Raw genomic sequence first — 144179 nt, 5'->3', positions numbered from 1 at the left:
GTAGTCGTATGCTAGCATGTCGGATGGAGCATCACTGACTGGCTTAAACCACCATGGTGCCATAATGTGTATTTATACAATGCAACAAAAATAAAATAATGCATTGACATAAAAAATGAATTTACTTTTGATACTTAAGTACTTTTAAAAACAAATACTTCTGTACTTTTACTTGAGTAAAAATCTGTTTTTAGAACGTTCACTTGTAACGGAGTAATAGTAGTACTTTTACTTTAACTCAAGTACTAGAGTTGTGTACTTTGTCCACCTCTGCACATAAATGGAGAGTTTTTGTAATAGCCATCCAACTAAAACTAGCAAATCACACAATTATGACACCAGCGTAAGGACGGACATGGTCGATGATGATGACCGTACGATTGGAGGCTGATGGATTTATACATGATTTCTCTGAACATATATCGAATCAAACAAATCTATAAGCCTATAAGCCGTTTATACTTATAAAAGTACAAGATCAATACCTGATCATGCGGCTGTTGCTTTTCTGAAACATTGCATTTCTGAGATAAAAACATGGATGTCTCACAATTTCCTTTGCCTTAACAGCGATAAGACAGAGGTTATGCTCATTGGTTCAACCAATCAGGTGCGTAAAGCCGGATCCTTAACACTTAAGGTCGATGGCGCGGACTTGGACTTCCAAACTAAATAAAAAAAACTTGGGGGGTTATTTTTGATGCTCACTTAACTTTTGACCCTCATGTTCAGAACACGGTTAAAACATCATTTTTTCATCTCAGAAATGTTGTGAGACTGCGCCCCATGTTGTCATTTTCTGTGGCAGAAAAACTGATCAATACTTTTGTCTTCTCTCGTATTGATTACTGCAATGATTTGCTAGCAGGGGTATCGAAAACTACCCTTAATAAATTGCAGTATGTCCAAAATTCAGCCGCTAGAATCTTGACAGGGACCAGGTCGAAAGAGCACATCACCCCTATTTTGAAATCTCTACTCTGGCTCCCTGTCTGGTTTCGTATAGATTTTAACATTTTAATGCTTGCTTATAAGGCTTTGCATGGTCTGGCACCAGATTATTTATCAGAACTTTTAATTGTTTACAGTCCAATGTGTGATCTCCATTCCTCTGACTCTAGCCTTCTGTTCCCTCAACTCGCTTGCGTTCTATAGGTGACCGGGCTTTTTCTTCCCTTGCTCCAAAACTCTGGAACTCCCTTCCATATGAGATTAGACATGCGGAATCTATTAGTGTTTTTAAATCTTTTCTTAAAACTCACTTTTTTAAACTTGCTTATATGTGATTATGTTTAGTATTTAGTTTTTTATCTTTTTAAAGTCCTTTTTGTAAAGTGCTTTGAGAAGTTGCATTTAAAGGTGCTATATAAAACAAAGTTTATTATTATATTACCTAGATAACACTAGATTATTATATTCTGGTGTTGGGCTTTTTTTTTTTTTCACTTTTCCAGACTCAAATTTCCAAAGCTCTCTGTATTTTTCAGACCATATTTAACATAAATGGTTCATACAGCATTATTTTCAGCTTTACATTTGGTCATATGTTCATATTTGTATTTTTCTCAAAGGTTTTTTCATAGATTTTCTCTAAGTGACAACATATAGAGCCCCTAAAATAACATTAAAACATATATATATATAAAAAAATATATATGTAATATGAAACTTAGTGAGAAACTTTTTTGTGCCTTCGAGAAACTATTCACATGCGCACTGGAAAATATTACAATTTCTAGTTTAATATATACACTATAACTATTTCCTTTGCGTCACTGCCATCTTACTATGAAGAAAACGAGAGCATGGAAGCACATTAATTAATAGAGATCGATTTGCTCAACTTAGTAGTAGTAGTACCTCTATTATCAAGGCCTAATGTCCAATGTAACATCCTCTGTGGCGGCGGAGAAACCATGACACCGAATGGGCTGATGGCACAATACGCATTGTCCCATTTGCCAAGTTCAAGGGTTTATAAAAAAGACTGGAAGTATAAAAAAAGTGTTCAAAATTTGGCTTTTGTTAGGGCGGTACGTCATATCTCAAGGCCTTAGGTTTGCTTTAACTCTGTGGCGGCCAAGAAACCACACTGGTTTCGTGTTTGACACTCTCTAAACAGCTGCCATGAAAACACACTTCTTGTATGATACATTTATTTTCAATAAATTCTTACTTTTCTGTTATAGAAAACTAAATAGAGACAATAGTCTGGAAATGCTAATATTTTTCCATACTCTGCTTTCTGTTTTCCATACTTTTCCAGACCTGGAAATTTCTCCAATCAAATTCCAAACTGCGGAGGAAACCCGTGCATCTGATTATTTAGTACAGGGCAAGAAAGTCTCGAAATCACAAAATATGAGCAACAGTAATACAGATTATGTATTTTTCATACATCAATGGTTTATAACTTGTGATAAAATCTTAAACTTATATATACTAAATAAGCATATTTTCCATTAAAAATATGGTACATTTAGAGGTAAAAAATTAAAAAATACCCCCCCAAAAAAACTAATTGGATCACACCTGAGACCTCGGTGCCCAAATTTGTCCACAAAGGACCAATTAAGGAGCGACTCTTGAGGGATTAAGGTGGTGACATTAAAGTCACATGACCGTAGCGTAGTCCATTTAAAGCCTACGTTTAGCTTTTGACTTCTATGGATTGTTTTAAAGCTTCAAAATTCATAAATGCTGTGTTCGTTTCTGATCAAAACGTGCAAGAATCAAAATCTTTTATTGGTCACAGAGCTTATTTACTGTAAAAATCCAAAAGCCAATGGGAAAACCATGTGTTAGCATTAGTTAGTTAACTAACTAACAACAAAAAAATACTTCTAAAGCATTTATTAATCTTAGTTAAAGTTAATTTTAAAATTTACTAATACATTATTAAAATCAGTTGTATTGCTTAAAGCTCCACTGTGTGATATTTTCCCCCATCTAGTGGTGAACTTGTATATGACCATCCAGTGAATATTAGTTTCTGTTCCTCTCAATTCCGATTTCGTTTTATCTCTACGGTGGCCGATTTAGTCCAAGATTAACATGGCTTCCAGTTCGACCTCGTCCACATTGGACACGGTGCCATCGAGTGTTAAAAAGCGCAAGGCGAAGCTTGAATTTACGGGTATGTCCCTCTTTGGCTAATGTACTTTCAAGATGGAGGATCAACATGGCGACCCGCATTCGAACCCTCACCCGTATGTATTTTCAATGGCATATTATAAACTTACGAGAATACTTTATTACTTGAAAGAAGTAAATATACATTAATTAGCACATATATTCTTGAAAGAACTAAGTGTTTTTAGCTAAGAATAAACTAAAAAAGTTACACAGTGTAGCTTTAATATTATTTAACAGACCTGAGCTGACATGAACTAACAATGAACAATTAAGCAAAGATGAATAAATAATACTGTATTTAATGTATTGCTTATTGTTACACATACACATCAGCTGTAACTTCTCCTTATAAACTGCACAGTGAGAATACTGTATATATTCACAACCCATAACAGGACGAGTTTGATTAATGTAATCTTAAGTGATTTGTCCTAAAACTCGCGGGCAACGTTTGAGAAGAGTGGACGCCACATGTGGAGGAGGAATTTCCTGGCACACAGAGAGCACCTGAATGCCTTCAAAGCTTCTGGGATCTCCAAGATAAAAGTTGAGTTGGGGAAGTGCCAGGATGTAGCGCCAGCAGTTCATAAGAGAGTGTGCTGAAAACAAACCCGAGTGTCGCCCTGTAAAGGGCCAAACCCAATAGAGGTAGGCCAAGCGTTTTACACACACCAGACCACAGCAGCCCACAATACACTGCACATCCACTTCACACGGCTTCACTCCGCACGCCATCCAAAAAATCAGAGGATTTGTTTGAGCTTCTCACTCGTATGTCTGAGAAAACGCTCTCCTCTCGCTGCCAGAAGCAGGACACTGTGTGCATATCAGGACTGAATGCGTTTCACAGGCTTTCCGAGACTTTCCACACAAAACTCTCCCACTACTATATGTGGCTTAGGTAAAAATATCATAAAAGAGCCTCTTCAGGTAGAAAAACGATTATTATACTAGCCTGAGAGTGTGCTTGCTTTAAAATGTGTTTTTTTTAAACAATGTTAGATTTCCTTGGTGCTTTAAATACATTAAAACACTATTAAAATATAAAAAAACGTTTGTCAATGTCCTTCCAGCAATGAGACAATGGAAAGCTTTGTTTGAGGCCTAGATGAGCCGCTCCAACTTCAATGGAAACATCTCTGCTGCCATCTAGTGTTTGTCTTGTTTTAGTGCCGTAAAGGAATAGTTCTAGTTAAACACAAGTTAAAGATTTTTTGGGGGTGTTAAACACTTCCTCTTATACCAGCTTAATACAAAGAGAAGCAATTTTGTAGGCTGATTCCCCATTAAAGAGTAAAAACTAAGCCTATAGAAAAAGTTCTGTAACAACAACATCGAGCCAAATGTTTTTATTGGTTTATTAAGTACAAACAGGTGAGTTATGAAAAATTGAGTGTGAGGGATTGGTTCAATTTTTGGAATGAGATGGCGAACTGTAGTAGCGTTTAGTCCACTGTCTATAATAGCCTAATTTAGAGATCCCTTTTTTTTTTAACCGACAACTTTGATCGGTTAACGTTGATATGGTCAACCATCGGTCAAATGGTCATCGGTTAACATCCCTAATTTAAACGTTCAGCCTAAAAAAAAGGCATTTTTACGGCGCTCACAAACAAAACGGGCTGATCGAGAAAAAGAAAAAAAAAAACACACAAAAAAAACATGCTGTTTGTCCTATCCTTACACCTATCTACAAAATGAATATAAATCCGATCTTCAATTCCCGGTCTAAGCTATATGCACATTTAACGGAGTTCACGTCAACGAAAGCAACAGATATGAGCTGCATTATTTCAGCTCATTTCAAGATCAAAGACCGCAATATGAGAGAGCGACCTGAGCACTGGTAAGAGCATTTAGTCTCATTCGTTTTAATGAAGATGATTGTGTTTTTGAGCATCTAAGACGTAGCCTATTTTCAGTTTCACTTGCGGCCGTTTGCGTGTTGGCTTGCTTTACTCATTTGTGGCGATGCGTTGCATAGCGCGCGCCACTCAACACTATGCGAGCCGTCTTGACAGCCGCAGTGTCATGGTCTCATGTTGTTTCCACCAGCGCAGCACATCTCATCTCAGGTGCACTGAAATAAAAATCCCACATGTGGGACCGCTCAAAAGGGTAATAAAGATGGGCTCAAAAATGACCACATTTCCTCCCGTTTGCCCCACACTTTGAGTAACGCTGGGCTAGGGTAATGTAGTTTTTCACCAGGAATTCCACTGCTAAACACAATTATTACAAAAATAAGCTTAAATAATCAAATAAGCTAATATTTTTGATTGTTTTCCTAATTCAAATACACATCATCAGAACAAACAGGCAATGGGATGGTGACACTGACAGGTTTCCTTCCTTCTGCTTGTTCAAGCATTTGTCTTTGTATCTAAGCAACGGCATTTCTTATCAATGTCTTACAGGGGAGACAGTGTTAATTTCACACCCTGCATGATTTAATGAATTACCTGGCCAGCCCTTCCTCATAGAGATAGATCAGGAGAGGGTCGTATGAGGTCACCAGCACATACAGACGCACGTCAAACTTAAAATCTGCAGATGCAAAGAAACAAAAATTCAATGTAACCACACACTGTAGATTATACAGAAGGAGTTGAATCTGTGAGCGTTAGTGTTGTAGACTCACCGTCGATCAGTAAAGGATTGCTGATGTACCGCGACACCAGGATATTCTCATCCAGTGGGATCTGACTCGGCTGAAACACCAAGCAGTACAGAACAAAACTGTCAGATTACAAAAGCATGTTATTTGCCCATATTTAGCCACATCAACCGTACAGAGTTTGTGAGCAAAAAAAAGCAACAGTACCTGTAATAAAACATGAATCAACATAGCTGTGAATTGACTATGTATAGAGACGGAGCGTATTTAGGCCACGCCCACACCGGGGGGGGGGGGGGGGGGGGCAATCGAACGCTCTCCATTGACTTTGCATTGCGTGAGGCTGCATCCTTGTGATTTCGGACTTATAAAAAAACAACAGAACAATGTCTAAAAGCTGATATGTGACAAAGTGTACAGCAAACAAGCTAAAAAACACAGAAATAAGTTTTTATAAGCTGTCGACCCAAAAAAACGAGAGTTTAAGTAGACAAAAGTGGATAAAGGCAGTAAAACGTGACGCTTCAGCTGAAGAATGGGGACATTTTGGGATCCTGACACTCAGTGTGTCTCAGTGTGTGTATGTGTGCAGTAAACATGTTGTCACTGTTAAGTCAAATATCCAAATGTCAGTTTTATATGTTATATTTCCTGTCTCTGATGACGTTCTCCTCTAGTGTGTGTACTTCTCAGTGTAATATAACGTGTCTCAATGGCCTGAATCCACTTTTTTGTCCTTAAACGCTCGTTTTTTGGGTCAATAGCTTATAAAAACTTCGGGGTTTTTGGTTGTGGGTTTTGCTTAGCTTGTTTGCTGTTCACTTTGTCACATATCCACTTTTAGACATTGTTCTGTTTTTTGTTATAAGTCCGAAATGACAATGAGGCAGCTTCACGCAATGCAAAGTCAATGGAGAGCGTTGGATTGTTTCCCCCCCGGTGGGCGTGGCCTTCAGATTATGACGCGTGTCGCTCTGTCTCTATATCACGGTATGAACACATGCGATTGTCATATCGTGTACATTTGCTTATCTACGGTATTGGGGAAAAAATATTCTAGGCAGCATGCCTAGTTAGGGGTAATGTTAAATATAGTGTTATAATACAATATTATAAGGCCCTGGGAGTGCTCTCTCAGTTGCGGGAAGATATCAAAACCCTGAAATTACACCTTGATCAATAAATCGATAGTGGTCTGAGCTTCGCTAATGCATCTGCATCTGCATCTGCACACTGTCCAGTGGGTCATGGAGAGAGAGATTATTTGTCATAAACACTGAGAATCCGTCCAGCAGCGGAGGAATGTTATTCTGCACGGAAATGTGGAAGAACTGAAAGCGGCACGAGTTGATCTTTGGGTTGACCAATCAGCAGAGAGAAAGGGCCTTTTCATGCCCGCCCACATGTGGAAATCAAATATTCAAGCCGTTTATCCATTTTCTACCCCTGAACCTAAAAATATTTAAAATCAAGCTGAATTCTTGTTTTTTTTTCATAAAAAAAAAAAAAAAAAACTAATAAATGAGCCGTTTTCTAATTTTTCCACTTTCAATATTAAATCAAAGAAGAACTGAACGAATGATACACGGATTTACATGGCACGAGAACACTTAATGAGCATTTCATCATTTTATTTGAGAAAAAACATTGTCAAATTAATACACTCTGAAACACAAATGTCTTCACTACATCCCGTCAAAATAACATTTTGGTTTAACTTGAAGAAATGATGACAGAAACATATCACAACTGTATAATACAATGTATATTTCATAATAATAATAATAATACAATTTGTTTAAACATTATTTAAGGAATATAATTTTCCATGTTTTAATTTAGTAAATCTCTGTTTTACAGCACTAAGCCAAAAAAATAAAAGAATAAATATTGTTAAATTGATTTTAAAACATTATTTAAATACTTAATTTTATGCATTAATTTGATTACCACCATTTTTGATCATTTATTTGTATTAAATCATAAAAAGATAGATTATATATATATATATATATATATATATATATATATATATATATATATATATATATATATATATATATATATATATATATATATATATATATATATATATAAAAATATAAAAAAATTATTAATGATAAGTTATCTAATAATCTCATTTTACTGATTAGACAAGTTTTTGATTACTGAAATTTGAATAAACAAAATATTATGATAGCATTTTTTCAACCAAAAAAACATGTTTTCATTCATTTAACAGTCATTTTAATTGATGATGATGATGATGGTGATAATAATAATAATTGATTGTTTGCAGTATACCGTGAAACTGTGATATTTATGAGATGGTTAGGCAAGGCAAGTTTATTTGTATAGCACATTTCATACACAGTGGCAATTCAAAGTGCTTTACAGAAATGAAATATTCGTAAGTGAATAAAAATAAAAAGTACATATAGTATAACCCCTATCTGGAGAGGAAGAAAATGGAGAGTCAGGTTTGCTTTAAAAAATATTTGTCAGGTAAATGTGCGTTTAAACATTACCCTTACAGACAAATCCTCCTGGACAGGAACACCAGGGCTACCTTATATGGGACCAATCAATCAATCCTACCACCACAGGAAATCATACAGTCCCAGGTTACCATTAAAATCTCAATACTGTCACAACCCTAGTTGGCAACAATGCCATTCTAAACCAGTTTCAATGTAGATTTGCCTATAAATAGATAGTAGATTCAAATAAATAGATAGTAGTAGATTTTAAAGTCTATTTGCCTATAAATAGCCTTGCCAAGTTATAGTATTTGATTTCAACAAGTCAAGACAACAAAGGAATATAAGCTTTATAAGAGTTATCCGTCTTTCATTATTGGGAGAGTTTGATGTTGTTAAGTGATGTGTGTTTGTGTGTTAAGCGATCATCTGTTACCAGGAGCCAGAGCCGGAGCACAACTCATGTAATTACTTAAACAATGTTCATCCACAGGTAACTTAAACGTTTATGCTTCAGCTACTACAGTTACAGGCAAAATGTTACGTAATGTGACTTTAACTAAAACTGCATGGGTGGATTTTTGATTCCGGCATGCTTTGCATCGCTGGCGGTGTGAAAGAAGAGGCATTCGATTTTTGCATTAAGTGAGGTTTTTCACATCTACATATGCAGTCTTTGGGACACAGCGACTGTCTTAACATGCTTCAGATGAGCTTTACTCATTTTTAATACGGTATATCAGGGTCAGAAATTTTAGTTTATATTTACCTTATTAAATGTCTTATCTCTAATGCCAGATACTCAAATGTAACCAATTACTTCATTTAATCAAACTACAGACTTTCACCAATAAAATATGATCAACAAAAGCCACCTTTAATCAGCAACGGAGGAACAGAAGAAGACATGGCATTTGAAATATTATAACATTATTGTTGATTATTGCTCTTGATATTATAATAAAGATTTTTGACCTGTTAAAGCAGCACTAGGTAACTTTTCAACCTTCATAATATATTTTCAAGACTCTTGTGATGATACATCGACTTACAATAGGTTGAATGACACGTCTGCCATAGCCTGACAGGGTCTGTATCGTTTTTAATTGTACTTTTAAACTTCGGGTTTCGGGTAGTAACCCGAGAACAAAAAGAACTACAAAATTCGACTGCTTTACGGCATATACGTCACTTCCACCCCCACTTCCTTAAATTCGGACGTGCGAGAAAAACTATCGTTTGTTTGCCGAATGTTATAGTCATGGCCGAAGCAGCACAGAAAAATAAGAAAGCAAAGGTTTTGTCGGAGGAAAGGAGAAAGTGATGGGATTAAAGGCAGGTTGAGGATCAACATTGGCCAGCGTTTGCTCGTTGGCGTGAGCAGAAGGAGGAGCGGCTACATTCTTGCAAGTAAATACGTAATACATACAAAATCATATTTTAGGATACCTAACATGTCTGTGATATTTGTTTATTTGTCTTTCCTCAAGCTATAATGCAAATCGATTTTTCACATTTGCAGATTCATCTAGGGTAGCTTGATATTATAATATTGACGATATATGGTTATTACCTACCACTCAAACATTGAATTGAAGTCTCATATAGATTCTGTAAAACGGTAACCAATAGACTAGGCTACTATAATGACGCTGGCTTGTAAACGTGAGCATCGCGATCATTTGGCGTTTGTAACAAATAAAACCCATGAAATTATATTGATATGACATGCTGAAACATGTGCCACTGTACCTGAGATGAAGACATTTCACACGCGACGCAAGCAGAACACGCATGTGAACTCCTGCAGTGTTCAGGGCTATTATAGCTGTCATGTCAATAACTGCACGTGCGATGCATCCGCTGATGTAGAATGACAGAGTTTACGACAGTAGTAGAGGACAATACTGTTTCCCAACTGTAGGGGGAGCCGAGAGCAAAACCTACCTAGTGCTGCTTTAACAGTCACCCCATTTTTGAAAGCTCGTCAAAACATGAAAACGTGAAAAAGTTTAAAGCAAATGTACTACACTAAACATTTTTATTTTATACAAAATGAAGTTGATATCACAAAAATAAAAGTACCATTTCCATGGTAACGCAATTTTCACAGGATGAATTTTGAGTGTTTAAAGCTACACTGTGTAACTTTTTTAGTTTATTCTTAGCTAAAAACACTTAGTTCTTTCAAAAATATGTGTGCTCATTAATGTATATTTACTTCTTTCAAGTAATAAAGTATTCTCGTAAGTTTATAATATGCCATTGTAAACACATACGGGTGAGGGGTTTGAATGCCGGTCGCCATGTTGCCCCTCCATCTTGAAAGTACATTAGCCAAAGAGGGACATACCCGTAAATTCAAGCTTGGCCTTTGGCGTTTTAACACTCGATGCCACCGTGTCCAATGTGGACGAGGGCGAACTGGAAGCCATGTTAATCTTGGACTAAATCGGCCACCGTAGGAGTTAAAACAAAATCGGAATTGAGAGGAACAGAAACTAATATTCACTGGATGGTCATATACAAGTTCACCACTAGATGGGGGAAAATATCACACAGTGTAGCTTTAAGCTTTCAGATGATACCTAACTTCTAAAATATGTCAAAGGGAAAATGGCAATGAAAAGTGTCCACTACTGGCACACTGACAATTAATAGGCTATTGTCGATTAATACAATTTTGGGAAATTGCATGTGATTTTCTAACTACAAGCTAAGACCATTTCATACATTAATTTATTGCTTTTTACACATTATAAAATCAAGATTTATAAAATAATAAAAGACGTGAGATTGGTTAAAATGCTCAACACTGCACAGAACGGATAAAAAGTACATTTCACTTTAATCGTGACAGCCGTAATAGATTTAGATTCAATGTGCAGGGGCGTTTTTTTGCCCCATTATATTGAATTTTTGGGGGGCATTTGTGCCCCAAGCCCACACTAATTTTGAAATTCCCTTAATCACTTACATTGCTGACCAGATAGATGCCTCTGCCCCTGGAGGACGCCACAGGTTTGATGATCCACGCGCCCTTGTCTTTGCTGAAGGAGCCTGAGGTTTACATGAGGACAGAGAGAGAGTGTGTTATTAAAGCCCAGCAGAGAAGCAGACACATCTTTCTTATTGATGTCGCTCATGTTAATAGCCAAACACACATCCGAGTGCCGGCATGCCCACTCACTGCTGTATTCCTGGTACTCGGCAGGAAGCACAAAGGTCTGGGGTACGATGTGGAAGTTTTGAAAGCCATGGGTTTGCTGCATCCTCTGGATGTTTTTGTAGAGCCGGTCTTTCCGAGTGAGCTCGAACGACCTGGAAAGCAACGGGAGCATTGACCGTAAGTGCTGAGGATGAGGTTAGCGTCGGAGATAGCGAGGGGAATATAAACCCTTGAAATAACACCACAGTGGCAGCGCATGTTCGGTTTGATCTATTGCGCCGTTTCTTCCAAACAAAATGTACTCGGCTCAAACTGCCAATGTATACATGCCGTCCGCCCACTTGGACGGCCGGTTGTGTCGACGTTGTTGTTGCTGAGTGAGAGTGTGTGTGACTTTGGTAACATATTATCACTGAGGGAAACTGCACACCACAAACTAGTGTTTGGTTGAACACCAGCAACATTCGGGTGAAAGAAACGTATTATAAATCATCAGTGCGCCCCAACACGAAGGCTGTTCCAGATGCCAGTTAGCACAATTACGCTGTCTTATAAGAAAACGTACTTTCTATTGAAATAAACTGGCCAAATTCTAAACCAGTATCGCATATCACTAAAGAGAAGGCAATCCCAGAATCCACTGCTTACTTAAAGGTCCTGTTCTTCGTGATCCCATTTTTCAAACTTTAGTTAGTGTGTAATGTTGCTGTTAGAGCATAAATAATACCTGTAAAACTATAAAGCTCAAGTTCAATGCCAAGCGAGATATTTTATTTAACAGAAGTTCCCTTTCAAAGCCTACAGCGAACGGCCGGTTTGTTCTACATCCCTGTACTTCCTGCTTTAATGACGTCAGTAGAACAGTTTGATGACTAAACTCCGCCCACAAGAATACGCGAAAAAGGGGGCGTGGTCTTGTTGCTCCCGCGTGGAGAAGAGGAAGTGTTGCGTTCGGTTCGGTTGCGTTTATCGCCATGTCGTTCAGACGCTGTTATTTTCATCAAATCACCTTTGTTTGGCCTTCAGGGGCTGTAGTTTGAGCGCGTTCATCTCTCCGTTATGGTAAGAGGCGTGACCTTTCCGGGCAACGTGCGATAAGCTGCTGTCCAATCACAACACGGGAACCGCTGGCACAATCAGAACTCGTTACGTGTTTCTGAAGGAGGGACTTCATAGAACAGTAGGGATGGGACGAAATATCGTTTGACAAAATATCGCGATACAAAACGAGGTCGAAAAAAATGGATCGCAAAATAAAGATAGATGGCACTGCTGCATATGATTTGCGTAGTATATAAATAATTTAGTGTATTATATGTGTGTGTATGTATATGGGGAAGACATACAGTCTATGGTGGCAGGCTGGCAGCACCATCTGCTGATCAAGCAGGGTAAAAAAACTAAATGAAAAAAAATGTATATCCGGGGAACGGTGCGGTACGTCGCCACGTCAAGACAGCGCATGTTGCAACAACAACACTGCAGCGAGCTAACAAATATTAGCATTAGCACCAACTGCCTTGCCCCCAAACAGCCGACCATGGAGTCAAATGAGGTCGAAATTGAGGACGCTCCGCCTGGATACAAGTCATATGTCTGGCTTTCTCATTAAAAAAGACAAAGACGGCAATAGAGTAACTGACACGACTAAGACTGTGTGTAAGCTATGCCGTGCTGTCATTCCGTACACCACATCCAACACATCAAACATGAACCACCACCTTTAACATCACCATAAAAATGTGAAAACGGCCCTGGAGAAAACGAGCCTACCGAAGGGAAAGCGGACCATGAAACAAGCGCTGACACCAACTCTACCTCCGTCAAGTCCGCGTGCAAAACAGATAACCAGGCTCATTGGCGAATTCATAGCGGACTATATGGCTCCATTTAACATTGTAGAGAACAGAAAATTCATCCAAATGTTCAATGTGCTGGAGCCCAAGTTTAAGGGCGTTTTCACACCTACCTTGTTTGGTCCGGATTTTCGGACTTTTCAGTTTGGTCCGAATCAAAATTGCAGGTGTGAAACCTCCCCTTACCACGGTCCGGACCAAACAGACGAAATTTGGTCAGACGAAAAGAGGTCGTCTCGGTCCGGATCAAACTGAACAAAGGTTCGGTTCGGTTCTAGTGTGAAAGCATTTTCTGTATGGTTCACACTTTCAGAGCATTTACAGGAACTTCCTGTTTATGTTTAAATATTATAACGTTATTTTTAAATTCAATCTAGGCTACATTGATTATGAAAAGTGAAAATATGCGCAATATGTCAGTAGACAGAAAGTCAGAAATAATTTTGAACGAAATTTTGTATGATTTTGCTTAGAAAGCATTTCTTTAATGGGAATTTCGTTTTGTATAAATTGTATCTTAAATTTAATCGACGTTTAATCAGATAATTGCCTGGATTTCATAAATAAGAAGCAAATAGTCTATAGCAGACAATAATCGCGGGAGCGATCACATGCTTTACACATGAACTGGAGCGGGTCTCAAATAAACCCAAGCTCAGCAGATACTCGTCTCACAAACATGAGAAATATGTGTATTTAAAGCTTGAAATGTCCACTTTTAACCGTAACGAATAAAAAAAAATAGTCCAGCAATGCGCACTGTTCAATAGTGGCAACGATATGCGTCCGTTCATTCAACTTGTCAAAGACGCTGACGTCAGACGCACATCCGTTTACAAATCAATCAATGTCTAGATGTCGCCCACATGATGATGACGAGTGGACGCAAGTGTGTCATGTAAAGTTCTTTAGTGCGCTCGCATAATTGCAATGTGAAACCAAACCAAAACTAACCGAATATATAAAAAGTATCAAAACATGAACTTCGGTTCGGACCTTGGTGCAGACTTTCAGGTGTGAAAACGCCCTAAGATGCCATGTCGAGGACATTTTTCAGAGAAGGTAATCCTGGAAATTTACAACGAAACCAAACAAAGCGTGAAAGAGTATCTAAAAACTGCCGACTGTGTCGCCCTGACCACCGACAGCTGGACCTCGCGTGCAACACAGAGTTATAGAACCATCACGGCAGAAGTCATCAACGAGAAACGGGAGAGAAAAAGTGTTGTGTTTCCCTGTGTGCAGCTGAAACAAAAATAAATAAGTTGTTGTTATACAGTAATATTTTCTTCTTTTTTTTTCTTTTTGGATATCGTATCGTGACGTATCGTATCGTAACCCTAGCATATCGAGGTGCATCGTATCGTGAGTTTAAGTGTATCGTCCCATCCCTATAGAACAGGGAAATCTTTCAAGCCGTTTTTAGGACAGTGAAAACAGCAGTATACAGATCAGTAAATTGTGTGAAAAATACTGTGTTTTTTTATGTTATATTGCACACTGTAAACACAATCAAAGCTTCAAAAAAACACGAAAAACCGGACCTTTAAAATCCATCAAAGATGGCGGACAAAGTGAGCGAAATGTTGATACTCTACATATTCCATTCAGTACTGAAAAACTGAATTGGATCGCAGATTCAATCTTTTAGGGCCCGTCCACACGGAGACGCGTATCACTGTATACGTATACATTTTTTATCGTATTGGCGTTTCGTCCACACGGATCCGGCGTTTTGGGAGACTGAAACCGCTATTTTTTGAAACCGGGTCCTAAAGTGGATACATCTGAAAACGACACCCTTGCGGTTTCGTGTGTACAGCCAATCCGTATATTTTGTGAAACGGTGATGTCATCACACCACGTCCTGCGGGGGGAAGACTTGAAGGAATACAACTACAGCACTGGGCATGCGCACATCAATACTGCGCTGTTTAATTACTGTATTTGCATTATTATAAGGGTATGTTTAGGGTTGGGATAGGTGTATGTGTTAATAAAACACATCTGGTAAGTAGCAAATTTATTTATTGTAATTTTATTGTGAGATTTTACCTCACCTCCGACTGTTGCCGTACCCCTTCTAGCCACAACTCTTCTTCTCCGTTTTTAGTGTATTTCTGTGGCAGAATTGCAGTGCCACATACTGGCCTGGCATGTATACTACATCGTTTTGAGCCGTTTTCATGCTCTCGTGTGTACGCTGATATTTCTTGAAACGAGGAAAAAAAAAAGATCGGATAGGGAAAGTTCTGGCTTCGTGTGGACATGGTCTTAGTCTAAATGGTTTTCAGGTGATGTGTGAACAAAACGTCATCAAACATCAAAGTTTATCGCCGACGTTTAACGCCTCGTGACTAAACAAAAGGGCGCCAATGTGAGTGTGCACTATCATATACAGTGTTTCCCACAGGATTTTGTGAGACTCCGTTTCCAACAATTAAAATGACAAATAAACACATACTCAGAGAGCTCTCCACAAGACATGTTTGAATATACCATCTGGATTCTCAAAATTGATCGGGAGAATGCAACAGCCTATTGTACAGGTCACTTAATCACCGTTCTAAACTAATGCGGTGCAGCATTGTTGCACAAACACATAGCTCGAACATCACATGGAGATCGCCCGCACCTCACACAAAATCATTCAGTAGCGCAGAAATGTATTGTCAACACTGTTCTGGGATTTATCAATAAAATAGCTTAGAAACTGAAAAGTTCTAGCATATATTTCTTGATAGCTAAAAAAGACACTGCCAGGTAGAATGAATTCACACACAATCACTCTTTCATGCATTCATATTAGGGCTGGGCAAATTAACACGTTAACGCGGGCGATTCATTCTTTCAGCTTAACGCATTAAAAATATTTAACGCAAATAACGCAGCATCTGTTTTTATATCCATTTTTGCCTAGCGTTACATTATATGATCACGCTCCTATTCATGTAAATACTTCCAAGCGCGACAAGACACAAGAGAACCCGGCGCGCTGAATGTCTATGTCCAGTCTGTGTGTGTGTGTGTGTGTGTGTGTGTGTGTGTGTGTGTGTGTGTGTGTATGTCTATGTCCTGTCTGTGTGGCTGCGTCTCATGTCAGCTAATCGAGGGACACTCTGACACACACACACACACACTCGACGCACAGACAGACTCGCGTCAGTTTCCTGCTCACATCGAGTTCTCTTTTGCTCTTGAACAAACAACAACACAGAGAATTTTGAGTATTCTCGTATTAGGAGTTTTAAATTAGTTAAATAACGTCTTAAATGAACTTAAAGAGTTGTGAGGAAATGAGATGCGCGTGAGATTCGTGTCATGTTCATCAGCGGCCGCTCTTAAAGTGACAGGAGCACCGATGATGCCCGTCATTAATGTTCATCAAAGAACAACGGGAACAGAAAAAATTGCAGCTTTAATGATGATTAATCTGTATTTCATTTATTATTTATGCAGTTAAGAAAGGTGTTGATAACTATTACATTTCTGTATATGTCTAACAGGGAAGGCCACAGGTAAAAATAACATTTATTATTTTGGGTTTATGTAAAGATTGTTTTAAGTTCACTTAAATTAAACGTTGTTTTTTAAAGCCTAATAAATGTGGAAATTGGGAGCTTTCAGTTATACTGTAATGTAACGTCATTAATGTTTCATAGAGACATCAGTGATACTGGCCTTCATTCATAAAAACATGCCATTACAACACAATATGTCAAAAATTTAACTCTTTAAATTGTTTCTACATTAATTTGGAGAGTAACTGAAATTATTACAATATCAAAATATTAAAAACTTGCAATTAATCACGAGAAATTCTTTTTTTTTCTCGATTCCCAGCACTAATTCATATAATTCATGTAATCTTTATTGTGCTACTTTATCTGTCTCTGATTCAGAACGAGCAGAAGACAAAAGAACTGATACAAAAGCTGTTATGTAGGATCAATAACCTTATGGGCAGCCCTGCGTCATATCAGCTGTGCACAAAAAAAACCTGTCTCAGTTCTAGTCGACGTCGACTCGCCTTTCATCACATAAATGTCGACTTCAACCCCTACTCAGAACACACATTTCATTTCGACTATACGGACTTAAAAAGAGTATACGGAGCATTGTATAGGTTATGAACATGCTACTGTTCTACTGAAATGAGCTGTGAATTGTATAACGTTTCAGATGTGATCCAGCCTCAGAAGGAAGTGTTTTGCAACAGAACTGTAATGACAGACACACCTGGGGAAGTGGTTGACTTTCTGGAAATCCTGTAGCGTGCGCAGAAGGTGGGGCTTCAGGTGCGAGCCAGTCCACATCAGGTTAAAATCATTGCTATTTGGGTGCACCTAAACACAATAACACAATATTATTTTAGCCTAGTTATTTACTTACAGATATTTCATTGCCATTACATTTGAGGTTTATTGTGCTGAGCCCTTATAAACACTAACCACTGTATTAAAGCTTAGCCTGAAGAAGCTGAATTGCAGCTTGAATCCTTAACACTCGTGTAGCTAAACTGAACTAACATCAACCAATGTACAGTACAGTGTGGAATCCCACAATGCAATGTGCTCGACTTCACCTTCCATTCCAGTGTGCCAAATAAACCAGTGGTCCTATCAGATGTGATTTTGAATCTCTTATTCTTGACTCATTATTATTTGATCAGATGCCACTGCATTTCATTCCCTGACATGGCTAATGTTTGCAGCTTTACCTCATGGAATCCATGATTGACGAGGATGCCACGCACAAGACGACTCTCCGTACGCACAATCTTGAAGCCCAAGTTATATTTTTCTATAAAAAAAGAAAAACAAAAAAGAAAACTCAGAAATACTGCTTCAAGAATTGCAAGGTCACACTATAATGGCATGTAGCAAATGAAGATTTTTATTAAGGCAGTCAATAGATATGAAAATAAACTAACTTTTAACTATTTGTATAACTGTAAAAATGATTTGTCACTGGAAAGAAGTAAACATTTTTATATTTTGAGTGTACAATACAGTACAGAACAAGTAGAGCTGCATGATTAATCGTTAAAAGATCTGCGTTTTGATGCAGAAAGAGCCGTTATGATTCATGTATAGATATTACACAACTTCACAAACAGTCTTTTCAACACACAAATTATCAATATTCATCACAGAAGTACTGAGATAGCAGTTTATAGTTTGTATGTATAGTTTATCGTTTATATGAACACTGATGTTTATAATGGAGTAAATCATGTTTTTAAAAAAAGTACTTTGATGCTTCAAATGAAGATTTTATCAATTTTACCAATAGGTGGCGACAAGTGGCTGTTAAAAAAAATGTATTAGTGTGCATCTCGATCTTTAGTTCAGTAGTCAGGGAACTGATCAAAGAGTCGGCCATTTTAAGGGCTGTCAATCGCAGAATCCTTCCAGTGCACTGAAACGTTCGCTCCCTAAAAAGTCCCACAATGCACCACAAAAACCAGGGTGAATCAATGCTCACTATGCTCCTTAAAAGGTGGGGTAAGTGATATTTCAAAACTGCTTTAGAAAAGTGTCTCAGCCGAGTACCAAAACAAACGTATAGCCAATCAGCAGTAAGGGGCGTGTCCACTAATGACCGGGAGAAGAGAGCGTTCAGTGCACGTCATTATTCAAAACACACGACACAGGACGGACATTAGCCGAACGACGACTTCTGGCAGCTTTAGTCGTTGTTTATGCACATGTATATCTTCAAAATAGACGACTAGTTCAACATTAAAGGAACATTTTGGTACGGCCGCGAAGATCCGCGGCTATTACGCAGGAATGAGAAAGTAGTTCCTAGCCATATCGGTGTAGAAAATTGCCACTTTTAATTTTCAGTCGGTCTTAGCACACTATGTAGCTGTAGAAGAGTCAAGTTTTAAATAGGAAAAATATTCAAGTGTATATATAAGTGTCATTTTTTGAATGAGATGCTAATGGACTGATCAGAATCAATGATGTATGCTAAGCTATGCTAAAAGTGCTACCGCCAGATACAAAGATCGGCTGAATGGATTCAAAAACGGTAAAACTCAACTATTTGGGCCTAAGACTTGAGCCTATTTTCAAAAAAAGTGGAGTGTTCCTTTAACACTGCTGAAAGCTTCTGTATGTGAACCTTTTGCAGATAAATACAAGTGCATTTTTGTTTACTACTGACACAAATCAATAAGTAAATCATACTCAACTATTATAATAAACAACATTTCCTAATTAGGCCTACTCTGTATACATTTTATGATGAATAGTATCATTAGTTATACATAATGCTTAAAATGCTTCATGTGTTCATATATTTCATTATAAAATGGCTTCCTAAGTACACTACTAGTCATACCGTCCACGATAATACCGGTATAAATTTTTACATGATAAAAAAAGTGTCATATCGCGATATCAATGATATAGCGACGCTATGGCGTGTGGCGCATTTACATTCCCTAGCGCGCACAACAACAACACCTGTCAGAGTAAAGAAGAGCAGCATATCAGCCTCCGATAACGACTTAGTAAGTTACCTAAAAAGGGAGCTACTTGGTTACAAGAGGTCAGCCCTCTTGACAACTGACTAAACATTGACAACTTAAAGCTGCTATTGATGTTTGCAGTGCAATATTTGATCGGAAGGGTAACATTGACAGTTATTTTCGTCAGTTACGACTCGTTAGATCTAGCTTTCTGCCTTCTTTGAATCAGACACAGAGATAAAGTAGTGCGTAAGATTACATTTATTTGAATGAATGGATTATAGCATTTATTTGGATTAATGAGAGAGAGAGATTCGTTCCTGTGTGACTGCGTCTGTTCAGCGTCTCTCTTAATGAAGATGTGGGTTTATTACTGAAAAATAGCGATGTAACCCCATCGTTGCTGAGAAATATAATGTAGTGATCCAGTAACTTAGCTATTTTATTGCTAAAAGTCACGGGGCGGTGTTAATAGTTTCTGTGCTCATGAATGTGCAGCGCGATCTCTGCTCTCTGAATGCGAGTGTGTGTGTGTGTGTGTGTGTGTGTGTGTGTGCGCGCGCTTCAATAGTCCCGTTTAAATGCACACTTTTATGTCTTCCGATTAAAATCATTTCGATTGAACGATTCTGTGGACAGTTTACACGAGACTTTATCTAAACCGATCTGGTGTTGCTGTAAGAAACACCTCAGAAAAACTGAACTACCTGTGCATTAAACGATTTTATTGCACACCTTCCAGCCAATCAGAATCAAATATTCAGACCATGGCATAAATTACATTATTGTTAAACTAAAATGTTGTTATGGTTTTGTTGGCACTAATAAATGCTGCTGCCTACCAGCTGCAATAACCAATAAATCTTTGTTCCATACATTTTTTTTCTATATCGTCATAAATATCGTTATAGCAAATATTCTTGAAATATCGTGATATAATTTTGAGGCTATATCACCCACCCCTATACACTACCCTTCCTGAAATACAATTAATATTGTCATCATTCATTGATTTCATGTTAAAATAATATACAAATTCACTACCCTCTTTGAAATTCAATAATCAGTAAAAAAGAATCATCAGATTAACCCGAGAAAATAATCGTTAGATTAGGCGACTAATCGGAAAAATAATCGCTAGACTAGCTGACTAACCGAGAAAATAATCAATAGATTAACCGGCCAATCGGGAAAATAATCGAAAGATTAGCTGACTAATCGGAAAAGAACCGCTAGACTAGGGGACTAACCGGGAAAATAATCGCTAGATTAGTCGACCAATCAAAAAATAATCGCTAGACTAGTCGACTAATCGGAAAAGAACCGCTAGACTAGGGGACTAACCGGGAAAATAATCAATAGATTAACCGGCTAACCGGGAAAATAATCGATAGATTAGCTGACTAATCGGAAAAGAACCGCTAGACTAGGGGACTAACCGAGAAAATAATCAATAGATTAACCGGCTAACCGGGAAAATAATTGATAGATTAGCTGACTAATCGGAAAAGAACCGCTAGACTAGGGGACTAACCGGGAAAATAATCAATAGATTAACCGGCTAACCGGGAAAATAATCAATAGATTAACCGGCTAACCCGGAAAATAATCGATAGATTAGTCGACTAATCGGAAAAGAACCGCTAGACTAGGCGACTAACCGAGAAAATAATCAATAGATTAACCGGCTAACCGGGAAAATAATTGATAGATTAGCTGACTAATCGGAAAAGAACCGCTAGACTAGGCGACTAACCGGGAAAACAATCGTTAGATTAGTCGACCAATCAAAAAATAATCGCTAGACTAGTCGACTAATCGGAAAAGAACCGCTAGACTAGGGGACTAACCGGGAAAATAATCAATAGATTAACCGGCTAACCGGGAAAATAATCGATAGATTAGCTGACTAATCGGAAAAGAACCGCTAGACTAGGCGACTAACCGGGAAAATAATCGCTAGATTAGTCGACCAATCAAAAAATAATCGCTAGACTAGTCGACTAATCGGAAAAGAACCGCTAGACTAGGGGACTAACCGGGAAAATAATCAATAGATTAACCGGCTAACCGGGAAAATAATCGATAGATTAGCTGACTAATCGGAAAAGAACCGCTAGACTAGGGGACTAACCGAGAAAATAATCAATAGATTAACCGGCTAACCGGGAAAATAATTGATAGATTAGCTGACTAATCGGAAAAGAACCGCTAGACTAGGGGACTAACCGGGAAAATAATCAATAGATTAACCGGCTAACCGGGAAAATAATCAATAGATTAACCGGCTAACCGGGAAAATAATCGATAGATTAGTCGACTAATCGGAAAAGAACCGCTAGACTAGGCGACTAACCGAGAAAATAATCAATAGATTAACCGGCTAACCGGGAAAATAATTTATAGATTAGCTGACTAATCGGAAAAGAACCGCTAGACTAGGCGACTAACCGGGAAAACAATCGTTAGATTAGTCGACCAATCAAAAAATAATCGCTAGACTAGTCGACTAATCGGAAAAATAATCTCTAGATTAGTCGACAGAAAAAATTATCGTTAGTTGCAGCTCTAATTTATTTGTTTTGTCTGGCGTCTCCGTGTGGTTCTATTCGGTATCGCAGCTTGACTCCTCTACATTTACATTATACATAAAATGTCTAAAATGAAAACCCACACTATACACTGTGAATTCTGTAATGTGTGCTTTCAATGTTTTTTTCATGGGTGCTTAGGTGTGTATAAATGTATTATATACTAGAATTATATGGACTCTTTATATTTAATAATAATAATAATACATTTTATTTGTAACGCACTTTACATTAAACAAAATCTCAAAGTGCTACAGATTTAAAACAATAAAACTGAAAAATTAAAGTAACAAATCAATCAAAAGCTCTGCTAAAAAGGTGGGTTTTAAGACCACGGTTATTTGGTTTTGTGTCCTTTTGGAGTCTCCAATGATCCTTGAAGCTGCAGAAAATAAAGTTTTGTGAGAATCACCCTTCAATCTGATTGTTTATTTAGGATATAGCAAATTATGACAAAATAAGTGTTTAATTAGATAAATGGTGTATGATTAATTTCACAATAAGTGTGCGATTAATCACGATAGAAAATGTGATCTATTGACAGCCCTAGAAAAAAAAATTATATTAATGTTTCAGAATGTGTGTGAACTGCAATTGAATAAATGTGTTCTCAGTGTGTGTACCTCCAACGGAGCGGATGGCCACATCTTTGGACACGATGGCTTCAGCACAGAAGAGCAGAACGGGAATCCTTCTACTGAGCCCACTCCAGGCGATACACACGTGCTTCCTATCACAGCACAGAGAACACTTTCCTCTGTCAGGTCAATCTCACATTCATATGATGAATTACCAAAGTCCCTTTCAAAGAACACGCCGGCCGTATCAGCAGAACCGACTCACATCTCATACTTCAATGGGGAAAATACATACCAAAATCATAAACATGAACTTATATATTCAGGTTGGTCCAGTCAATGATGCCAAATGGCTCTTTTATTTAAAAGGTGTGACTTCCTTTACTACAGCCGCTATAATGCGCATTAGCATTTTCTCCCATTTATAGTACTATGAGTGAACATAGTCTTAGTAATATACATTTTTAATGTTTTAAACATCACCTTTCAATGAACCTAATGGGTTTGGATGACCAAATGATAACCAATGGGGTCCTAAATCGAAACCTTCATCATTTTTGTCACTCTTAAAAACATTACAATGATCATGAATTAAGCTCTCCTGATGAAAACAGACATGTGTGCAGAACATCTAGACTATTTGAGGAGCGGCTGTTACTATTTCAGACCTGACTGGTCTATATTTAGTCAAGATAAGCCCTGTGAAATCATGAAATCACTCTATGCAACAGCGGAAGTGTGCTGTAGTTGTGTGTGTGTTTGTGTGTGTGTGTGTGTGTGTGTGTAGTCACTGCTGATCAGAATCTAATAATCTTAAGATCAATACTTAATGCATTGTGCTTAAGTAAAGACACTTACTCCAGATCATCTTCAGACGATGAACCTGATTCGTCCTTCTGTTCTCTAGCGGCTGGCATTTCCTTCTGTGTGTGTGTGTGTGTGTGTGTGTGTGTGTGTGTGTGTGTGTGTGTGTGTGTGTGTGTGTGTGTGTGTGTGTGTGTGTGTGTGTGTGTGTGTGTGTGTGTGTGTGTGTGTGTGTCAGCTCAATGTGTGTGTGAAAGCACGCATCTCCAATCTTCTTAACTCATCTGCAAAACAATAAGCATTTATTAGAGGGGCTTCCATACAATATTTTCAGTTTTACACTGCTTTTATCGATATCAAACAATAAAAATGTGCATTGGAATTATACAAAATAAGAAAACAATGATCAAAATAACCTTCAAAATAAAACGAAAATGACATAAAATGTAATTATTTCAAATGACAGTAAACTAAGAAGGTACTAGATAGCCATCAAAGATTAAAATGACTTAAATACATAATTAAAAAGCAAAAAAAAGGTAATGTTTTAGAATGAAAACTTTCAAAACATTCAGTTATTTTACATATCTGAGACAATTATTTAACACTTGTCTACTATGACAAACTGAAAGTGCCTAACGATCTAGTAACTTCTGCATAAATCGCAGTTTATAATAAATATAATATGGGAAAGATGGGATTAGTTGTGTGACAGGAGAGAGTTCACGAGCTGTTAGCTAACCGCGCTAACTAGACTCTGATATAAGAAGAAAGCGTTTGAATGTCTAACACAACGCATTAGAGCTTCGGACACACAGAGCAGTTAGTTTAATCATAAATGTCATTAGTAACATACCTGTTTGTGTTAAGTTGAGTGGTTTTTCGTGTAATTATTAACTGTTAGCTCCATTGCCCACGCTAAAGCCCTGACGCCTGTTACTATAACAACCAGCTGACAACCATTGCTACACGCATGCGCGTAAACGGGTGAAAATTTGAACGTTGTATTTTTTTAAGGTCTTTTTTTTAACCTGTAATTCTGCATTGAACCCAGTCATAACTTCCCGTAGATGAGAAAAAAAATGTAATGTTAAATTAATTAATAATTTTCGATCTATGAAAAATATAGCTAGACCTTTTTTACCTAACCACGCCGCTCAAAAGTCAACTTTTGTTTTCATAAAATAGACCAAACGTCTCTGAGTATAATAAACATACGGTGCTAAATACATAATTCTCAAATTCTGCCCTAAACAATATTTGTTCCAGGGTTCAAACCATAGATTGTATAAACAGGTTCAAACTCAACTATTTAAAATCGTCAGATGCTTTAGCTGCCGCTGATTGGTAGGATCTCCCAGGAGTGGGCGGTCTTTAGAAGTGCTACCCAATGGGTTGGTGGTACGACGCGACACAACCGTCATCCGCGGTTTCTGATTGGTCAATGTTCGTGTGACAGCTGAGTGTTGTGAATCTGACGCGGAATAAGCAGGAATCAAACGCACAGATATTACAGTTAATGTTATAGTTATACAGTACAAATACTGACTGACTGCAGCACCTACTGAAGGTAAGAACACTGCTGCTAATGAAGCGTGTCGTGTCTTATTATATGCATTATATCTATTAATGGTGCAGCCTTGTTTATGGGTGCCTACACACATATATCGAACAAAAATATATTCTAAGAACGTTGTGCTAACGTTCCCATTACGTTGTCAAAGCGTAATCTCTGAACGTTGTTTTAAAAACGCATTTTCTTTTATATATATATATATATATAATTTTGCAAACATTATGCGAACGTTATTTTTTTAATGTTCTCAGTAGTAACATTTAAAAAACATTAGAGGAACGCCCAACTAGAACGTTTCAGGGAAAAAACTAACGTTTTGAGAAAATGTTCTAACTTAAAATGTTTGTGTATAACTTTGCCAGAACGTTAATCAAAGTCTAGAGAGAGAGAACACTGCAAAATAAATAATTGGATATAAGTAAATACTTAAATACATACATACATTAGATTAAAAGGAAGAAAGTCTAGATTAAATAAATAAATAAACATTTTGATTAACTAAAGGTGCAATATGTAAGATTTTTGGATTTTGCAACTGTGTTATATATTTTGTAGGCTTGTGTACTTACATGATCCCAAATGTTTCCAAGAATGCTTAAATCTAGAGAAATAAGCGGGACACAGACCGTCCGTCGCCTATCAATGACATCATACCCGCGTTACCCTCGATTTCCGGTTTTATTTTGTAGAAAACATGGAAACACCAAAGACACTTTAATATATGATGTGTTTTATTAGGTGAACAACTGTTTGGAGACATTTATTACAGTAATACAGCATTTTCTCTGTCATACTTTGTGTTTTAAAATTAATTGGACGCCATTTAGCAACACAAGCCATCCAGCATTTATTAATATGATATTGTAATATGATCTCGCTCACTGCAGTGTGAACAAGTGTCTCATAGCAGCCGTGGAGCGAACGCACAGAGTAACACAATAACATCATTTTCAACACACTCAGACAGTGCGCATTTTACTTTCGGTTTAGAATTAGCTCCAATTCGGGGGCGAATTGTCATTATCATCCAAACAACCCATGTACAGATGATAACTCCGCAAATAACTGCAATTGCAGGTTTCAAACAGAGATGGCGACACAGTGGACTACAGCTTTAACACTAGAACCGCCAGGGGGCGCTGTATACCTAAAACCGCCAGCGGGTAAAATTTACCCATGCAGATTATTACTGTATTGATACGGCTAAAAAAACGTAATATGTCACTGTATTATGCCACTGTCTTCACAAAGTAATGTATAGAGTCATGAAATTATTATTTTTAGTCATCAACTATGTTTTTGTCCTGTTGTTTTATGCTATCCAAATGTCAGTTTTATATATTATATGTCCTGTCGCTCCAGTGGGTGTATTTCTCAATTGCCTGTATCCACTTTTGTGTCCTTAAACGCTTGTTTTTTGGGTCGACAGTTTATGCCCGGTGGGCGTGGTCTTCAGATTATGATGCGTGTCGCTCTGTCTCTATGTATTACCATGTTCTGCCATCACCAGTGTTTTCTCGTGTTCATTCTAACACGTGTGTTGATGTTCTGCAGGTGTTCAGTGGAGGATGAGCCGCTTTCTGAATGTGTTGAGGAGTTGGCTGCTCATGGTGTCTGTGATCGCAGTGGGAAACACAGTGCAGAGCTTCAGAGATCACAGCTTCCTGTCCGAGAAACTCTACACCGGCACACCGGATTATGGTCAACACATACACCTGATAATAAGCCCCTTTATTCATTAACCAAGATCAGCATTACAATGATTTCAGTTAATGCATCTACTATTATATATATTAGGGGTGTAATGGTACACAGAAGTCACGGTTCGATACGAGTTTGATACGTTTACATTACCGCCCCAGAATTCATCTTCCAGAATCTGGCAGTACGTTTTGGGAGTTCATTTTTAGTCCATCTCTGCAAAACGGACTTCAGGATGGACTAAAATGAACTCCCAAAACGTACTGCCAGATTCTGGAAGATGAATTCTTCAAACAGTGGTACTAGAGGATGTGGTGCTGGTCCTTCAAGAGTCATTCTCAACCTATCTGTCCATAAAGCCTATAAAAAAACCTTCTTCATGTATTTTACAACACTTCAGCTTGTGATTCTTATCTAGTGGGGGTCATTTTTTAGGATTCTTTACCTAACTGAAGTCTCTGAGATCCTGACACCTGCACTTCTGGAGACTCCAGGTCGGTTCAGCTCTGGAAAATGGTGGCGCTGGAGACTAAAGGGTTCCTGATGGTTTCACCCTTAATTCTTCACCTTAATTCTTAATTATTTTGCGGTTAACAGGTGTCTTTTCTTCACCACCTGTTTTTGTCAGATCCTGCTGACCCAACGAGCATTTCACTGTCCAATGGTCATGCCTTAACTGCAATGTCTAGTATTGCATTAGTATTGCATCCTTCTCATGGGCATTTAATACTTTTTGACTTTTCAGTCTGAGTTAAATCTCTTTTTTGGCTCAATTTATCTGTAAAAGAAAACATGCCTAATAATTCTGCACACCTGAATATAAGGTGTTTTTCATTTCCAGCCTTCATGAACAATTATATATCCCTTATACATTATTAAATACTAAATCAATAGTAGTTATTAGGATTACTGTGGTTTGGAATTGGTCAAATGTGCCTGGAAAAAAAATATGATCAGAAAATCAACGTGCCTAATAATTCTGCACTCCCTGTAATTAGAGTAACAAATCAACAATTCCTTACTTTTTTATATTAGAGTCTAATTGATAGATTGACAAGTCATCCGAGGTGTATATGATATTCTTGTTTCAGACGAATAAAATCTGAGTTTTATTAAAAATGTTCAGGCTAATCCAAGCTTTACAATAGCAGAAATAGTGGCTCTGTGTTTGAAGTCCATAAAAAAGTGCATCTGTCCGTCATATAACTGCTCCACGCGGCTCTGGGGTGTTAATAAAGGCCTTCTGAAGCGAACCGACGCGTTTGTGTAAGAAAAATATCCATATTTAAAAATGTATTTCATTTATTTTCTATGGCTCTGCATCAGCCGTCCCCGCGCCATCACTTCCGGCGAATAAGGTCAAAATACCAGCGCGATCATAGATATATATACATAGATTCCTCATTAGTGCATGCGCGGATCGGTCGAATGAGGCATCTACGTATATATATATATCTTTGATCACGCCAGTATTTTGACTAGGGCTGTCAAAAGATTAATTGCGATTAATCGCATCCAAAATAAAAGTTGGTGTTTACATAATATATGTGTGTATACTCTGTATAATAATTATCTGTATATTATATATATATAGGCACAAGCATGTATATATTTAAGAAAAATGTATTACATTTATATATAAAATATTTATATACAATATGCATTTTATAAATACAGTATGCAAATATTTCTTAAATATATACATGAATGTGTGTATATTTATATATACATAATAATTATACAGAGTACACACACTTATATTATGTAAACACAAACTTTTATTTTGGATGCGATTAATCACGATTAATCTTTTGACAGCCCTAGTTTTGACCTTATTCTCCGAAAGTTATGGCTCTGGGAAAACTAGATGAAATTCGTCAGAAACCGATCGTTGTTCGGGATGAATACATGTACCGTTACACCTCTAATATATATCTTTAGCAGGAAGATTTTATTATATACCTTATTTCATGGAGCAAATGTTTTCAGAAATATGTTAATACCTGAGTGTGACCAATTAATATAACAAACAAGAATATACGTTTTTTCATCCGACAGCATCTAAACATCCTGATGTCTTCTTCTTTAGTAAACGGTCTTCAGGCGAGAACCTTTGGCATATGGACCCTCCTGTCCTCCATCATCCGCTGCGCCTGTGCCATAGACATTCAGAACCGGACGTAAGGATCCTCATGTGTGTGTGTGTGTGTGTGTGTGTGTGTGTGTGTGGACACTGAACTCTGCTGGAATGAAGCTGATGTTTCTGTCTCTCCCTCATTACAGGCTTTATCACGTCACCCTGTGGACATTCGTTCTGGCTCTTGGCCACTTCTTGTCTGAAGCATTTATCTATAAAACCGCTCCTTTGACCATTGGAGTCATGGCACCTCTGATCGTAGCGAGTGAGTGATGACGGACGAGAGCTTCTGCTGGGTTTTCAGGAGACTTACATGTGTTACATCTGTCAAGGGAACTTAAAACTATGCAACCGGTCAAATAATAGTTTTTTTAATGTTTTAAAAGTCTCTTCTGCTCACCAAGGTTGCATTTATTTGATTAAAAATACAGTAAACTCTATTAAATGTTTTACAATGTAAAGCAGCTGTTTTCTATGTGAATATACACCGACCAGGCATAAGATTATGACCCCCTAATATTATGTCGGTCCCCCTTTAATGCTTTAGCATCACCTTCACACTGGCCTGTAACAGTGCTTTTGTGTTTCTAGGTGTCTCTATTGTGGGCATGTTGATCGGCTACCAGTGTATCGGTGAGCCTCAGGAAGTGATGGGAGCTCGTCAGAAGAAGAGGAACTGAGTGATATTCAGTGTTGATGCCTTGGGCACTGACACAGGGCGGCTGTAATGGGACGGGCCGCACCACTGCATGTGGACTGGGGGTCAGTGGTTCGTTATATACCGGTCCTGGTCTCAACTGGTTGCCAGTCACCAAAACATAAGGCCCAAACTACCTTTTTACAGTATTGAAATCAGTGTAATATTAACATGCTACTTTTATATGGTTATTTGAAGTTTAATTGTCCAAAAGCAATTACAGTGCCAGAGTTATTTTTAGCTATTATATTAGAAAAATAGTGCAGTCAAACTTATATTTGAGCTTCTTCTTCGTCTAGATGGCAGCTCTCAGCTACTGATGGAGATTTAATGGAGTTACATTCATATGTGTTTACCAAACAGATGTCAAACATTCAAGAAGAAGTGTTTCCACGAAAAGGGTTTTAGCATCAGATGCACATGAATGTTGTTTACTACTGTTGTCACTGTTAGTGTTTCCCAGAAAGCATGTGCTATGGTTTACATGACTAAATTGCAAATCACTCAACGTGCACAAAATACAAGACACACTCACGCATTTTAGCCATTTAAACTAGTTATCACTCTTTATTACTGACTGTGAAATTCAATGTACTGTTTTTTTCTGGATTATATTCTAAACGTTTCTATACAGATACTGTAAAGTACACAGGAACTGCATACACCTCTACATACGTTTATATCAACATACACACACACACACACACAGATTAGGGCTGTAACTACACGTCTGCTGAAATCAGGTCTGTGAGACCATCATCTGTTCAGAATCGCTGAAAACAACAGTGTAAACACAGATTTTTCTTAGTTTTCAAGTTCCACTTGTTTTTAGCTCCATTGTTGCTGTACTTGCTGGATATTTGAAGCCATATGAAATTAATAAAAGGTAAATGACCTAATTGTTTGCGATGTCATTGTGTACAAAGCATCTTGTTGACAGGAGTAAAGAGTGGCCAGAATTGTGAGATTTTGGGCCCTCGCTATCATACACACGGCGTGACGCCAGGCAGGAAGCTAGTGTGTTATGCTAGTTTCATCCCGACGCAGTTTTCACGCTTATGTCCAGCTCCACGGTGTTTAAATATCAAACGCACTGGCGCATCTGTTCATCCATGGTCTTTTTTTCCCAAAAAGTGGACCTTTTCCAGATCCACCCCCCCACCCTCATTTTGTATTAAATTATGAGGGTCAAAAACTTAATTTTGGTGACTTTTTATTTTATGCACCAATTTGTGCTGGATTATCTTGTCTGCTGTTTTCTCGAGCATGATTTTTGATGCATGGAAAATATTTTCTACAATGTTGAACCAAGATCATGTACCACCTTTTTCAGTCCAAACACACACTGTTATTTGGCATGGATAATCAAAACTTCCCCACAAAGTTTAAATCACAAATTCACGTGACAGAACTATAAGCTAACATGTGTTTGTTTCATGTTGTGAAACATACATTTTTGAAGATGTCACTAAATTTACATTTGTAGGATCACTAACTTATAATTGGTCAGGAAACAAAGGGGCTTTAATTATTTGGTCTATACTGTGCACACACACACACACACACCCTAGGTAGTTATGGGGTTTAGGGGTAAGCTCCCCCGAATTTTTTTTAAATTTTTTCCTCATTTTAAGACGTTTGAAGGCAAAAAAATGATCAGAAATAGCTTTAAAACCAAGTCAGTGGGCAGTAGATTATTTGTCAATTCCCTCTCCTCATCTCATCACTCTTTTTCTCTCATCCTCCTTATCTTGCCCTCTCTTCCCCTCCTAAAGCAGTCAACAAAACATAGGGTCAATTTATATTTAGAATAGTTTTTATTAATCCCTTTCTAAGATTAAAAAAAAGTACACATTCATTATTAATCTTATTCATTATATGAAGAAAACGGATTTGTTAATGTTTCTTGTTCTCTCACATTGACAGTTGCTAATTATTACATTAAATCACGTAAATGATGTATTTATAAACCTATTTTAAATTAAAAATGGCAAAATTAGACAAAAGTTTATTAGTTTGCCTGATTATGTCGTCGGTAGTTTAACATTTCAATCCTAAAACAGCTGGCAAATATGAAATGTTTAGTTTAGCTACATCTGATCTCGCACTTTATGAGCGTTTACTGAAGCGTTGCGCTGGAATTCACGCTCAGCAGCTTCAGTGAACATAAAGCCCGCCTACTTTATTTTGATTGGTCATCTTAAATATTTTGCCGTTTGACGAGCGGTGACAGACCGCAGGCAGCTCAGATGAGAAGATCTTGGTGCTGCGCAATATCATTGCGGTGTTAAAGTAATACTAGGCAATTATTTCACAACATTTATAGCCTATACATCGGAAAAATATTCTTATTATTGACCGTCATTACTTAAAAGAACACTTATTTTATTACTACAAAAAACTGGCTTTAATTCTGGACCTTGTGCAGTGAGGGATGGTTCGTTCAAAGCCGCGCTAAGGTGCGCTAAGGTATGTTCAGTTAGACACAAACACATAATCAATACGATCACTTACAATGCAATACTAACACATAAAACACGTTTTACTCACATTAGTGTGTTGCTTCATTCCTGTCGGATCCAATATAGAAGGCATAGCATTTTGTTTTAATCTCAATATGTCTGCAAATCCAATCTCTTGTTTACAAACGAATCCGCGGTGAAATGAAGCGAACAAACGCGCAATGTCTTCCCCACGTGAGCTGGATATTCATTAAAAATAAAGTTCAACCACACATTCCTAATATTAGCTCCAAAGGAAGCTTATGCAGCAACTCTGTTCTTCCACAACCAGGCACAGCTACAGAATCAGAATCATATTTATCTGTAGAGGCGGCGTTTCACCACATGATGACGTCAGTGGTCGACATATTGTGAGATCTTTTGTTTTCCGGACCTGTCAATAAAAGCTTTTCTTTGACTAAAGGAAGTTTCAGCTCTGAAACTTACAGGATATTCTTATATCACAATGAACTTTTATATACCAAAGGCTCAAGGGAAAGTTGATTTCTCAATTCATCACCCCTTTAAATTTAGCTCACCTCACAAACAAAGCCCTCTCTCTTCGTTCGACATGAATCATATGTTTCCATGGCTGCGATGTAACATTTAATTGCGAACCTATTATTTATTTTGTAAATAAAGCTTTGTGCTTCACTCGTGTCATAATATTCACGTAAAACAGCTTCACATACAAAAACAAAAGTGTTTTGGCGGTTGTCAGTTTACCGGCACAGCCCTAGCTGGAATACACAACATGATTTACCAATCTGAACAGATCTGGAAACACTCGGGCCTGTTTTCACCCAAACAGGGCTTAGATCAACCCTCTGGGGTTCTTCATTTATGGGTCACACTCAGGGTCTTTGGGTCAAAAATGACCCGGAGGGCGGGATTAAGATAAAAAAGATTTGAGGAAAACCATTGAAATATATTTTTGTTCAATAATATTTTTTATTTTTGGAGATAATTTTATGATTAATAATTCATATTTATGCAATAATTATGACCCATTTTTTTCATTGAATATAATAAAAAATGTATATATATATATATATAATTTTCTTTTAATTTTTTATTAAAGCTGTATTTCATTTTAGAGTCAAGCCTAGGCCTCATGAAAGCAATTTTTTAATGAGATCTGTGCCATCCGGTGGACACATTGAGCATTTTTATCACACAATAGCATATTTTTACCACTATTATAGTGGATCTAGCGTTTTATAAAATGTTTTAAAAAATCGTAGCTTCATCGAAATGGTCCGAAACTTGGTGACTTTATTGGTACTTGGTATATGAACACCCAAAAAAATTGGGGACAGGATATGAAAAGTATAAGTGGTCGTAAAAAAAATTGTCACATTCAGGACCTTCGTGTCAAAAATGACCCCCATAGGAAATGAATGGGAAATTGGCAAAAATATGAAAATACAGAGGTTTTTTTGTGGATACAATCTACAAATCAGCCAGGATGTAGAAAAAAAGGACTCAACAGTGAAGGGGTGAATCTCTAAAACATCAAGAGTGCAAAACAGATAAAAAAACTCACACACACACACACACACACACACACACACTTATACACACAAAAACACACATTTTTTTTGTCTGTTTTGCACTCTTGATGTTTTAGAGATTCACCCTTCACTGTTGAGTCATTTTTTTCTACATCCTGGCTGATTTGTAGATTGTATGCTCAAAATTTTTTTCATATTTTTGCCAATTTCCCATTAATTTCCTATGGGGGTCATTTTTGACCCGAAGGTCCTGAATGTGACAATTTTTTTTACGACCACTTAGACTTTTCAAATCCTGTCCCCAAATCCTGTTTGTGTGTGTTCATATACAAAGTACCAATAAAGTCACCAAGTTTCGGACCATTCCGATGAAGCTACGATTTTTAACATTTAAAAAAAAAAAGAATTGGGGTCAGAAATGACCGAAGAACCCCAGAGGGTTAAGCCAGGATTAGGCCTTGGTTTAATTGGGACATTTAAGTAGCTTTTATAAACATGCCTTCAGACAAAACAATAGAAGATAATAAGTTGCTTTCGGTTACAAAAACCGAAACCGGGGATTGGCTTTAGCCTCGTCTGTGGTGTCATACGCAAAAACTGTGCATCATACACCAGATTCATTTCAAGTCGTTCCCAAAACAAAGTTACACCGAAATATCAAACATGTTTGATAAAATCCGACTGGATGGAATCATAAGATTATACACTTTTGGTGAAATCTGTCAACTCTGACTGCCCAAAATCTGTCCCCCTCTTCCCACCATGCACCGGGGCAGTAATACTTCATATGGTTGCAGCGTTTGACCATTCATTACATTGCTGTTGATTTTGTATCCACATTTAGAAAGGTGTGGTCAGGATGAGTTTGTTACTTCATTAAAATGGTATTTTAAGGTGTTTCTTAAGTGTGGCTAAACTGTGAGGTGGAGCTAAAAGAGAAAGACACATAGAAGGATGATCATTGGATGCAAAACGATAAGTTTTGAGGCCTGGAACTTCGACTTTTCTTCAAATGCTGAACTGAAGGGACATTGAACTTTTCCACAACACAACAGGGCAAAGGTTTTGGAAACACTGATGTAAAATCCACTTAATCTTTCAGACAATGCTAAAATCCAGCAGCCAGTTGCTTAACAATCCTTCATGATTATACATACCTGATTATATGATTATCTACAGTAAGTGTCTTAACTTGAGGAGTTTGTCCCAACCTTATTCACATTGTTTCAAAACAGGATTGTCGATGTCAATGTTTGCCTGCATGTTTCCACATTACTTATTGTGAAATACAGTAATCATAGATAATCTGCGGAAGGAAACTGCAGGCACAGTCCATCTTTCATAGGCCTATACTTTCTGCAAATAACAGTGATTATAGTTTAGGAATCAATCATTGGGCTATTTCACACAATGCACTGATTGAGTTGAGTGATCATAAGGAGCGGATACAAAACATTTAACAAATGTGACTTACACAGTTAGAGCAGCAGTATTCATTTTATTTACTTCTTTTAAAACATAAAAACCCAGGCCAAAGACTTACTGTAATAATCATTGTGGACTCCCTGTGACTTTGCATGAGTTTTGCCCGATGTTTAGCCTACTCAGTGAGTTAAAATATGCAGAGGTGGACAGAAACGAACTTAAGTACACTTTTTGAGGATCTGTACTTTACTGAAGTATTATTTTTTAGGGAAACTTTTACTTTAACTTCACTACATTTGAAAGATAAATATTGTACTTTTTACTCCACTACATTTCTATCAAGATCCTCAAAGTCGAAAGTCGTTTCTGTAGCAGCTATGCAAGTCAGTGGATTCAAAATTATTATTATTTTTTTTTGCAGACAGCCTATAAGAATAACTGTAGTGAAGAGATGAAAACATGTACAACAATGAGTAATTTTAAGAGAATATTTAAAATTAAAATATTGAAGGGATATGAAAAGGAATTGAGATGTTAGTATCGTATACTGACCGTATGTTTTTGGGATTATATAAAAAGTCTAGTTTGCATGGGTTTTATTGGGTGTAATATAGATAAATGGAAAAGAAGATGATAGAATTGTGTATACGTACTGTAGTTATGAATGTATGCATCTGTGAAATATGTGAATATAAGTACTGGAAGTAGATATATAGTGTATGTTTATGTAAATATGTAAAGCAACGATTCTATTTGTGTTAATTAAGGGAAAAATAGAGATGGGGGGGGGGTAGGACTAGAAAAGTTTTTCGAACTTCTTCCTACTCCTTTTTGAACATGTGAAATTGTTTTGTTATTTCTATTTGAAGTACTTAATTCTTTATAATAATTTTGGAAGTGTGTATAGAGAAGTGTATGTTCTTTTTTTATTTGGTATTTTTAATTATATTGTAAGTATGTAGGAATTTATGATTTAGGTACATACATATTCTCTTCCTGTTATTCTTTTTTTTTTTTTTTTTTTTTTTTTTTAACATGTTCAAATAAAACACTCAATCAAAAAAAATCAAAAAAATAATCAAAAACACAGTTGGTTATGGCTTAAGTGTACGCAAACAGGTGGGTAATAACTGGATATGTGTCAGAATATTACGTCCATGCATTCAGCCGCCCAATTAAATATCTGTCTGTCATTAAAGCTACACTGTGTAACTTTTTTAGTTTATTCTTAGCTAAAAACACTTAGTTCTTTCAAAAATATATGTGCTCATTAATGTATATTTACTTATTTCAAGTAATAAAGTATTCTCGTAAGTTTATAATATGCCATTGTAAATACATACGGGTGAGGGGTTTGAATGCGGGTCGCCATGTTGCTCCTCCATCTTGAAAGTACATTAGCCAAAGAGGGACATACCCGTAAATTTAAGCTTGGCCTTTGGCGTTTTAACACTCGATGGCACCGTGTCCAATGTGGACGAGGTCGAACTGGAAGCCATGTTAATCTTGGACTAAATCGGCCACCGTAGAGATAAAACGAAATCGGAATTGAGAGGAACAGAAACTAATATTCACTGGATGGTCATATACAGGTTCACCACTAGATGGGGGAAAATATCACACAGTGGAGCTTTAATGTTAATCAAACAACTACAGATGTTAAATAAGTGTATACATTTTAAATAAACCTACTGTATCTGAAAATTTTTTATTTACTATTGTTTGCTTCTTTAGTCTTTTATATAGTCTAAAAATAATAAAAAATATATTAAATTTCCCATATTAGCCTATGCTCATATTGCCCACCTGTACACACCAGCTGATATATACAGTGTAGTATTGATTTGGGCGGTCACTCGGCATTTGAAAGGGTTTTAAATCTTCTAAATTAAGTAAAATGACTCAAAATCAAGTAATTTAATCATGTCAAAGTCAACTCAAATGTAATTTCCAACAAATTTTGGCCAGTGAAAATGCTGAGTGGCTAGTGACTTTGGAAAACCACTAGCCACAGTGACTGGTGAGCAAAAAAAAGATAATGTCAAACCCTGCCTACAACCAACAAAGCATCAAAACATTATGACCAACACACAGCAAGGTGGAGCAAATACCTGAACAAATAACCACAACAGGAGAAAACTAACTCAAATAAAGACATGAACATTCATCCCAATATGAAATCATCTGCAAAACCATGTCAGATCAGTGTAAAGAAGCAGACACAAAAAAGTACATTAAAAAGAGAGAGAAAAACATGTTTTTTTCCTGTCAAACCCGTGGTTCCTCCTAAAACTGCGATTGGTGGATGCGCGAGGCCCAGCCCCGATTCGCAGCGCGTGACGTTTGTTTATGTAATCTCTGACAGCTCGTTTGGTTCCATCCAGTTTCGACTTGCCGACACAAAGGAGAATCAAGACAGACCATTTACAGCTTGAACATGGATGTGAAGATGATCGTGCCGTTTGTGGCGGTGATTTTGGCCGTGGCGAGCGCTGGGCTGGTCGGAGGTCCAGTCGACGCAGACATGGACGAAGAAGCTCAGAACGCGTTACAGTTCGCGATGGTCCAGTTCAACAGGAAAAGCAATGATGCGTTTGTGAGTCAGGTTTCCGAAGTCATCAAGGTTCAGAAACAAGTAAGTAGTTTAAATGTTTGTTTTGTCATCGTGTACTCTCGGAACGTCGCTAAATCACACCCAGTGATAAACGCACTTTCTTTCTCCTTGAACGCTGTCATGGCGCGTCCTGATTGTGTCAAACACTGATCTAAATAAACATTTATATAAGTTAGATCAGTGGTGTCAACACATTTTGTTGATCATGGGACAACATTCCTGTCCGAGAATGTGTTACTAACAATATCCAATAATATCTGCCCGCAGTAGTTCATTCTAGAAACATGGTAATTCCTGCTAGAATGTTGTAAATCATGGTAAACTATGGTAAATCATACTAGAATGTGGTAAACTATAGTAAATCATACTAGAATTTGGTAAATCATGGTAATTAAACTATAGTAAATCATACTAGAAACATGGTAATTCCTGCTAGAATGTTGTAAATAATGGTAAACTATAGTAAATCATACTAGAATTTGGTAAACTATGGTAAATCATACTAGAATGTGGTAAACTATGGTAAATCATACTAGAATTTGGTAAACTATGGTAAATCATACTAGAATGTGGTAAACTATGGTAAATCATGGTAATTAAACTATGGTAAATCATACTAGAATGGTGTAAATCATGGTAATTAAACTATGGTAAATCATAGTAGAATTTGGTACATCATGGTAAGGTAAACTATGGTAAATAATGCTAGAACGGGGTAAATCGTGAATGTGGTAAATCATAATGGGATTGTGGTAAATCATGGTAAACTATGGTAAATCATGGTAATTAAACTATGGTAAATCTTGGTAAACTGGTAAATCATGGTAATTAAACTATGGTAAATCTTGGTAAACTATGGTAAATCATACTAGAATGTGGTAAATCATGGTAAACTATGGTAAATCATACTAGACTTTGGTAAATCATGGTAAACTATGGTAAATCATGGTAATTAAACTATGGTAAATCATACTAGACTTTGGTAAATCATGGTAAACTATGGTAAATCATGGTAATTAAACTATGGTAAATCATACTAGACTTTGGTAAATCATGGTAAACTATGGTAAATCATGGTAATTAAACTATGGTAAATCATACTAGACTTTGGTAAATCATGGTAAACTATGGTAAATCATGTTAATTAAACTATGGTAAATCATGCTAGAATGGTGTAAATCATGGTAATTAAATTATGGTAAATCATGGTAATTAAATTATGGTAAATCATACTAGAATGGTGTAAATCATGGTAATTAAACTATGGTAAATCATGGTAGAATGTGGTAAATCATGAAATGATTCCCTTCCAGTGCCGTAACATGCATCTCCTCGACATAAAACTCTCCTGATGAAATGCGCTTGCGCGGGCAAAACCGCTGTGGGGTAAAACTGTGGCTCTGCAGTCAGACTAGGGCTGCAACGACGCGTCGACGTCGTCGATGACATCGACTACGAAAATACGTTGACGTGCGTGAAATGCGTCGACGCGTCGGCGGCACATTATTTACGTTCTAGAATGGTACAGAAGATCTAGAATAATGGCAGCTTCTGCTCCCGGGCATAGTGAAAATGATCATTATATAAAGCCAGACCGCGACATTCAAAAGTGTGGGAGTACTTTAAACAGAAGCCGAATAACACTGTGCTTTGTTCGCTCTGTAACGCCGGTTTCACACTGCGCGCGGTGGCAGAGCAGGAGATGTGTGTGTGGAGAGCGGGAGCTTTCACACTGCCAATCAGTGTTGCCAAGTCCCGGTTTTTTCCGTGGAATTGGGCTACTTCTACACTGTTGCCGCAGGCTGTGTCTCATGTCCGCGGGTTGAAGCGATACCAACTATGTGATATTTAGCCCCGGGAATGAGACTTTTAGCAGGCAGCCCTGCAAAAAAAACACACATATTTAACCCCCCGAACGCGATGTTTACCAGAGAACCTCCCCGAAACGCGATTGGGCTTGTTTTGGGCTAGTTTTGAGTAACGAATGGGTGAGTTTTGTTGTGAAAACCTGGCAACCCTGCTGCCAGTGTTCTCTCGCGCAGCTGAACCGTGGCGCGTGTATTGCAACAGACGGTCACATTTTCCGGGGTTCTTCTCCGACCCCAGTACGTCTCGTGCTTTTATTTATTATGGGCTGCATATATCTGCTGTTAATGCGACCTGGTTCCGCTCTGTCCCAAACACATATGCATAATAACATGCTGTATATAGGTAGTTTGCATGATTAAAGTAACATTAAAGTTAAGATATGCCTCTAGCTTTAATCATTTAATAATTTGTCTTTGAAGTTTGGGCAAAAACTTCTGGCAGCTTTAGTCGTTGTTTATGCACATGTATCTTCAAAATAGACGACTAGTTATACATTAACACTATACTGAAAGCTCCTGTATGTGAACCTTTTGCAGATAAATACAAGTGCATTTTCGTTTATTGACACAAATCAATAAGTAAATCATACTCAACTACTATAGTAAACAACTTTTCCTTATTAGGGCTACTCTGTATACATTTTATGATGAATAGTATCATTATATATTATGTTTAAAAAGCTTCTTGTGTTCATATATTTCATTATAAAATGGCATACTATGTACACTACCCTTCCTGAAATACAATTAATATTGTCATCATTCATTGATTTCATGTTAAAATATACAAATTCACTACCCTCTTTGAAATACAATAATCAGTAAAAAAGAATCATAAGATTAATCCGGAAAAATAATCGTTAGATTAGTCGACTAATCGAAAAAATAATCGTTAGATTAGTCGACAGAAAAAATAATCGTTAGTTGCAGCTCTAAGTCAGACCCTTCTCACCATATCCCTACCCCTAACCCCAACCCTTCAGTTATCCCTAAAATCAGAGGATTAGATAATGGCGTAGAAGCATCTAACCCTGCTTGTAAACGTGTAAACCTCAGTCAAATCCGATTGGGAGACTGGAGTGTCAACAGAGATGTTGATCCAGGAACATGTTCTAACACTCATGGTGATGGAATCAATGACTGTGTCATCAAACCTCATTGACATAAGGTGTGACAAATTAACTCCATACAAATAATTGTATAACAAATAGCTGTGTGAATATTTATGTCTTAAAAACTAACTAGTAGTTAATTTTATGTTACTGTTTTTTAATTAATAGTAAGTAATCCAGTATCGACTAGTATCTTTTTTAGTTTAAGTTGTAATTCCACATGCCTATAGAATTTAATGGCAAACAATTGTTAGTAATGGAAGAAGGTACTTGTCAATATTGTTACATTTATAGCAAAGAAATGAACACAGGTATGAGGAAGTACTAATGCAGGGCTCGACATTAAGCCGGTTCACGTGCTTGTCAATCACTTGTCCAAGTAAAAAATTTGCTTGTCCGGAATTTTTTTGCTGTAAATATAATTTGTTCTGAAGCAATATTCTCAATCAGCTTCGATATATTTAAATCTGCATATTTGTGATATTTTTACCTTTTATAAAGGGCATTTTTTCCATAATCTTATTAAATATAGGCTACGCTTCAGCTTTCATTTTATTTTTCTAATTTGATCTAGAAATTAAATTAGAATAAGACACTAAAGGGCTGTTACCAATCAAATTAAATAATTTACACTGAAAAATTACAACTGCATTAAATAATGTCTTGAGATCGTTTTATGAATATACGTTCATGAATATATGAATATAATATATCTTGTTTGAATATACAAATAAGAAATGTTGGAAAGATGAAATTAAACCACCAGTAGGTGGCGCTGTGCCTGTTTTAATGAGCGAGTCATTGAGTCGATTCATTCAAACGATTCATTCAAGAATTAATCTGGCCCTGTCCCAAATGACACACTTCATGTGCACTTTCGGTCTTGTGGACTTAAAATGGCCGCTGTGTGTGTGTGTGTGTTAAGTCCATGAGACTGTAGGGTGTCCCAGTTGTCATTTTAGGTCTCAGAAGGTCGCGAAAGTGTGGACTCAGAGGAAGACTGTGAGGGTTTAGGATGGTATTCAGGAAAACAGCACTCTTGGTTGTGTGATGTTGCTTAACTGTAGGCTATCATATGTTATAAATATAAAAACGACACAATTTGTCATCTTAACCGCAGTGTGTTAACTGAGTTTCTCATTTGTTGTGATTTCTCCTCATGAGGCTGTGTGAGCGTCAACAACTCGGTCAGTTCATTATACTTTATTATTATCCAATATGGATCGCCACTTACACTAATGAATGCAGAATCATTCTTACATTTTGGTGATTCCCTAAATATGTTTGGTTATTGATGTTTTAATCAGGCTCTTGTCCGGTCGGGCAAGTAAAATTCTCTTTCACTCGCCCCTTCCGAAAATCCACTCGTCCCGGACAAGCATTAATGTAGAGCCCTGTAATGAGTTTAAATAGTATCTAATAGTTACTAGAGAAGTTGGAAAATATACTAGGAATAATGAAGGAATATAATAATAATGAAAAAAATGAACACACACATTTTCAGAAACCTTGACATTTTTGCCAGTTGTATGCAAAAGCAAAATACAAAGAGAACAACAGAATTATTGGACCCAACATAAAAACTATTTATATTATAGGCCACATAAGGGAAATATATTTAGACAGTAAAGGGTTTTTAGATGTGACGTTTTGAACAGTATTGGAGTACTTGAAGTATGACCAATATTTTTTGAAAATTAACAAAAAATTGCCATCAATTACTTTTTACTGCTTTAACCACTTAAGATCTGGGACTATTTTTGGGATTTCCGTCCCCTTACCATCTTATTAACCCCCCTTAAATATGACCTTTTTTATGTAAAACCCCCATATCCAGTGGTATATGGTTATGGGGGGGGGGGGGGTTATATAATAAAAAAGGTAATATTCCTCCCTTCAGAGCCATTTGAATAAATCTTGCATGCATGATACAGACAACATAAATTTTCCATTATTTTCTGTAATCTAGTGTTTACAGCCCAAACTGCCTGCAGGGTGCTAGAACACACACTTTCACAACTGAATTCATAACCAAAAAAATCTAAAAGCGCCTTTTTTGGGGGGGTTATTACAGCTCAGACAACATATCCTCACATGTTTATCACTTTTAGCAGTGCTTTATGAAACTTCAGAGGTTTCCCTGTAAAATGACACCAGTATTGTGTGTTTAGAGACACTGTGTGTGTGTGTGTGTGGGAAGCTTTTACATTTGGGTCGGCCAAATGCAGGCAGAAATGGTGCCAGAGTAATTTAGTGTAAATAAGTTACTGTGTGTAAAACAAATGCCAAAGTGATGCATATCTCCAGAAAGCTTTCAAATGATACGAGGTCAGGGTCTGCAGAGGTTAAATAATGTATAATGTATACATGTAATGCATCAGGATTGACTCAACTATGTCTGAGCATGTGTCTGGTTGTTCTAGGTTGTCTCGGGCCTGAAGTACATCTTCACGGTGAAGGTGGGCAAAACCAGCTGCAGAAAGGGTGGAGTTGAGACCCTGTGTGCCATTGAGCAGGCTCCCGCCGATGTAAGACACACACTCTCGTTTACAGTATTGCACTTGCCTGTTTGCATTTCTCCATTCCCATATTAAAAGAGACTTTTCTTTTCTTTTAGGTCACTCAGTGCAAGATAACAGTCTGGAGCCAGCCATGGTTAAAATCTATTCAAGTTCTTGAACACACCTGCATGTAGTGCACATTACTAATGCACTCTGGGGCTTTTGAACATGCGGCAATAAAATGTACTTGTTATTGCTAACTATGGTGAAGTAGAAGTCTTTACTATTGATCAAATAGAAATTTGATTTGTCATGATAACCTTTGATGTCAACAACAAATCATGATCTAAGAATGCTTTACTAACACAATAATAATGATGTAATCTCATTAGACTCAGTTGCTCTGAAAAAGTCTATAATTTGTAAGAATTTCGAAGTAATAAAACGCATTTTGCAATATTTGGTCCTTTACTTATTAAAACACGACTGAATGAGATTGTCACTTATTTGGAGGATTGAGAAAGCTGTGTATCATTTTGTGTATGTATACATAAAGAACACAACAATCCAACCATAGTATTTATGTGATAACAGTTAGGAGTGCAAGTGCCAGAACTTACATATTTGCACTGTAAAAACACAACTTGAACAAAGTTGAAATGACTGATTTTGTTGTGTTTGTTCAGCAAAAATCCACACACTGTTAAAATCTCGTACAACAAACAAAAGTCTTAGTACTAATGTCCCCTAGCTTTTTCTTGTTGACTCAACTTTTGTAAATAACAGTTATACGAGCTGAAAAACGTTTAGTTGAGTCAACTTGACTTTATTTGTTTTCTGGAGAGGTGCAACTATTCTTTAACAAATCTTTTGTAGTTGAGCCAGTTCAGCATTTTGTGTCTATTGGAAACAGAAGTTCTTAAGAATGAACAGGTTCAGATGTAGAAAATGTTTGGTCGCCATTATGGCGATCAGTGTTTCCTTTCACCATAAGGCAGTTTGACTCTTGGCTTTTTATGTTTTTTTTTTGGGAGTGTTGTAGTACTCGAGATCGGTCTTGGGACCACTTTTTAAAGGTCTTTGTCTCGTCTCGGAATCGACCGCATTTTTTACTCGGTCTCGGACGAAGAGGACTCGGGATTGTATTTCAAGACCAGTCAAGACCACAACTGAGGGCATATCTCAAAATGATTTGTTAACATCATTATTGTGATTAGACATTAAACTTCCGATGTCTAAATGTAAATGTTTTTAGTTTTTACTAATTGCTTTATGGTGGCAGTTGTCCCTCCCCGCACATCGCATATCACGTCTCACACACACACACACACACACGTGAATGCGAGAGACATGAAACTTCTGTTATACAATTTGGCTACCTAAACCACAAAAAGTTCATCTGCAAAAAAGCATCCAAAAGAAAACATACAGCAGTCTGTAAATTCTGCAACGCAACGCTTACTGAGACGGCTGGGACCACGTCAAACCTTTATCGACATTTAGAAAGGAAGCATAAAGAAAGCTAAGTGCAAGTGATGATAGCAAATTTTGCTGTACCAAAACTCATGTTCACCCATCCCCACAGTACTGGGCGTTATTAACCAAAAGTCAAACCACATATATAGATATTTGTTAAAACAAACTGTAGTTAATCAAAGTAAAATGCAAATACAGGGTTTCCTTCCCCGTTGCTCAATAAAGCTGCACAATAACGTTACCAAAATGTAGATAAATGACAAAAATATGTATATAAAATAATTTGCCTACTAATGCATGGATCTGTATGATATACATATTCCACCTCCTGTTATTCACATTCATTTAAAGGGTTAGTTCACCCAAAAATGAAAATAATGTCATTTACCGAGCCGCTGATTCAACAGAGTGATTCAATACTCTCCAAAGCTTCATGAAGCAGTGTTTAAAATCGGCCATCACTATGTAAGTCGTTATTTAGTTGTTTTTTTTGGCGCACCAAAAATATTCTTGTGGCTTTATAATATTAATATTGAACCACTGTACTCACATGAACTGATTTAAATGTGTTTAGTGCATTAATATTGAGAGAGGAAATGTCATAAGCTGGCTCTGCAGGCCTCACTGAGCCATCGGATTTCAACACAAATATCTTCATCTGTGTCTGAAGATGAACGGAGGTCTTACAGGTGTTGAACTGCATTAGGGTGAGGAATAAATTATTTTATTCATGTGAGTTCACATTTTTGGGTGAACTAACCCTTTAAGACATAATGGACTGTGTCTAGATTAATACCTCAGAGATTAGCATTTTTACAGAATTTATTTAAAGTTTTAAAATGGGAGTGAGCGCTTTTCACAAAACAAACACGCAAGCAGAAAACACAGGCAAGTTGGGTGTTTCTGTCCACCATAGACCGTAAAAAATATGGACGCGTCGTCTTCAATGCCTTCCACTGAAGAAAAGTGAAGCCGCCAATGTCTGAATATGGCGCTGACATCTTGGTCTTGACTTGGTCTCGACCCTTCAAAGTCTTGGTCTTGTCTTGGTCTCTGTTTAGGAGGTCTTAACACTAGTTTGTGGTCTGTGCAACAGTGTTTAATAAAACACATAATCTGTTGCAAAGAAAGCCATAACCAAATATGATCAGGTGATCTAGATAACAGCATTATAAACGGGAATAGTTCACTACTTTTATTCCTGATCAAAAGTGATTATTTGTGAATAATATATTTACCAACAAAACTTTTATGCAGCAGATCAGACATTCTGAATTTTGATTTTTAAATGCATTGTGGGAATTGTTTTGGATTCACACACAGACATCAAGAATCAGCATGTGAATCTCAACAATAGTGACATGTTTCATGCCGCAATGCATGCTGGAAGCCATGATTTTAATACTATGTTGCCTCCCAACATGCATTGCAGCATTAAGTATGTCACCATTGTGGAGATTCACATGCTGATTCTTGATGTCTGTGTGTGTTATAAGACTTTATTTTCCCTCGTAAAGTATTTAAATTCAAATGTCAAAACAATTGTCACACAACTGGGTTGTATATACACGCACGATGAAGAAGTTGAATCTCCAATAAAGTCTATAATATTTAATCTACAAGTCAAACACAGATGAAGGCAGGTAAATTGCAACAGCACGTATACATTGGCAAGACCGGACAACTCACTAACGAAACAAGGGAACTTGTTAGGCAACAGCTGAACAGAATGACTAATCAAATTAATAATCTCTCATTATCTCAGGCAGGAAGGAAAACAAACTCAAAACTGAACATTAAAGCTGCAAGCAGCGATGAAAGGGCCCGCCACCGGGTGGCCTCAGGAAAACAGTGAATAGTGGGCGACATGCATTTAAGCAGGTAAATATATGAAAAAAGTCATTTTAATGTGCCACATTTCCTGCTGCGAGCCGGTGGTGCTTTGACTGTAACTGAATATTGGCATGTAGAGTCTTCAGGTCAGGACTATTATCAAACGTGAAGTTTTTCACATGTTTCACGGACATTGTATACCTGACTTACAACAACTTCCTGTTTCATGGCGTTAATCACATGCATTAGCACTTAGCCACGTGTTGCATAACTCAACATGTTTCTAGTATTTTTGGCACTTGATGGCATATTTGAATGTGTTTCTGGGAGTGAATCAGCGTAAAACATGCCATTTCCTGTTGCCCGCAGGTGGTGCTATGACTGTCACTGAATATTGGCATGTAGAGTCTTCAGGTCAGGACTCTTATCAGACATGGGAAGTTTGGGGCAGATTGGACATTGTATGTCCGAGTTACAACAGCTTCCTGTGTCATGGCGAAACATCGAACTTTGTGAGGCCGCCATGGACACGCCCTTCAGGAAAAACTCCAGATCTTCACAATTTAACATCACTAACTGTGCGTTCACACCGCCGCCAAGAGAGCGTCAAAGTGACCGGAAGTCATTCATCTTCAATGGGAGCCGACGGCGAGCTCTGGCGAGAGTGGCGCAGTGTGTCTTGGACGATTTGGGCATCGAGGAGAGTTGAAATCAGCTCAACTTTATGGTAATGAGCTATGACGCGGTTCAGCGGCAACCAATGGGAATGTAGAAGTGCTCCGCTTGAGAGGATCCCAGAGAACGCAGTCCTCTAAACTTTGGTTCCCACCACATTAGTTCCCAAGGCAAAATGGAGGAGAGGTCGATCATTGCTGTGGCGGGCTTGATAAGAAGGTGTGCAGTACTATTTATAGGCAACATTTTCGCTCTAGAACGCTTGTTTTTCAGCAGGAATGCAATTCATTTGCTCAAAACAACACTGATTTGACCAATAGACCCTTTTCACAGACTGGTGACGTGTTTTAACAGTCATCAATATTGTAAATCCTGCAACCTTTTTTTTTTTTAAATATATGTACATTTATAACACTAAAACTTTGTATTTTATTACTTTTGCATCAAATTACAATAAAAAAGTTACCGCTGCTGTGAGGGTGTTTAGTAATAGTGTCTATGGGAGTGATGGTAAAAATGAACACATTTCTCTCTTTTCACTGCCGTTATTAATCTAACTCTATTTTTTCCCTCTTTTTGAAAGTTGTGAAATCACTACTGTGGCGACTTTCTTTTGCTATGTGAGCAAATGGGCACACACACAAAAATTTTTTTATGTATTCTCTCATTCACAGCTATAATATTTAACCCAACTATGACGACTTCCGCTCTGAGAAACCCGGAAATGTGAAAAGGGTCAATGGCATTAATGCTGCACTTCAGCCAGGACAGTTATTGTAATGTGGGCTGCACACACATTAATGTTAATGTGAATTAAAGACCACGGCTAGCAAACGCCACACCACACAAATGGCTTTTAATTGGTTTATTTCATTAGCAAACATGTTAAGATCTTTCAATTGATCAGTTTTTTTTATTTTTTTCACATTTAAATGATTTCATGAGGTTATACCCTACCTGTGGTCAGTCTGCACAAAGGCCGATCAACATGATTGTTTGCTTTGGCCCTTTAAATACAGTTTAAAAATAGACCAAGCATTCGATCTACGTCAGAGCGGATGTCCACGAATCTTTCTACAGCGTCGATGGAAGGGCAGCCGGAGCGAAGTTTGACGCTCTCGCCGGTGGTGGTGTGAACACACAGTAAGGCCTTTAGATTAGACTGTGCAAATATGATGTTGTTTTGATTAAATCTCTTGGCGGAGTTTGTTAAAAAACAACATCTGGAAATGGCAAAAACTGCACAAATTTAGCCGAGAAGATTCATAATATCTCATTTCCTGTCTTTTTTGTAGGTATTGGGCTTTTACATGTGTCTACCGAATTTCATACTCCTACGTGAAACGTAGCGCAAAATTTCTAGGTGGCACTATCAAGCTATTTTGCCACGCCTAATTCTGAAACCCATATCACACATACATTTTTGCCACTTCTGATGCGTGTGCAAAGTCTCATGAGTTCTCGAGCGTGTTTAGACCCTCAGAAATGCTGATGAAAGAAGACTGGAGTATTGATGATGAGCCCGGAGCAGGAGTCAGATTCTGAAATCCACTGACGCTTCAATGTATATGTTTTGAGTGATTTATAATCGTTGTGTACACATGTGCTGAGGAACGTTTCACTCCAATGGTTTACATCTTAACCTCTTTTACTGGCAACGATTTTCCATCTTGGGAAGGTACGGATGAGCCCTAAATGGGAAAAAAAGAAACACTAAATGTAACAGTCCATCACTATTTAAGCAACCATAAACATAAAAATGCACAGAAATAACAAGGAAAGGTTATAGTCAAGTCAAACTTATTTGACATTACACACCGTTTCATACGGTAATATCTTCATGCCTTATTGTCACATTTATCGGATTAGAGCTGAACGGGAATATTGTTCAGGAGACCTGTGTAATTTAAAAAAATATATAGGACCTATTATTTTATTTAAACCAACACCTGGTTTTCACTGGCTGCACACTTGTTGGTATGTTTGTTACATATTTGCTTTCTCTAAAGATGCCAAAAAACAGTGGTTTATGGATGATTTTACTGCACCCTCTCCAGGCACAACAGGCTGTTTTCTTTCACTGCTCTCTCAATTACGTTTCATGCCGTGAATGTAAAAGTTTTAAAGATCAAAGAGCACACCAATGTGAGGTATCTCCTAAAAGAAAGAAGTGATTCTGTACTGTCTGAAACAAGTAATTCCAGTCTTACTTCCTGTTACATACATACATAACAATGTAACACATTTGCATAATGCCAGCTGAACAGCGTCTACTGTGCCGTCTGACCAATCAGAGCAGAGTAGACCAATCCCAACAGACTGGGCCATCTGACCAATCAGAGCAGAGTAGACCAATCCCAACAGACTGGGCCATCTGACCAATCAGAGCAGAGTAGACCAATCCCAACAGACTGGGCCATCTGACCAATCAGAGCAGAGTAGACCAATCACAACAGACTGGGCCGTCTGACCAATCAGAGCAGAGTAGACCAATCACAACAGACTGGGCCGTCTGACCAATCAGAGCAGAGTAGACCAATCCCAACAGACTGGGCCATCTGACCAATCAGAGCAAAGTAGACCAATCCCAACAGACTGGGCCATCTGACCAATCAGAGCAGAGTAGACCAATCACAACAGACTGGGCCATCTGACCAATCAGAGCAGAGTAGACCAATCACAACAGACTGGGCCATCTGACCAATCAGAGCAAAGTAGACCAATCCCAACAGACTGGGCCATCTGACCAATCAGAGCAGAGTAGACCAATCCCAACAGACTGGGCCATCTGACCAATCAGAGCAGAGTAGACCAATCCCAACAGACTGGGCCATCTGACCAATCAGAGCAGAGAAGACCAATCCCAACAGACTGGGCCATCTGACCAATCAGAGCAGAGTAGACCAATCACAACAGACTGGGCCATCTGACCAATCAGAGCAGAGTAGACCAATCTCAACAGACTGGGCCATCTGACCAATCAGAGCAGAGTAGACCAATCCCAACAGACTGGGCCATCTGACCAATCAGAGCAGAGAAGACCAATCCCAACAGACTGGGCCATCTGACCAATCACTGAAGAGTAGACCAATCCCAACAGACTGGGCCATCTGACCAATCAGAGCAGAGTAGACCAATCACAACAGACTGGGCCATCTGACCAATCAGAGCAGAGTAGACCAATCACAACAGACTGGACCATCTGACCAATCAGAGCAGAGTAGACCAATCACAACAGACTGAGCCATCTGACCAATCAGAGCAGAGTAGACCAATCACAACAGACTGGGCCATCTGACCAATCAGAGCAGAGTAGACCAATCACAACAGACTGGGCCATCTGACCAATCAGAGCAGAGTAGACCAATCATAACAGACTGAGCCGTCTGACCAATCAGAGCAGAGTAGACCAATCACAACAGACTGGGCCATCTGACCAATCAGAGCAGAGTAGACCAATCCCAACAGACTGGGCCATCTGACCAATCAGAGCCGAGTAGACCAATCACAACAGACTGGGCCGTCTGACCAATCAGAGCAGAGTAGACCAATCACAACAGACTGGGCCATCTGACCAATCAGAGCAGAGTAGACCAATCACAACAGACTGGGCCATCTGACCAATCAGAGCAGAGTAGACCAATCCCAACAGTAAGCAATATACCTCGAGTAAGCAAGGTTTGGGTTAATCAACTGAGAGTTCAGGGTATATGTGGCGGTAAGTTAACCTCACTCTCTGGAACACCCCCTATTGTAGGAGACTGAGAAACAACATCAGGAACCTTTAAAATATCCTATAGGGGCACTTTAGCATCATCCTGACCCATGACGAGCAGCCCATCAGTGGCAGAATCAGGACTCGCTGTGTCCTCCAGCTCCTTCTCCTCCGCTGTCAGATCTGATCATCACACCATCACGCTCAGCCTGGCCAACACTTCCAGTGGGCTGAAGAACCACTACAGTAACTGGGCAAGCGCAAGGTTTATGAGCCACAGGAATTACCATAATCCGCAGTTTGGGACATCCTGGATCCTGATCTGATCCACAAATGTACCATTTTAGTGGAAAGAGGGAGGGATTTAATCAATTGTTTCAATTCAATTATTTATTTAAAACTAAAGCAACTCTCTCAAAACATTTGCATTCTCTCACAAAACTATAGCTTTAACCTGAAAACGTACAAGTCACGTTTTCATTCTCCCATCATGCACTATTCCATCACAAAATAAAAGCGAGCGAACTCGGTGTCTCAGTTAATGCAAAAGTTTAGTGAGAGAATGCAAAAACACTGACATTAAATGAACACTGTCTCATGTACAGTGTGAGGGTTAATATACAGTCTTGTATTCATTTAGCACAGTTTTCTCCAGTTGTCCATAACCGATCAGAACAGACAGACAGACACTTTCATCTGAAGAATAACATACAGTATATACATTAATAATGTAATAGCCCTGAGCTCTGACCACTACATCGCAGCACTCCCTATATAACCACCAGATGGCCCCATTGAGTTTTTTTGTCCTGTTAATTTGTTTACGTCTATTTTTCTTGATTTTCCACCCTTTTATGTATTTTTTACTTAACCTATATAGAAGATGCATAGAGGTGAAAATCATGGGTTTATTATAATACTCATAGGTCATATTAATACTCATGCATAATTCATGCAAACCAGCAGTTATATCACCCTGTAGCCTAAGACTGGTTTCCCACTGAAGCTAAGCAGGGCTGAGTCTGGTCAGTATCTGGATGGGAGACCAACTGGGAAAACTAGGCTTCTGCTGGAGGAGGTGTTAGTGAGGCCAGCAGGGGGCGCTCATCCTGTGGTCTGTGTGGGTCCTAACACCCCAGTATAGTGATGGGGACACGATACTGTAACAAGCACCGTCCTTCAGATGAGCCGTTAAACCGAGGTCCTGACTCTCTGTGGTCATTAAAAATCCCAGGATGTCCTTCGATAAAGAGTAGGGGTGTAACCCCGGCATCCTGGACACATTTGCCCATTGGCCCCTGTCCATCATGGCCTCCTAATCATCCCCATATATACGATTGGCTTCATCACTCGGTCTCCTCTCCACCAATCAGCTGGTGTGTGTGTGGTGGGCGTTCTGGCACAAAATGGCTGCCGTCGCATCATCCAGGTGGAGCTGCACATCGGTGGAGGATGAGGAGATTCCCCCCTTCTATGTAAAGCGCTTTAAGTGCCTAGAAAAGCGCTATATAAATGTAACTAATTAAATTATTGGTGACTATACGTCAATCTTCATTATTCTGGATGCTTTCTGGAACTGAAGCCTGTCTATGACACCCTGCTGTGTTTTGGAACAGTGTCAGTCTTGTAGAGTTGAAGTGTTATGACCAAGCGGCTCCTCCCGCAGTTTCTCCTGAAGCCGATATGGAAGTGAGTTAAACTGCAGTTCATGGACTGGCCACTAGAGACAGACTCCAGAAGGAGCAGAATCTCATTGAGCTCATGTTAAAATGCGCAACTTTACAGCAGAAGAACACATGTTTACAGTCTGGGACACATTGTGGTTTTGGTCTATACGGCTAATTTTGCCCTTCATGACGACTGTGAGGGGGGGGAATTATTTTATATCTCATTCGTTTACATTTTATAAAGCCTTAAAGTTCTGCATAATTAAGGGCGTGGCCACTTTGAGTGACAGGTGGATTGCCGTTTGTCTGCTGTCTGTTAGTCGTCACCTCAGCTCAGCTCCGCCCACGTCCCGCCTCTTTGCCCATTTTCTGTTATCCGGGAGTGATTCGCTGACAAGATGGCGACGGCCAGCTCGACCCGACTTTACGCTTCAAAACTGCTCTTCAGAATCCTATGGGTGACGTCACGGACACTACGCCCATATTTTTTTACAGTCTATGGTATAGACGTGTCTCTATTCAAGAGCTTGAGTAACATTGGTAAAAACACCCATCTAATAATTTTGTTAGGTAACACTTTAGAATAATGGTCATTAGTTAACATTAGTTAATGTATTAACTAACATGAACTAACCATGAGCAGTGCATTTGTTACTGTATTTGTTCATCTTTGTTAACGTGAGTTAATATAAATCCAGCTGTTCATGGTTTGTTCATGTTAGTTCACACTGCATTAACTAATGTTAACAAGATTTTAATAATGCATTAGTAAATGTTGAAATTAACATTAACAAAGATTAATAAACGCTTTATAAGTGCAGTTCATTATTAGTTCATGTTAACTAATGTAGTTAACTAATGTTAACTAATGACCATTATTCTAAAGTGTTACCTTTTGTTTTAAGTGTCACTCCTTCTCTACAGTAGATTATCGAACCACAACAGCCTTCAGAGTTCATTTAACCAAATGGAGAGCTTAACATGATCATATTGAATTGGTTTGGCTGGTTTCATTGTATGTTATTCTAGGACGATATGCCTAGTTCTCCGGCAACATTTTATGCATATTTCGGACATCCTACATTAAAGCTGCCCTATGTAACTTTTCCGTCCGCTTGAGGTCGCCTGTTCAAAATAAAGGCATAGTTTGATGCGCAGACTCTTGGGTCATGTGGTCTTCACCTCAGAATCGGGACAGGACTCGGGCAGAAATCATGTTGATGTGATTAATAACGTTACTGTAGTGAAGCAGAAGCAGGACGAGTGTTGTGGAGCTGAGGAACCGCTGGAGCCATTGTTCATAAGATGAACGCAACACACGCCTCGCGAGCAGCGGGACTTTTATTATGCCACAGTCGCCACTTCCGCTCCTCCGCTCGTGTGTGTGAGGTAACGCAGCTCTGCTGATCATATTACACACATCTGAGTGTGTTGATGATGGGATGGCGTTACTCTGTGCGTTCTCTCGCCGGCTGACACTTGATCACACTGCAGGGAGAGGAAAGCGTTTCTGCAGAATAAAACCAGAAACCGAGGGGAACGCGGATATGATGTCATCAACAGGCAACGCCCTCACACGTCCCGGGTTAAAATAGCATCTCACGATTTACAAATAGTTGGAAGCATTTGGGATATTGTAAGTACTCAACTGAACAAAATATATAACACTGGCCTAGTGGTTTTTGGATATTTTACTGAAAATATGTAACATAGTGCACCTTTAATCATAATGTGCTAACAGCATTACAGCATTCCTAGTAGAGGACAATCTGTTCTAATGTATATTCTATGAGCTTAAAGTCAACATAAAATCCCATTAAACCCATGTTATGTTTCAATCCTCTTGGATGTGCTGCACCTTTTCTTTTTCACACAGCCAGATAGAGCATCCAATCATACAGAGGAACCTCTTCAGGCATTATTTCTTATGCTAAAGTCCAATTCTAACATACTTACAGCGTTCACCTCTGTCTGGGACTTCTGGTTGGCCTTCTGTCGCCGCAGGTCAGATTTTATAAGCGCTGCAAGGCAGAGAAACACAGTCTTTTCTGCACATCAACACATCTGGTGTCAAGCAAAAAACACTATTTAACCCTCTGGGGTTCTTCATTATTGGGTCACATTCAGGACCTTCAGGTCAAAAATGACCCGGAGGGCGGGATTAAGATAAAAAAGATTTGAGAAAAATCAATGAAATGTATTTTTGTTCAATAATATTATTTCTTTTCTTTTTTGGTGTTTTGAGTTAATTTTATGATTTATAATTAATATTTATGCAATAATTATGAACCATTTTTTCCCATTGAATATAATAAAAAATGTATATATATAATATATATATTTTTTTTTATGAAAGCTGTATTTCATTTTAGAGTCAAGTCTAGGCCTCATGAAAGCAATTTTTTAAATGAGATCGGTGCCATCCGGTGGACACATTGAGCATTTTTATCACACAATAGCACATTTTTACCACTATTAAAGTGGATCTTGCGTTTTATAATTTTTTTTTATAAATCGTAGCTTCATCGGAATGGTCCGAAACTTGGTGACTTTATTGGTACTTGGTATATGAACACCCAAAACAATTGGGGACAGGATTTGAAAAGTCTAAGTGGTCGTAAAAAAAATAGTCACACTCGGGACCTTCGGGTCAAAAATGACCCCCATAGGAAATGAATGGGAAATTGGCAAAAATATGAAAATACAGAGTTTTTCTTTAATCTACAAATCAGCCAGGATGCAGAAAAAAGGACTCAACAGTGAAGGGGTGAATCTCTAAAACATCAAGAGTGCAAAACAGACAAAAAAACTCACACACACACACACACACACACAAAAACACACGTACACACAAATGAACGTGTGCCATTCCAAAAGCTAATTGTGTTTTTGTGTGTGTGAGTTTTTTGGTCTGTTTTGCACTCTTGATGTCAACATTTTTGACCCGAAGTACCCTAGAGGGTTAAACAAAACTTTCTTTAAGGTGTTTATTTTCAATGGGGAGTGTTATGTGCTTTTAGACAAGCTGAACAAACACAGTTTAAACCAGAACCCATGATTGTCATGGTCGTTTCATGTTTTTTTCAGTGTGTGTAAAACAATAATACCCTGCGTTTAAGTGTGTCACTGAGTCACGCTCTATCTGTCATAAAACGTCACATGTGCAGAAGACGAGTGCAGCTGTCATATGATGAGTGTCATGTGATGACTGATGAGTTTGTACCTGTCATGATGGAGCCGATGAAGAGGAACACACAGAGGAAGATGTTGCCGGCCAGTGTGCTGAAGTGATCCAGGATTTTTCCTTGAATGATGGTGAATGCGATACCAAACATCTGCACACATCAGAACGATCATGAGCATGTGATGCCAGTGAAAATTCACAGTTCTCTATTACAATTTCCAGGCCAGCACTAAAAAACTACCAGCCTAACTAATATAAAGTAAAACATTATTAAAGACAAGTAACAGTAGTTTTCAGGTAGAGACACTGAATAAAGTAATCAAATGTAAAACACTGGATAGTCTTCACAGTATAAATTAAACATTGAACATTGAACATTGAAGACGGATCTAATATACTGATACACTGATCTTTCTCTAATGTTTGTGTTCACTTCAAGTTTACTAGGATACTCACAAGGACATTTTTTTTGTGAATGTGTCTGTTCAAGTGCAAGAAGACGTAAAAGAGAGCACAATTTGCATGCTTCGGATATTTGCGCACACAAAACTTTCCACGCAGCGGAAATTGAGTTCTCTTTTGCGTCTTCTTGCGCTTAAATATTTAAATTGCCAAGGCTTAAACTCTTGTGACGATGCAGAGCTGGCCTGTCACTGTACCGAGCGTCTTTCATGCTTGTTTACCGTTCATGTCCTTATAACATTGCATTGTTAGAATTCATAATAATATTACCGGCCAACTAGCATTTGACACCATATGCTCGCCAACACCAATTTGGCGCTTGGCGAGTGTTCATTTTAGGCCCTGGTCATATAAAGTACTAGCCTGGTCTTACCAGACTCTCGTACATTTCATTTCTACATAGAGTCTGGCCATTCTCCATTGACAAGTGTTCACTTCCTTGAAGGCGGGAACTCTGTTGAAGTTTAAAACTATTGGTGTCACGGTTCATGAATGCATTGCTTTCTTTTGTGTCTCGTGTCTCTGTTTGTTGTGTTGGTATGTGCTGCGTGGATCCGTGGGCGTGGCCGGAGCAATCATGCTCATTCATCTATCATCGGCGCCAGCTGCGAGTCATTATCACTTGCATTTATACTTAACGTTTTCTCCTCTCCTTTGTCAGATCGTTTGTCGATGTTGTGTGCTGTCTGGTGTCCTGAGTTGTTCCTGTTCCGTTGGATGATCGTGTGGTGTTTGTTCTGGGATTCCTGTTCGTTGTTTCCTGTTCATCGTTTCACGCCGGATTTCACCCTCATCACCATCGCTTCACTCTTCACCAGCACAGATACACCTGTTGATCATCGAGGTCCCTGCGTCACCTGCCAGCGGTGTTGTCTGTCCCTGAATTGTAGTACTTTCTGACATTAAAACTGAGTTATTTTCACCTGCAATTGTTTCCTCATTCTGTGATCATGACAGAACGATCTGACCCACTGATGGAAGCAGCAGGTGGAGCTCCGATGACCATGGAGTCATTTGTTAACAGCAGCCTTCAACGCATGGACGCCCAAGAGGAGGGGCTCAGCAACACTAGCCGTGCTGTTCAGGTTTTGGTGACGCAGGTGTCCGGGCTCACCCAGCAACTTCTACAACTGCGAGCTCCCACTGCGCCACCCACACCGTTCGTTCCTTCCACACCATCAGATCCACTCTCCCAGTCGGAGCCTCGTCTACCAGTGCCTGAGAGGTATGCCGGAGAGCCCAGTTTCTGTCGGGCGTTTCTGACTGGATGCTCCATGCATTTTGCACTGCAACCGAGAACTTTCAACAATGAGCGATCCAAGGTCGCATTTGTTCTTTCGCTACTGACTGGGAGAGCAGCACTCTGGGGAACGGCGGTGTGGGAGAACCAGGACCCATGCTGCCAGTCGTTCCAGGCACTCTCCGCCGTCATGAAGCGGGTATTTGACCGTGCGGTCTCCGGAAGAGAGGCGGCGAGGGTGCTCGCCGAGCTTCGCCAGGGAGAGAGGTCTGTTTCGGATTACTCGATCGAATTCCGGACTCTCGCGGCGGAGTGCCAATGGAACGACGAGGCGCAGTGGGATATGTTCCTGCATGGGCTGGCTGACCGCATCCAGAAGGAGATCTACACCCTGGACCTGCCTAACACCTTGGATGGACTGATTGACTTAGCACTACGAGTTGATGCTCGACTGTCAAGAGTCGAGCGACGCGTCCTTCCCAATCGGGTTTTTAGAGGAGCAGAGAGTTCGCGGTCCAGCGGTACGGATGTGGTCAGCCCTATCTACGATCACGAGCCCATGCAGGTAGGGCGAGCTCGGCTTTCCCGGGAGGAGAAGGAGAGGCGGAGGTCCCAAGGTCTTTGTCTATACTGCGGCGGAGAGGGACATTTTCTGAACATGTGTCCGGTAAAAGGCCACGCCCGGTAGTAACAGTGAGGCTACTATCGGGTGGGATCTCCGCCGAGAAGACCTCATCGACATCTACCCTCCTCCCGGTAAGACTAAGATGGTCAACACACCAGCACGACTGTCAAGCACTATTGGACTCCGGGGCGGAAGGTAATTTTATGGACCACACTCTCGCACACCACCTTCAGATTCCCCTCCAGTCACTTCCTCAGGACATTTCTGTCCACGCACTCAATGGTCAACAGCTTCCCATGATTTCTCTATCTACTGGACCTGTTACTCTCATTACATCTGGTAACCATTCGGAAACTCTGTCATTTTACATCATGGACTCACCTCTTGCACCCATAGTACTCGGACATCCTTGGTTAACTCAACACAACCCCAAAGTAGACTGGATCCGGAGGTCCATTACGGAGTGGAGCACCAAATGTCATGAGTCCTGTCTTGTGTCTGCCTGTTCGTCTGTTCCTATGTCTGTGTTACAGGAGAAAGCAGTGGATTTTTCTAACGTGCCCGCGGAGTACCAGGACCTGAGGGAAGTGTTCAGTAAGTCTCGAGCTGCTTCTCTGCCTCCGCATCGTCCCTACGACTGTGCCATAGATTTATTGCCAGGTAAATCTCCGCCTAAGGGCAAGCTTTATTCACTTTCGGTTCCAGAAAGGGAGGTCATGGTGAAATACATTTCTGATTCACTAGCAACTAGGTTCATTCGCCCTTCCTCTTCTCCAGCGGGGGCGGGGTTCTTTTTTGTGGGGAAGAAGGACGGTTCTCTGCGACCTTGTATTGATTACCGGGGGTTGAACAACATCACGATAAAGAATACTTATCCTTTACCGTTGATGTCTTCAGCTTTCGAGAGGTTGCAGGGAGCGTCAATCTTCACGAAATTGGATTTACGTAATGCTTATCATTTGGTCCGCATCAGGAAGGGGGATGAATGGAAGACTGCTTTTAACACCCCTAGGGGGCATTTTGAATATTTGGTCATGCCCTTCGGGCTGTCCAACTCCCCAGCAGTCTTCCAGGCCCTCGTCAATGACGTGCTGCGAGACATGGTCGACCAGTTCATATATGTTTACCTGGATGACATATTGATTTTTTCTTCGTCTCTCCAGGAACATGTGCAGCACGTTCGACGAGTGCTTCAGAGGTTGCTGGCGAATGGGCTTTTTGTCAAGGCGGAGAAATGCGAGTTCCACGCACAGTCGGTTCCATTTCTGGGATACATCATTTCGTCTGAGGGAGTACGTATGGACCCTGAGAAGGTTAAGGCTGTGGTGGAGTGGCCAATCCCAGATTCTCGCAAGGCCCTGCAGAGGTTTCTGGGATTCGCCAATTTCTACCGACGTTTTATTCGTAACTACAGCCAACTAGCCGCACCTCTGACTGCCTTGACCTCCCCCAGAACGACGTTCAGGTGGACTGACGCGGCTGAGGCCGCGTTTACCAAACTGAAAGACCGCTTTGTTTCGGCCCCCATTCTGATAGCCCCTGATTCCTCACGTCAGTTCATGGTGGAGGTCGACGCGTCAGAGGTGGGGGTAGGTGCAGTGTTGTCCCAACGTTCTTCCACGGACGAGAAGATGCATCCTTGCGCGTTTTTATCCCATCGCTTGTCACCTGCCGAACGTAACTATGACATTGGTAACAGAGAGTTGTTGGCAGTCAAGTTAGCGTTGGAAGAATGGCGTCACTGGTTAGAAGGGTCGGGGGTACCTTTTATCGTCTGGACCGATCATAAGAATTTGGAATATATTAGGACGGCTAAAAGATTGAACTCCAGGCAGGCTCGGTGGGCACTTTTTTTCGGTCGTTTTGACTTTACTCTTTCGTACCGCCCGGGTTCCAAAAACATCAAACCCGATTCTTTGTCGCGTATTTTTGATCGCTCCGAACGCCTGGTTACTCCCGAGTGCATTTTACCTGAGACCCTATTTGTCTCCACACTCACATGGGAGGTCGAATCGAAGGTCAAGAAGGCCTTAGAAGGGGTAACGCCCCCGGTCGGTTGCCCACCGAATCGATTATTTGTGCCGGAGGGATTACGGTCAGACGTTATTCAGTGGGGGCATTGTTCCAACGTAGCCTGTCATCCAGGAGTGACTCGTACGAAGTTTCTGGTTAAACAACGATTCTGGTGGCCACTTATGGCCCGGGACATTCACAGTTTTGTTTTGGCTTGCTCGGTTTGTGCCATTGGTAAGTCTTCCAATCGACCCCCAGATGGGCTACTCCAACCGCTGCCTGTCCCTTCGAGACCCTGGTCCCATATCGCACTAGATTTTGTTACCGCCCTCCCGCCCTCCCAGGGCAACACGGTAGTTTTAACCGTGGTGGACCGGTTCTCGAAGGCGACTCATTTTATTCCCTTGCCCAAATTACCCTCAGCCAAGGAGACAGCGGTGGCCGTCGTGGATCACGTCTTTCGGTTACATGGCCTCCCGATGGACGTGGTTTCCGACAGAGGACCCCAATTTGTGTCCAAATTTTGGCAAGAATTTTGTAGATTGCTAGGGGCGACTGTTAGTCTTTCCTCAGGGTTTCATCCCCAGAGCAATGGTCAGACCGAGAGAGCCAACCAGGATCTGGAAAGAATGTTGCGGTGTTTGGTTTCCAAGAATCCTTCGTCTTGTAGTCAGCAACTGTCTATGGTGGAGTACGCCCACAATACGTTACCAGTGTCATCTACGGGCCTGTCTCCGTTTGAGTGTAGTGTAGGTTACCAGCCACCTATCTTTCCCAGTCTGGATTCCGAAGTCGCGGTCCCCTCCGCCCACGCCTTCATCCAGAGGTGTCACAACACCTGGACTAGAGCCCGAGAGACTCTACTCCGGGTGGGGTTGCGCACCAAGGCTAAGGCCGATCGCCACCGGTCAAAGCCTCCCGTATACGTCGTTGGTCAAAAAGTGTGGCTTTCTACTAAGAATATTCCTCTCCGTTCCGTCTCTAATAAGCTCGCACCCAAATTCATTGGCCCGTTCGCTGTCACCAAGATCATTAGTCCGGTGACAGTCCGCCTCAACCTTCCTCCAGTGTACAGGAGAATTCACCCCGTGTTTCATGTATCTAAGATTAAGCCTGTGTTTCGATCAGCAATTAACCCGCCGGTTCCGGTTCCTCCCCCGCCGCGTCTCGTAGATGGGGAACCTACGTTTTCGGTAAATCGTATTCTGGACTCTAGGCGGAGGGGACGCGGAGTCCAGTACTTGGTGGACTGGGAAGGTTACGGTCCGGAGGAGAGAAGTTGGGTCCCTACGAGAAACATTCTGGATCACTCCCTTATCGATGATTACAATCGACAGGTAAGGGAGGCTGGGAACGCCAGGAGGCGTTCCTAGGAGAGAGGGTACTGTCACGGTTCATGAATGCATTGCTTTCTTTTGTGTCTCGTGTCTCTGTTTGTTGTGTTGGTATGTGCTGCGTGGATCCGTGGGCGTGGCCGGAGCAATCATGCTCATTCATCTATCATCGGCGCCAGCTGCGAGTCATTATCACTTGCATTTATACTCACCGTTTTCTCCTCTCCTTTGTCAGATCGTTTGTCGATGTTGTGTGCTGTCTGGTGTCCTGAGTTGTTCCTGTTCCGTTGGATGATCGTGTGGTGTTTGTTCTGGGATTCCTGTTCGTTGTTTCCTGTTCATCGTTTCACGCCGGATTTCACCCTCATCACCATCGCTTCACTCTTCACCAGCACAGATACACCTGTTGATCATCGAGGTCCCTGCGTCACCTGCCAGCGGTGTTGTCTGTCCCTGAATTGTAGTACTTTCTGACATTAAAACTGAGTTATTTTCACCTGCAATTGTTTCCTCATTCTGTGATCATGACAATTGGATCTGCCAAGAGTCACTCTGGATCTGCCATAACCAATCGCTAACGTTTGGTCGTGACGCATGTCACGCGCCGTTCGCCTTTGATTCTCACATTAACTGAGCACACCACCTCAGTGTCAGTGATAAAACCTTGTGCATTCGGATTGTGATTTATTCACGATGGAGAGGAGAGTAAATAAAATGTCATATGCTTGGTATGATAAGAATAAATGCTGGCGTAAATAACAGCCAATTCAAATGTTGACGTGCTTTTCTTCTTTTATTTTTTGAGCGGTGATGAAATATATTGCTCTTGTAAACACTTGCCAGCATTTAAAGAAATACAAGTCTAGAAATTCAACCAAATTACAGCTCACGCAAACCGCACAGTGCTCTGCAGGGGTCTAAAAAGGATATAAACAGTACATTTTGAAGTGAATTTCTTGACAACTCAGAGATGTGGATTTGGACAGCAATTAAGTGACCACACGACCTGGTGTTTGTCTAAAGCAGGAGGTAATTCGGCCGGGGATTTTTTCGTCATCGCTCTCAGCCACTCCCTCTGTTCGCTGATTGGACCGGTAAAAAATTATTCGGGAGAAAACCTAAGCATATACAGCAGTCCCAGACGTAGTACTGAAGGAAAATGAAAATTGAGCGGAAGTACGTAGGAGGGCGGAGCCAGGCTAATAAAGTACGTCCCAAGAGCTAGATGACGATTTTTGTTCTGTTTGCTAAAAGTGAATTTTGTCAGATTGTACACTAGCTTATAGATGAGCTCAACACTACAAACATGAACTAAAACATAAAACTGCTAATGTAACCCCTCCTGTTAGAACCGCCCCGCTCCAAGCAGGACTCGAACCCGGGTCCGCCGGCATGAGAGTCAGACGTTCTAACAAGGAGGCTAAAGGCTGCAACCTCTAGCGTCAGTCACTAGAGCATCTCTTGACATCAGAGGAGTGAGGTTTACTCGCACAGCGACTTCTAGCTGAACTCCGTTACACTAACTTTGAATTTGACATGGATTTAGATGTGGCTTGCATAAACACATTTTGGAAACGTTACCTGAGCTGAACCAAGAAGAAAGTTAAACGTAACAATTGAAATGCCTGTTTCAGAACAAAGCAAACGATCTACAGGTCTGGAAACAGCCTATATGCATGACCTGCGCTGAGCAGTTGAGCAGTCCTGACGATGTTCCCTCTGACTCCGGGTACGTCAGCTCCACTGCAAACTCAAAGCCCAGCGGCAGATAACCCGTCATGAAGAACCTGCGGTCAGACAGCAGAAGAGGTGGAAGAATCACAGCGGTCAACAAACACACTGTATACAGCCATTAGCACATATAATTATTAAAAATAAAACAGATTGTTACTTGGTCTGTGTAGAAATGGCTGGTTAGCATGGATTCGTTAGTAGATGCTACCATTCATATTTTACACATCAGGCATTTATAGACAAAAGTAAGATGAAATTCTGGTAAATTGAGATCTTTATACCAGTTTAATAGTCGGACCCACTTTATATTAGGTGGCCTTAACTACTATGTACTAACATTTTAATTAATCATTTGATACAATGCACTTATTGTGTACATACATGTTTTTACATTGTACTTACATTTTAAAAAATACCTGCATGTAATTACATCTGTAATTAATTTCTGGAGATACATTTGTAATTACACAGTTGACACTTCCCTTACACCTAACCCTACCCTTAAACTTACCCACACCACCACACCTGTCCCTAACCCTACCCTTAAACTCACCCACACCACCACACCTGTCCCTAACCCTACCCTTAAACTAACCCACACCACCACACCTGTCCCTAACCCTACCCTTAAACTTACCCTTACCAACACACCTGTCCCTACCCTTAAACTTACCCTTACCACCACACCTGTCCCTAACCCTACCCTTAAACTTACCCATACCACCACACCGGTCCCTAACCATACCCTTAAACTTACCCATACCACCACACCTGTCCCTAACCCTACCCTTAAACTTACCCATACCACCACACCTGTCCCTAACCCTACCCTTAAACTTACCCATACCACCACACCTGTCCCTAACCCTACCCTTAAACTTACCCTTACCAACACACCTGTCCCTAACCCTACCCTTAAACTTACCCTTACCACCACACCTGTCCCTAACCCTACCCTTAAACTTACCCGTACCACCACACCTGTCTCTAACCCTACCCTTAAACTTACCCATACCACCACACCTGTCCCTAACCCTACCCTTAAACATACCCATACCACCACACCTGTCCCTAACCCTACCCTTAAACTTACCCATACCACCACACCTGTCCCTAACCCTACCCTTAAACTTACCCACAACAACACACCTGTCCCTAACCCTACCCTTAAACTTCTCCATACCCCCACACCTGTCCCTAACTCTACCCTTAAACTTACTCATGCCACCACACCTGTCCCTAACCCTACCCTTAAACTTACCCACACCACCACACCTGTCCCTAACCCTACCCTTAAACTTCTCCATACCCCCACACCTGTCCCTAACTCTACCCTTAAACTTACTCATGCCACCACACCTGTCCCTAACCCTACCCTTAAACTTACCCACACCACCACACCTGTCCCTAACCCTACCCTTAAACTTACCCACACCACCACACCTGTCCCTAACCCTACCCTTAAACTTACCCACACCACCACACCTGTCCCTAACCCTACCCTTAAACTTACCCACACCACCACACCTGTCCCTAACCCTACCCTTAAACTTACCCACACCACCACACCTGTCCCTAACCCTACCCTTAAACTTACCCACACCACCACACCTGTCCCTAACCCTACCCTAAACTTACCCACACCACAACACCTGTCCATAACCCTACCCTTAAACTTACCCACACCACCACACCTGTCCCTAACCCTACCCTTAAACTTAACCTTACCACCACACCTGTCCCTAACCCTACCCTTAAACTCACCCACACCACCACACCTGTCCCTAACTCTACCCTTAAAATTAGCCTTACCACCACACCTGTCCCTAACCCTACCCTTAAACTTACCCACACCACCACACCTGTCCCTAACCCTACCCTTAAACTTACCCATATCACCACACCTGTCCCTAACCCTACCCTTAAACTCACCCACACCACCACACCTGTCCCTAACTCTACCCTTAAAATTAGCCTTACCACCACACCTGTCCCTAACCCTACCCTTAAACTTACCCATATCACCACACCTGTCCCTAACCCTACCCTTAAACTTACCCATATCACCACACCTGTCCCTAACCCTACCCTTAAACTTACCCATATCACCACACCTGTCCCTAACCCTACCCTTAAACTTACCCATATCACCACACCTGTCCCTAACCCTACCCTTAAACTTATCCACACCACCACACCTGTCCCTAACCCTACCCTTAAACTTACCCATATCACCACACCTGTCCCTAACCCTACCCTTAAACTTACCCATATCACCACACCTGTCCCTAACCCTACCCTTAAACTTATCCACACCACCACACCTGTCCCTAACCCTACCCTTAAACTTACCCTTACCACCACACCTGTCCCTAACCCTACCCTTAAACTCACCCACACCACCACACCTGTCCCTAACTCTACCCTTAAAATTAGCCTTACCACCACACCTGTCCCTAACCCTACCCTTAAACTTACCCACACCACCACACCTGTCCCTAACCCTACCCTTAAACTTACCCTTACCACCACACCTGTCCCTAACCCTACCCTTAAACTCACCCACACCACCACACCTGTCCCTAACCCTACCCTTAAACTTACCCTTACCACCACACCTGTCCCTAACCCTACCCTTAAACTTATCCATACCACCACACCTGTCCCTAACCCTACCCTTAAACTCATCCATACCACCACACCTGTCCCTAACCCTACCCTTAAACTCACCCACACCACCACACCTGTCCCTAACCCTACCCTTAAACTTACCCACACCACCACACCTGTCCCTAACCCTACCCTTAAACTTACCCATACCACTACACCTGTCCCTAACCCTACCCTTAAACTCACCCACACCACCACACCTGTCCCTAACCCTACCCGTATCCCACCTCAGTATCAGCAAAGGTGTTTTGCAATACAATTTGAACACAGTAAGTACATTGTACTTATTTTTTGATGTAAGTACATGGTAGTTAAGGCCACCTAATATAAAGTGGGGCCTAATAGTCAACCTTCCTCAAAAGCCTGATGGTCATATTTGCAGCACTGACACATGTGCACTTTGGTCAAGAAATGTGATGTAATCGTATCCAGTGACAAAGCTGAGAAAAGTTTAACTTTTCTCTAAACAGACAGAGATCCTTTTTGGTAAAACATTGTTTTAACACGACGTTACACATATTATATGTACTGACTGTTGTAATAACAGTAAATTATGCATAATAATTAACTAACTATAAACCAAATCCTACACTCTCAAAAACAAAAGAGAACAAAATTGTACCTTTTAAGATACAAGTGGCCGTCACTGGGGTGGGACCCTTAAGGGTACATTTTTTGCACTAAGTCAGGGGTCGACAAGTTCGGCCCTAGAGAGCTGATGAGAGTTTACCTCCAACCCTACTAAACCACCACAGTATAAAGCTCATGGCTCCCAGCATGCATTGCAGCATTGTTGAGATACATATGCTGACTCTTGATCTCTGTGTGTGTCTAAACTTTTCACCGCTTAGAATGTGTTTAAAAATCAGAATTCAGAATGTCTGATCTGTGGCAAGAAAGTATTGTTGGTGAATATTATTTATTAGCATTTTTAATCAGTGATGAGTTTATGATAATTTTAGTTTATGGCTTCTTTTGATTTGAACAGATTATGTGTTTTGTTAACACTGTAAAAAAAAAAAAACACAAACTCACCTAAAAAGCCAACCATCTCCATAATGGTTATTTTCAATAAATCATCAACATCTAAACCTCTGTTAATTCTCAATAAGAGCTTCTATAAATGTCTTTCAGGGTTGGAACCAAAGCCTAGGACCGAACTTCTGCTCTAAGTGAGGAAGATAATTGTGTAATTCTACCATAAGGACCAATTGTGTACCTTTAAAGGTACAGTTATACGTTTTGCTCCCCAAGGAACAAAATTGATCCTCCACTGTACCTTTTTGTCTGAGAGTGTAACCATGATCCTACAGTAAGTACATGTAGTTCATTAATATTACTCAGTCCTTATGCACTGTAACAAGGATAATGTGCAGCTGAAACACTACAAGCACCAAAAACACTCCCACTTTCTCCCCGTATGTGTAAATTAGGCTTTAAACTGTCCCAATAACATCTGGCAACCACAAAGTCTCAAAAAACTTGTACTTTTTTATAATTTCAATTACTAACAAAATAGTTTTGCTTGAAAAGTGCACTTGTGCTACAAACAATAATTAATGACACTTACTTTGATCTTTTGATGTCTGCAATGCAAAACAATATATGTATTTTCTGAGTATTTTTCCTTAATTCAAAAGGAAAACAAGATGATCCTGCTGGCAGATGTATATTCTTTTATGAACTTGTTTAGTTTGTATAATTTTGTCGGAAAATGTAATTTTGCTACTCAAGTAAATGTATCTTAATTTAAGAATGTTTAAATATTCGTACTGGAAATTAAAAAATACAAATGCTTTAAATCACTACGAAATCAAAACTGACAATTCTTTTTTTTATGGAATATGGCAGTATTTATTATAAATGATTTATCCATTCATCATTGTTATTTCAAATTCATGTTCCTGGTAATCTTGAATCAGAATAACTTCATCTCTTCTCTGATGATGAGGGCGGGGCAAACCTGTCACTCACATTAAATCAGCCAATCAATTCCCCATAGACAAAATCACTAATACATTTGTTCTTGTTTGGGAAGCGTTTCACTCGGATATGCGGCACAATAGGGAACGAAATACCCGTGCAACTTTCGTTTCATGTGGCCTTAAATGACGTTAGTGCCCAATGCATGCAGCTCTTACCCCAGCACTCCTGATGTGAGGAACACGACCCACAGATGACCCAAGTTCAGGGTGAAGGTGTAGATCACCATCCCCACAAACGACAGCAGATAAACGGAGAGAGTCGTCTGCCTGGCAAGACAAAGAGGAAGATAATGAGTTTAGCTAAATTTACAGCTACACATACAAGAGAATTTTGTCCTTCCAGCTTTGTTGCAGCAACTAATTCATCATACATTATTAGAAAAAAATAATCCCAAACAATTTCCCAAAGTTTGCGTGAGTTGATATATGGTTGTGACAGAAAATATATGCACACCTATGGTTAAATAAGATCAAATAGGCAATATCAAAGTCAAGATGATGGCTGGCTTTGATATTTCCTGATTTTACAAATGTTTCACATCTGACAGTGTTGACAAGAAGTAGGAACACAGCTGTATTTCAAAATGAACCTTTTTTATGCCAGGATAGCAGTAATGTTACTAAAAATACATATGCATATCTTTTTCTAATAAATATTTTCATCTACATTGAGTAATGTTTTAAGTATTGAGTTATGAGAATAGCTGGTGGAGTGAGTGATGATATCATGGTACATTTGTTTTGATAGACCATTCTATGGATAATCTCTGAGGAATATTAAAAAAGTGGAAATATTAAAGGAATACGCCGACATTTTGTGACTTTATCTTATTCACCGTATCCCCCAGAGTTAGATAAGTCCATACATAACATTCTCATCTCCATGCGTACCATAACTCTGTCTGACACACCCACTGCTAGCCTAGCTTAGCACAAAGACTGGAGGTAAATGGCTCCAGCTAGCCTAGCTTAGCACAAAGACTGGAGGTAAATGGCTCCAGCTAGCTTACTGCTCAATAAGCTTTCTGCTCAAATAATCCTATTTACATGTTGTGATGTGTATAGTCACAGCGTGTACAAATAACAAGATCACATGAGACACAGCCATCTTTTAACCGTATACATACTGGGAACTATATTCTCAGAAGGCGAAGCACTGCTACTTCTGCAGAGTGATTTGCAAAACACTCCAAATCACTCCGCTCACTCGGCTTTTAAAGGGAAAGGGAGATGAGACTCTGATTGGTTTATTTACACCCAAAACACCCCCATGACTCATTAAGAGACTAGATACAACCCTATTGGACCATGCGCCTGGTTCTCCAACAGTTTTTTCCGTCGTTAAACAAGCAAAAGTGGATTTGGACACGCCCTAAATGCACCTGCGCCATGAGCTTCAGACCATAAGCTCAGATCGGTAAAATAGGGACCTAGTGTCACTAAATCGACAAAACACTGAATGAGTGATAGATAGGGAACTAATGTTAGAAAATGGGACCTTATTGTAAAACAGGGGTGTCAAACTAGTTTAGCAGGGTTTAGCTTCAACCCTAATTAAACACACCTGATGGTATGTGTGTTGGAGAAGGGTCTGAACTAAACTCTGCAGGACTGTGGCACTCCAGCAACTGAGTTTGACACCCCTGTTTTACAATAAGGTTATGAGACATGTTTAATCTCATGTCTGAAGACCAGCACAAATCCACACATATTTCTGGGAAAAGCATGTTTCATAATCAAAACCTGCCTCAATAGAAAAACAAGATTCCTGTGCATGTGAGTGGCTTTAACTCCCTCTGAATAAACAGTGTATTATGAAGAAGCGGCGTTCAGTACAACCACGCGTGAGGAAACGGGCCGCTTCACCGCTGCTGTCGGGATCTGCCGGGGTGATTCTGACTCAAACGGACGACTCTGAGCCGATTACAAGTGCCAGGATGATGTGTGCTCATTCAATGGGCAGCGCTTCACAAGAGATAAGAGAGATAGAGTCTCACTGAAAGAATGCATTCACAGAAAAATATATGAGCAACTTTTGGTGTGTTATAACAAACACCAACTAATAATATCCATAATCTACACTGTAACATGAATTTGGCCTGTTAAAGAGCAGTTTCTACCTGATTTATCCCATATAATTACTTTTGTTGTATACCCACATTGATAAAAATGATTTTACAACAGAAAAAAACAAATGTAATTTCTACATTGAAAAGTTAGTCCAGGCAAGAATAAAAAAACCGAAGTAAATTCTATATTAGTACTCAAGTCAAGCGTGTTAAAATGTAAATATCAACGTCATAAAATGAAGTAAAACTACTCAACTTTTCTGATACGGGTGTTCCCATCATGCACTGGGGCTTGAATAATTAATGAGGTTGATTTTTGGCTGTTTTCTAGCTGTATTTACACCGTTTCATGTTGTTAGGTTTAGTAACTTGCCATTTTGTGACATTTGGAGTTTATTTTCTACTCAAAATGACACATTCATACTCAAAAACGATCCATCGAATGTTTCCATCACTGTGTATTAAGGTCTCTGTGTTCAGGTGTTCACTACTTCAATTATGTAGATATCTACTGTATTATGTATAGGGATGTACCGAATAGTGTTAGACCGATATTTGCAATTTTTACGTGTATCGGCATCGGCCGATATAAGGCTGCTGCGTTCGCTGATATTTTTTCCCCTGCATTATTTCCAGACAGGCGTCCACAGGGCAGCTCTCACCGTCTTCAAACTCTCTCGCTCTCCCTCGCACATATTAATCAAAATCAATTGAGAATTGACACGATGGCAAAAGGTGGAAAGACTGAAGTTTCACGTGGAGCATTGGGAGATTTTTCCTGAATTATCGCTGGTGTTGCTCTACAAGAGATTAAGTGAAGTGCACCTACACTCTAAACAATGCTGGGTTAAAAATAACCCAGGTTGGGTTGAAAATGGACTAACCCAGGAATTGACCTATCGGTAAGCCCCGCCCCCCTTAGCTACTGTTGCTAACTCGGACAAACAAATGAAGTTGCTATATTTTACAATGCACAGCTGTCAGTGTGAAAACTTTATCCCAAGATGTTTTTGGACACAGAATGTAGCGTATATATCCCATCCGAATGATGGCCAAACTTTACTGATGGTTTATGAAGTTTATTACATAGTTTTTCACTCAAACAAATCATCTGAGGCGTTCGATGGGAGGGGCTTACCTATAGGTAAATGGGGTTGTTTTAACCCAGTGATTGGGTTGTTTTAAGCAAACATTTAACCTAACCGCTGGGTCAAAACAACCCAATTGCTGGGTTAGTCCATATTCAACCCAACTTGGATTATTTTTAACCCAGCATTTTTTAGAGTGTAACCATTAAATGACTAGGTTGTAAATAGTTTTAAAATGAAGTATAGTACAGTCAGTGTGCACTTTATTATGCTGCTCGCTTGTTGATACTGTGTGCAATAGTGTCATTATTTTATTTATGCTTAAATATTTATTTTCAGAATTTATTTTCACCACTGAACTCTTTTTTTTTTCTTGTTCTACCTCACCTGTTTTTACTATTTGTTAAATATTGTTTTTGTTAGTTCAATAAATGTTCCTTTTTTAAATTGTAAATTTTAAATTGTTATCATCCTGATCATTGTGTAATTTTTATGATGTAAATTGAGGGAGCAAAAGCAGTATCGGCTCCAAATATCGGCTCAAGAAAATCGGCAGCCCATATCGCTCATCGGCTAAGGCTGAAAAAAATCGGCACTAAAAAATCCATATCGGTCGATCCCTAGTACCGAATCCAGATTTTCGGGGTTTGGCCGAATACCGAATCCACTGGTTAAGATTCTGACGAATCCGAAACCGAATACCAAATCCTACTCCGATCCTCAGTCCATTATCACAGTAAACACATTAATGAAGTAAACAGCGTCCACAGCAGTGTAGGGATGCTCATATTGCATCTGAAGCCTTATTTAGGGCTTTTCCTAGTGTGGTTTTGTCACATATGTTCTTCTCGCCGCTGTTTCCTGATGGTTTATAGAACAATTACCCCGAGTCGTCCTCTGTCGTCTCAAAGAACAACACAACGGAGCGCGCAAAAGGCGCGGGCGCAGTCAGAAGAGGCTCGCCCCACGGAGACAGACGAAAGTATAAACAAGGCGAGAGGGTGTTTTCTGTCAAAAGGCTGCGCTCCAGACTAACCCACATCACTTAGACATGTTATTTTTTTAAATAAATATAAAAAAATAAAAAAAAACATAGGTATGGATTGAGGTAGGCCTGCTTTTTTTATTTGACAAAACTATTCCGGTTCTTCAAAGCTTCAAACGGATTCAGTGTGTTTTCGTTTTGTCATCTTGATTTGGTAATTATTTAAGTGAAAAATATTTAGTGTAGGCCTATTTGTTTTATTCATATTTTATCTGATTTGTATGCTGCTTTTTGCAAGGTAAAATAAACCCGTGAAAGAAGTGTCTTTTTAACGGGTCACAGACACTCGTCAATAATATTTTTATTTAATGGCAATTCAATATTATAATCTGATCAGTTAACGGTTGATAATCGGATAATGAGCAGCGGTTGTCGGTTGGGAGCATCCCTACAGCAGTGTCCTTTTACTTTAATTTATTTTAATTAAGAATAAGCAACATTATGCCAGGATGACTATCCTTCCTTTGCCGTACCTGAAGTTGCTGCATTTTGGCTGCTTCTTTCAGATGTTTAATACCAAATGTCTTAAAAGCGGCTATTGTTTAGGGTGCTTGCCACCACGAGACAAAGCGGCATTGCAAATTGAACATGTAGCTCGACTTGAATCGCCCTCTTTTGACTGAAAGCACTGCCAAACAACACTTTTTCTGTTCACGAGTTTCATTTTCTCATAGCCGACTGGATTCGGCCGGTCCACCTTGTAAACACCTTCCCATAATCAACAGCGGCGTCATTACGTTCGACAAGCGTAACGCTCGTAGTGCAAACCTAGGGTTCGGTTCGGTGGAAAAACCCCCCGTCAAAAAGCCCAATATTTGTCAGAATCCTGGATTCGGTGCATCCCTAATTATTTACTAAGATGTTACACTTTAAATATCAAGCGTATAGCGTCAGTTCTGGCAGGTTGTAACGTTAGTCAAGGTCGCATCAGCTGATTGTCAGCTTATCACGTCTACCGATAGGAACACGACGTATACTGTATATAGTAGTGATGGGAAGTTCGGTTCTTTTCCGCGAACCGGTTCTATCGGACAGTTCATTTCAATGATCCGGTTAAAAAAAAAAAAACATTTCACCGGTTCTTTTACGTCGTCACGTAATGATGTAATTTCTATCATCCCGGTGGATGAAAATACATTAAAAAACATTCATATAAAATAATTTGTCATCATAACTTAGTATAATAACAATAATAAGTATCGTCATCATCATCTTTGATTTACGTTTTGCAAAAGCACTCAATACAGCCACTGTCGTGCAAACGCAGATGTTTACACGGATTAAATACATTTACAATGACATAACACCGCAATGACACCGTTTAGAACAATTCAGTCCGATTTGGTGAACTGGTTCGACCGGTTCCCTAAAAAGAACCAGTTCAAAAGATCGATTCGTTTGATACTATCAGCAGCTATCGCGTTTCTCCAGAGCTCATTTACCCTCCTCCATCCCCAGCTCCTCCTCTTGTTCAGGCAGGATTTGGTATTCTAATTCCCCTTGAATCAGACTAAATTCCTAATTATTTTGTACATTTAATATCAACGTTAATGATATCTGCAATACATTATGTTGGTTCTGTTTACCCTTAGGGGGGTTATTGCTGCTCTCCCTGCTCTTATCCATGCTAGGCTGCTTGGATGCGCAGGGAGTTCTTGCCCAGAACAGAACCATACCGGCAATCCAAACTATATGCTAATAGTCGCTCTTTGATGATAGCGATCCTGACAGAAGTGTTGTTTAAGTAGAAGTTAAGTAGAAATTACTCAACTGTTTACAGGCCAAATTAAAATGACTTATTTTATTTATTACTTAACTTAGTTAAGTAGAGTTTACTTAATTGCATATGTGAAATTTACTTTAAAAAAATTGCGTGCAAAAACTTGCAAGTAAATCTTTTTTCTTTTTTTCCAGCTAACAAAAATATGTTCTAAGCATGTTTTGCTAGCATTCCCATTAAGTTAAGGGAAGATTATTTCAGAATATTCTCTCAACATTCAAAATATCCAGTTTTTTCAAAGGTTTTAAAAGTAAAAAAAAAAAAAAAATCTTGTTTTTGCGAATATTATGGGAACATTCCATTTCATAATTTTGCAAACATTATGAAAGGGTTACTTTTGAATGTTCTGTGAATGTTCTGAAACAAGTAACATTTTTTAAAAATGTTAGACGAACGTCCAACTAAAACACAAATGATGTATAAATAATGTTTCTGTGATAATATTTTGAGAACATTATTAAAGACCAGATAACTTTGAAACTAAATTTCTATTAACGTTACAGGAAGAAGGTTTTTTTTCATCATTTTTTCTTTTTTCTTTTTTTTTCATTTATACATAATATGAAAGCTGCATAAATAAGCTTTCCATTGAGGTATGGTTTGTTAAGATAGGACAATATTTGGCAATTTTGAAAATCTGGAATCTGAGGGTGCAAAAAAAAACTAAATATTGAGAAAATCTTTAAAGTCGTCCAAAGGAAGTCCTTAGCAATGGCACATTACTACTAATAATAAACTTTACGGTAGGACATTTACAAAATATTTTCATGGAACATGATCTTTAAAATCTTAACGATTTTTGGCATAAAAGAAAAATGTATTATTTTGACCCTATCAATGTATTGTTGGGTATTGCCACAAATATACCCGTGAGACGCAGGACTGGTTTTGTGCTCCAGGGTCACAAATTGAAAGAACGTTAGCCAAATTTCTGAGAATGTTAGCTGGGTAAAGGTTGGTTTAGTAATGTTAAATAATATTTTTTTACTTGAATAATACCAGTTCATTTAGATGTTAGCATCTTAGGTTACCAATTTTTTTGAGGTCAAAGTTGCTTCTACCTCAAAGCTCATGTCTCAAAGGATATTAAAATCGCTCTCAGTTTTAATGCTGTATAATCTTATAATCTTTTTAAATATTTACATGGGTTTTGCTTGCATTGCATGTTCTCAAAATCAGCACCCAATTCTCTCCTCTCGTATATCCAATTTGGCAGTCAACAAGACGAATCCTGCACTGCCTGCTATAGTGACTGGTGTAATGATCGAAACCTTTATAAATCTTCTACTGAGCATTGTGGCTGGGGGAATTTTCTTAATAAATTGCTTTTGAATAAATTAAATATGTATGGGTGTGTGTAAACAGCTGTCATTCAGAATTAATAGAGGTTTCAGCTGTATTTAATCTTAATGTTGTTTAGTTAGTTGTGTTGTGTTTGTGTCACAGTGAGGGTAATTAGTGGTCTTTAATTTCATGGTACATTCTCCTCCCAAGCGCCAACGTATTTTGTAGTCCTTTATGCTTTGAGGACAATTGGGGAAAACATTTGATTGACTCAAAGACTGGCCTGTTTTATACTGTGGAATAATAACTTTACTCACTGTAAGGGCAACATGTGAGTTTTGAGGAACATTGCCATGATTACCTAATTTTTCCCCTAGACCGAACATGTTGGGACTTGCAGTTAATTGTTGGCATTCATCAATGCCTGGTTTCACAGACAGGGCTTAGATTACACCAGGATTAGGCCTTAGTTAGGACATTTAAGTAGATTTTTAAACATGCCTAAAAAACATTACTGGTGTATATCTTGAGACAAAACAATGGCAGTGACATTTTAAGTGCAAGTTGCTTTCAGTTAAAATGGCTCAAACATGCATTTTAGTCTGGGATTAGTCTTAAGTCTTAGTTCAATGTTTAAAGTACACTGTATGTATTTTACAATACATACATGACAACATTTTTGCAAAACTTCAAAAATGTCCCTGTAGTACATAATGTATTGCAGTTTCTATCTGAAATGAACACTAGTGGCAGTAAAACAGCAATACTTTTATCCCTTTTCACACAAGTTATGATTATACACTCTAAAAAAAAAGAGTACAAAATTGTACCTTTTCAGGTACAAGTGGCCGTCACTGGGGTGGTTCCCTTAAGGGTACATTTCTGTACCACTAAGTCAGGGGTCGGCAAGTTCGGTCCTAGAGAGCTGATGTCCTGCAGAGTTTAGCTCCAACCCTACTAAACCACCAGAGTATAAAACTCATGGCTCCCAGCATGCATTGCAGCATTAAGTATGTCACCATTGTTGAGATGCTGATTCTTGATATCTGTGTGCGTCTAAACTTTTCACCCCCTAGAATGTGTTTAAAAATCAGAATTCAGAATGTTTGATCCGTGGCAAGAAAGTATTGTTAGTGAATATTTATAAAAAAAATTAGTCAGTGATGAGTTTAGTCAAACATTTTTCTTCATGATCATTTTAGTTTATGGCTTCTTTTCATTTGAACAGATTATGTGTTTTGTTAACACTGTAACAAAAACCACAAACTCACATAAAAAGCCAATAGTCAAACTGTACATTTAAAGGAAATAATGATCTCCATAATGGTGACCAAACATTTTCAATAAATCATCAACATCTGAACCTCTGTTAATTCTCAATAAGAGCTTCTATAGATGTATTTCAGGTTTGGAGTCAAACTCTAATGGACTCTCTAGGACCGAACTTCTCTAAGTAGAGAAAAAACAATGGTATAATTGTGTACCTTTAAATGTACAGTTATACGTTTTGTTCCCCAAGGAACAAAATTGTACCTCCACAGTACCTTTTTTTCTGAGAGTGTAAGGGCAGATTATCGATTAATAAAGACATTTTCGTGCCAATCTTTGCACAATACTATGTTATGACACTTTTACAAACAATTTGAATGTAGCACTAAACATGATCAAAATTGTATTTCAATTATGGTTTGGTTTACACACAAGACACACTGATACAACCAGAATTCATTCAGCTATCTACTCAAAATACAAGTAAATTAAGTTGAAGCGTACTGTGACGAGGCAATGAATAACTACGGTGCCCTGCAAGGCTGTAAGCACATTGGGGTAATTTTTAAACCGAATGTAAAGATCAGAGAGAGTTATAAACCCATCGGCACATTTTTTAATCAAGGTCAGCATGAGTAATAAACCGCTGATCTGTCCTGGTAAATCCTCTCACACATGATGTGATTAGGAGAAACAGAGGGTCTATTATAGAGAAAAGCGCATTACAGGCATTCGGCTGCTCGACATGAGTCAAAGTTAAGAGTTTTAACATTTTTGGAAAGGTCTAGGGGAAAAGTCAGTCAAAGATCTACACTGTAAAAAATATTTTCGCACTTGTATGAATGGCAGGGTTGAGATACAGAAAATGAGTGACGCTGTTTCCCTGCTTTATAACGGATTGTGTGTTATGTGTATAGATGAGGAGCATGCGAGGTCAGTCCTCGAGGGGGCTGGCGGTGTACATTGTGATTGTTTCAACATCCGCAAGCTCCGATGGATAAGGGTCCTGCACCTCGTGTCTCCGGTGACTTCAGTAATGGGGTTCACAGGGTGAGTTGACGGAGGTGGAGTTTGAGACAGGAGAAAATACACTATCTCTCATGCTCTCTGCTGTTATGGATTTTGAAGCTTTCTCTGTGAATTCTTCAGACCAGAACGAGGAACTCATGCTTTCTGCATCTGACTTTGAGGGGTTGTTACCAGTGGAGTAGCCAAGCTAAAAATAACTTTGGCCGACTGAGAGGTAAGAGGTTGTGCGCTCAAAACTTGAAAACTTGACTTCTGCACAAGTGCAGCCTCAGAATTAAGGTGAAGAATTAAGTGTGAAACCATAAGGAACCCTTTAGTCTCCAGCGCCACAATTTTCCAGAACTGCAACCTACCTGGAGTCTCCAGAAGTGCAAGGTGTCAGGATCTCAGAGACTTAAGTTAGGTAAAGAATCCTAAAAAATACCCCCGCTTAACAAGAATCACAAGCTGAAGTGTTGTAAAATACATGATAATTGTTTGGTTTAACGTCTCATCCGAGGTCCTGACTCTCTGTGATCATAAAAAATCCCAGGATGTCCTTCGGAAAAAGAGTAGTGGTGTAACCCCGGCATCCTGACCAAATTTGCCCATTGGCCCCTCTCCATCATGGCCTCCTAATCATCCCCATATACTGATTGGCTTCATCACTCTGTCTCCTCTCCACCATAAGCTGGTGTGTGGTTGGCGTTCTGGCGCAAAATGGCTGCCGTCACATCATCCAGGTGGAGCTGCACATTGGTGGTTGAGAGTGACTCTTGAAGGACCAGCACCACATCCTCTTTTACCACTGTTCGAATAATTCATCTTCCAGAATCTGGCAGTAAGTTTTAGAAATTCATTCCTATCCTGAAGTCCGTTTTGCAGAGATGGACTAAAAATGGGCTGCGTTCAAGGAGCTAATACCTCACTGTGTCCAGACACAGGTGTCTTCCACCAGCCGTGCATGACCAAGGCCCAGCTCCAGGAGAGAGAGCAGAAGGCAAGTGTGGCTTCTCAAGCCTCCATCACAAAGAAAGGGGGGCCGGGAGGTCTGCTTAGTCTCCGTAGCCTAAGACGATGTCAGATTTGAGGAAGGTGAAAATTCTGACGCCTTCGGGCCTCAATCCATCAGAATATCTCCATTGTGCATAGGGTTGGGCATGGTTTTGATTTGAACGATTCTGATTCCGATTCCGATTCCGATTCTTAGTTTCGATTACGGTTCTTTTCGATTCTCGATTCCGATTCTTTGAGGGGTGGAGTCACAACATGTCACAGGCTCATTTCACAGAGGAAAATTGTATTTTGATTCAATAATGAGTTTTAGTTTTGGGACTTTCTCCGCTGGCATTTTCACTTGCTTTGCTGCAAAGGTGAATGGAGTTTCACACCGAGTCCCGGTTTAACATTAACAGCAGTCATATTAGGACTGCTACTAGCGTGGGCAATTTGAGTATAGCCACATTTATCTACGAGGGGGGAAAATAATTTCAGTAACGTTGTTGTTCACCACAATTCGCAATTTGGTAAGGGCTTTGTTATTACACTGCAATCACTTACCTGATTATGACGAGGTGGGATAATGTTAGTTCACCCTGAAATGAAAATAAAGCCATCTTTTACTCACCCAGCTGTTGTTCAAATGCGCGTGTTCCTGTGTGTGCGCGCACTCCAAGCCGCAGTAGCCTCGTGCAATATTGTCATGACAACCGGTACACAATATTCACTTAAGGAGGTTATATTATTAGTATTATTTCTTATCATATACGTTATAGAAAAGACGAGAAACGCATTTTTTTCTATTGAGCTTGATTTCAGTGTGTGTGTTTGCTTATCCTGGGTGCAATGACAACAGTGCGAGTTATTATAGTCGGCATGAGCGCCGGCGGCTGCTGACGGCTCATAGTGCACACAGAGGAGCGCGCTCAGAATAACGGCCGAGCTCAGTGTTTTGACTGAATAATACAGTTTCTTTCTCGCAAAACCTTATAGTGTGCCCCCTGAACACTTTCCATATGGCGCGCGTCTCCCTGTATCGTTGTGTGATACATTTGTTTATTTTTTGTAATGTTTTAGCTGATCGCCATTCACTGCCGTAATAGGAAGGAGCGCGTGCAGGAACAGTATTTTAAATGTCATAGGACATAGGGCACTGGGACAACATCAGGGTAAGTAAAAGAAGGCTTTATTTTCATTTCAGGGTGAACTATCCCTTTAATAACGTTGGTTAGCGCAGGGTTGCCTGAGGAGGACAGACCTGCGCAGCATTTCAAACACGCTACACTCGTTAATTTATACACCACATATTTGTAGTGCATCCTCCCGTGCAAGAAATAAGTTTGTCATGTGTTGCACTGTGCCGACCCAGGCTTTTTTTTTTTTAAAGTGAAATAAAGCCACACTTTTGAGCGCTGCTTACCGTGCTCCATGGCTGCAACAGAACAAACGGGCGCGGCAAGCACTTCCGAAAACTTGCGCGTTTGGAACCGATGATCGGAATCGAAAACAAAATTTCTAAACGATTCCAATGGCATCGTTATTTTTTAAACGGTTCCAAGTTGGAACCGGTTCTCGATGCCCAACCCTAATTGTGCATACCATGACATTGTGTGTCTGGTTTCCTTAGGGGCTCTCCGGGGTGTCTCTATTTATCCCGCCAACCTCTGATGATTCAGAAGGTGGCGGCGTCTGATGGGTCATTCGCCCCATCTTTGCTCATGAGCGAATCCTCAGTCCCTGCCAGATCGCTACTAGGAAAATCATTCCTCTGTCAGACTTTGCGTAGCTTCTGCCCAACATTTCTCAGTGGTCCTGAACACTACAAGAAATGGTTGCAGGATTCAGTTTGCTTCCCATCCACCTCAATCCCAGGGTGTAGATGAAAGTATGCCAGATAGGAGACAAAATATCTCTTGATCAAGAGCTGCGCTCTCTCCTGGCACGAAGCATACCAATATCAAGTTCTTACTTTCGGACTAACCTTGTCCCCACACACATTCACCAAGTGTATGGATGCTGCTCTGGCTCCTCTATGACTCCAGGGCGTCCGTGTACTGATACTAGCTCAATCGGAGGAGTTAGTGGCACGGCATCAAAACATTGTGATCTTTCATATGAAGTGTCTGGGACTGAAGTTAAACCCAAGAAGAGTGTACTTTCTCCCAAGCAGAGAACCACTTTTCTGGGGGTAGTGTGGGAAGATGCAGGCACATCTGTCTCCTGCACATGCAGATTTGATTCTAACCACTGCAAGAGACATCAAGCTAGGCCAGGTGCAGGTGACAATATTTCATCCCTGGCCGGAGATCTGGAAGCTTTGGGTCTGGCCCCTGAGGGGCACCAGCTCATAGATTCAGCTGAGGTCACTGAAACTATCGCAAATCTAATGCTGCGTTCACACCAAACTCGAATAGAGAGTCAAATTTGCATCTATCGTGTCTAGTTGGACTCTTGAACATTTTGAATCCATTCCTGCATCCACAGCGAATTGGAGCGTTTGAAGCGAAACAGACGCTCGCTCAAGGAGCTCCAGGAGGTGTGTCTGGATGATGGCCGCTTTCAGCGAGGACGGGAGAACAGCAGCGTTCTTGATAGCGTCACTCAGCTCGCTCTCACTCCTGTATGTATATTTTAGGCTACAATAAAACAAAATAGGTCATAAAACACCACTCTGCCTCTTTTCATTTTCATTAAAAAAATACTAAACATTAATAGCCACACAAATGTGGTCCAGGCAACTCCTACATTATCTTCACTGCATGTGTATTTATAACAAACGAAATATAAAACACAACCCTGCCTCTATCATTTACATTTAAAAAAAATATTAAACACATTAACATGTGGTTCAGACAATAAGTGTGCATATATATGATTATCACTGTAATACAATTAAAAATGACATAAAACATAACCCAGTCTCTTTTTGTTAAATATCAGTTTATGTGTGATCAATAATAACCATTATAAAAGTATAAGTAAAAGGTATAAAGCTATACAATAAATAAGGCAAACAATTCAGTCACACAAAGTCAGCGCTAGTCGGCTAGAACGGTAAAGTTAAATATCCAAAAAAAAAATTGTTATGAAACTTCTCTTAGCCCTCAGGCAAAACGATTTGGCAGACAACAAATGATGATTCATGAGAGCAAAGATCTGCCGTTAGATCAGCACAAGATGATTTATATCTGATGTTTAACCACTACAGGACATCAGAGCAGCGGCAGACGGCAGAAGGACTGGCAGAGGAAAGGCTGCTCTCGCCGGGTTAATGAGCGCGGAGCGCCGCTGATCCACTGGAGCTCACACACACACACACACACACACACACACACACACACACACACACACACACACACACACACACACACACACACACACACACACACACACACACCAGATCACATGTTCAACTCCACACACACCAGATCACATGTTCAACTCCACACACACCAGATCACATGTTCAACTCCACACACACCAGATCACATGATCAACTCCACACACACCAGATCACATGTTCAACTACACACACACCAGATCACATGTTCAACTCCACACACACCAGATCACATGTTCAACTCCACACACACCAGATCACATGTTCAACTCCACACACGCCAGATCACATGTTCAACTCCACACACACCAGATCACATGATCAACTCCACACACACCAGATCACATGATCAACTCCACACACACCAGATCACATGATCAACTCCACACACACCAGATCACATGATCAACTCCACACACACCAGATCACATGTTCCACTCCACACACACCAGATCACATGTTCCACTCCACACACACCAGATCACATGTTCAACTCCACACACACCAGATCACATGTTCAACTCCACACACACCAGATCACATGTTCAACTCCACACACACCAGATCACATGATCAACTCCACACACACCAGATCACATGTTCAACTCCACACACGCCAGATCACATGTTCAACTCCACACACACCAGATCACATGATCAACTCCACACACACCAGATCACATGTTCAACTCCACACACACCAGATCACATGTTCAGCTCCACACACACCAGATCACATGATCAACTCCACACACAGCAGATCACATGTTCACCTCCACACACACCAGATCACATGTTCAACTCCACACACGCCAGATCACATGTTCAGCTCCACACACGCCAGATCACATGATCAACTCCACACACACCAGATCACATGTTCAACTCCACACACACCAGATCACATGTTCAACTCCACACACACCAGATCACATGTTCAACTCCACACACACCAGATCATATGTTCAACTCCACACACACCAGATCACATGTTCAACTCCACACACACCAGATCACGTTCAACTCCACACACACCAGATCACATGTTCAACTCCACACACACCAGATCACATGTTCAACTCCACACACACCAGATCACATGTTCAACTCCACACACACCAGATCACATGATCAACTCCACACACACCAGATCACATGATCAACTCCACACACACCAGATCACATGTTCAGCTCCACACACAACAGATCACATGATCAACTCCACACACACCAGATCACATGATCAACTCCACACACACCAGATCACATGATCAACTCCACACACACCAGATCACATGATCAACTCCACACACAACAGATCACATGTTCAGCTCCACACACACCAGATCACATGATCAACTCCACACACGCCAGATCACATGATCAACTCCACACACACCAGATCACATGATCAACTCCACACACACCAGATCACATGTTCCACTCCACACACACCAGATCACATGTTCAACTCCACACACACCAGATCACATGATCAACTCCACACACACCAGATCACATGTTCAACTCCACACACACCAGATCACATGTTCAACTCCACACACACCAGATCACATGTTCAACTCCACACACGCCAGATCACATGTTCAGCTCCACACACACCAGATCACATGTTCAGCTCCACACACACCAGATCACATGATCAACTCCACACACAGCAGATCACATGTTCACCTCCACACACACCAGATCACATGTTCAACTCCACACACGCCAGATTACATGTTCAGCTCCACACACGCCAGATCACATGATCAACTCCACACACACCAGATCACATGTTCAACTCCACACACACCTGGGCTGCGTTCAGCCCCGACAAAACGTTGCAAAACGTTTTTTAAACGGTAATGGTGCTGCGTTGAACACCCTGTTCTGTTGACGCAAGAGTTGTAACTATGGCAGCCGAGAAAGCCATTCTTTGTGTTCTTTTTGTGGAATTTTCGGAGCCTGATAAAATCGATATAAATACGTGTTTAATACTGCAAAATACATGCAATCACTTCCCTTGCTGTCCAGAATAAAAGACAACATCCCAATCCCATTTAATGAACCTTTTTCATCTCCTGGTAATCAATTCTAACTTAAATCATTTTATTTCTAGTTCTTACTTTTTTTATAGCTTGTATTTTCTTTCTCACTTTATGTCAAGCAATTACCATATATGAAATTTGGTATATAAATAAACTTGCCTTGCAATTAAGCTAAAGATATAAATAAATACATCATCATGTTGATTATATATATATATATATATATATATATATATATATATATATATATATATATATATATATATATATATATATATATATATATATATATATATATATATATATATATATATATATATATATATATTAAACTCTTATGACAATCATGTCTTCTAATACCAGCGGACACATTAAACAACTTTACTTCCATTGTGTGAGCTGTCTCTTTAATACTGCGTGGTTTATATACATTTTGCCGCTGATTGGGCTGACATTTTTGACACACCCACCAAACGAGATCAAACGCATCTCAAACCCGTTGCACACCGTTTCCAGGAAACATGACGTTCAACCGGAAACCGTAGCAAAACGTTGCGCACAGGTTTGAGCTTTGAACGTGCCCCAGATCACATGTTCACCTCCACACACACCAGATCACATGTTCAACTCCACACACGCCAGATCACATGTTCAACTCCACACACACCAGATCACATGTTCAACTCCACACACGCCAGATCACGTTCAACTCCACACACACCAGATCACATGTTCAGCTCCACACACACCAGATCACATGTTCAGCTCCACACACACCAGATCACATGATCAACTCCACACACGCCAGATCACATGTTCAACTCCACACACACCAGATCACATGATCAACTCCACACACACCAGATCACATGATCAACTCCACACACACCAGATCACATGTTCAACTCCACACACACCAGATCATAGGTGTGTTCGACATCGGCTGCGGCTGGATGCAACTGATCGGCGAGAGTAGCCGCGTGCAGGCGGGGAGGAGCTGCAAACGGAGACGTGAAGTCGAACACTTTCTGCTTCCCGCAGTGACGCTCGCGCTGTGTTTGCACACTTTATCAGCTGAAGTGAAATAAATGCAATATTTGGCAATACACAGATGTTTCAGAGACAATCTTGTCATGTAATACTTTATGCACTGCTTAATACAGCGTGTGTTTTTACAAGAATAAAGTTCAACATATAAGCCTACACTATCAATGAAGTGGGGTCTATGTTTTTAATCAGTTATATTTTGATAAACATGACAATATAACATCGCGACTACATGAAAGGAGGTTTTACTGTTATAAAAAAACAGATTTGTGCGCATTAGTGGAGCTGAAGGTTTTAGAATAAACACGAAACACACGTGATCGCTGTCATGCGGTGAATCTGGCCAATCGTGGAACGGCTGTGTCGTCATCAGAGCCCGTGCAGCCTCGAGCAGCTGCTTTGGAGAAACTGCACCGGCTGTAATCGCCGGCTGCTCTCGAATCGCTCTCGCGGCACTTTGTTGACATACGTCACTGTCACGTGGCGTCGGCGCTGCCTCAAGTCGGACAAAATTTCTAACCGGCATGCACTGCTTCAAGTCAGCCGCCGATCGGTCTGCGCATCGCTGGGTGAAGTCGAACAAGCCTCATATGTTCAACTCCACACACACCAGATCACATGTTCAGCTCCACACACACCAGATCACATGATCAACTCCACACACACCTGGGGCACGTTCAAAGCTCAAACCGGTGCGCAACGTTTTGCTACGGTTTCCGGTTGAACGTCATGTTTCCTGGAAACGGTGTGCAACGGGTTTGAGATGCGTTTGATCTCGTTTGGTGGGTGTGTCAAAAATGTCAGCCCAATCAGCGGCAACATGTATATAAACCACGCAGTATTAAAGAGACAGCTCACACAATGGAAGTAAAGTTGTTTAATGTGTCCGCTGGTATTAGAAGACATGATTGTCGTAAGAGTTTAATATATATATATATTTATATATATATATAATCAACATGATGATGTATTTATTTATATCTTTAGCTTAATTGCAAGGCAAGTTTATTTATATACCAAATTTCATATATGGTAATTGCTTGACATAAAGTGAGAAAGAAAATACAAGCTATTAAAAAAGTAAGAACTAGAAATAAAATGATTTAAGTTAGAATTGATTACCAGGAGATGAAAAAGGTTCATTAAATGGGATTGGGATGTTGTCTTTTATTCTGGACGGTAAGGGCAGTGATTGCATGTATTTTGCAGTATTAAACACGTATTTATATAGATTTTATCAGGCTCCGAAAATTCCACAAAAAGAACACAAAGAATGGCCTTCTCGGCTGCCATAGTTACAACTCTTGCGTCAACAGAACAGGGTGTTCAACGCAGCACCGTTTCCGTTTAAAAAACGTTTTGCAACGTTTTGTCGGGGCTGAACGCAGCCCAGATCACATGTTCAGAGAGGAGCTCTCTTTATAAACCACAGATTTGAGCTTTAAACAACTACATACTCACCTGAAAAAGTCTTAAAACTATATTTTGTGACACAATAACAGTAGTATTTTTAAATTACGTGGGGTTTCTCATCTGCTATTGACTTGCCATTAGTTTATCACCACGTGACAGCAGCGAGCAGGCTCCTGATTGGTTAACGCGGCTCAAACAGACGCCAAAGTTGGGCGTCAGACGCGAATTTGCTTCAAACTCGCAAATGCACAAAAAGCACCAAATAAAATCACTTGTGTGTAACGCGCCTATACCGCAAGATGCTCAATTCGCGTCTTTCACGCAAACTGGACGCGCAAATGAGGCGAAATCGCATCCACCACGCCGCGCTAAACGCGTCTATCACGCCGCAGGACCTCCAGACGTGCGTCAATGCGTCTTTACATTGACTTTACTCTATTCATGTTCGGTGTGAACGCAGCATTAGAACTCCTTCCACTAGGAAGTTGTATACCCTGAAATGGCAACTCTTTGTATCATGGTGGTAACATCACATTATGTGATGTGAACCAAGTTAACTACCCTGGGGTCGGTTACGCCTGTGCGTTTTCTTCAGACAAGGATGAGGCCGAGAGCTGTGGGAATGGAATGAGGCCGGTGGTGTTAATGATCGAGCCTCGAGTTCCTCACAGAGTAGCTACAGGAGCATAAAAGTAAGAGTGACGACAGTAAAGGATGAGAGAACCAGGCCTGGACTATTTGCAGTGGGCCGTCCACCGAGGGCTATACAGCGCCACCGCCAGGCATTGTGGAGGATGGCAGTGCGTTTTGGGAACCGGACCAAGAATTTTTTTCACATGCTTCCATCTCCTTTTCTCTCGTCTGTCCTTATCTCCAGGTGCTCCATGATGCAGATGCGAGCCTGATGGTGCGAGTGTTAATGAGTTTCTCACAGAGGAGCTATGGGAGCATAAAAGGAGGAGCGACGACAGTAACTATTTACTATGTAAAGACTATTTACATTGTGTTTTGTTATGTTTTTATGCAGCAGTTGTCCGTGAGGTGCAGCCGCTTTACTTTAATTTTGTGTTTGTTTATTTTATTTTATTAAAGTTGTTGAACGTTCGCCAGTTCCCGCCTCCGTCTTCCCTTGACATCAACATTGCTACAAATGTCAATGCGCATTTCCGGGATCTATTTAAGGACACGCTATGCAACATCAAAACGTCCATTTGTTCAGATTGGCATGTGTAGATAAATGCATCCAATATTGATTACTAATGCAATGCCTGCAATACAGCTGGAAAATGTACCAGAACACAAATTCAAGCAGTTGTATTAAAAACTAAAAGCTTTAAATAAATAAAAAACTTTGCTATCATGATATGTGGACCTCAGGGAAAAAAAGTAATAATAGAGAATGCCTCACTTACTTATAAGTCTTGGTCTTGTCTAGCCATATTCCACAGATCAGAGAGCCCACCACGCCAGCAATGACAAGAGTCAAGCCAATTCTCCCAGCATTCACCTCTTCACCCTGTGCTTCAGACAATAATGACATCTGAGATATCTTTAATATATCAACCTATAAGACCATGTTCTCATGCACTTCAGTCCAAGGTAGTCATGTGTTTAGATGACACTATACACTGAGTCTGATTGGATTTTAATGGAGCATTTGCTAAGATTATAAATGAGGAAGAAACTGAAAAGCCACTAACATTGAATAAATTATACATTTTCAGCAAATATAAAAGGATCCACCAAAAGGGAAAAGGCAAGTATTATGACAGTGCCATAGTGCAGTGATGGCATCAGATGATAAAACCACAGTACTATGCAGGGGATAATCCACAGCTAGGTGTGCATTACACGATTTGAATGCATGATGTGGAGGCAAAGAACCGACACAAAGCCTTCGTGAAGTGCATTAAAATCGTGAAATGCCAAGCTAGCTGGGGATTATCCTGCTTATACCATGGTTACTTAGCTTTCCTGTAGCTCAAACAGTAGAGCATGGCGCTAGCAACGCCAAGGTCATGGGTTCGATTCCCAGGGAAAGCAAGAACTGACAAAATGTAAAATGTGTACCTTGAATGCAATGTAAGTCGCTTTGGATAAAAGCGTCTGCCAAATGCATAAATGTAAATGTAAATGTAAATGGTTACTTGCCAACAAGTTAAAGCTGTTATAGATGTTAGCAATGACTTTAAGAGTTAAAATAACATTTGTGACACTTTGCATCAGGTGGTTCTTTCCTCCATGTTGTGCATTAAAATCGTGTAATACACACCTAGCTGTGGATTATCCATATACACCGATCAGGCATAACATTATGACAGGTGAAGTGAATAACACTGATGATCTCTTCATCATCTGTTAGTGGGTGGGATATATTAGGCAGCAAGTGAACATTTTGTCCTCAAAGTTGATGTGTTAGAAGCAGGAAAAATGGGCAAATGTAAGGATTTGAGCGAGTTTGACAAGGGCCAGATTGTGACGGCTAGAGGACTGGGTCAGAGCATCTCCAAAACTGCAGCTCTTGTGGGGTGTTCCCGGTCTGCAGTGGTCAGTCTCTATCAAATTGCTGAAGAAGTTAATGCTGGTTCTGATAGAAAGGTGTCAGAATACACAGAGCATCTCAGTTTGTTGTGTATGGGGCGGCACAGCCGCTGACCAGTGCCCATGCTGACCCCTGACCCCGCCCAAAGCACCAACAGTGGCACGTGAGCATGTTCTGCTGGGAAACCTTGGGTCCTCCATCATGTGGATGTGACTTTGACACGTCCCACCTACCTAAGCATTGCTGAGCCCATGTCCAGCCTTTCATGGAGACGGTTTTCCCTGTGGCTGTGGCTCTTTCAGCAGATAATGCGCCGCCACAAAGCACAAATGCTTCAGGAATGGTTTGAGGAGCACAACAACGAGTTTGAGTCCAAATTCCCCAGATCTCAATCCAATCGAGCGTCTGTGGGATGAGCTGAACAAACAAGTCCGATCCATGGAGGCCCCGCCTCGAAACTTACAGGACTTAAAGGATCTGCTGCTAACATCTTGGTGCCAGATACCACAGCACACCTTCAGGGGTCTAGAGGAGTCCATGCCTCTACGGGTCAGGGGACCAACACAATATTAGGATGTCATAATGTTATGCCTGATCGGTGTAAGTGGTCCACATTATACCATGCAATTACAATGGCACCATCTTCAAAAATAACATGGTAATACTGTTTGTTAGTGTGTGCATCATTTAGAAGTAGAGCTGTCTGTATGTGGATGAGGATGATCAGGACAGCATGAACTCACGGGGTAATGCTCTATTATCATCCTGTTCAACAGGGTGGAAACGGCATAGAAACATCCAACGTTCAGTCCTGGGAAACACAAACACAGGGACAAAGCTTTCAAATAATTTGTAATCACAGGATTAAAATTGGGTGGAATGATGACAATTTGATGGCTACATTTAAAGGTGTGTACTTGAAAAACAACCGCAATCTGTTCATTTGAGCAGCCAAAATGGGCCAGAAATAATGATATTGACTCCACTGCTGTTTTTTTGGGTCATGACTATTTTTTTATATATATTTGACTATTTATATTGAGTATAAATTCCTCCTAGGCCTGTCGAGAGTGTCAGTAACTGGAGGGAGTCTAGGTTAATTAGAAGCTAAACACTCATAATCTTTGACATCAGTTTTAAAGGAACACGCCACAATTTTTGAAAATAGGCTAATTTTCCGTCTCCCCTAGAGTTAAACAGTTGAGTTTTACCGTTTTCGAATCCATTCAGTCGATCTCCAGGTCTGGCGGTAGCACTTTTAGCATAGCTTAGCATAGATCATTGAATCTGATTAGACCGTTAGCATCTCGCTCAAAAAATGCGAATATTCGCAAAATCGATATTTTTTTATATTTAAAAATGGACTTTTCTGTAGTTGCATCGTGTACTAAGATGGGCAGAAAATGAAATGTTGCGTTTTTTTAGGCCGATATGGCTAGGCTAATATCAATGTTATGGCTAATATCATTGCGCCGCTGCACTCATGGGACGGCTCAGAGCTCTTGATTATTATGCAGGAATGAGAGTATAGTTCCTAGACATATTGGCATTTTGGATTCAAAAACGGTCAAACTCAACTGTTTAACTCTAGGGGAGACGGAAAATGAGCCTATTTTTAAAAAAAGTGGTGTGTTCCTTTAAGATCTGACAATAACATTCCCCTGAAAGACAGTCAGCCGGCAATGACATGTACATTCAAAACTGGTCTGATTGCTTTTTGTTTTTGTTTTTTGGTTACACTGTAGATTAAAGTGACATTGTTAATTAAGCAAATAATTACAGAACCTATTATTTAACAAAATGTACTTACTATGGGGTTAAGATTAGGGTTAGGGTTTGGTTTAGTAACTGGTAATTATGCATAATTTACTTTTTATATATTAAACAAATCAATTCAACACATCACAGATCAAGAAAAATCACGAAATGCAAAGCTTTGCATGAGCTTGCGTTTCCGATCTTCCACATTTGTAGCATTAATACAAGTCAATAGATGGGAAAAGTGTAGTGTGAATGTCAATTATTTCTGTATTTTTCCGACAAATTTATCTTACATCAGCTCTGGTCCAAAACCTAGTTCTTTTACAGGCATTATAATCAATATTATAATGGAACCGAGACGCAGGGACCTCAGAAAACTACCACAGAATGCCTTAAATATATAAAATGTATTGTATTAAAACAATCTAACTTAATCAAAATGCAAAAGACATATCAACAAGAGATTTCAGATTATGCTGATCAAGTTTTGAAGTACTGGAGAAAATGTCTAGGCCTATATGGGGGGCATTTGTGTCAAAAAAGGTTAATAAGTATAAGAATTAGCGGTGTGTACCGTAGCTGATGAGGAGGAGGATGAAGGGCTTGTTGCAGAAAAGTCTTGCGATTGAAGCCATGTATGAGTTCTGTCCCGTGGGCATCTCTCTGAGCGCTACCTGAGCCGGAGACGGAGGCGTTTCGGGTTTTTCCTGAAACACTGAAGCACATAATCATTCAAACCCATGAATACCACAAAAGTAATTCATTAAACCAGATATGAAGATTATCAAATCAATCAACATGACCCTGTTTACTTTCAGACGAAAACTGATAAATTATTCAAAATTGATAATCATGGATATAATGATAGAGCAAAACATTGAGCCTTGTTCATTATCCGTGAGCAGTAATTTGCACCACTTCTTGTTGCATTCAGACATAAGAATGGATTTATTGAGCGATTTACACAGAAATTTGTTCTACTCGTGTTTCCTCTAAGAATATCAAAAACCAAACCATGTCATAGCAACATTTATTAAAGGGATAGTTCACCCAAAAATTTAAATTCAGTCCATTCCTGGTAATCAATTCGAATTTAAATCATATTATTTCTAGTTCTCACTTTTTTAATACCTTGTATTTTCTTTCTCATTTTTATGTAAAGCACTTAATTACCATTGTGTATGAAATTTGGTATATAAATAAACTTGAAGCTAAAAATATAAACAACTACATCATCATGTTGATGTGCTATATTTTAACTATAAAGCTCTTACGAAAATCATGTCTTCTAATATCTTCAATTGTTGCGTAGACCGAGCGGCAGTGAACACATTTGTAAACGACTTTACTTGGACCCATTGTGCGAGCTGTCTCTTTAACACTGTGTTTACATACATGTTGTTGCTGATTGGGCTGACATATTTGACACACCCACCAAACAACAGAAAACGTATCTCAAACCCGTTGCACACGGTTTCCAAGAAACATGCCGTTCAACCCGGAAACCGTAGCAAAACGTTGCGCACTGGCCCGTGGTGCTACAATTGTTGAATAAAGTCGGTATTTTAGTTGTTTTTTTGCGCACAAAAGTATTCTTGTCACTTCATAACATAAAGGTTGAACCACTGGAGTCACATGGACTATTTTAACCATGTCTTTACTACATTTCTGGACCTTAAAAGTGGTCGTTGTGTTGTTGTGGGGTCAGAAAGCTCTCGAATTTCATAAAAAATATCTTCATTTGTGTTCAAACGAAGGTCTTACAGGTTTGGAACGACATGAGAGTGAGGAATTAATGACATTTTTGGGTGAACTATCCCTTTACTTTGCTGCTTGAAGGGCACTTCGAAGTGAGAACAATCATGGCCGCCATATTGAAGATTCGCTCCAAAACAGGTGCTCAAAACTGGCCACTTTAACGTGCCCTTTGGAAGGAATGATTTTGAAGGGTACACTTTGCTCAAGATTATGTTTTTTCGGTCCCCTACAGCCTTCATTCCTTCAAAGCTCTCACTCTGGAGGGTAAACCCTTTTGAGGGGATTAGGGCATAGGAATGAGCCCTTCAGAAAGGAACGCAGGGGTAGAATGAACTAAACTCAAAGAACGCAGACAAGTTAACATGATCTAACTTTTAAAACAACAGCATAAAACCTCAGCAGAAGAGGATGTGCTCACCGAACACCACCAGCACAAAGATGAGGCTGGCCACACCGGCCGTGATGTAGAACATGATGCTGATGTGTTGAGCCAGTTCATTGATGTCGTCAACGTTGGGCACGAGAACCGGCGGGATCAAGAAGCCAATAGCAATGCCAAGCTGATGGGGAAGGAAATAAAGAATTACAACTGCATCATATTCTCAGATGGCATGATCCACACTGACCTAAAACTCACATGAAACTGAACAAACAAACTCTAATCTCATTGGCTGGTTTTATGCCATGAGGCACTTTTATCAGACTGCCTGGAAACATCAGGTCTCATTCACGAATAACTGCATGGATTATTTTGTAGTGTGGAGAACTTCTCACAAAAACAAATCAACTAATTCACAACATATGCAAACAAATTATTTCTCAACCTCATACTGATGTAAATGAATCTGGAGTATTCTAAATGAGTGAACGCATGCCCAAGGTCAGTGATTTGCATAAAACACGCCCAGCCCATCTCCATATAATAAGAGAATTCCACTCAAACCTAGATCCGGCCCCGAATAAACACCTTTATAACACACGAGTATCTGCGATGACATACAGAGAAACCTCTCAGCTCCAGCTATAATGCAGCTTTTCTTTCTCTTTCATTGTTTGTGATGAAATGTATTTTAAGATTATACATAAGTATAAATTTCTTCTTAATAAAAAGTGGTGTAATAATGTACAGTGATGTGCGGTTCTTGAACGAATCATTCTTTTGAGCCGGTTCTCAGTAAGTAACCACTCAAGCCGATTAATTAATCGAATGTTAGTTCTGGGTTGATGACGCAAAAGCCCAAGTAGCATGTCCGACTCAAAAAGAACCGAATAAGTCGATTGAGTTGGTGACGCAAGTCTGAGGCACGTATAGGCAACTGGAAATATGCTTATTATGACTACTGTTATTAAATAACATTATAACCTGCAAAAACATTTCTGTTGAGAGATTTAAATACATTTTACTGTAGTTTATATTTTAAAGGCATACTTCAGCGCTGGAAAGATAAATGTGTATTTAAACGATGTCATTTATGTAGTAGAAATGTGAAATTATTTTAGAAGTTGGGCCTTCTAGACCGAGAAAAGACAGAAAATGTATTTTTGGCTCATGTGGATGAAAGACAACAACTCCCAGAATGCACTTGCTTCGCTGCCCTGTGTCAGGGAATAATACGGATGCAGTTGCAGGTAACAGAAAAGTTTATTTCGAGCTCAGAAATGGACACAGCGAAAAATTGCAGGAACAAAAAAAACAGAAAAAGAATCCAAATCAAATGTCCACAGGTCCGGTGAGCACTATTAAACAAGGACAGTTCCCAACGTCACCAATGACGCAATCTAGAGGGGTTCTCAGATGAGCGCGGTGGGGCGCGGTGGGCGCAATGAGCGCGCAGAGGGGAAATTCCCTGATGATGGCGAAGAGCACGCAGAGAGGGAATTCCCTGAAGAGAGCGGTGAGAGCGGTGAGCGGGACTGGAGCGATGATTCCGAGCTTCCACAGAGCGGGGATCACCTGGGCAGGTAGCAAAGGAATAAGGGTCTGGCGAGCGAGAAGGAGAGAGGTAGAACCAAGAATATTAAACAAGAAAACAAACAGTACTAGGAGTCTGGAAAAGCACGACACGGCAAGACTTGACAATAACGAAGATCGGTCACGAGCGAAAGCAGTGCACAACATACAACAACGGTCGGACAAACAAGTGAGAAAGAGAGGATCTAATATAGGGGAGAATAATGATGGGAAATAAGCAACAGGTGTAACGGTGAACACAAATGAGAATTAGGGATAATGAGTGGGAGGGGAAACACCACAAAGACAGCGAAACACCTGGCCAACTAGTCACAGACCATGTGCGCAAGAAAAACAAAGCACGCAAAACACGGAGACAAAAGACAAAACAGGATCAGACCAAAGTCATTACACTATGAGGCCACTCCCAAGCCACGCCTACCGGTTACATCTCTTGCCCACCACGGCACCGCCCGACCGTCGTGTTCATTTTTATAGTAATAAAATCATTTAGTTCACTTGGAGAACAGACACTACAGTTAAACACTGAACTGCTCAATACAGCCCGAGCTGAACGAGAGTCTCAGAACAAACACAGCAGGAGTCAGATCTCATTCATCAGAGAGCGAGGAGCTGACAGACCAGAAGATCGCGCAAGATTTGGGTTCAAAGCGAAATGTAAAAGCGCCTATTTTGGGGAGTTTGTCTTTGTACCATTTTGTAGTGTTTTCATGAACCCACAATTCAAGCAACCCGTCCCCGAATTGGTGCTAATTCTAAACCGAAAGTAAAATGCACACGGCCGCTCGTCATTCATTCACAGCTTCACAGACATTCACAGTGAGTCTGGTGTGTTTTCAGTTCATGCCTATGGAAGCTTAACTTTCATGAGAATTCATTGAGAACACTCGCGTTGCTCCGACCTCTCCGTTATGATGCCTGAGCGGCCGTGCTCATTTACATTCTGTGAGTGAGATCCATATGGGCGGGTTGTAGTCTCTAGCCTCTGGACAAAAAAGCCTCTGATGATGCAACATGACGATATTTGCGTCATCTGAGGCTTTCTTCCAAACATAAAATACATAAATCTCTCGTCTCAGGGGATATGAGGGGGGAAGCACGATCATTCGAATATACTACCGGGTTTCTACTGATACAAAGCTTAATGCTAATCGCTGAAGTGACCCTTTAAAGTTGTTAGGCGAAATGTATAAGTTTATTCTTTCTATATATAGGCTACTTTTCTATATATAGGCTACTTTAGACATGTAACATATCTGCGTTTGTTGATCAGTGCCTGATTTTCAGTCGAATCCGACATGAAGGATACATGAATTAAGGCAATAATCAGCAAATGCACAAATAACTTTATTCGATTGTTTCAATATGTATTGACACAGATTACTTTATTTGAATGTTTCCTTGAGATAACATGACATTGAGAAATGCATAGTTACATACTTGCATGATATTGTCAGGAACCTGTGAATCGGCTTTTTGAACCGGTTCATTGAGCTGAACTGTCCGGTTTGTGCAGGGTGTCCAATCCTGCTCCTGGAGGGCCACTATCCTGCAGAGTTTAGCTCCAACCCCAATTAAACACACCTGAACCAGCTAATCAAGGCTCTTATTAGGCATAGAAACTTCCAGGCAGGTGTGTTGAGGCAAGTTGGAGCTAAACTCTCCAGGACAGTGGCCCTCAAGGACCGGTTTTGGACACCCCTGGGTTAGCGGAAATGAATCGGACTTTGCATCACTAATCCAGATAGCAAGAGAGTCCAAGACAGGCAAAAAGTAAAATAGGAAGAAGATCCATGACACAGAAACCAGGATAAAACGCTCAGAGTTGCAGCGTAACATAAACAAGACTTTGCAATGAGTGAGTGAAAACACAGGGCTAATAAAGGCAAACACAAACGAGTTAATCACACAGAGGTGGAAGTAATCAGACCACAATGAGTCCAGGCAATGTGTTATGGGAAATGTAGTTCATGCGAAAGCAAAGGAGATCATGTGCACTCCAGCTGGAGGATCTAACAACTTATGAGTCTGAGAATCACTGATTGCTGTTTACATGAATTGTTGTTGCAGTTTACATTAATGTTAAAATTACATAAATTACATTCAAATTCAAAGTTTTCACTTTGGTAATCTAAAATACTTTTCGGATGTAATTGTAGTTTTTATTACCCCCACCCAATGAAAATGTAACTATAATGAAATACAGTTACTCAAATTTTGTATTTTAAGTATGTAACTAAGTTACAGGTATTTCATTACTCCCCAACCCTGCTTGTGACAGACTAGTGTAACTACACAAGTCTTTAAGATTCACTTTATTGATGCATTCAAGTCCTCTTGGGAAGTTCGTATTTACGTAAGTACCTTCTCTAAATTAACCACACAAAAATACTGCATGGTTTTTAAACTCTACTTCTAGAAAATGAAGAGCAAAGAATGTGAATCAGGTGTGCTTTTCTTTTTTATGTTTTTAATTTATTTAGTAAGCAATTGTTATATTACAATGCTTTCATATTGTGTGCAGATTACAACCTTATTTTGTTGTAAAAAGAAAAGCCTGACAGTGCAAAAACCTGTAAATATTGTGGTATTCCGCCACATTTCTCACCGCCAACTCCTAAAGATATGAACTTAAAGAAAATCCACAACTTCCCACTAGAGGTAAGACCTTAAGCCCGAGCCCGAGTCAGAGCCCGACCCGGCCCGAAATTAGGGTCGGGTCGGGACTAAAATGTCAATCATTACGTTCGGGTCGGGTCGGGCCGGGCTTCTTTCGCGCTGACTTTTTTAATAAATATATTTTTATAAAAATGTATACTAAACTAAGGAATACTTGTTATAAATAAATAATTTGGATAAAACAGAGAATGCGATGGTAATTGCTATATAACTACTACTAAACAGGAAGAGCAGAGCCAGAGCACGCTTTGTGCACGAGACGTGTCGTGAATGTAATCTTCCCTCCGCATGTCCCTCCGTCCGCATCTATTCTATTTTGACCAGGTATCCCCGATATGGAGCAGCAAGAAGTCAAGGATAAACTTAAGACAGGGGAATTGAAAAGGCAAACACGCACCGCCGGTAAGAGTGAAGTGTGGAAAAGCTTCAAATTGATAGTGGAAAATGATACAGAAACTTGTGTTGGCTTCGCTGAATGTAGTAGTCAGTGTGGCGCTTTGCTTTCATATTTTGAAAGCTTTCAGTTTGTAAAGTTTATTTGTTTGTTCATGTTTGACATTTTTTGTATTATACATTCACTAAGCTTTTGCTTTTTATTCAAACATGATAGTTTTTCTTGTTTTCTTTCTTGTTTGAGTTATTTGTAATTATTAGTAGGCTTATTTTTACGCATTTACGCAATTTGTTTGGTTCTTTATTTTTTTAATAATGGTCTTAACACATTATTTTTGTTCTTATTTATTCAAATTAGTAATGTTGTATTTTATCTAGCTTGCCTATTTATATATTATGTTAAATTACTCTTTACAGCAGGTCTGTTCTTACGTTAGCAACCTATAGTGTGATTTTTTTATTCTAAAAGCGTGTTCCTGAAAATGTTCCTATTTATTTTGTTTCAATGCTTCTTAAAGCAGGTTGTTTTTTGTGTGTTCCAATGCAAATCATTAAAATAAAGAATGTTATTCTTTATTAATTTATCTAGTTTATTTATGTAGATTTATTGTATTTCTGTGTTCTTGCTCTTAGATCATTTCGTTAGCTTTTCCATTTTCAGACCAAATTAAAGCTTTTATTTTAAATTTCGTTTAAACAAAACTATAGAAATAACAATTTCATATATCTTTTCCCATTTATTAGATTTGCATTATTCTATTTAAAGCCTAGTGGGTTGCAGTATTTCTCCGTGTAATTAAGCGAGTGCGTGTTCCAGCGTTATTTCATTGTGCAAATGCATTTATCATGATCATAAAAATATGTAGATTATTTTAACCTTAAGAAATCTTGCATTTTTTCCTGCCAAAAATACTATGGGATAAATTGAAATTTCGGGTTTGCTTCGGGCTCGGGCCTGCAAATCAAGTTAATTGGTCGGACTCGGGCTGGGTCGGGCTTTAATGCCCGCGGGCCCGGGTGGGGTCGGGCTGGATTTTTTAGGCCCGATCTTACCTCTACTTCCCACTCGTATTTATGACTTTGTGTTGCCGTTTATATGCGTTTAACTCGTAAATACGCTCTTTACAACATGATTTACACACCATTAGGTGAGCTTAATCCAGCTATGAACAGTGAAACAGGTCCATTGATGAAAGCGCTCAGTGATGATGAGAAATATGATTTCTGTTATTTACTAGTGTGCTACAAAGCCATGGGGTCACAGGGGTCGTATTTCATTTCAGAGCTGGTAATTGAGAAATGTGTCTGAGGATACAGTCATCTCATGCCTTCAGTGCAATAGTGCTAAAAATAATATCCTTCCCCTCACTCCCATCCATAAGTTCAGCACGAGACGGTCAGAATGCGAGTGTTGTGCGCTATACTCACATCTCAATATCTTACAGTCAGCGTGTGTCATTATGTGACCTAGCATGATAAGAATTCTTTCTGATCGTTCCCTATCCCCTATAGAGTGCACTCTCTGATAGTTCCCTATCCCCTATATAGTGCACTGTCTGATCTTTCCCTATCCCCTATAGAGTGCACTGTCTGATCGTTCCCTATCCCCTATAGAGTGCACTGTCTGATCGTTCCCTATCCCCTATATAGTGCACTGTCTGATCGTTCCCTATCCCCTGTATAGTGCACTGTCTGATCATTCCCTATCCCCTATAGAGTGCACTGTCTGATCGTTCCCTATCCCCTATATAGTGCACTGTCTGATCTTTCCCTATCCCCTATATAGAGCACTGTCTGATCGATCCCTATCCCCTATAGAGTGCACTGTCTGATCGTTCCCTATCCCCTATATAGCTCACTGTCTGATCATTCCCTATCCCCTATAGAGTGCACTGTCTGATAGTTCCCTATCCCCTATAGAGTGCACTGTCTGATAGTTCCCTATCCCCTATATAGTGCACTGTCTGACAGTTCCCTATCCTCTATAGGGTGCACTGTCTGATCGTTCCCTATCCCCTGTAGAGTGCACTGTCTGATAGTTCCCTATCCCCTGTCTGATAGTTCCCTATCCCCTATAGAGTGCACTGTCTGATAGTTCCCTATCCCCTATATAGTGCACTGTCTGACAGTTCCCTATCCTCTATAGAGTGCACTGTCTGATCGTTCCCTATCCCCTATAGAGTGCACTGTCTGATAGTTCCCTATCCCCTATATAGTGCACTGTCTGACAGTTCCCTATCCTCTATAGAGTGCACTGTCTGATCGTTCCCTATCCCCTGTAGAGTGCACTGTCTGATAGTTCCCTATCCCCTATATAGTGCACTGTCTGATCGTTCCCTATCCCCTGTAGAGTGCACTGTCTGATAGTTCCCTATCCCCTATATAGTGCACTGTCTGATCGTTACCTATCCCCTATATAGTGCACTGTCTGATCGTTCCCTATCCCCTATATAGTGCACTGTCTGATCATTCCCTATCCCCTATATAGTGCACTGTCTGATAGTTCCCTATCCTCTATAGAGTGCACTGACTGATCATTCCCTATCCCCTATATAGTGCACTGTCTGATCATTCCCTATCCCCTATATAGTGAACAATCTGATCGTTTCCAATCCCCTATAGAGTGCACTGTCTGATAGTTCCCTATCCTCTATAGAGTGCACTGTCTGATAGTTCCCTCTCCCCTATATAATGCACTGTCTGATCGTTCCCTATCCCCTATATAGTGCACTGTCTGATCATTCCCTATCCCCTATATAGTGCACTGTCTGATAGTTCCCTATCCTCTATAGAGTGCACAGACTGATCATTCCCTATCCCCTATATAGTGCACTGTCTGATCGTTCCCTATCCCCTATATAGTGAACTGTCTGATCGTTTCCAATCCCCTATAGAGTGCACTGTCTGATAGTTCCCTATCCTCTATAGATTGAACTGTCTGATAGTTCCCTCTCCCCTATATAATGCACTGTCTGATAGTTCCCTATCCCCTATATAGTGCACTGGCTGATCTTTCCCTATCCCCTATATAGTGGACTGTCTGATCGTTCCCTATCCCCTATAGAGTGCACTGTCTGATCGTTCCCTATCCCCTATAGAGTGCACTGTCTGATCGTTCCCTATCCCCTATAGAGTGCACTGTCTGATCTTCCCCTATCCCCTATAGAGTGCATTGTCTGATTGTTCCCTATCCCCTACAGAGTGCACTGTGTGATAGTTCCCTATCCCCTATATAGTGCACTGTCTGATTGTTCCCTATTCCCTATATAGTGCACTGTCTGATAGTTCCCTATCCCCTATATAGTGCACTGTCTGATCGTTCCCTATCCACTATAGAGTGCACTGTCTGATCGTTCCCTATCCCCTATATAGTGCACTGTCTGATCGTTCCCTATCCCCTATAGAGTGCACTGTCCGATCGTTCCCAATCCCCTATATAGTGCACTGTCCGATCGTTCCCTATCCCCTATAGAGTGCACTGTCCGATCGTCCCCTATATAGTGCACTTTCCGATCGTTCCCAATCCCCTATATAGTGCACTGTCCGATCGTCCCCTATCCCTTTATATTGTGCACTGTCCCATCGTCCCCTATCCCCTATATAGTGCACTGTCCGATCGTTCCCTATCCCCTATATAGTGCACTGTCCGATCGTTCCCTATCCACTATAGAGTGCACTGTCCGATTGTCCCCTATATAGTGCACTGTCTGATCGTCCCCTATATAATGCACTTTCCGATCGTTCCCAATCCCCTATATAGTGCACTGTCCAGTCGTCCCCTATCCCCTATATAGTGCACTGTCCGATCGTTCCCTATCCCCTGTATAGTGCACTGTCTGATCGTTCCCTATCCCCTGTATAGTGCACTGTCTGATCGTTCCCTATCCCCTATATAGTCGATCGTTCCCTATCCCCTATTTAGTGCACTGTCCGATCGTTCTCTATCCCCTATATAGTCGATCGTTCCCTATCCCCTATATAGTGCACTGTCCGATCGTTCCCTATCCCCTATATAGTGCACTGTCTGATCGTTCCCTATCCCCTATATAGTGCACTGTCTGATCGTTCCCTATCCCCTATATAGTCAATCGTTCCCTATCCCCTATATAGTGCACTGTCCGATCGTTCTCTATCCCCTATAGAGTGCACTGTCCGATCGTTCCCTATCCCCTATATAGTGCACTGTCCGATCGTTCCCTATCCCCTATATAGTGCACTGTCTGATCGTTCCCTATCCCCTATATAGTGCACTGTCTGATCGTTCCCTATCCCTTATATAGTGCACTGTCCGATCGTTCCCTATCCCCTATATAGTGCACTGTCCGATCGTTCCCTATCCCCTATATAGTGCACTGTCCGATCGTTCCCTATCCCCTATATAGTGCACTGTCTGATCGTTCCCTATCCCCTATATAGTGCACTGTCCGATCGTTCCCTATCCCCTATATAGTGCACTGTCTGATCGTTCCCTATCCCCTATATAGTGCACTGTCTGATCGTTCCCTATCCCCTATATAGTCGATCGTTCCCTATCCCCTATATAGTGCACTGTCTGATCGTTCCCTATCCCCTATATAGTCGATCGTTCCCTATCCCCTATATAGTGCACTGTCCGATCGTTCTCTATCCCCTATATAGTGCACTGTCCGATCGTTCTCTATCCTCTATATAGTGCACTGTCCGATCGTTCTCTATCCCCTATATAGTGCACTGTCCGATCGTTCCCTATCCCCTATATAGTGCACTGTCCGATCGTTCCCTATCCCCTATATAGTGCACTGTCTGATCGTTCCCTATCCCCTATATAGTGCACTGTCTGATCGTTCCCTATCCCCTATATAGTCGATCGTTCCCTATCCCCTATATAGTGCACTGTCCGATCGTTCTCTATCCCCTATAGAGTGCACTGTCCGATCGTTCCCTATCCCCTATATAGTGCACTGTCCGATCGTTCCCTATCCCCTATATAGTGCACTGTCTGATCGTTCCCTATCCCCTATATAGTGCACTGTCTGATCGTTCCCTATCCCCTATATAGTGCACTGACCGATCGTTCCCTATCCCCTATATAGTGCACTGTCCGATCGTTCCCTATCCCCTATATAGTGCACTGTCCGATCGTTCCCTATCCCCTATATAGTGCACTGTCCGATCGTTCCCTATCCCCTATATAGTGCACTGTCTGATCGTTCCCTATCCCCTATATAGTGCACTGTCCGATCGTTCCCTATCCCCTATATAGTGCACTGTCTGATCGTTCCCTATCCCCTATATAGTGCACTGTCTGATCGTTCCCTATCCCCTATATAGTGCACTGTCTGATCGTTCCCTATCCCCTATATAGTCGATCGTTCCCTATCCCCTATATAGTGCACTGTCCGATCGTTCTCTATCCCCTATATAGTGCACTGTCCGATCGTTCTCTATCCCCTATATAGTGCACTGTCCGATCGTTCTCTATCCCCTATATAGTGCACTGTCCGATCGTTCCCTATCCCCTATATAGTGCACTGTCCGATCGTTCCCTATCCCCTATATAGTGCACTGTCTGATCGTTCCCTATCCCCTATATAGTGCACTGTCTGATCGTTCCCTATCCCCTATATAGTCGATCGTTCCCTATCCCCTATATAGTGCACTGTCCGATCGTTCTCTATCCCCTATAGAGTGCACTGTCCGATCGTTCCCTATCCCCTATATAGTGCACTGTCCGATCGTTCCCTATCCCCTATATAGTGCACTGTCTGATCGTTCCCTATCCCCTATATAGTGCACTGTCTGATCGTTCCCTATCCCCTATATAGTGCACTGACCGATCGTTCCCTATCCCCTATATAGTGCACTGTCCGATCGTTCCCTATCCCCTATATAGTGCACTGTCCGATCGTTCCCTATCCCCTATATAGTGCACTGTCTGATCGTTCCCTATCCCCTATATAGTGCACTGTCCGATCGTTCCCTATCCCCTATATAGTGCACTGTCCGATCGTTCCCTATCCCCTATATAGTGCACTGTCCGATCGTTCCCTATCCCCTATATAGTCGATCGTTCCCTATCCCCTATATAGTGCACTGTCTGATCGTTCCCTATCCCCTATATAGTCGATCGTTCCCTATCCCCTATATAGTGCACTGTCTGATCGTTCCCTATCCCCTATATAGTCGATCGTTCCCTATCCCCTATATAGTGCACTGTCCGATCGTTCTCTATCCCCTATATAGTGCACTGTCCGATCGTTCTCTATCCCCTATATAGTGCACTGTCCGATCGTTCTCTATCCCCTATATAGTGCACTGTCTGATCGTTCTCTATCCCCTATATAGTGCACTGTCTGATCGTTCTCTATCCCCTATATAGTGCACTGTCCGATCGTTCCCTATCCCCTATATAGTGCACTGTCCGATCGTTCTCTATCCCCTATATAGTGCACTGTCCGATCGTTCTCTATCCCCTATATAGTGCACTGTCCGATCGTTCTCTATCCCCTATATAGTGCACTGTCCGATCGTTCCCTATCCCCTATATAGTGCACTGTCCGATCGTTCCCTATCCCCTATATAGTGCACTGTCTGATCGTTCCCTATCCCCTATATAGTGCACTGTCTGATCGTTCCCTATCCCCTATATAGTCGATCGTTCCCTATCCCCTATATAGTGCACTGACCGATCGTTCCCTATCCCCTATATAGTGCACTGTCCGATCGTTCCCTATCCCCTATATAGTGCACTGTCCGATCGTTCCCTATCCCCTATATAGTGCACTGTCTGATCGTTCCCTATCCCCTATATAGTGCACTGTCCGATCGTTCCCTATCCCCTATATAGTGCACTGTCCGATCGTTCCCTATCCCCTATATAGTCGATCGTTCCCTATCCCCTATATAGTGCACTGTCTGATCGTTCCCTATCCCCTATATAGTCGATCGTTCCCTATCCCCTATATAGTGCACTGTCTGATCGTTCCCTATCCCCTATATAGTCGATCGTTCCCTATCCCCTATATAGTGCACTGTCCGATCGTTCTCTATCCCCTATATAGTGCACTGTCTGATCGTTCTCTATCCCCTATATAGTGCACTGTCTGATCGTTCTCTATCCCCTATATAGTGCACTGTCTGATCGTTCTCTATCCCCTATATAGTGCACTGTCCGATCGTTCTCTATCCCCTATATAGTGCACTGTCTGATCGTTCCCTATCCCCTATACAAATTCATACTGAAAGCCAAAAAACTTCCATTTTGATTTCATGGGGACTTTAAAAGAACCACTTCTTTTTCTTAGTGTGATGAACATTTACATAAACAACCGCTTCCACAAAAAGGAAATGAATGGCTCCATGCATGTTATGTCATGTCAAATAAATAACCTTCATTTTTAAGAGTGCACATTGAGCGTCTATTCAGTGATCCGAGTCTGACAAACCTGTAGCCAAATCTAACTTTATGGGATGTTGTTTGAAAACGCTATAGAAACGTTAATCTGGGATTTAGTGTACCCTGATCTGATTTAAATGAAAGCAGCTCATTCCGCTGCCACCGCGCGAGGTCTGTGTTCTGCGTCTTTCGTGCGCTTTTACGCACCTGGTTTCCGAACACGCCGATGGCGCAGGCGGTGGACACTTCATCAGAGCCGAACCACACGGACGCCACCTGAGACGGCATGCCCAGAATGAACACCTGAGCGAAGGAACAGGTGAACTGTCCGAGCATAGTGACCCAGAAGAGACCGGGCTGAACGCTGGCCACTTTGATCCAGGTCCCCGCGCAGTTGATGGAGGCTGCGAACAGAGCGATCACCCGAAGCCCCTTCCTCTCCAACAGCCATGTCACTGGGAATATGAAGGGGATGTAAGTCAGCATATAGACCATTGACAGCCAGTCGATGGCGAATGAAGAGACGCTGTAGAATTTCATGAAGATGTTGTTGATGATTCCGTACTGGATCCACTGGAACGCGTTGCACAGTGAATATGAGCTGAAGAGGAGCAGAATGAGCCACCGTCTCCGGTACACACGAGTGTTGGGAACACGGTTCATGTCTCCGCGTTCGGGGATTTCAGCGTGATCCATGTTCCTGTCTGGAGAGCGTCCTTCCCAAAGTGACTGTACAGATCAAATCTACCGCCAGTCAAACCTGCTCATGAATCCAGAATCCTATCCCTCTATTATATTAGGAAATATTCCAGACGCATAAGTTCCTAAGAGCACACGAGTCCCCAAACATCCGGACAGACTTTGTTTCCAGCCCCCAAACCATCATATCCTTCAGGACACAACTCTACTTCTATCACTGATTCATGCGCGCGAGCTTCAGACTCTCCATCATCATCATTCCGAGTCCGAATGACATGAGAAACTCTAGCACGTGATCTACTGTTAATCATCAGCTTCTGCGCACACATTATGATAGAGCTCAAGAACACTAGTGCTACAGTAACACAGAAGAGGAAAACACGCTTTGGTCTATCCTAATTATGACACACACAAATTTTTTTTTTAAATTATGACATATTAGCAATAATTGTGAGGATACTAAATCATAATTATGGCATTCTGAGATTCAAATTTCAGAATTATGACTTGTGTGACTTTAAGTGTTATAATTATGACAATGTTAGTATGTCATAATTTCAACTTTGTATGTCAAAGTTATGACAATTTATGAAGTTATGATGTCACAATTATTACTTAATGTCATAATTTCGACTTTTTATCTCATAATAATGACTTACTGTCATAATTTCATTTCAATGAATCTCATAATTATGATTTATTACAATTATGAGTCATAATTGTAAAGTAAGTCAGAATTACTATTGTCATAATTACGAGACATTAAGTTATAATTATGAGATTTAAAAGTTTAAATTATGAGAAAAAAGTCAAAGATGACATTCTAAGTCATAATTTAGATTTTTTTTGTCGTAATTATGACATATTAGTAATAATTGTGACGATACTAAATCATAATTATGGCATACTACGATAAAAATATGATATGTCAGAATTACGACGTGAATTTAAATGTTAGAATGTCATAATTTTAAACTTTGTATGTCAAAGTTATGACAATTTATGAAGGTAGAATGTCACAATTATTACTTAATATGTCATCATTTCAACTTTCTATCTCATAATTATGACTTGGTATATCATCATTTTGACTTATCCCATAATCATGACAGTGTCATAATTTAAATTAATCTCATAATTATGATTTATTACTGAGTATGTCATAATTGTACAGTAAGTAAAAATTATTATTGTCATAATTATGAGACATTAAGTTATAATAAGTTATTATATGATTTAAACGTTGAAGTTGTTCACAAGTTGTTCTTTGCTACTTTTAAGCCAAGTGAAACAGCATTAGATTGCCCCCTACAGGTCAATCCACAACAGCTCACTCTAGAACAGGGGTGTCCAAACTCAGTCCTGGAGGGCCATTGTCCTGCAGAGTTTAGCTCCAACCCCAATTAAACACACCTGAACCAGCTAATCAAGGTCTAACTAGGGCCTTGTTCTCTCTCCTCTGACTTCTAATCTCCTGCACTTGTGATCAATAACACTCACGATCATTGTGTGAACACAGAGCTCATTACAGCGGTATGAAGATAGATGAATCACACACAGCACTGAGATATTTCAATATAAGCCTCATCTGTCAGCACATCATGAACTGCTTCTCTTCTAAAACAGTGGAGGTCAACATTTTCTTGGGCAGAGCTATGGGGACATGACCTGGAGTTAGAGCCGGGGGCTAGAGCCGTCTCTGGACGCTGGTCAGTGGCTGGAGCCGTCTCTGGACGCTGGCAGTGGCTTGAGGCGTCTCTGGACGCTGGTCAGTGGCTGGAGCCGTCTCTGGACGCTGTCAGTGGCTTGAGCCGTCTCTGGACGCTGGTCAGGGGCTGGAGCCGTCTCTGGACGCTGGTCAGGGGCTGGAGCCATCTCTGGACGCTGGTCAGGGGCTGGAGCCGTCTCTGGACGCTGTCAGTGGCTTGAGCCGTCTCTGGACGCTGGTCAGGGGCTGGAGCCGTCTCTGGACGCTGGTCAGTGGCTTGAGCCATCTCTGGACGCTGGTCAGGGGCTGGAGCCGTCTCTGGACGCTGGTCAGGGGCTGGAGCCATCTCTGGACGCTGGTCAGGGGCTGGAGCCATCTCTGGACGCTGGTCAGGGGCTGGAGCCGTCTCTGGACGCTGTCAGTGGCTTGAGCGTCTCTGGACGCTGGTCAGGGGCTGGAGCCGTCTCTGGACGCTGGTCAGTGGCTTGAGCGTCTCTGGACGCTGTCAGTGGCTGGAGCCGTCTCTGGACGCTGTCAGTGGCTTGAGCGTCTCTGGACGCTCTCAGTGGCTTGAGCCGTCTCTGGACGCTGGTCAGGGGCTGGAGCCATCTCTGGACGCTGGTCAGGGGCTGGAGCCGTCTCTGGACGCTGGTCAGGGGCTGGAGCCATCTCTGGACGCTGGTCAGGGGCTGGAGCCATCTCTGGACGCTGGTCAGGGGCTGGAGCCGTCTCTGGACGCTGTCAGTGGCTTGAGCGTCTCTGGACGCTGGTCAGGGGCTGGAGCCATCTCTGGACGCTGGTCAGGGGCTGGAGCCGTCTCTGGACGCTGGTCAGTGGCTGGAGCCGTCTCTGGACGCTGGTCAGGGGCTGGAGTCGTTTCTGGATGCTGGTCAGTGGCCGGAGCCGTCTCTGGACGTTGGTCAGTGGCTGGAGCCGTCTCTGGACGCTGGTCAGTGGCTGAAGCTGTCTCTGGACGCTGGTCAGTGGCTGGAGCCGTCTCTGGACGCTGGTCAGTGGCTGGAGCCGTCTCTGGACGCTGGTCAGGGGCTGGAGCCCTCTCTGGACGCTGGTCAGTGGCTGGAGCCGTCTCTGGACGCTGGTCAGTGGCTGGAGCCGTCTCTGGACGCTGGTCAGGGGCTTGAGCCGTCTCTGGACGCTGGTCAGTGGCTGGAGCCGTCTCTGGACGCTGGTCAGTGGCTGGAGCAGTCTCTGGACGCTGGTCAGTGGCTGGAGCCGTCTCTGGACGCTGGTCAGTGGCTGGAGCCGTCTCTGGATGCTGGTCAGTGACTGGAGCCGTCTCTGGACGCTGGTCAGTGGCTGGAGCCGTCTCTGGACGCTGGTCAGTGGCTGGATCCGTCTCTGGATGCTGGTCAGTGACTGGAGCCGTCTCTGGACGCTGGTCAGTGGCTGGAGCCGTCTCTGGACGCTGGTCAGTGGCTGGAGCCGTCTCTGGACGCTGGTCAGGGGCTGGAGCCGTCTCTGGACGCTGGTCAGTGGCTGGAGCCGTCTCTGGACGCTGGTCAGTGGCTGGAGCCGTCTCTGGATGCTGGTCAGTGACTGGAGCCGTCTCTGGACGCTGGCCAGGGGCTGGAGCAGTCTCTGGACCCTGGTCAATGGCTGGAACCGTCTCTGGACGCTGGTCAGGGGCTGGAACCGTGCTTCAGCATTATTATACAACAAATCATATTTCAGCTGTCTTCTACCATGACAAATAAAGGAAAGGATCACAAGAACACAGAAATAGTGCTAGTGATATAGAAGTGGCACAACTTACCCAACATTAGGGGTAAAGTATGATGTCACTGGGGAATCTGAATTTAAAATAAATCAATAAAATATAATTTTTTTGGTGCATTATCCCATGACAGTCTCACTTTACAGCACATTATTCAAAATGTCTACCATTCAGTTTATTTCCATATAGTGAAATATCCCAAATATATCCTAATGTTAAATTATGACAACAAAAAGTTTACAAAAAGGAGCTTTTATTAGATAAAGAAAACCAAAACTTTGTGTGTTTGCAGAGGAATATAAGCACATAAAAAGAGAGCTGGATTATATTCGCCACAACTATCCTTTAGAGTATAAATACTATAGTAGTTGGCAAACCACAACTCCTGAAATAGAAATATATTTATGTTATGTTCTCACCACAGGTGACGTTTGAGCCTAATGGCTCATCATCAGACAATGAAGACATGAGTTTGTTTATTAAGCGAGCAGGGCAACCACCCAGTAGAGCATTACAATAATTGTACATGGTTTGTGTGTATATAAGGGCAATGAAGCCCTTATATACACACAAACCATGTAAAGTTATTGTAATACTCTTCTGGGTGGTTGCCCTGCTCGCTTAATAAACAAACTCCAGCTGGTCCAAAACACAGCAGTTCGAGTTCTTAATAGAACCAGGAAGTATGACCATATTAGCCCAGTTCTGTCAACACTGCACTGGCTCCCTATTAAACATCGCATACATTTTAAAATCTTGCTAATTACTTACAAAGCACTAAATGGTTTAGCTCCAGTACTTGAGCGAGCTCTTAACACATTATACTCCATCACGTCTACTGCAGTCTCAAAACTCTGGCCAGTTGATAATACCGAGAATATCGAAATCAACTGCAGGCGGTCGATCCTTTTCCTATTTAGCACCTAAACTCTGGAACAGTCTTCCTATCAACTCAACTAAAAACTCATCTCTTTACTAGGTCTTTACAAACCTAGATCACATGATTATGACAAAAAAGGGCAACAAACAAATCACATAGCTAGAATAAAAGTGAAAACATCAATTAACTGAAAACGATAAACATACAGTGGGGCAAAAAAGTATTTAGTCAGCCACCAATTGTGCAAGTTCTCCCACTTAAAAAGATGAGAGAGGCCTGTAATTTTCATCATAGGTACACTTCAACTATGAGAGACAGAATGAGACATTTTTTTCCCCAGAAAATCACATTGACTGATTTTTAAAGAATTTATTTGCAAATTATGGTGGAAAATATATTTGGTCAATAACAAAAGTTAATTTCAATACTCTGTTATATACCCTTTGTTGGCAATGACAGAGGTCAAAAGTCTCCACAAGGTTTTTCCACACTGTTGCTGGTAGTTTGGCCCATTCCTCCATGCAGATCTCCTCTAGAGCAGTGATGTTTTGGGGCTGTCGCTTCAGACGTGCCTGGACATGTCCTGGCTTAAGCAGGGGGACACGTCTGGCACTGCAGGATTTGAGTCCCTGTTGGCGTAGTGTGTTACTGATGGTAGCCTGTGTTACTTTGGTCCCAGCTCTCTGCAGGTCATTCGCTAGGTCCCCCCGCTCACTGTTCTTGTGATCATTTTGCCCCACAGGGTGAGATCTTGCGTGGAGCCCCAGATCGAGGGAGATTATCAGTGGTCTTGTATGTCTTCCATTTTCGAATAATTACTCCCACAGTTGATTTCTTCACACCAAGCTGCTTACCTATTGCAGATTCAGTCTTCCCAGCCTGGTGCAGGTCTACAATTTTGTTTCAGGTGTCCTTTGACAGCTCTTTGGTCTTGGCCATAGTGCAGTTTGGAGTCTGACTGTTTGAGGTTGTGGACAGGTGTCTTTTATACTGATAACCAGTTCAAACAGGGGCCATTAATACAGGTAACGAGTGGAGGACAGAGGAGCCTCTTAAAGAAGATGTTACAGGTCTGTGAGAGCCAGACATCTTGCTTTTTTGTAGGTGACCAAATACTTATTTTCCACCATAATTTGCAAATAAATTATGTAAAAATCAGATTTTCTGGATATTTTTCTCATTCTGTCTCTCATAGTTGAAGTGTACCTATGATGAAAATCACAGGCCTCTCTCATCTTTTTAAGTGGGAGAACTTGCACAATTGGTGGCTGACTAAATACTTTTTTGCCCACTGTATACATATCAAAAAATACCTGACTGCAAAGAATACCAATCAGAAAATGGCTGACTGCAAGAAAACAAAAGAAAATACCAACACCAAAACAACATACCGAACAATCAATCCACACACACAGATCAATAACATAACTAAAGAAAATGGTGAATATTAAACTCTTCTTTGATCAGGTGACGTCTCTGTGGGAGTTGTGGGTGTTTTGTCATTACTCTCTCGAGCCAGCAGAGGCTGAAGAACAGTGGGAGAGATCCAGCAGATGACTGGGATGTGGCACGTGATGTACAGGCTCCTGGATTTCCTCATGTGACGGATGATGGCTTTCAGTTTCAGTTTCATGTCCTCTGTGGTTGAGCCTTTGAGAAAGAGGAAGCGCGATAACATGTCAAAGAGTAAGAGATCTCACAATACTGGTTTTAAAACTATCAACTGTGTTTAGACTGAAATGCCGTTACACCTCGGGTGTGCATTATTTTATAATAGTTCAACGAACCGGAGTCAATTATTCCACTTATTACAGTTCCCACGGCAAGACATTGTTCAGACGATTTGTCAGGATTTGTCCTTAAAACGCTCTTGTTTGCAAGGGAGTGAACCTACACTGGTCTCACGCTTCGGTTTGATTACGATTATCATGCCATCGATTCGGTTCAATATCACGATGCATCGCAATACATTGACGTTGCACTGCATCCTCATGTATATAATTTTGTCAGTTATATGAACTGAACCTTTACCTGCTCAAAGAAAACACGGTTCTTGAATGTATCAAACAAAACTCAAGTCTGGGCACAGAAGACGACAGGAGCGTTTAGAACAAATACACAAAACACTAAAAGCCCCATCATGAGGTGGTCTGAGTCGCATTATAGTGAAAGCTAAAGTCTAAATGCTTCTGGTTGTTGAAACCACATATGTAAATTTTACTCCTCGCAACAATGCTAAAAAATGTTTACGTGTGAGAGCGTTATGGGCTATATGACATGTTATAGCCAGATATGACGGCGCTACTAAAGCATGCATCGCCGCAGACGAGCAGCTGTATCTCTTCAACAAGCTAACACACAAACTACTGAAAGTAAAGTCATAGGTGCTCAACACACAATCATATTCATTAAAAGTAAAGAAACCTTTTTTGAACCTGTTTGAATGAATTCGATTCCTGGATCACTGAACACTTTCCCAGGGTTTAAATGGCCTGATCACAAACAGAAGCAGAATTGAGTTAAAGAGTTAGAATGGAAATGTCCTCCTACCAGGGTTACAGGTGCTGTAGATGCTCAGTGTGATTGTGATAATCTCGTCTAACTAGAGAAGCACCGATTGATCGGCCAGGGATCGGAATTGGACGATTTTCTGCATGATCGGCGATCGGCTCACAGCCGCATGCAAACATGTCGTTGGCATGGACGTTTTTTACTGTGAGCGAAGAAGACACTAATTATGCCATTTGTAAAACTTGAATGGTTAAAGTAAACCGCGGGGGAACCACCAGGAAAGCGCACAACATGACAAACCTAATTAGACACTTAAAACTCAATCACCCCGTGGAACTTCCCAGTTTGAAGAAGGTAACATTAGTAAAGGTAAAACGGCTAAAGCTGGCCAGAGCTCAGAGCCAGCCATAGGTCTGCAGCCTCTCCTATCTTTCCTTGGTATAAGCAGCGAAAAGACCAAAGCAATTACATAGAAATTATGGACTTCATGGCGCTGGATGACCAGCCGAACGCATAAACCGCCACTTCATGAGAATTTACTGTTTCATTTGAGAAAACGGTCATATCATGAACACAGACACTCAAGGGCAACGTCAACCCGTCAAAATAAAAATTAAATTGACAGAATATATTGGGCTACTGTTGTAGCCTACAGTAGATTTAGCACCTCTATGTAATAATAATACGTCTCTACTAATAATAATAATTATGCCTAGATGGTTCATTATTTTTCACTTGATCTTTTTTTATAAACAATGTTTACTTTTAAACAGCATACAGCCTTTAAATGTTTATGTATTATTTACTTATAATGATTATCATCATAAATAATACATTTAATAAAAAAAAATTAAATGGTTAAATAAATAATATATATATATATATATAAATCATTTAGCTGTGGTACTGAAATTGGTACCGAGTACTGTAACATTTTTATGGTATTGGTACCGACTACTGGAATTTTTGTACCATGACATCCCTAGCTGGCAACATTTATTATCCAATTACTGAACTATTATTTGGAGGAGTATTGTACACTTCAGGTTTGTTCATTCATAGGATCTTTTGTCTTTTGTAAGACAAGTAAAAAAGAGAAAAAGGTCAATTTATAATGTTTTCTTTCATAAGCAACTGATTTTCAGTTATTTGTTATTTCTACTTCTTTCCAGGCACAGAACACTTATTTTTTGTGAGTTGTTCAAGTGCGAGAAGATCCTGTTGTAATGTTTAATAATTTATTTTATAATAAAAAAAAATAATTAGCTTTGAAGAAAAAGTGGATTTTTGTTTGTATATGCTGTCAATTATAGTTCTTAGAAAGAAAATCGGAATCTGCAAAAATCGCTATCGGCCGATCTCATTAACAAAAAATCGGAAATCGGAATCGGCCAAGAAAATTGCAATCGGTGCATCTCTACTTCTAACATCATCTAATGCGTGATGAAAATTACGTTAATGATGCAGCTTCACGTACTTCTGTAATTTATTTGCGTTAAATTATTTTAACGCGCTTAGGACTTTAAATTAATCGCATGCGTTAACAGCCCTAATCTAAACCCAAGCCTCCGTTGCTAATTCCAAATAGTCATTTTAGAGCTAGAAACAGAGACTGATAGCCACTGATAGCAGCCGGGGCGCAGGAATGACTTTGACTTCGTTTTGGCCACTTATATGAATCAACGTCCATCCCACCACCATAATAGTAACATACAGTATGGTGACGTGGTACAACATGTATGGAATCACAAGCAGCAAATCAATAAACAAAATCATACAATCTGTTTATTATTAGAGAACATACAGAGTTGGGAAACATAAAAGTGTACAAGCCCGCCTGTAATTGCAGGCAGAACGGAGAGTAACACTTTACAAGGCAAATATTTTATTTAAGGTTTTTTTTATAACTTTGCTAACTGCGTAAAATTCGCCACAGGCGAGTGTTTTTATAGGAATTTTAATACTTCACCCCCATTTCCTTTAAAAAAACTATTTTGCACTAGTTATGCAACAATACAGTTAGTCCACGGTTCAATACATACCTCGGTTTTTAACCACGGTTTTCGGTTCGGTTCGGTTCTGATGGCTTGTCACATCAGTTTTTTGTTATTCTATTCTTAGGCGACAGGAACAGCAAGAGGTTAAGGAGAAAAAAGACTATTTTTTATTGCAATACTCTTTCTTTATTTTACTTAAAAGAAATTGAAAAACCTTACTTAAACCTAAAACTTTACTTTAAAAAAAACCCTTGTACATATTCCTAGTGTATTGTATAATATAAAATAATAAATATATATATAGATTTACAGTGTCAGCTCAGAGCTGTACAGCAGCATTTAAGTATAAAATTGAATGAATAAATGTAAAAATAAAACACTACATAGAATTCACTATAAAATATACATTGATTCTTATTAAAGCTGCTGTATTAGTTTTACAGTCAAGAGCAGTGAGTGATTTTCTCTTTGTCTTTTGTTGTTGTATTAAAATTAAAGGGATAGTTCACTCAAAAATGAAAATTTTTTCATTGAGAAATGAATACAGGTTTGGAACAATATTCGAGTGAGTAAATAATGACATAATTTTAGAGGTGAACTGTCCCTTTAAGGACAGCGTGTTCACTATAGGCTGCGCCGCTGTCAATTAAAGACCTGCAAACATCTAATATACACACACACACCGTTTTTTACTTTCACTTTAGACATAACCGACTGTGTTTATGTTAAACTTGTGTGTATTTGACAGTATTAGCGCAGTAAGACGACTACTTAGCAGTGTTGGGGAAAGTTACTTTGAAAAGTAATGCATTACAATATTGCATTACTCCCTTAAAAGGTAACTAATTGTGGTACTTAGTTACTTTTTAAGAAAAGTAATGCGTTACATTACTTTTGCATAATTTTTTCTCGCCTGGGCAGTTTGATTTTTGGGGAAATGTAAAGACCCTTTCACATCAAAATTGGAATAATAAGGCGGAAGGAAATGCAAATTCACGCCTGTTCAGTAGAGGGCGCCGCTCAAACAAACCTCTCAGCTGTGCTTCCATTCTGGATTAGAGTAGAATTGGACGCAGGAGAAGAAAGTTTAACACTTCACCAATAAAAATAAAATAAAAAATAAAGTTATTTTTGCCTAAGGTTTAACTGAAACATCGAAGGTCAGCAGAAAGTACATTGGTCAATACACACTGACACACACTCACACAAACACAACGCCTCGCTATTTACTCGCAATTTCACTCAACATAAGTAACTTGCGTTACTTATTTGAAAAAGTAACTCTATTTTGATATGTTGTTGTCAATTTAAAAGTAATGCGTTACTTTACTAGTTACCTGAAAAAAGTAATCTGATTACATAATTCAAGTTACTTGTAATGCATTACCCCCAACACTGCTACTTAGTAACGACTAGTAAGACGTCCAGTAATCACGTGTTTGACAGGCGTTTAGTGCGCTTGCTCGGAAAACCGCGCATAAGCACACAAATTAAATGTTTAACCAGCAAGGCTTTAAAACGCATGCAAATAATGAACTTTCGTGATTGTGAATAACTCTAGTGTTGCGTGAGTATAACTCCACCACTAACGTGTGAAGTGAATGTATGTCGCGTTGTTCAGTATATTGGGATGGAGGCAAATTATAGAATTTGTAGAAAAATAATTAATGAAATGCAAAACCGAAAAAAAAACGCAATTCACAAGTGAATGCCGTACCGAACGGTTCAATATTATATTGAGAATTGTGGCATCCTTACTAGGTACACAACATACTTTTGGACAAAAATGTCCCCATTGGAACCTATTTAAGCTTTTGAGAACCCCTGCTTTAAATCATCACATTTGTATTTAAACCTCAACATATTACAGTACCTTCATTGATCCTAGTTGCCGTATTGTGTACTGCAGGGTTTAGCTGTAGTTGAAGTTTACTGTGCCTGTGAAAGTGTTTCTAGAGAGTACTGGAGCATTTACTCTTGCACCTGTGCCAGCACTGACTCCAACACTGACTCCAGTGTCACTGCTCATCTGCACTGAAATAAAGACAAACACACACATATTTAAGCTTCTTACAGAGATGTCATGACATTAGAGCTTTAATAGCAATGACAATTCTCTTTATAACCATCCTTGTGTTTGCTCTAAAAGTTTTTTGTAACCAATCATCCAAGCTACAGCACGACAACATCGAACTGATCAGCGGCTTCAACAGTGTATGTATTCTCTTGAGTGGGCCTTTTCTGAACGCAGTATGTGTTCATTTTCATGATTGTGTATGCAACTATGTTTAACGCTGCAGTTGTTCATATCATGTACTTGTCTAATTTGCCTAGGACACACTGTACAATTTTCGGCTGTCCCAGACGTTGTCACGGTCTTGAGACCAAAGATAGCCTACGATCATTTTCTGACAGTGTCAGAAATTCAGCATGAACACCACACAGTGTGTCTTCTGCTACGACCTACGTCTACTGACCAGCCAATAAAAAAACACAAAAAACATAAAAGCAACACGACATAAAAACTACAGCTGTCTAAGTGTGATTCATCGTGGTCTTCCTGTTTATCACTAGCACACACTGATGACATTTTATTCTTCTATAGAAACGTGCATCGTAGCCTCAGAGTCAATAGGTGTCATCATTGTACAGTCTACATGCAAGTTTAATGGTTCATGTCGCACAGTGTGATTTATAATGCTGCGTTTACACCAAACGTGAATAGAGCATCAGGAGCGAGTGATTTCAATGTTAAGTCAATGGAAAGGCGCGTTGACGCGCGTCTGGAGGTCCTGCGATTCCGCCTCGTTCGCGTGGTGCTTTTTGTGCATTCACGCATTTGAAGCGGAGTTTAAATTTTTTTACTTTGGCGTCAATTCGCGCCGTGTTAACCAATCAGGAGCCTGCTAGCTGCTGTCACATGGTTAAGTGACGTGATGAGGAAGATATTTCAGGTGAGAATGTAGTTGTTTAAAGCTCAAATCTGTGGTTTATTTATAAAGAGAGCACCTATTTAAAAAATAATCTGGTGTGTGTGTGTGTGTGTGTGTGTGAGCTCCAGTGGATCAGCGGTGCTCAGCGCTCATTAACCCGGTGAGAGCAGCCTTTCCTCGGCCAGTCCTTCTGCCGTCTGCCGCTGCTCTGATGTCCTGTAGTGGTTAAACATCAGATATAATTCATCTTGTGCTGATCTAACGGCAGATCTTTGCTCTCATGAATCATCATTTGTTGTCTGCCAAATAGTTTTGACTGAGGGCAAAGAGAAGTTTCATAACTTTATTTTTTAGGATATTTAAATACACATGCAGTGGAGATAATGTAGGCGTCGCCTGGACCACATTTGTGTGGCTATTAATGTTTAATATATATTTTTAATGAAAATGAAAAGAGGCAGAGCGGTGATTTGTGACATATTTCTCCTGGAGCGCCTTGAACATGCATCTATTTCGCTTCAAACGCTTGATTAATACACGTGTCCAATTTGGATTCAAAATGGATTCAAAATGTTCAAGCGTCAAACTAGACACGATTTTGACGCTCTATTCACGTTTGGTGTGAACGCAGCATAATGATCTTATAGGATTGCTAAAATCACACAGTCTGTACCGGGCTTAAAGCCTAGATACTGCCACCAGCTGGTACGGAAAGCTATTTACTTTTACGCAGGCGCAGAACAGACGTGCTACTTGGCCATCGGATGTCGATGCAATCTGCTTTCATCGCTACTAGTTGGTCGGCGTCGGTTTGGTGTGTTCCTTGCTTAAGAGACACACCCAAAGTGTGTAGTGTTGGTGTGCCTCCAGGAACAGGGTTGGGAAACACTGGTGTAATATGTACAGTGGACTGCACGTGGAATAAGCCTTAAAAGCAATTTCACTTTAAAAGTACAGTTCAACGCATAAATATTAGTCTTAGGGGTATGTACATGTATGTCAATAGCTGTTTCCATCACCCCGTTTTTATGCGCATTTTGAAAATGTTTATGAAACGAGTGATGGACACGGCAAATTTCGAGGGAAAAAATCCCTTCATTTGCAAACTGAACTTTTCGCTGACTTTTAGCGAAAAAGAGATAATGCGAATAATGGGAGATGGGAACACATTTGCAGAATTCTGACGTAACATTAAACCCACGTGACTAATCTGCTGTTTCCGCCGATGGGGTTTTATTTACGGTTGGTTACTAGTTTACCTAGTAACCTTATATATTGCGTTATGATTTTGCCATTATGACATGTTGGAGTGTGATTCTCAATTTAATCAGCCAGCATAATTTTACTTACATTTATTTTATTTACGCTATTAAGACACGTTTTAACGTGTAACCCAACCCAACCCCATCCCTAAATCTACCCATTTGTGTGTTATATAATATAAACACAGATATAACAGGCAGCTATGAATGCATGCACAATTTATTCAAAAAGTACAAATATTCCAAGTGTTTCGAGGCCAAGCGATTGATTTGTGTGAAGGAAATCCCCAAAAGCGATCAGGGTCTCCATCCGCTGAAGATTGTGAACACATTCAATTTCAAAAATAGGAGAAATATTGATAGATTCTCATATGTCTGTGTCAAATTTCTAAACAGAGGAGTATTTTTTATTCAATACTTCCTCAAAATGCGCAGATGTAGCCTAATCATGAGCGATTGAGTCTCTTATGTGTTGTTTTCAATTCATACTGGCAGCCGGAGGCACATGTAGTCCATATATGGTACAGACAGACGAAGAAGAACCATGTGCCATAATAGAAGTCCATAATAAAAGCTTCCTGAGATCGCGAAACATGCAAATAGAGACATTTGACGATTAAATAAACACACAATCGCGACAATGTATGGTTTGTCTTCAAGCCACTTAGTCTTCAAATGCTCATCCTTGGGCAGATGAAAAAAGTTTGCTTTTGAGTGGCACTTCAGAACACAGCGTCTCGTCGCCATGATGTTTTCTAGTTTTCACGGGCGTCTTGGAGCGCAATAAGTGGGCGTATCGTATTCAAATAACTTGACAAGTTGACGTCATCTAGTCAGAGAAAAAGCTTCGGTCTTCTAACGATTCTTAAAAATGACTCAGAGTCGACTCTTACTTTTGAAAGAAAATAACTATATATACGGTGTACTGTCATATTTCAAACTTTGCAGGATGTTTTTGTTCACTTAGATCTATGTTACACACTACATGAAAGGTACATTTCAAAATTCCATGATAGGTGCTCTTTAAGATCAACTCTGTTCTTCACATGAAGACATCGTATGACTTCAGAAGACTTGGAGTGCAACATGAGTTAATAGTTTTATACTGCTTTTGCAATAAATACATGTGACTGTACTTGTATTTGCCTGTTACGTGTTTTATATTGTTTAGAAGTGGGTAGGTTTAGGGTAGGAGTTGGGTTAGTTGCCCCAAAATATAAAAGTAGCCTTTAAATATTAATAAAATATTAATAAAATCATGTCTGCTTTTAAAAATGCAAAGAATAAAATGCGTCTTGATCTGACGCATTGGGTAAACAACTGAACTCAATGGAGCACCTGCGTGTCGATATATTAATGCCTAGGGGTGCCTTTAGCATCTTCATTGTGACGCGGAAGGCACTTGACTATGCTTCGGATTTTGATGCCTTGGGAGTGAGAACGGGTTGAAACATAATGTGGATTGTTTTACATGTACAATTGAACATTAAAACATTTTTAGATGAATTTATCTTTCACAGCATCTGTGTGTTTGCGTATAATGTCACCGATCTTTCACATGCTCTCCTGACGGATTTCTGAATATTGTTCCTCGTGAATTAGTTCCTGCTGACACAGTTTATCTGCAATGATCTGGACATTTCAAACCCCCTGAATGAGATCTAGCCAATGGTTATCGAAATATCTTGCTTTACCTGCCTCACTTTTCAGACACGGCTCGTCTCTCTTAGGATGAATCTGATCAAGTTCATTGTTCAAAATGGTTGCAGTCCAGACCTCCTCCTCATCCTCCTTTCTGGTAAGAGTCATTTGAAGATCATTCTCCAGACGTGTATTGACCTTGAAGTAGTTTGGGAGAGTTTCTCTTCTGAGTGTGATCCCTTCTATGGGATGGATAGTCAAGGCACCAGGAACATTAAGAGTGTGTGGCGTTTTCATCCGAAAGGGCCGGTCAGGTCTGGGATGCTTGATTGGGTAACTTGATTTTTCACTCTTCTCAACTTTTTCTTTTGCACAATCATCAACTGGAAAAATGTAGACATGTAGAATGAGAGGCGCTTTAGAAGGCATGTAGAGAAGAAGATCGCAGTGTTCGTCCACTCGCATTATCCAACTTATAATTAATGTTATAAGAGAGAAGGATGGTTGAACAATCTTCGCATGGAATCGGCTCAACTGCACAGGTTCTGTGGTTATTCCCTCGTCTTTTACGGTGAGGAGTTTCACAGCATCTTTGAGAGAGGGGTCAGACTCTCCTAAACAGGCGTAATGGGGCAGATGAACTTCCTCCAGTTTCCCTGAGATCACCATCACGTCCATCACTGGAGCGACTCGGTTGCACTGCAGCTTCTCCAGCTCTGCGTTGAGGAAGTGTCCGTCTATGGTACGATACTGAAGGGTGACGCCACAGTCACAGACCCATCGCATTCTGGTCCTGACACACTCGTAACGGCCTGGGTCAGTGCTGACCCTGAACTTTGACCCTTCTTCATCTGTACAGGCCGACGGCTCAATCTGAACCCACTGATCAGAATCAGCGATATGGACGCAAGACTGACAGTTCAGCAGCGGGTGAATATTGAGCCCAGAAGGTTTGGGCTCAGAGAACCTGTGAAGAACCAGAAGAAGGCAGAATGAAAGAGAGAGATGGTTTTATGCACAAACAGAGTACAAAATTAATGAATTGAAGCTACACTGTGTAACTTTTTTAGTTTATTCTTAGCTAAAAACACTTAGTTCTTTCAAAAATATATGTGCTCATTAATGTATATTTACTTCTTTCAAGTAATAAAGTATTCTCGTAAGTTTATAATATGCCATTGAAAATAAATACGGGTGAGGGTTTGAATGCGGGTCGCCATGTTGCCCCTCTATCTTGAAAGTACATTAGCCAAAGAGGGACATACCCGTAAATTCAAGCTTGGCCTTTGGCGTTTTAACACTCGATGGCACCGTGTCCAATGTGGACGAGGTCGAACTGGAAGCCATGTTAATCTTGGACTAAATCGGCCACCGTAGGAGTTAAAACGAAATCGGAATTGAGAGGAACAGAAACTATTAAAGCTGCGAGCAGCGATGACGGGCCCAAGCCGGTGGCACCACCACGCCGGTGGCATCAGCTTAACTGTGCACGGCAGGCAATATGCATTTAAACAGGAGAATATTTTAGAATCGCTCGAATATGCCACATTTACCGCAGCAACTGGTGCCACTATCACCACAAGCCACACCCATGATGTAATTTAAATCTAGATTAATTTAAATGTCATTGGATAAAATAGATAAAAGTTATATTTTCCTGCTCAAAATTTTGTAAGTCCAGAAGGCCATTATTTAATTCAAGGTGTTTGTAGTTCTTTTTTACTAATTCACACTAAAGTGATAGTTTTTTGTGATAGTCTATGATACGAAAGGGTTAAATTATCATTCCCAGAGAGAAAGGCACACACACAAACTCACAGGGTGAGAGAGACACCCCCCCTCCCCCCCCCCCCCACACACACACACACCACACACACACGTGCACGCACACACACTCAAACACACACACAGGGTGAGCCTGAGAGTGAGGGGGGAGGGGAAGGACTGAGAGAGAGGCAATCTGCACATTGAACAAGATTCACAAGATTTTAACAACAAAAAGAAATATAATCTAAATGGTGGGAGAAAGTTTTTTTTATTTCACTCTCTGAAAAAATTATTTTGAATATATTTGAAATCAATATGTGTGGTCCAATATAAAAAATAAATTACAAAATTAATAAATGGAACCAAATCACAGAAACAGCAAAGATGATTTTAATATCAGTGTTAGGTAAGAGTAAGATGCGTGTCTACATTTTATAGAAGTTTATTATAAATAGACACTTTTATAAAATCATGTGAAATTTATGTTTTAATACATTTATATTATATCAGTAAATAATTAATTTAAAGACATATGCATCATCCGTGATCTTGGCAAACACATCACATGACGTTTTTATTTCAAGTGAAAGTTATTTGTGATAGCCTATATAAAAAGGGTTAAATTATCATCATCAAGAGAGAAAGACACACACACACACACACACACACACACACACACACACACACACACACACACACACACACACACACACACACACACACACACAGTGATAGAGTGAGAGTGAGGGGGAGGGGAAGGACTGAGAGAAAGGCACACAAACAAACTCACAGCGTGAGAGTGAGGGGGAAGGGGAAAGACAGGCAGAGGGCATTCCATAGACTTAATGGTTTTTATACTGTACAAACTGTACATTCTATCCCCCTACACTACCCCTAAACCTACATATCACACACACACACACACACAGGGCCGTTTGAAGAAATTTGGGGGCCCCAAGCAAAATGGACATAGAGACAGTGCAAATACTGTTGTTGCATATACTGTCCATAAAATTTGAAAACATTTGCAAAAAACACCACCGTATCATTAAAAAAAAAATTGTAAACCTTTAACCATTTTTAAAACATCTATAAACATTACATAGATAGACCGACCAGATATTCCTAACACTTTGGGAATACTTAAGGGTTACTAGTTGGTTTGTAAACTGTCTATAAACATTATCTAGATGGTTATTATAAAGTTGCAACAGATGACTATAATACCTTGATAAATAGTTAATAAACAGTACCAGTAAAACATGTGGGTTGTCCTGATACTGTACTTCAAAATTTAACAGTGTAAAAATTGCCACAGAATAAAGTAATTGTTCAAGATCCATTGGTAACTTATAAAAATAATGTCATATTTGCAAACTGTCACTACCGTATATATCCCGACACTAGCACACTAAGATAAGCTATGAAAAAAATAATGTTCCTCTGCCTCTTTCTGGTTAAATAATGTTTATAATAATTGTTAATATAGCATGCTATATTAACTATTCCAGGTTATTTATGCATAGCATAAATAATAGTTAGTATAGCATGCTATGCCACTTTCATCAAAACATATTACAAAGCTATAGCAATCTCATGTAATTTCGTCTGTTCGAAAAAAAAAAGTTGCACTAACTGTTCATTACAAGCAGCATTTGCCGTCAGGCAGGTAGCGATAGCTAACATAAACATATTTTTGCTAGCCTACCTGCTGCAAACTTACACCATTTTTGTACAAGACAAGTAGAGCTATTTTATCCAGTGTAATTTATCACATACCTCTATCTTGTTTTTTTCTTATCCTCCTCTTCCTTTCTCTATTTTCTTTTCTGGCTTCCTGAAGCATAAAATTCCGCTTCAAATCTGAGGTTGTTTTGTATTTTGCCGCAGCAGAGATCGTGTGGTTGGCTGGCTGCTGTCAGCGACTACTGAGAGGGGCCCCTTAAGGGGGATCCCGATAACAGTGTCATTGCACTTTACTGCATTGACTATCAATGGGGCGCTCACACAGTTTGTCGTTTCATTTTATTCTTAACCTGTCGCTGTCTTGGGGCCCCAGGCCAGCTCGGGGCCCCAAGCAATTGCTTGGTTTGCCTGCCTTGTCGCGACGGGCCTGGTGTGTGTATGGCGGCATTTTAATGCCAATAATAACCGAGCGCACAGCTGACGCTTTCGCGCGCAGTAAATCACTCCCGCGAGTTAATAACAGATCTAAGCGCGAGGAAACGGCAGCGCGCGAGCTCCTTTTAAACCCGCGCGCGCGCATGACATGTACTCTGCGCGCGAATCAAGCCCTTGCAAGCTCGGACACGACTCGCAGCACGCGCGTCGTCATTCGCCACACTCGCGCTCGATACTCTATTTTGCTCGCGCGAAAACTTTTTCTTTTTGTCAGTCGTGGGGCGGGACTTTACGTCTTTCATTGTAACCTGAAATTTCATTGGTTAATTCCGTTTTCCCGGAAGTACGTTGTGATTGGACGCCTGCTGCAAAACGATTAGACATGGCTTCTACGGACCAGATGCAAGTGAGTTATTATATTTTATTTATAGTTATTATTTTTATATATCTTTATTTATGACTGTTTGCATTAAATTTATATATATATAGTTCACTGCTACAGTATCTATGTTTACCCAGCCACAATTATTTCAGTTCTGAGAACTTTTAGAAATGTGCAATGCGTCCATTAAATAGTTGTAAATTTTACTACAAATTAAAAATTGCTTTATGTGGCTTTGGGTGAAAGATAAATCACGTTTTCATATCAGAAAGCAATTGTTGTTGTGTAAGCTTTTTGTTACCATTCTTTGTCAGTTTTGAGTGGTTAATATATTTCAGATTAAATACAGTATAAAAAGGTTTCAGCACTTTAACCTGTTGAAAGGTTGCAGTTACAGTTACAGTACACAGCATAAATGATCATAATGTTGCTCTATTCTGCAGCAAATTCTGAAAAGGCATATTTTGGAGGACCTTCTCTCCAAATTTGAGAGAGCCCTTTTGAGATCTCCCCTTGACAAGGATTACTTGGAGTTTGTGTGTCGCCAGCAGCTGTACCTCCTTCAAGCACTGTCAAGACATGTGGAAATACCCAACGAAATCATTGAGGCTCTGCAGGAAGTGTTTGATCTGGTGAAACAACCTACATATTCCACAGCTCCACATGCAGTGGTGGGTTCCTCTGTAGGTCTGAGAGGACGTCCAAGGTTTGCAATGGAAAGAGAAGAGTTAGAAGAGATGCTGCAGACAAACCTTCCTGTTCGTTACATTGCTAAAATGATGGGCGTTTCCACCAGAACCATCTTTAGAAGGATGAATGATTTTGGCCTTTCCATCTCAGGATTGTATAGCTGCATGACTGATGAGGAGTTGGACAATGTCATGAGAGCCATAAAGGAGGATATGCCTGCTGCTGGTTACAGAATGGTCAGAGGGAGGTTGTTGTCTTTAGGTCTGCGTGTGCAGTGGAAGAGAATAGCTGCCTCAATGCACCGAGTTGATTCAATAGGAATCCTTTCGAGATTGGCCAGCCTGGGATGTGTAGTGAGAAGAACATACTCAGTTCGAGGGCCCCTTTCTCTTGTGCACATCGACACAAATCACAAATTGATACGGTATGTAATGAGATATATATATATATATATATATATATATATATATCTCCATTTAATATTTTACCATTTATAATAGTAGTTTATAATTTTTCAAATAATACTTTATCTTTTTTAACTTGTAAATAGATACAACATCGTAATATTTGGTGGTGTGGATGGTTATTCCAGGAAGGTATGTTTACACTCTGTTTCTATAAAAACACAAATTTTACCATTGATTTACAGTGCTACTAGTAATCTGCTGTTAAGATCAGTCCGGTCATTATGTCTATTAAAAGTAATTAATGTTTATTAAAAATTAGTCTGTAATGCATTCAATTCCAATGTACATTGCATTTCCTCCTACCTATACTTGCTTATTGTTTGTTCCTTTGTATATACAGGTCATGTACTTGAATGCGGCAAATAACAACCATGCATCGACAGCATACCACTTCTTCTCAGAAGCAATCCAAAAATTTGGCTTACCATCAAGGTAAGTATAGTAAAGATAAAGCAATATTAATTTTATGTCTGTCAATTTGATTTTTTTTTTAAAATATAAATCAGGGTCAGGGGAGACCAAGGAGTGGAGAATGTACAAGTAGCCAGATTCATGTTTTTGTCAAGAGGCACTGACCGAGGAAGTTTCATATCCGGCAAAAGTGTCCATAATCAAAGGTGAAGTACTAAACTGAAAAGTAATCTTTGTAATCTGTAGGTAGCTTTTCAAAGTCGCTTAAGTAACCAATTATTAATTAATAATCGTGAGCAAAATAATTTGTCACTGCATTGATTTAACCATAAATTGATTTTATTGTTTCTAATAGGATTGAGCGCCTCTGGCGTGATGTCAGAATGATAGTCACCAACAAGTACTCTGACATGCTGCACTCGCTGGAGGCAGAAGGATTGCTCGACATATCTGTGGTTGAGGACCTTTTCAGTGTGCACTACACTTTTCTCCCAAGACTTCAGGCAGACTTGGACATGTTTTCAGAAGCCTGGAATCATCATCCACTGTCCTCAGAGGGCAATCGAAGTCCTGAGCAACTGTGGCAGATTGGAATGATGCACACAAATAATGACCTATCTGAGAGATATGAGGTATGGTGACGCTGTCTTAGTCAGTAGTCCCTCACTGCAGAACACACAAGATCCAGGGGATGGAGATGGTTAGTTTAAGGCCTATATAAAGTGGGAGGAGTTGGATCTAGATCCAGAGGATGGAGACCGGTAGGTTTAGGGATATGTAAAGTGGGAGGAGTTGGACCAACCACGCCCCCTGGATCTTGTGTTCTGCTGTACAGACCATTTTCTCTTAGTTATTCTGTCACCACACTGCTGTTTATGTAAGTGGATTCCTAACCAATAAACTGCTATACCTTCAGGACATCGAAGAGCCAGATCTAGACTGGGACGTAGCAGCTACTTATGATGCCTGTGAAGATTTCGGAGTTGTTGTTCCAGAATTTGAATCCCCTTTGAGTTCAGATGGGTTGAGGGCTCTTGAACAGCTGCTGAATTCACCTGGTCCTAATATCCCTGTCAAAGAACTGTACTTGCTTTGTCGGGAGTTTGTTTCAACAAATATGAATTAAAAATAAATAAATGAAAAGCATTAAGACTGAACAGCATAATTGATTTATTTTGCGTTGAAGCTTACTTTGTATTGATGTACATTACAATTGGCAGAAATCTTGGCTGCTTTTAGGGTTAGTTCACCCAAAAAGGAAAATTATGTCATTAATTACTCACCTTCATGTCGTTCGACACCCGTAAGACCTTCGTTCATCTTCAGAACACAAATTAAGATAATTTAGTGTAAAGCTGATGCTGAGAAAGGCTTCAGATAGGCCTCCATTGGCATTCAGTACATTGACACTCACAAGACCCATTAAAGGCACTAAAAACATCGTTACAAAGTCCATCTCACTACAGTGGCTCTACAATCATTTTAAGAAGCGAAGAGAATAGTTTTTGTGCGCAAAAAATATCAAAATAACGACTTTATTCAACTTTATTCTGAACCTCTGACGTGAACTCAGGAAGCACCGAGCAAATCCGGCAAATCTCCTCGCTTCTGGGTCATGTGTCAGACTCCGAACGCTGGATCTGCGTCAGATTCTCACGCATGCGTCGCGAGTTCACGTCAGAGACTCAGAATAACTTTGAATAAAGTCGTTATTTTGATATTTTTTGCGCACAAAAAATATTCTTGTCGCTTCTTAAAATGATTGTAGAGCCACTGTAGTGAGATGGACTTTGTAATGACGTTTATAGTGCCTTTAATGGGTCTTGTGAATGTCAATGTACTGAATGCCAATGGAGGCCTATCTGAAGCCTTTCTCAGCATCAGCTTTACACTAAAATATCTTCATTTGTGTCTGAAGATGAACGAAGGTCTTACTGGTGTCGAATGACATGAGGGTGTGGAATTAATGACATCATTTTCATTTTTGTGTGAACTAACCCTTTAAGGTTTTTTAAGTCATTAACATGTATCAAAATCAAACAAGACAAATATCCAAAAGCTACTGCATCCCTATTATTTTAACATTAATAATGCAATAAGAGTTACAGAGGGTAAACGGTATAGTGAACTAGACTATGATTCAAGTTCATGAACAACTAAATTCAAGCTACAGCACCTCTATTCTCTAACGACAAGGGTACACAGTATAGTGAGTAAACACTATATTATTTCATGAACGACCAAATTCTTTGCTGTTGTTTACAGCCTGCCTCATAATGCCAAGGAACTCAGAGTATGTCGCTAGGTGCTGTGTAGGCAAGGTCACAGTACACGAACACGCATTAACTAGAGGGAAGCATAAACTATGCTGACCATATCGAAGCTGACAATTGTGTTCAAATTCAACATGTATTTTAAATTTCTCTCTTTGGGCAGAAGTAATGGGAACATGCCCCTGACCAGTAATCCACTGCATGAAACTGCTGACTGTGATCTTGTCTCCTTTAGTGCAGATAGTTTCATCAACCCGATCATCGTCCTCAACTCTGCTGCTCCCTTCTTCTGCAAAAAAAAAGAAAAGAAAAGAAAAAACGCATATCTATGTCTGCAAACTTGCTTGTATTAACAATACCTGAACTTGGACAGACAATAACTGGATTTATTTTAATTTATGACTCCATTAGATCATAATTTCGAATTTAGGATAGAATACCAATTAGTTGTTTTGTAATTTATATTTAATAGTTAGCCATACATTCAAATATTCATACATTAAATCAGAGCAATTACTAATTGAATCACTGGTGTCCTTTCTTTGTTCTCCAGAAGAAAATTTCCCAATTTGCAAGTCTTCCTATGCTTTCACAATCCAAACTCTCACTAAATCCCACCTCTCTGCCCTGACTGGTCAGATGGCCCAGTAGGTTGTTAGAATTTATGCAATTTAAGTATTAAGAGTAATGATGTTACCTTCATCTTCAAGGCTTTGGATGAAATCCTGCAAGTGATTCAGAATCATTGATTCCCTCTGCCTCTTCACTGAACCCACCTCGCTTAAAACGGGTGACAGGGCCATAATAAGAAAATCTGCATCAGGCTGCAAATCAAAATAAAAGAAACATTTTATTATGCACAGCTCAAAAGCCACCACGACAAGAAAATGCAAGCAACAATACTTACTTTTGTAAAGTGGCCAGGAACAAATAACGGCTGAAATAAAGGTGGATCTTGTTTTATCATTTCATGGAGGCCATAGAGTTCCAGTCCTCTGCACATTTGTTGCAGCATTGGGAGGATTCGCACAGAGGAATGCAGGACAACAGCACTACATAGAAGAATAACAAATTATATATATATATTTTTAAGGTAAATTAACTTATGTTAATAAAGTTTAATAGACGTTCTTAAATAAAAAAAAAACAATAAGAAGAATGTTAAATAAAAGGCCAAGTATACAAAATTGGTTAGAATCTCTGTCAGATTGAAAAAGTATTTTTAAATTTTACAGGCTTAGGTGATTAAATACTATTCTTATAATTTTACACCGACTAAAACTTAAGACTAAACTTTTTTCAGGTTTGGAAATTACACTTAAAATTTCACAAAATATATGTATTTTTTTTCTCATGACAGTAGACAAAAAAAACTTTAAAAAGCTGGAGATGCAACTTTACAGTACAATGTAACAAAAAAGTGAACAGAGAAAGGAGTAGAGAGCCAGATTGAAAGTACAAAACATCACAGAATCACATACTTTACCTGACAATGTCTTCCTTTCGTTCACATGTTAGGGGTCCTGTGTACCCACATGCTACGATTCTTTCAGAAAGGTCAAGCAAGGCCGTGGTGTCTGCGGTCTCAATCTAAAGAAATTAAAACTGAGTAACACTGACATACAGTATACATTTGTATACTGTATATAAATCTTAATTGAGTTGAATTAGAAAACCTTGTCAATAAGACCAAGCAGATCTGCATCTGTTATGTCAGCCTTTGTCAGCTGATCTTTATTAATCTCCCCAGAGGAAATACAATTGTATATCCACTCCATGAAAAAGTTGGGTGGAGGGCCATCCTGAGTAATGCTCACTGCCATTATTTCACCAACTACCCTAAAATACAACACAGAAGTTCATTTGACAAAGAAAGGCATTAACTGACAAACTGTCATAGGATTATAGGCTGGGTATTGACACACATTTCACAATTTGATTTCCACTCACAAGCTTGCAATTCGACAATTCGATTTGACTTAACATTTGATTTATATATATATATATATATATATATATATATATATATATATATATATATATATATATATATATATATATATATATATATATATATATATATATATATATATATATATATATATATATATAGAGAGAGAGAGAGAGAGAGAGAGAGAGAGAGAGAGAGAGAGAGAGAGAGAGAGAGAGAGAGAGAGAGAGAGAGTGTGAGTGTGTGTGTGTGGTGAGTGTGAGAGAGAGAGAGAGAGAGAGAGAGAGAGTGAGAGTGTGTGTGTGTGTGTGTCTGTGTGTGTGTGTGTGTGTGTGTGTGTGTGTGTGTGTGTGAGAGAGAGAGTGAGAGAGAGTGTGTGTGTGTGTGTGTGTGTGTGTGTGTGTGTGTGTGTGTGTGTGTGTGTGTGTGTGTGTGTGTGTGTGTGTGTGTGTGTGTGTGTGTGTGTGTGTGTGTGTGTGTGTGTGTGTGTGTGTGTCTGTGTCTGTGTCTGTGTGTGAGAGAGAGAGAGAAAGTGTGTGTGAGAGAGAGGGAGACAAACATGACATCTTGTTGTCAAGCTATTTGTGACATCTTTGAAGCTTTGAATGGCTGAAGCACTGATTGAGCAATTACATGAGACAGGATTAAGGTCAATGAATTGTTCTGTATCCGTTTACAGACCTTTTGGCATTCATTCATGATTACTTTGCGCTGTAGCCTGAAACTGGTATTAAAAATATAGGAAGACATGATATTTCAAGTGCACTGCATGCTGCTGCTTCACTTGAAGTGAGGCACATTGCGTGATTGTCACTGCATTAAAATGTGTCACAGTCATATTTATTGTTTGAATTTCACTTATCAGCACTAAATAGACTGATCAATTCTTGGGATATGCGAATCAGTTCGTTAAAATGAGATTGGGTCGATTTAAATTGAGACATCAATATTTTTTTTACCCAGCCGTAATGAAAATACACCTACCTGAAATTGTCATTCTGAAAGTCCGTAATCGAATACTTGAGATTTTTCCCAGTGCTGCCACCCTCAAAGAATTTTTCCTCAATTCCGGCCATCATTTCTGTGAAAAAAGCAAATTGCCAGTACTAATAAACAAATGCACTGAAGTTAGTTAATAAGAGGATTACATTTTATAAAACTGCATAATTTATGCAATGGTGTGGCAACATCTGAGGACAAAAACATACCAGTCAGGAATTCTTTCATTAGAGCACCACTATCTATCCCAGGCTCTCCAATGAAAGTGACTCTGAGGGGATTCTTCGGAGAGGACTTCTTCTGCCGCTTCCACTGTGTTATGCCTCGGGAGAACATGTCCTCCCTTGTGACACAGACACTGAAAATGGTTGAAGGGTCTATTGCCTCTTTAAGTGTGTTGATTGCATCTGTAAGGCTTGAGAAAAAGAAAACAGAGAGATGCATTTTTTTTTTAGCTTTTGGTCCATGTAAAAATAGGCACTAAAAATGTAACTTAATTGCACCTCTTTTGCTTGTCTTGCTTTTGTCCCGTTATGTCCAAATCTTGGTTTGGTCTATCATTAGCTCTGAAAGAAATTCAATTTAGCTAAATAAAAATTACTACCACACACAAACAACTAACAATAAGGAATGTAGGTTAAAACAATAATTTCATGAAAAAATAATAACCTTTCCCCACAGGTACTTGCATGTACTTCAATAAAGTCTTCAGAATACATGGCAGAACACACGGGACAAGATACCTTACAAACAAATGCAGAAAAACACTTTAAATACATACAAAACCACAATTACGTAAAAAAGGCACAACTACAACAACAATAATAATAATAATAACATGATATGGAAACACTTTAAAATAAGGATCATTAGTAAACTGTATTAGTTAATATGACCAAAAGCATGAACAATACTAGTAAAGCATTTATTCATTTTAGTTCATGTTAATTTCAGCATTTACTTGTACATTAAAACACATGTATTAAATGTATTGCTCATTGTTAGCTCATGTCAATATTGTTAATACATTAACTAATGTGAACAAATGACACCTTATTGTAGCATGTTACCATATACAAAAAGAAGAAACCAAACCAGTGTATAGTTTACATTTGAAGCTTTTCAACAAGAATATGGCATGCAGTTGCTGTACAGTTACAATTGTATAAAGCCATTAAACATAATTCAATGTAAATTGTAAATAATTTCAATTACAATTTCAAAGGAATAACTGAAAATTATGATTTGGCATAATCGTGCAGCCCTATATTATACCATTAGTAAGTAAAATTGATTACAGTCATTAAATGTATTATTTAATTAATCTGAAAATGAATCTGTATGAATAAATAAAATGCAATATCTTTTTTAAAATTACAAAATTTCCTTCTATAAAAATATACTAAGTAGTCCTGCATTGGTCTTACCATGGCATCCATAACTGCTGATGGTAAATCCAACTCATTCCCTAACTGTGGATGAAAACAAATATAAAACATGATCAAATTTAAGGAATTAACTTAATAGTTTACATAATTATCTATTGTTTAAATTACTACTTACATTGCCACTACACCGATTCATTTCTGTTGAAGTAGATGCCACTTCTTCATCAGTAGGGTCTTCAGGATCCTTTTACATGAAAAAAAAAAATAATTATTGTCAGCTGTGGTTGTATTAATAAGGGTAACAAAATAATTGCCTTCTACCAATTAAAATGGTATCAGATTTACAGTCACTGATGTGTTGATGTAAATAAATAATTAATAAAAGGGTAGTACATATTCTTCAGAAGTTAAAGTGGTATATGCATTATGACATTGAACAACCTACGTTAGCATTATTTTCATCCACTTTTGTAAAAATGGTATCGGATGACAGCGATCTCATCAGCGGTATCAGATCTCTAGGCTCCTATGACAAATAAAGGCTGATTGTAAATTGTGACAATTGTAAATTTGACTTGTGAACACAATGAAACTATTATTTAAAAAAAAAAATTAAATGGACTTCACCGATTCACTATCACTGCTGTTAATCCATATGTCTGTCTCACACTTCTGGACGTGCACAGCCAACAGCTGAACAGGCATGTCTGTGTGACATTTGACACATCGAGCTTTCGGCATTTTTACAAATTCTTTGGATGAGTAAGGTAAAGGGGAGATGTCCAGAGTGTTTTGAATTGGCATTATGTATAAACACCCCTTTCCTCCAGCCGTTTTAATGAGGTAGGAACCTGTGTATCCTTCAGCTTCCGGAGCAACCACATTCAGCTTTCGCTGACCAGATCCACCTGAAAAACACACACACACACACACACACACACACACACACACTTATTTGTTTCAAAAGACAAATCTGAATAATAAAAATGTTTTAGAACTTAATATTCTCTTTCATTGTAACATTGCATAGCCAGGGTAGACAAACTAAGACAGTTTCAAAAGTAGACATTTTTAAATAGTTTTTAAATAGTTTTGAAGCAGAGATGCTACTCAATGGAACAATCCAGTGTACTGATGTTTAAAGTTGAAATCACAATTAAACAATAAAATCAACCAAGTTATCTTACCAACAGCTTTATAGAGCATCCAGGCTCCCTCCAATGATTCAATTTTTGAATATGCCTCCAGCAATAGTTTAGATATCTGGTGGTATTAAAAACCTCAAACTTCATTAAGAAAATTACACTATTAAATATAGTGAGACAAATTATATATAGTGAGCCTAATTAAGCTGAATGAATACATTTTCTTCACAGACAGGGCTATAAAAAACAGGTTTTATAAAGAATGCTCTAGAAAACTACATTATTGCTGTGCATCTTCAGACAAAACAACAGCACCAACATATTTTAAAAGAGTCACTTTATATGTAGAACTTGAAGTGCAAGACCTCGGAGTGATCAGCATCCTCTGGGATGGCAACAGTCCTCCGTCCTAGTCCAGCCTGTAGAAGTGTTAACTCATCATATGCTTTTGGGGTCCGTTCAACACTTTTATTCAGCAGGAAAAACTGGATTGGTGTTGACCTGGCAGGCCTTTTTTTAGGATTTGGGATAAAGCCTTTTCGTGCTTTGAAAAGACCAGGAAATGCTCTAAGAGAAAAAAATAATGTGTTAATCATGTATTAAATTAGTCTTGAAGCACAATCCCAATAGAGTCAAACCATCTATTACAAAAAGTTGTAACTTCTAAATGTTTAGGACATTATGATGAAATGTAGGCCTATATGCATTACTTAAGGACTGCCACTATATGCACGTTATGCTTCCTACCAGTACTTTCTTATGTAACTCTAAAATTGGCTTATCTGAGAGATCCAAACCTGGCCATACTCTGGTCCACTGAATTTCCTGATGCAACACCACTAAGGGTGCGCTGCGGCCTCGCTGCAGACTGCACCCTGTTGCCAGGGGTTGCCTGACCCTGTAGCTGTGACCCTGTATGCTGGCTCCTGCCTGCTGTGACCTGCTCTCTCTGAACCTGCCCTTCATCTGTTGAAATGATTCAAAACTGTGTACAAAACCTATGCCCTCTTTGACTATGCTACGCAAAGCATATTATTATGACCAATGATAATTATTACATTTAAATCTAAACCAGGATGCAGTGTTTAATTCAATAAAATGCCTCACAACATAATTAACGTTAACTTAGCCATCCGCGATGGTGAAGGGGACTCACCACTTAGAGCCTGCCGTAAAAGGGACACAACATGCCTGGCAGCATTCTGCAACTCGGCCTAATGTATATGAAAAGCATTATTAGGCCTTACTGATAGACTGTCTACTAAAATTACTGGCAATAAGATGTTTATCATCGTTTTATAGCTTAAAGATAAAGAATATATGCAATAAATAAATAAAAAAGTTTCAGATATTTATTTTTACGTATAGAAACCATATAAAAGTTTATAGTCGTGGGGTTGGCTTCAAGCTAGTTAAACAACTACAAAGCATGTTGAATAAAAAGTTATGTAGTATTGTGTAACAGTAAGCACACACAAATATAAAACGTTAAAATAAAATAGTAAAATTAGCAATCACTAACGAACTTACCTCGCTTTGATTGTCCATCTTGATACATCTCTGGGACTTCCGGCCCGGGAAAACGGAATTAACCAATGAAATTTCAGGTTACAATGAAAGACGTAAAGTCCCGCCCCACGACTGACAAAAAGAAAAAGTTTTCGCGCGAGCAAAATAGAGTATCGAGCGCGAGTGTGGCGAATGACGACGCGCGTGCTGCGAGTCGTGTCCGAGCTTGCAAGGGCTTGATTCGCGCGCAGAGTACATGTCATGCGCGCGCGCGGGTTTAAAAGGAGCTCGCGCGCTGCCGTTTCCTCGCGCTTAGATCTGTTATTAACTCGCGGGAGTGATTTACTGCGCGCGAAAGCGTCAGCTGTGCGCTCGGTTATTATTGGCATTAAAATGCCGCCATAGAGTTCTGTCTGAATGAGTACATGAAATCACGGCTGTCAGATGATAAGAATTGGAACTCAAATGTCATTTAGAAAATTAGTCCTGTATTAGTAGTGATATAGTGTCATAGTTCATGTCCACATTAACCACTACGTTGTAATACCAGTGTATGTCATCATACACATTTGTGTCCTCATAAATCACATAAAGAAGCACAGAGAGAGAGAGAAAGGGAGTTTCAAAAATAATACAACACTGCCACCTTTTGGTGATACAGGGGAGGGCACACAAACAGCCAAAAACATTATTAAACTTTGACATGTGGCCATGGCAGCATTATTTGAAATATCAGGAATTCATTCATATGTCTCTATCTGTCATGTTTTCACATTATACTGATGAAGTTTGAAGTCAATCTGGTGAAAATAAGATGGTGATTCAAAGCATTTTTGAAAGTGACACACTTCCTGCTGCCAGTTGGTGGCGCTATAACTTTGACTCACAAAAGTCATATCCATGTGATCGGCCTCTTACAACGAACACACAGCTGAAGTTTCATCCAAATCAGTCAATGTTTGCACAAGTTATTACACACTTCCTGTTTACCTTTTCTCGCCATAAATTCGTTGCTTCGCCACGGCCAAACCGTTTAAGATATCAAAAATCCGTTCGCAATTTAGCATCCTCTGTGTCTTGACTTCATGCTGACCGAGTTTGGCACTGATTGAAACAATGGCCTCGGAGGAGTGTATTAAATTCCATAGCATGTGTTTTCAGAACAACCCATATTAGCTCACTTCCTGTTGGGCTGACACGTAACTTAGAGCACGAAAGTTGTTTGGCCCGATGAGGTCTATATGTGTACCGAGTTTCATACATGTACGTGCAAGTGTGTTTGATATATAGACCAAGTTTTCAGACACCACTTTAGGGGGCGCTGTCGAGTCCCCCTGCCACGCCCGGGTACCAGCTTCAGCCCGGCTCTGATGGCCGCGGATTCCGATGTGTGTGCAAAGTTTCAAGAGTTTTTGAGCATGGTAAGGGCCCCAAAAGTGCCCGAGAAGTCGATAAAATAATAATAATAATAATAATAATAATAAGAAACAGAGGAAGAACAATAGGGCTCTGCGCCCTTTCAGGGCTTGGGCCCTAAATATTCACTGGATGGTCATATACAAGTTCACCACTAGATGGGGGAAAATATCACACAGTGTAGCTTTAATAATACATGAATAATTAATTCTCAACGGTTGGCTGGTGACTTTAACAACATTAGTTAGCATGAACTAACAATGAAAAACACCAAAGTGTTTATTAATCTCAGTTAATGTTAAATTCAACAGTCATTAATACATTATTGCAGTGGTTCCCAAACCTTTTATGGTGTGTTCACACCAGATTCGCGAATGAAGCATTTCGCCCAAGTGATTTACATGTTAAGTCAATGCAAAGACGCAAATAGACATTCTGCGGCGTGATTCATGCGAATGAGGTAAAATAGATTTTACTCAAAACAAACTCAAATTAAAAATAATTTGTTTATAGTCCCCGCACAGGAGAGACATGGTGTTCTTTCCAAACAAAGGGAAAATTATATTGGTATCAGCATCTGCTATCGGCCAGAATATGATGAAAAATATCAGCATATCGTGTGGTGTATGAAGAACTATTAGTCTCAGTCTGGAAAAATCCTTCACTAACAAGCAGTATATTTAACTCACCCGGTTGTGTGTGTATCACTGTTGTCTCTCACAGGAGGCTGTTTAATGTCACACAGAGACACTGAAGAGTTACACTCATAAAGCCTAAATCCAGCATAGAGGGGTTCAGTGAATGTGGTTCTGAATGTGTGTAAGTGTGTGAGTGTGTGTGCGTCAGAGACGCTGTAGAAGGACAGATTGCCGGCCGACACATCCACATACACTCCTACTCTCTTAGAGGATGAAGGGACGGCAGGAATATCAGTCTCGTTCTTATTGTAACCGACAGTGAGTCCGTCATCAGAGCAGTTCAGACTCCAGGATATGTCATTGGATCCAAACACACAGTCAGTCCATCCTTTCCTGTTGATTCCTTTATATGTCACTGATACAACAGCTCCATATCCGCTCCATTCAGCCTCCCAGTAACAGCGTCCAGGCAGACTCTCTCCACACAGAACCTGAGGACACTCACCAAATCTCTCTGGATGATCAGGATATGGCTGCTTCTTTCTCACATGCGTCACCTTCCTGTTCTCATCAGACAGAATGAGGCGAGTGTGTGCTGTGTTTGGATCCAGTGTGAGATCACAGGCATCTGAACACAAGAAGAGAGAAACATTTCACTAAAGGAGACAAATCAACATCAAATCACTAAATGATTGTGTGTGTAGACCTACATTTGTGTAGTCCTGCTGTAATTTTGACCTCTCCACAATGATCAACACTATAAAACACAAACACGATTCATATTCATTTTATAAAGGTAAGACAAAAAGCATGCACGCACACACACACACACACACACACACACAAACACACAAGGGGTGTAACAATATTCAAACCGAACTGAAAAAACACGATACACCACCCATGGTTCGAATCGGCCCAGCTCTCACTTATGCCACAAAACACATTTTTTCTTCCTAAACATTAGATTAAATAGTAATTAGTACACTTTTAACAACTAATAAGAGCTGTATTTTTACTAAATATACAGTAACTGTTGTCTTCCTTATGTGACTTGGGCGATCGCTCAGGCTGCATGGTGGAAGGACAAAGAGAGCCAGTTTCCCCATTTAGCCAGGTTGGATACATTTTCGCCGGTTCCCGCTTCCTTCTTTCCATAACAACGAACCGTGTTACAAAAGATAATAAAGATAAAGTTAATAAGTTAAATTATTGTTGTTGTTATTATTAAGTTAAAAGTGAATCTAGTGTTATTATTGCTGGTGCCCTGACCCACAGCAAACAGAACCAAACCAAACCGTGGCTCCAAAACCGTGATATGAACCAAACCGTGGCATGGGTGTATCGTTACATAGTTGTTAAATACATTTTATTTGTGTAATTGTTCTATTCTAAATTAAATATTTTTTCTTCTAAACGTCTCCTTGTATCCCTTTATTAAAGAAAATCTCATTATTTGACATTTACATTACATTTCATATGGATTTATTACATTTTCATTCTGCCCCTAAAGTTTTTTAATGAGCTCCTAAAATTTTCACCGTAGGAGCACATGTGCTTCTTGGGAAGAACGCACACTCAAAAAAAAAGGTACAGTGGAGGTACAATTTTGTTCCTTGGGGAACAAAACGTATAACTGTACCTTTAAAAGGTACACAATTGGTCCTAAGGGTACAATTATACCATTGTTTTCCTCACTTAGAGCAGAAGTTCGGTCCTAGAGAGCCGCTGTCCTGCAGAGTTTGGCTCAAACCATGAAAGACTCTATAGAAGCTCTTATTGAGAATTAACAGAGGTTTACCATTATGGAGATCAGTGTTTTATTTAGTTGTGCAGTTTGACTATTGGCTTTTTATGTGAGTTTGTGGTTTTTGTTACTGTGTTAACAAAACACATAATCTGTTCAAATCAAAAGAAGCCGTAAACAAAAATTAACATGAAGAAAAATGTCTTACTAAACTCATCATTGACTAAAAATGTTAATAAATTATATTCACCAACAATACTTTCTTGCCACAGATCAGATGTTCTGAATTCTGATTTTGAAAGACATTCTATGGGGAAAAGTTTAGACGCACACAGATATCAAGAGTCAGCATCTCAACAATGGTGACATACTTAATGCTGCAATGCATGCTGGGAGCCATGAGTTTTATACTGTGGTGGTTTAGTGGGGTTGGAGCTAAACTCTGCAGGACATCAGCTCTCTAGGAACGAATTTGCCGACCCCTGACTTAGTGGTACAGAAATGTACCCTTAAGGGAACCACCCCAGTGACGGCCACTTGTACCTCAAAAGGTACAATTTTGTACTCTTTTTTTGGAGAGTGTAAGAGTCAAATCCTGTCTGTGTGCATTCAGTGTGTATCAATTGTGCTGACCTGTGCTGCAAAACGTTCAACCTCTGTAGCACCAGTGCTATGAGTAAATAAAGATAACGTACAGCCCTGCTTTAAGACGTGTTTTTCTCAGAGCTTAATTTACATCTGTAAATGTTAGAAAGGATTTCCAACATTAGCGCATTTCCATGCATGAATGCGTAATAAAATATACATTCTGAATAAAATATTTTATATGATAAATTAAGTGAAGGTTTAAAGTTGTACATGTAACACAAGTGATCATATTTTATGAAAGCAGGGCTACTGTTGGAATAGACTAGAGTATTAATGCAATATAATTACTGTGTTCAGATGAGTGAATGTGTGTTTCTCACAGCCTACCTCGTGCTTTTGTTTTTGTTTATTATCATTTATAATTTAGTCATTTCAACTTCTGCTTTAAATGGTAAGCAGTCAGATGTTTTTTGGTTTAGAACGCAGTGTTTATCTTTTAACCCTTTATTGCACATAATGTACAGCACAGCCTACAGAGATTAATTCACTATATTTGTTTTCATGGGGAGTTTACTACAGGGCCCGTATTCATAAAGAATCTTAATGCAAAGAGTAGCTCCTAGTGACAAAATTCTAAGAAAATTCTTAGAAATGTGGGCGTTTACTCTTAAAATTAAATAAAAAATCCTAGTAAAGAAAAAAGTAATTCAGAAAGCATCTTAACCCTTAAAAGAGGTCTTAAGATCAAATTTGTTAGGAGCACAGATGAGGACTTTTAAGAGGCTTAAGAGTTTCTTTAGCAGCGGAGAAAATGGCAGAAAGACGAAGAGGGAGAAGAAATGTGTTGCAGACGATGGATGACAGTGATTTAATGAGACGCTATAGATTAGATCGTGCAGGGATCATGTTTGTTGCATTAAACCCAACTTTCTAACCACCAATTAAATAGACATGCCAGCAATCAGTGTAATTGGAAAGAGTGGAACAATGTTTATAATTCTAAGCCAATCAAATACCTTATAGGAAATTAACAGCATGGTAAATAATAAAAGGATTTATATACACTGAAAATAATGATTTGTTGAATTTACTAAAAAAAATTATCGTAAGTGGTCGCAATCAATTTATTTGATCTCAATTGAAACAAAAACACATGCAATTCCCATAAAACCAATTCATTTTTTTAAATTAAAATAAAGAACTAAATTTAAATTATTTAAACGAGCACAAATTAATTATGCTTAATTTAATTTTTCAGTGTACATAATATATAATGTGTGTGTGTGTGTGTGTGTGTGTGAGTGAGAGAACGGTAAAATAGGACAATTTGCAGTGACCCTATACTTAAAAGCACTCCTTTTTTCCCCTTTTTGGACAACCAACCAATCACAGTCTTCAAAAGACTGTGTCATACGTAGCAACGGGGTCAGCCCCGCCTCTTCACTAAGATAAAAGTTTTTGTATTGTCCTTGCTCAGAGTTGCTCTCAGATCGGTCCCGAATAGCTCTTAAGCTAAGACTCCTACGTAAAAGTTTTTAAGCTAAATTAGGAGTTTTCTGAGAGGACTCTTAGAATCTTTATGAATATGGGCCCTGGTTTACACTCACCTGGGGTCAGAGGTCACTGCTTCATCACTGGGGTCAGGAGGATCAGGCATGGATCTGTCACTCTTCATAGACACATAGCTGGTTTCTGGAGATGACGATCTCTTCCTCTTCTCTCTGTTCTCCATAGTGAGAAACTGACTTCACACCTGCACATGGAAACATTGAGAACAAATCATAAATAACATTTAGACTATTCCTATAAGTCCAGGGAAAACACTCCCAATATTACACACACAATGACATTCTAGAGATTTCTGTGCTTCAGACTGTGTAGTTGCAGCAGTTTGTGGAGGATCCTTTTCTTCTGAAGTCCATAAAGTACTGGGCCCGTATTCATAAAGATTCTAAGACTCCTCTCAGAAAACTCCTAATTTAGCTTAAAAACTTTTACGTAGGAGTCTTAGCTTGAGAGCTGTTCGGGACCAATCTGAGAGCAACTCTGAGCAAGGACAATACAAAAACTTTTATCTTAGTGAAGAGGCGGGGCTGACCCCGTTGCTGCGTATGACACTGTCTTTTGAAGACTGTGATTGGTTGGTTGTCCAAAAAGGGGAAAAAAGGAGCGCTTTTAAGTATAGGGTCTAAGCCTTCACTTTGAAATTACAAGCGCAAATTGTCCTATTTTACCGTTCTCTCTCAATCTCACACACACACACACACACACACACACACACACACACACACACACACACACACACACACACACACACATTATATATATAAATCCTTTTATTATTTACCATGCTGTTAATTTTCTATAGGGTATTTGATTGGCTTAGAACTATAAACATTGTTCCACTCTTTCCAATTACACTGATTGCTGGCATGTCTATTTAAAGGGTTAGTTCACCCAAAAAGTTTGAATCACCAAATTTCAGCAGTTTGTCGGTTTGACACGCGATCCGAATCATGATTCGACTCACTGATTCATAACGCTTCAAAGCTTCATGATGCCTTGTTTTGAAATCGCCATCACTATGTAAGTCGTTATGTAGGGTTTTTTTGCGCACAAAAACTATTCTCGCTGATTCATAAAGTTATTTTAGAACCACTGTAGTGAGATGGACTTTGTAACGACGTCTTTAGTGTCTTTTAAGGGTCTTGAGAGTGTAAAGTGCATTGAGCCAATGGAGGCCTTTCAGAGCATCAGATTTACACTAAAATATCTTCATTTCTGTTCCGAAGATGAACGGAGGTCTGACGGGTGTCGAACGACATGAGGGGAAGTAATTAATGACAGAATTTTCATTTTTGGGTGAACTAACCCTTTAATTGGTGGTTTGAAAGTTGGGTTTAATGCAACAAACATGATCCCTGCACGATCTAATCTATAGCGTCTTAAGTCACTGTCATCCATTGTCTGCAACACATTTCTTCTCCCTCTTCGTCTTTCTGCCATTTTGAATGACCATCCCTCCGAAACCCAATTTATTAACCTTTATATCTAGGACACCTTTTCGTTTTTTTTTTTTTTTTTTTAATAATAAAATATTCAGAACAGATGTGGTCAGGTGTATAGTGTGCACAGTGCACCGTATGAGTACACCTGACCACATCTGAACATATTTTTATATAAAAAAATAATAATAATCATAGTTACAACTATTTAATGGACACTTTTCACATCTCTTTAAACCTGTGAATCGATGTCTGTCCTAGAGAATCGCAGGAGTGTTTAGTATTTACTCAAAATGTTCATATTTACATCTGTATTTCAGATCGTAAATAATCCGTAAACTCAACGATTCCCCACAGCTCGACATCATTTTAATCAGATGAACTTCTGCAAATGTCCGTTAATATCTGAAGATCGAGTTGATAAAACACTGCACAATAGGCTAGGACATGATGATCAGAAGATGATAAATGAACTTACCGTGATGAGATATTGATGACTATTTTTGACTTCGAAATGTGAATTTATATCCCGGAATAATCGGTTTCGACACAAATGTGTTTCCTCATATTGCAAGCTGCGTATGAAACCGCATACTCATTGAGTAGGTGCTTAATTTCAATAAGTAATGATCGCTAAAAGAGTACAGGTACTATATCTGATCGTGTATGAATGCGATCCGATTCCGCTCTTTATGCGCCATGTTGATGTTATCATGACCTACGACGTTATCACAAGCAACAACTTGAAATGAGTGACAGGTTTAATTAATACATCTATAAATGTCTTAATATTGATTAAACTTGCTCATTTTGTGGAAGAAACAGCTGCCCATTTATTTTGTGATTGTACTAGCAATACATTTTTAACCCTACTAAAATCTGACCCACAGTTTTATCCTTAAAGGTGCACTATGTAACATTTTTTCAGTAAAATATCCAAAAACCATTAGGCCAGTGTTATATATTTTGTTCAGTTGAGTACTTACATCCCAAATGTTTCCAACTATTTGTAAATCGTGAGATGCTATTTTAACCCGGGACTTGTGAAGGCGTTGCCTGTTGATGACATCATATCCGCGTTCCCCTCGGTTACTGGTTTTATTCTGCAGAAACGCTTTCCTCTCACTGCAGTGTGATCAAGTGTCATAGGCCGGCGAGAGAACGCACAGTGTAACGCCATCCCATCATCAACACACTCAGATGTGTGTAATATGATCAGCAGAGCTGCGTTACCTCACACTCATGAGCGGAGGAGCGGAAGTGGCGACTGTGGCATAATAAAAGTCCCGCTGCTCGCGAGGCATGTGTTGCATTCATCTTATGAACAATGGCTCCAGCGGTTCCTCAGCTCCTCAACACTCGTCCTGCTTCTGCTTCACCACAGTAACGTTATTAATCACATCAACATGATTTCTGCCCGAGTCCTGTCCCGATTCTTTCCCACCGGCTGTGAGCTGAAGACCACATGAC

General features: G+C 39.9%; 5 protein-coding genes across 5 annotated transcripts in view; 2 read left to right on the top strand and 3 right to left on the bottom strand.

The window, feature by feature from the left end:
• The window catches only part of ttll5 (tubulin tyrosine ligase-like family, member 5), a 241876-nt gene extending 217996 nt beyond the window's left edge, over positions 1-23880 (bottom strand). Inside the window, exons 1-8 of the mRNA XM_079833468.1 lie at positions 23766-23880; positions 22953-23059; positions 17978-18060; positions 17497-17603; positions 11423-11553; positions 11210-11292; positions 5777-5846; positions 5598-5682 (exon numbers count right to left, since the gene is read on the bottom strand). Coding sequence (XP_079689594.1) covers positions 5598-5682; positions 5777-5846; positions 11210-11292; positions 11423-11553; positions 17497-17603; positions 17978-18060; positions 22953-23059; positions 23766-23824 — 725 coding nt within the window. The 5' untranslated portion in view covers positions 23825-23880. The remainder of the gene's footprint in view (positions 1-5597; positions 5683-5776; positions 5847-11209; positions 11293-11422; positions 11554-17496; positions 17604-17977; positions 18061-22952; positions 23060-23765) is intronic.
• A 1270-nt stretch (positions 23881-25150) lies between these two features.
• On the top strand, positions 25151-30719 carry erg28 (ergosterol biosynthesis 28 homolog). Its single transcript, XM_079832962.1, has 5 exons — positions 25151-25281; positions 26842-26988; positions 29078-29168; positions 29272-29390; positions 29717-30719. The coding sequence occupies exons 2-5, from the start codon at positions 26856-26858 to the stop codon at positions 29803-29805; spliced, it is 432 nt and encodes a 143-aa protein (XP_079689088.1). The 5' UTR covers positions 25151-25281; positions 26842-26855; the 3' UTR covers positions 29806-30719.
• Positions 30720-37543: 6824 nt separating this feature from the next.
• Positions 37544-44600, top strand: LOC307136526 (cystatin-like). The gene is made up of 3 exons (XM_079833641.1): positions 37544-37897; positions 43280-43384; positions 43474-44600. The coding sequence occupies exons 1-3, from the start codon at positions 37700-37702 to the stop codon at positions 43549-43551; spliced, it is 381 nt and encodes a 126-aa protein (XP_079689767.1). The 5' UTR covers positions 37544-37699; the 3' UTR covers positions 43552-44600.
• Positions 44601-45640: 1040 nt separating this feature from the next.
• flvcr2a (FLVCR choline and putative heme transporter 2a) lies at positions 45641-107121 on the bottom strand. Its single transcript, XM_079833640.1, has 10 exons — positions 105054-107121; positions 92846-92987; positions 91244-91384; positions 89652-89719; positions 87779-87882; positions 68127-68237; positions 63263-63368; positions 55947-56058; positions 54680-54744; positions 45641-49032 (listed from the first exon to the last, which is right to left on the bottom strand). Exons 1-10 carry the CDS (start codon positions 105540-105542, stop codon positions 48973-48975), a joined length of 1398 nt encoding a protein of 465 aa, XP_079689766.1. The 5' UTR covers positions 105543-107121; the 3' UTR covers positions 45641-48972.
• A 3140-nt stretch (positions 107122-110261) lies between these two features.
• Positions 110262-143440, bottom strand: LOC307136153 (uncharacterized protein). The gene is made up of 7 exons (XM_079832936.1): positions 143188-143440; positions 141312-141457; positions 138080-138126; positions 137421-137997; positions 120266-121179; positions 116250-116410; positions 110262-111518 (listed from the first exon to the last, which is right to left on the bottom strand). The coding sequence occupies exons 2-6, from the start codon at positions 141434-141436 to the stop codon at positions 116289-116291; spliced, it is 1785 nt and encodes a 594-aa protein (XP_079689062.1). The 5' UTR covers positions 141437-141457; positions 143188-143440; the 3' UTR covers positions 110262-111518; positions 116250-116288.
• Positions 143441-144179: the final 739 nt, after the last annotated feature.

The sequence above is a fragment of the Gobio gobio genome (assembly GCF_949357685.1).
Source record: "Gobio gobio genome assembly, chromosome: 13".
Taxonomy (NCBI): Eukaryota; Metazoa; Chordata; class Actinopteri; order Cypriniformes; family Gobionidae; genus Gobio; species Gobio gobio.
The sequence above is the reverse complement of the archived record's forward strand: the minus strand, read 5'-3'. Positions and strand labels throughout refer to the sequence as shown.

Coding starts and splice junctions, on each gene's coding strand:
- LOC307136153 (XM_079832936.1), bottom strand. CDS start 141,436: ATGGAGAACAGAGAGAAGAGGAAGAGATCGTCATCTCCAGAAACCAGC. Junction 137,998..138,079: donor TACAGCAGGACTACACAAAT/GTAGGTCTACAC, acceptor TCTTGTGTTCAG/ATGCCTGTGATCTCACACTG. Junction 116,411..120,265: donor GTGTCTGAAAAGTGAGGCAG/GTAAAGCAAGAT, acceptor TCTTTATTTCAG/TGCAGATGAGCAGTGACACT.
- LOC307136526 (XM_079833641.1), top strand. CDS start 37,700: ATGGATGTGAAGATGATCGTGCCGTTTGTGGCGGTGATTTTGGCCGTG. Junction 37,898..43,279: donor TCATCAAGGTTCAGAAACAA/GTAAGTAGTTTA, acceptor TGGTTGTTCTAG/GTTGTCTCGGGCCTGAAGTA. Junction 43,385..43,473: donor TTGAGCAGGCTCCCGCCGAT/GTAAGACACACA, acceptor CTTTTCTTTTAG/GTCACTCAGTGCAAGATAAC.
- erg28 (XM_079832962.1), top strand. CDS start 26,856: ATGAGCCGCTTTCTGAATGTGTTGAGGAGTTGGCTGCTCATGGTGTCT. Junction 29,169..29,271: donor ATAGACATTCAGAACCGGAC/GTAAGGATCCTC, acceptor CCCTCATTACAG/GCTTTATCACGTCACCCTGT. Junction 29,391..29,716: donor GGCACCTCTGATCGTAGCGA/GTGAGTGATGAC, acceptor TTGTGTTTCTAG/GTGTCTCTATTGTGGGCATG.
- flvcr2a (XM_079833640.1), bottom strand. CDS start 105,542: ATGGATCACGCTGAAATCCCCGAACGCGGAGACATGAACCGTGTTCCC. Junction 56,059..63,262: donor TGCTCAACTGCTCAGCGCAG/GTCATGCATATA, acceptor TGATGTGTGCAG/ATGTTTGGTATCGCATTCAC. Junction 54,745..55,946: donor CATCGGCTCCATCATGACAG/GTACAAACTCAT, acceptor TCTGCCTTGCAG/CGCTTATAAAATCTGACCTG.